Raw genomic sequence first — 107,991 nt, forward strand, 5'->3', positions numbered from 1 at the left:
TTTTTGTTTGTTTGTTTTGCTGTTAATGTTCAAAATCTTCTGCCCCACACCCTCTCCCCTTTAATTTACCGTGTTTGGTAAATCAATGTATCGGTCCTAATTGTTGTTGTTTTTTTTCATCATTTAAAAAAAATCTGATTTCAAACCATGTGAGGCTTTTGGAATTCTAAAAACTTCTTTAAACGTTTGCACTTTCAGAAGTAAAACAAAAAATAAAATAAAATGTCTTTATTTCAGGGGCCGTCAATAAATAAACACTGGCAGCACAAGTAACAGTCGAATATGGTCACCTTCCTAAAATAATGCCCTAGGTTAATTTTTCATTTTTCCAGACAACACAAGAAACAGAAGCAAATACAACAGTGATTCTCAAAGTGTTCTACGAGTATCCCTAGTGCAGGGGTGCTCAAGTTCGGTCCTCGAGAGCCCCTATCCAGCCTGTTTTCCCATGTTTCCCTCCTGCAGCACAGCTGAATCTAATGATCAGCTCATCAGCAAGCTTCGCGGAAGCCTGATAACGATCCTGATCATGAATCAGGTGTGTTAGTGGAGAGAAACATGGGAAACAGGCTGGATAGGGGCTCTCGAGGACCGAACTTCAGCACCCCTGCCCTAGTGGTACGTGGGTTCCCTCTAGTGGTATGCAAAAGAATCATTTAATGTGCAATCTCTGCATACAGTGTTTTAAATTGTCTTTCTTTTTAATCCAATACAATACACTTGTTAAATACAGATCAGTTGTTTGACCCTTGTAAGTAGTTAAGAAATTGGATGGATGTCAAATATTTACTCTTTTTTTTTTTTTTTTTACATTTACACTTTTATGTACAATAGATTTTAATTGAATGCTTGTATACAGTAAGTACAGGTTTTATTTCCCGATCTTTAAACGTGGTTTGAATCTTTGATGCAGACTTGGGCCGACCAAGCTACTGGATTTGAATGTTGGTCTTTATGATGGTGATTGGAAATAGATTTTTGAAATGGTCTTTGGTATAAAAAGTTTGAGAAGCACAGAAATACAAAATGGAGGGCCAATTTTAGGTGGCAGCCCCCGTGATCGATTATTTGAGCAAAAAGTGACGAATAACTGACAATGGCAACAAGCACTTTCCATTTTGCAGCCCCTTTCTGGTCATTAAATACACTCAAACCTGAAACCTTCTATATACCTTACAGGAAATGTAAAAACAAAAAAAAAAAAAAAAAGAAGCATCACCTGGTAAGAGAACGATGGCGAGAAGGAATCCAGCATAGATCAGGGAAGGCGATGCCATGTTCACGTTGAGGCACTTCCTGTCCGTCAAATAAAAAGCATCAGAATCTGACACGTATGCCAATTTTAGCAGAACTTTGGACACAAAGTTTTACCTGCACTGGCGCTCAAGTGGTCTCTGTGTCCTCTTCTGCTTGTTGGCCTTAGCTTGTCTGCCCGACTATGCCTCTCTGCCGCCCAATATAGTACGGGCGGGCAGCGGCAGCGGTTTTAAGGAGCCCCCACCCCTGCATCGTTAAAAATGAACATGACAACGCCGCGGGGGTTGCTGTTGGCTGCCGCCCGATTGGCCGCTGCCCCATCCAACGGCAGCCCTGTCATTAGCTGCCAGGCGGAGCAGAGGCACGCATTAACAAGAGGAGTTTGTTTTTTCCTGGCAGGTTTTTGCTATCATTTGATTTGATACATTTACATAATGGGTTTATTGGGTGGACATGAACAGCTGTTAGCTATTAACTCCACCTAGATGCAGCGCATCTCCATCGAACCCAAACTGGAGCCTTGCAAAATGGTCCTTTTACAGGACGGTAACACAAACGTCCACGAGGTCAGGCTTCTCTATAGATAATGAATGGACCTATAACGTTTCCCTGAGGAATGCCACTCCACATTGTGTCAGACTGATGATTGATACTTTGGCGTGTAATATTAAGGATTACTCCAGGCCTGAAACCAAGATTAGGGGTTGAAATTGGGGTTTCAAGACAGGTTTAGGGTTTGAAATTAAGGGTTCAAGATTGGTTTAGATTTTTAAACCGTTTCAAATTAGGGTGAGTGTTTCAAACTAGGATTGAAACAAAGGTCAAGGTTTCAGAATGACAGTTTCAAGATAGTATTGGGGTTTCAAATTTGGGGTTGTGCCAAACAAAGATGTGGTTTCAAATCAGAGTCAGGGTTTCAAATTAGACTTTCAAACCCAGGGTTAGAGTCTCAAGTTAAAATTTTAAGCAAAGGTTCAAGTTAGAGTTTCAACTAGTACGGGTAACAGGTTATAGGTAATAAGGTTTTTCAGATTAGCGATTCAAGGATTAAAACAAGGGTTGGGGTTCCAAATTAGGGTTTGAAACTAGATTTAGGGCTCCAAATTACAATTTAAAGCCAACTTTGGGATTCGAAATTCAGTTTGCAAGCCAATGTGAGGATTTCAAATGATTGAAGTAAAGGTTGGGGCTTCAAATTAAGATTTCAAGCAAAGGTTAGGCTTTCAAATGAGGGATTTAAGGTTTTTAATTAGCATTTCAAGACAGCTCTGAAGTTTAAAATTAAGGCTGGGGTCAGGGTTCACGCAACATTCGAGGCACACAATTCTGTCTCCAATTAATATCCAACTAGGCTTCATCCAATTCCGATTAATCGATAAAGAGGTGTGCCCCAACACTTTTTGTTCGTCGAGTCAGTGTAAAAAGCGATTCAGCGAAATATAACCCATTAAAAAAAAAAAAAGTAGAGCGCAAACATTATCATCCTGTTTATGATTTTCCTTGAAGCGCCGCCATGCTTTTTATGGTGGAGGCACTGAGGAGTCATTAGTGGAAGCAGACCCCCTAACCAGGACACGCTAATGAAGCTCAATCCTGCTGCTCCTATGAGGAAAATTGAGCCTTTAGGGTTTCGTCCACCATGCTTAGGAATGCCACGTAGCCTGCATGGACCCCTCTGTCCACGTCAGGGGTGGGCTAACGAAACAAAAACAAAAAAGGGTGTAAGTCAAGATACTCCTTCTTCAAGGCACTACTCTACTTTAAAAAAAAATCATCAATGAATGACAAAGTTAAATACAATTAAATAAAATAGTTTTTTGTCACACGTTCTCCTTCAATTCTGCACCTTAGCCACCTGGGGGCAGTATAAAACAGACAGACATATGGGTATACTGAACTGGAGGATCAAATCCTCTCTCAGATTCTCAGTATGCCAGTAATTGTAATCGTTCTTCGCAGCGATTAAAGAATATATGCCAGTGAGTATTGTTATATTGTCTCTCTACATTTGTTGCAGCACTGTTTTTGTTCAGTTTCCCCTGCTTAAAGTGATGTTAGCATAACATAGCGATAGTGTTTGTTTAAAATTCACAAAAATATCAGTTTCATGTCCGCATCTGAGAGATGCAAGAAACAGGTTGAAGTTTGTTTGATTCCGCAGGAATGTTTATTTCATTATTAGGGCTGTACATGAATCGGTAGCGACTCGAACTGAGTTGTGATTTGGCCGTTGAAAATGTTTCCTATTGAAGACAGCTAGAACACGTCGTAGCATATTGTCGACAGAGAAAAATATGTCTACCTGAAGAGTGCTCATGCTTGAAAGCTACGTGAGTACGTGCTACATTCGAGAGGATGCCCAGAAGTAGTTGTGGGGATATTTGGCCAGCTACGCCTACGCCTTGCTATTGGTCAGCTAACACTGCTAGCGGCAAACAAAAGGGAGCTTTCAAAACTTGGATGCCGGATCTGAGAGATGAGCTAGCTAAGCGCTAGCTAGAATGAGGCTACTAGCGACGTAAATGGGTTTAAAATGAGACCAAAGAGAAAAAACATCCTTTGTTCTGTCGTTGGGATCCTGGAGGTTAAAGTAAATTATTTGAAATTAAAATGGTTAACATATCTGTGTGTTGACACATTTGCGTATGCTACACATTTGAATATGATAAGTGAATGTCTTTGGAAACATATGATCAATAAAGTGTTACATAAGTAGCCAAATGAAGCGCATTTGCCATAGCCAACAGACTATGATGTGTTGTTTGGCAAAAGTACAATGAGTGAGTAACCCGTTTGAGTTGATTTGGTCATTCTGTGGCTAATGTCAAAACAAATAGCAAATGTTGAGTCCAAGCTCTACTAATTACAGTGTATCTGCCAAACTGCTGCTTGTTGTGAATCGAGTAGAAGCACCTGCCACCACCGTACAGCGCTTCATCTCAAATTCATGTTGCAAGTCAAAGCAAAAAAAAATGGGGTGGGAATCTTTGAATGTCCCACGGTTCGGTTCCGATTTTTGGGTGTGCGTTTCGATTAGGAACGATTTTTGATTCAAAATGATTTGATTGACAATGATTTCTGCTTCAATTTATAGATGTTCAAGGAATCGTAATGATCTACTTCAGTCTGACTCGCTAATGCTAATTAGTGTTCTACTTGCGGCACTTTTATCACTCAAAAGAACGGCTCCACGCTGCAAAAAAAATACTTTTATTGGAATAAATTGATCGTGACTTTTTCCTTCTACTCGCTAATGTGGCTACAACTTAACAGTGTATTAGACCCCATTGAACCACACTGCCCCTAAGTGGCCAAAATGGGTACAACATGAACAGCGCTCCAAATAAAGGCACACATAGACAAAGGGAAGACAGTATAAAATAATTTAAATAAAATCGATTTTGGGACATTTAAAATCGATTCTGAATCGTACTAAATGACAATCGTGATTCTTATGAGAATCGATTTTTTGGCACACCCCTAATTCTTTCCCTCTTTGCCATATCAGCCGTCCATGTTGACGCGGGTAAGAAAATGTGGGTTGGGAGACTCACGCTGCTTGTAAATAACAATCTCATGAAAAAACAGACTCTTGTAAACATGATGCGGTGCCTGTTAACGTGGAGCACACCATTCGATGCCAATCTCCTGTAATTTTCTCAACCACCAAAATATGAATTCATTTATCTTTTGTTTTTGAACATCTAAGCTGATAGATGCTAGCTGAAAAAGACAATTACATATTACTGGAGTCAAATAATACTGTACGTGACTACAGTATACCATCGGAATCCCCCAGATAGCAGGCAAATGCGCCCTCTAGTGGTTGTGAGCATTATACAGAATGAAATCAAATAAATCCAATCAAGTAAGAGTTTCATAGGGGTTAGGTTTTCAATTCAGTGTTGGATTTTTGAGCTTGTGTTTGGGTCTGGTCTTAAATCAGAATCGGAGTCAATCCCAGCTGAATTTGGGTGAGAGGTTGGATACACCTAGACGGGTCACCAGCCAATCACAGAGCACGTATAGACAAACAATCACTCACACTTATGGACTTCACACACAATTGACCATTTTGGACTTTCAATTGTCACAATGCAATCGTGTATGTATGGCTCTAACACATCACTCGTCACATGTCACGTATGACATGTTTACAGGATCCCATCATAAGTATAATTACTTGCCAGGTGTTGCTCTGCCCTGGCCAAAGAATCTGTGGGATTTGAAGAACATCTGCAGACTGAGGTTAAAAAGCAGGATGATGACGGAAAGAAAATTGTATGTCATTAAGACACGGAAGCAAAATGGCAGGTTTTCTTCTTACGAGGACGAATGTTCCGTATGGCGGACTCGTATAAGATCAATCACGGCCTGTTACTGAATGTCACCGTTGAAGAACGGGTCCTCGGGTCCAGCCACAGAAAGTGGTGGTCATGTCTCTGACAGGGAGACATTTTGTCCACAAAGCTGCATCGAAGCATCGTACCTCTGCTGCCCATTTCTATGCATGAGATGTGTTCCAGGACTGGCGTCACAAACTTCTGCCGTGCCTTGGGCTACTAATTTAATTCATTCCATAGCCATGCTTGTAACTCAAATTACTCACCTTTCCCCATTGGAATAAATTGAAATACCACCAATCTATTCCAGGTCTTTAATTCAATGGGCATCGTGCTGCTCCTTCTGGTGTGCACCTTGACCATCTGAGGGCAATATAAGACATAATGAGGTGCCTTACTATATACAGGTGAGCCAACGTATACACATTTTTTGAGATATGATCCATCACTCGGACGATTTATTTATTTTTCTTTGTTTTGTGAGCGCAGACTTGTTGTGATATGGGTGAGCGGCGCGCTGCATGTTGGTAGTGAACTCAATCAAAATCACAATGCCAGCATTTGGACAACTAGTAAACAGTTCTTCAAAAGAGAGGCTTCAAGCTGTTTATTTTCACTCCTCGTTGAAATTTTCTTTAAATATAAAAACTTGAATTGCACATTGTCTATTTAAAATAACCACTTAGTTGAACCTTTTGCCTCTACCTTAATGCTAATGCTAACACATCATGGTAAATTCATATATAACTCTTTAAGCAACAGATATTTGAACTTAAACTTAAACAGACTCGCTGATGGTGGTTTGCCCATTTATAGCACATATATTAGGGCTGCAGACTAACTTTTTTTTGCGAGGAGCTAAGTAGCCCCTAACATTAAAATTTTAGGAGCACAGGAAGAAAATTTAGGGGTGCACTCGTAAATTGACTTGCAAAGTAAATATTCTCATTTCACAGCATTTTCATGATCTTACTGATAAATACTACAGTGTTTTTGATTCATATTTTTTGTACAAGTGCCTACACATCATACACCATAAATATACATTTACATCTTAAATAATAATAATAATAATAATTGTACTGTTATATCACTCACCACTTGAATGTGACTTGGGATGCCGTATCACAAGTGAAGTGTTTACAAAGGTAATTGAGATGTTGCTGTGCGTTGTCCCTCAGACCAGCGACGACTCATCTTTAGCACGCAGTTGTTGCCCGTGTATTATTGAACGGGCTAGCTGAAGATAGCAACATGGGGCTAACAAAACAATCCCGTGTGATGGTCACGTTTTTTTTGTTTGTTTGTTTTTTTGCATCATCACAATATCCTAGTTATGCCGGCGTAGCTTCAATGAGAAAAGTCTTTTGATTCTAAGTGTTGAGCAGAAGTGGGTCAGCGACAAAAAAGCAACTATGGCGGCCGTGAAGGGGCCTTTTTGTGAGCGACAAACTGATGCCTTGTTGTTGTCATGGTTATGGCTGACCGTATCACGCCAAAATCTCATTATAGTTTTATTATTATTACTCTTATTACTTATTATTATTATTATTGTTATTATTAGAACAAGCACAGATTTTGCGGGACAAATAAAGTACAGTGGTGCCCAGAGTGAAACACTAATCTTGGTTAATGTTTCGAATTGCGGTTTCAAGCCAATGTTAGGATTTCCAACAAGGGTTTCTAGACACAATTCAGCTTTCAAGTTTGTGTTGAAAGTTGGGGTTTCAAATTTTCAGTTTGAAGACTTGTTGAGGGTTCAAGTCAAGGTTTCAAACTCTAGGTTTCAGGATTTATGATTAGAGTTTTAAATTGGGGTTTCAAGCCTGGGTAAGGACTTGAAATTTGAAAAGGATATAAATTTGGCTCAGGGTTTGAATTTAGCATTCAAGCTGGGGGGGTCAGATTTCTGACACGGGTCAAGCTTTCAAGTTAGAAAATTGTCGATATCAGTAACGGACTGCAAAAATTAATAAATGTGTCATAAAAAGAAGAGTGTACTATTAAGCCCATGTTGCGGTATCAAACGCTGGTATAAACACATCAAATGCAAACATTTCATGTAAGCCTGTTGGATACAATCATGGAGTCTTTTATGTTGATTTTACGATGTCGGTGTGTGTTCCAGCACACACTCTGTGCTACAATTAGTAGGGACTACTGATGTGATGGCTTTTGTTTGAGCAGCAGATGTTTTAGGCGTCTTTCTAATTCTGCTTGTCAGACCGACATTTTTTGTTGGCTTTTAGCGGTTACGACTTAACCCAGCAGTTACAATAAAACACCAGACATTGTGTCACCACAATGGGAGGCTACAAAGCTAGCTACACAGATAGCCATCTTCAGGCACCTTTTTAAAGAAGTCACATGAAACCAGCCTGCCCTTCATGCCCATCACAACCTATAAAACATGGGCATGATGAATCCATGTATCGAGGATAGATCATTAAGAATCACGTGACATCAGATCAATCCGATTGTGTTGTGTGGAAACAGCAACCCGCGGCACATAATGATGTGTTAGCTGCCTAAACAGGCTGCAGAAGATCTCAGAAGATGAAGCAGATGTTTATCGACTCGACGGGCTGCAAAAGATATCCAAACAGGAATTTTGTTAGATGTACTTGTAAATGCAGATGCTGAAGAAGATAGGGAAACAGTAGAAGTATAATGCTTTGATGAACTGTAATGATACTGAAACAGGAACCTAAACAGACTTCAGATGATATTGAAACCGGAATAGATTTTTATTGCCTTTAATGGTGCGAAAATATTTCAAAACAGGAATTTTATAGCAAGTATTTAGCTTATTTTCTAGACAGACTGCAAAGACTATCTAAACAGGAAGTGAGTGTTTATTGCCGAGGCAGGCTGTAGAATGCATCTAAGCAGGAAGTAGACGTTCTGAAGCGGTGACAACGTTATGATTAATGCTAACTACGTTTGTTGTGGGGGGCCATTTTGAAGTAGGTGTCGTCTCTGGTGTTGCTAGAACAGCAGGAAATCTTAGTGACCCCCGAATGACAAAAATGGAGTTAGATGATGAATACGGAAAACTAACAAGAGCACACATGAATTGAATTTAAAAGGTTAATTGCCAGCTTTGCGTCACTGGTTTAGGCTCCACGTGATAGTGATAAACTAACTGCTTCAGTATATTGTAATCAATTTTACATTGGCTTGCTCATTTCCAGACCATTTTAACTCCTCTCCTCTCAACAAAAGCATTATTTTTGGAGAAAAAAAAAAATCATTCGAAGAGCTGGTCATCAACCCAAGGCGCGTCTTTGTCGCAGCCCTGCTGCTTGGTGTCCATCATGCGGATCACGTCGATGTTGTTGTTGGCGAAGATCTCCTTGCCGCTGTCAACGGTTGACTTTGGCAGGGTGCGCGTGCGGCTCAGGATCCAGGCGAAGTCCAGGTGGAAGAGACGCAGGATGTCCGTGCAAGAGTACACCACCGCTGCGTTCACGTAGTCGGTGGACAGGATCCAGTAAGGGGAAAAGGGCAGCACTGATGGATAAGAGACGCATGTATGAGTACAACCGTGCCTCCATTTAGATTTTGTATTGTACAGTATAGTGTTATGGTTTGGGTTTGGTTAGTTTTGTGTTTCGTCATGATCTGTGTTTTGTTTGGTTCTGTTTTGGTTTTCGTTGTCATGTCTCCATGTTGTCATTGGGCTCGTCATAACGGTCCCCTTGTGTCTTCCAATCAGCACCCTCTGCCCCTTGCGTCATGTCCAGGTGTTTGTCATTGTCTCGTTAGTTTGCTCCTATTTAGTTTCCTCCTTCCTTGCATTCTTTGTTCGATCATTTGTTTGTGTTTCTGATGCCGCCGTTTGTCCTGTCCTTGCCTTGGTTAGTCTAGTGAGTTTTGTTTGTTACTTGGTTTCTGATTTTTGGTATTTTGGTTAATAGTAGTTTTCCACGACCCTTATTTTTGGGTCCTCCACCCCACACACACCAAAACAAAATGGTCCAACCAGAAAAGGACCCAGCAGGAAGACCGGCACGCCAGTCGGCTTCGAAACGCCCTAAGCCTGGCGTCCACCCCCACGCCCGACTTGTAAGTTCTGTTCTTTCGTCTGTAACCCATGCACCTGTCTCCTCTACTCCTAGCATGTCCCTTCAGTCCCCCACCCTTCCCCACACACACATCTTTTTAGATTCAGATTCTGACCTCACTGCAATTGAAGATGGCCCTATTTTGGTTGATTTACTTTCTGGTCCAGATTATCATAGATTTTGATTTTCACAATCATTTTTCTAGCCCCTCCCAGTATTCATCACGGTTTTCTTTAGATGATTCTTTTCACGCCACACCTATCGTGTTCCACTCACCTGTGTCGTGTAGCTCCCCAAGTGTTTCCGTGTGACACTGTTTTGCCACCCCACATTTTTGTTGACCCCTGTTTTGGTTTATATTCTGATTTAGATTATGATTTTGATGAAGAAATGGAGTCACCTGATTATGGTTTGAGTGCATATGAGTTTTTTATTGTTTATTTTGTCACCCCGTTCCTCATCCTCGTGTGCACCCCTTAGCCCCACGTCACTTAGTTACCCGTTGTTTCCCTCACCTTGTTTTGACCCTTCTAGTCCTGAGTCTTTAGTTCCTGTACCCTCGGTCCCTAGTGTCTCCTGTGTTCCCCAACCTCTATGGCGGCAGGCTGATGTGGCCCCAGTCCCTGCTCCAGGGCGGCAGCCAGCCCCAGTCCCTGTTCCAGGGCGGCAGCCAGCCCCAGTCCCTGTTCCAGGGCGGCAGCCGGCCCCAGTCCCTGCTCCAGGGCGACAGCCAGCCAAAGTCCCTGCTCCAGGGCGGCCCCAGGCCCCAGTCCCTATTCCAGGGTGGCAGCCGGCCCCAGTCCCTGCTCCAGGGCGACAGCCAGCCAAAGTCCCTGCTCCAGGGCGGCCCCAGTCCCTGCTCCAGGGCGGCAGCCGGCCCCAGGCCCCAGTCCCTGCTCCAGGGCGGCAGCCGGCCCCAGTCCCTGCTCCAAGGCGGCAGCCGGCCCCAGTCCCTGCTCCAGGGCGGCAGCAGGCCCCAGTCCCTGCTTCACGGCAGCAGCAAGTCCCCATCCCGGCTCTTTGGAAACCTCAAGTCCCTGGTCCTCGTTGGCCTAAAGTTCAAGCTCAGCCGCTGCCGCCCCTGGCCTCCTCGCCTGTGCCGTTGCAGCACCAAGCTTCCGCATCTCTGTCGCTGCAGCTCTATGTTCAAGCGCCTGCTCCCCTGCTGCTGCAGCCTCAAGCCCATGTTCCTGTTCCAGCGGCGCTAACACTGTGGCCGCCATTTGCTCACATTCTGGCGGCGCAAGCCCTGCGGCCGCCATTGCATCTCCTTGCGGCGGCACAAGCCCTGCGGCCGCCATCGCATCCCCTTCTAGCGGTTCAAGCCAATCGGCCGCCATTGGATCCAATTCTGGCAGCGCACGCTGGATCCACTTCTGGCGGCGCACGCCCTGCGGCCACCTTCTGCTTACGTTCCGGCGGCGCAAGCCCTGCGGCCGCCATCGCATCCCCTTCCGGCGGCGCAAGCCCTGCGGCAGCCATCGCACCCCCTTCCGGCGGCGCAAGCCCTGCGGCCGCCATCGCATCCCCTTCCGGCGGCGCAAATCCTGCGGCCGCCATCACATCCTCTTCCGGCGGCGCAAGCCTTCTGCTTTCCGTGCCAGGGCAGCGCGGACCCTGCATGGCCGCCTTCTGCTCCAGTGTGGCATTTGGGACGCCCGCCGGGCACCCTTCATCTGCCGTCCGGGACACCTCCTGACTGGCCTTGGTAGGTTGGCTGTGTTCTCGCCTCCATGCCCCACTTCTGCTCGCCTCGGTTTTGGACTCTTTTGTTTTGGGCTCTTTTGTTTTGGACTTTGTTGGGCTGTCTGGGATCTGTCCCTTGAGGGGGGAGTACTTTTATGGTTTGGGTTGATTAGTTTTGTTGTTTTGTGTTTTGTCATGATCTATGTTTTGTTTGGTTAGGGTTTGGTTTTCGTTGTCATGTCTCCTTGTTGTCATTGTGCCCGTCATAACGGTCCTCTTGTGTCTTCCAATCAGCACCCTCGGCCCCTTGTGTCATGTCCAGGTGTTTGTCATTGTCTCATTAGTTTGCTCATATTTAGTTTCCTCCTTCCCTGCATTCTTTGTTGGATCATTAATTTGTGTCAGTCAGTCGTCCTGTCATTGCCCTGGTTAGTCTAGTGAGTTTTTGTTTGTTACTTGGTTTCTGATTTTTGGTCTATTATTTAACAGCATTTTCTACATCCCTTGTTTGTCTCTTGGTTTGTTCCTTGGGAAATAAAATCCCTTTTTTCTTCCAACCTGTTGCAAGCCTGCCTTGCCTCCCTGTTTCCTGCATTTGGGTCCTCCACCCCCCACACACCGTAACAGTATAGCACTACGGGTTGCAGTCCCCTCTAGTGCTGCAGCTATTGAATATTTTGGTATTCAAATATCCTTGGAAAATTATATTGAATAATCAGATATATTTGATAAAAACATATATTTTTGCTTGGTGAAAGAACAATTATGAATACATGAGACTTAAAAATATATATTTTGCCTTAATAATATTCGACCAACTTTCATTTCTAGATCAACTTATTTATATTTGTTTCTACTTCAATGTATATTGTGCTTTACAGCACATTATTTTCCCCTCTAGAAAGTTAGGGAGGTTTTAGACAAATCTCACCCAATGGATTTTGGAATTCCTATTAAATATTAGGCAACTTCCCTCTCTACCCACTCTTAAAACACATCTTTGTTCTTTGACGTTTGACTTGGCATGAGGCTCATTGTTTCAATGTTTTAAAGTGCCTGTTGTATTTTACTATTAATTAATTTTTTACTTACCTACTTGTGTTATTTTATTTACTTATTAATTTACCCACTTACGATATTAATTTGTTTGGTTTACCTGTCTTTATTCCATGACTGATTTTTACTCCATGTACAGCACTTTGTATGAAATGAAGTTCCGAGTTGAGTCGTTTTTGTGACGTCAGAACTATAGTTGTGATTTTGCCGACTGTCAACTGCACAATGGAGTGAGCTTGGTTTATTAAACTGATTTCTCTGCATGGCAACTGTGTCCGGCTGTCAGCATGCATCAAAGTATCCAATCATCACGTCGATTAGGCTGCCTTTGAAAAGTAGTCCGATGGCTCTAATTGCAGCCGCTAGCACCTTTAGCACACTAACACTGTAGACGCCCTAAACACTGGCAACAGGCACCATGCGATACAATGTCAGCGTAATTAAGTCTTCTTTTAGTGCCCTTAATTGGCGATCAAACGAGATTTCAGGACAAAGTTGTTTTATTGACTTTGGTTGCAATAGTTTATGCTGGCAATATGAACGGCAGACACATTCCGCAAGACGAGTCAAGTCATCCGTTGCGCCGCGACAGGCAAAACGCTCCCGGGAAAAACGGGAAAAATAAAAGCATTTCTTGCATTGCGCTCCCCATATTACTTGAAAGGTTTATTTTGAAGTTGGCCTTTATTATTTATGAATGGATTATATATACTATTATATACTACTACTACTAGCACTGTAAGTGACTCAGTAAAACACTGTTATATTAGTCACTTTTCGTAGAGAATATAGAATATATGAGTATTGTGATAGTCTGTCATGTACAGTTGTGCTTGAAAGTGTATATACTCAAAGGGTATGTCAACTTATGTATGGTAAGAAAACAGCTTAAAATACCTTCAAAGGTTGAAGTTGACATGAGTAGAGATGTGCAAGTGAATTGTTGGCGACGATTCATAGCTTTCTTTGTGCTATTAAACGTTAATGTTTAGCTTTTTTACATTTACAGTTGTGCTCACAAGTTTAACTTTCAAGTACAACTGTAGCGTTTGCATTCATTTCAATGGGGAAAGACGATTTTAGTGGTTTAAGTGACAAGCATGGTCACAGAACAAATTGAACTCAAGTCACCAAAGTATGTTAAAATTGTATTTAAAACCTGATCTGTATATATTTATTAAAGGGCTTGACAAGATGACTTAAATCTCACCGTAAGAGTAGCTTATTCCAAGTTTGGCAGGATTCTTCTGATCCTCAGTCACACCGGTTCCTTCGATTTTCCTAAGCTCTCCTTTCCTGTCGATCGAGACAATTCTTGTTATATATAATATTATATTCCGAGAAATGTCATCATCATCATATCTTTTTTCCCCACTCACAGTATTTCTGAGCTAACAACTCGAATGGACCTATCTCCTCTGTATGTGAAATTGGTCTCGATGCAGCGGCCCTTCTCGAACTGCGTCGGCAGTCTGGCGATTTCGAACCACCTCCCCATGAACTGTAACAGGCATAATGATCATTGTTTTGAATGGGTAGAGTTGATTGTTGAATAGCCAAAATAACTGTGAAGGAAGGTTTGGATTTGCTGTCTAAAGAAGTACACAACCTGAACATGACATCAGTGCTGGTAGGTTTGGGTTTCAGAAAGATGGTACTTAAGGCAGGGGGGGGAAATGTATGAAAAACACATGTAGGCCATAAACTAAGACGATCAAAAGGCATCAGCATTAATTGAGAACTATTTGAATTTGGCTACAACTAACAGAAGTGTTAGCTTGATGTCTAAAGACGTACAGTGTGTGATCTTCCTTGTACGGGACATTCCAAATGGTTGGACTGGCAGTGGCTGATGTTTGTGCAATGACTCCTATTGATCAGAGTTTTACAATTGCTTGTTTTTCTGCACATAAACAGCACACTGGTCTTTGTTAGTTACAGTGATGCCTTGGCATACACATTTATTTCAGTTGTTAAATTTTTTTAAAGGAGAAAGAGAGAAAGAGAAAAAAAGAGAGATATGACCTGTTTGAGGTTGAAAGCTGGTTGAACATCGGGTTCTGGACACGGGCCCCAGTGAGGCACCTGAGCTTCAATGAGTGGCACAATGAATGCCACCAGTACCAAAAACAGCTTCATGGTGAGCTTCACCTTTGAAATCTGACAAAGATGAAAGGTTTTGCTGGTAAACCAGACATATTGTGCTTTATTTCACAACTGAAACCAATTCTTAGGTGTCTTGTGGCACTCTATAAAATTGTTATAACAATGCCAGAATGGGCTATTAGTTAGCCCATCTATGGCATTTTCTGTTATGTGTTAGCATTAAGCTAGCAGACTTAAAAATAAAGTTTTGTGATTAGGTGGGAATAAATGGGGGGGGGGGGGGTTACTATTTACAACAGCCAATATAACTAAAGCACAAATTAGCCAACTAGCCTACAACTGAGGACATGTAGCTAAATTTTAGTTAACAATGACAATTGGATCACATGCACTTCCATTATGCAACTCTTATGCTACTGAACAAGAAGGATGCATTGTAAAATAGGTTGTGATAGGTTATTTAATCCATCTTTTTTTAATTTCCAAATTTAAATGTACATATATTAGCTACAGGAGAAAATGGCAAGAGATTATAGATAGCTATAGTTGAGGGGAAAGAATCACATTTAAACAAGGTTTTGATTGAATTATTTCAATGCACATGCATCGCAGCTCACTGTATACAAACACTCGTATCAAAAACAATGCAGTCATCTTCAACAGTGCTTCTTCTCATTTTTTGTGAACCAAAAGTATGACAAAACATACAATTCGCAAATAAGTCAACAAATCTTGTTTAAAAATTCATGTAGGCAAGTTTGTGTGCTTAATCCTGCTTATGACCAAATGAAGTTATGAACAGATAAAGAGTTCTTACCTCAGATGTGGCCAGACAGAAATGTTGCAGCGAGTGAGATTTGGTCCACAGTGCGCCTCTGCGTCATCAATGCTGTCTTTGTGCTCAGGGCTTCACTTTATTTCAAACTTGAAGTCAACTATTAGCTAATTGGAGTCATAGGGGACATACCAGGAAGTGTTATGAAACAATCTTGATTGGGCCTCTGCTGTGCCACATACAGATATTCATTTGAATTCTGAAGAGGTTTTTTTTTTTTATGACTAGCGCTTTACACATAGCTCAAATTTGATAACATTTGGACAAAATCTCTAGGGCAATACTGTTTTGAAGGGCCCTGGAAATTGTGAAAATCTTCCTAAAATGGCAACTTCAAATGAAAATGGCAGACTTCCTGTGTCTTTTCAGGCATGGGGTCTTCAAATCGTCAAACCTGTTCTGTATCTATTAATGATGGACATGATGTACTGTACAGTGTGTGTGTGTGTGTGTGTGTGTGCGCATTTTTGTTTGTTTGTTTGCTGGGCAAACCATTTTGAAAGTCTTCTCAACCACACCAACACTGTCGATATACACATTTTGGATCATTTCCCAGACCTGCCACCAATCATGGACCTCGCCACCCCATCTTTTTCTGAAACCCGGCAAGCCATGGCGGGCCTAAAGAATAACAAAAGCGCTGGACCCAATGGCATCCCTGCAGAGGTTCTCTAACATGGAGGGTATCTCCTCACGCGCCGCCTGCATCTCCTGATCCAACACATCTGAGAAACAGAGAACTGTCCCACAGGATTGGAAGGTTGCTTACACTGTGCTTATCAACAAGCAGAAAGGCTACAGAACAGTCTGCGGAAACAGCCGAGGAATTTCTCTCCTCTCCACCGTAGGAAAAATTCTGGCAAGAATCATGCTCAGCGGGTTGCTTGAGCACATTTCGGAAGCTGTGCTTCCGGAAACTCAGTGTGGCTTTCGGAAGACTAGATTTGTCTTAAGACAGCTAATGGAGAAGAGCAGAGAACATCACAAGGACCTCTACATAGCCTTCATTGACCTCAGCAAAGCCTTTGACACCAACAACCGTGAGTTGCTGTGGAAACACCACCCACGTTTCTCTGCATCCTCCAGCAGCTACATGATGGGATGCAAGCCAGAGCGCTCACAGGTGAACTCCAGTAAGATCCCTTCAAGGTGAACGTTGGGGTAAAGCAGGGCTGCGTCTTGGCTCCAGTGCTCTTTCACATCCTCCTCTCCGCCATCACGTACCTCTTCCACCGTAGCATGCGACATGAAGATGGTGTCCATGTGGAGGACCGCCTAGATGGAAGCCTCTTCAACATCCGGCGGCTCCGGGTCCACACGAAGACAAAAACCTGTCAAATCTGTGAGCTTCAGTACGCTGATGACTGTGCTGTCTTGGCTCACGGCCCAGATTCTATGCAGCACGCCCTCACCTCCATTTCGAGTCTGTACCAATTATTTGGTCTCCGGGTTAACATTCACACAACTGAGGTCATGTCCCAATTCACTACCCAAACCTCCGCACCCCCCAGTTTTCATATAAATGGCATTCCACTGATCACAGTGGATCACTTCACCTTCCTTGGCTCCACCTCATGCTGTTCCCTTGTCGCCTACACAGCAGGGTCTTCGAAAACAGAAACTTGAAGGTCAGCACCAAGTTTGCCGTGTACAATGCAGTATGTCTCTCCACTGTCTTCTACGAGTCATGGACCCCCTTACCGCTCATTAACTGGAGGCCTTCCACATCCGCTGCTTACAGAAGATCCTTGGCCTGTCCTGGGAAAATCGAGTCCCCCATACAGATATCCTCAAGAATAGCAACTTTATCTGCATGGAAGCAGCCGTGGCTAAGAAGCATTTTCTGTGAATTGGACACACCAGCCGCATGCCTGACCACCGTCGACCCCGCCAGGTCCTCAATTGCCAGTTGAGAGGCGCAAAGTGCTCTGCTGGGGGGCAAAAACGGCATTTCAAGGACTGGACCAGGGACCTCTTAAAGCACGTCAACATCAATCCCACGCAGCTTGAAACTCTGGCACTTGGCAGATCAGCTTGGAAGATGACTTGTGCCACTGCAGCTACACAAATGCATCAAACCATCCAAGAAAGACGATCCGAGAGGCGCATTAAACGACACCAACGGGCGGCTGGTACCCCCCTGGTATCCGGGTTCCCTTGCCCCATTTGCGAGCAGGTATGCGGCTCAAGGATCGGACTGCACGCCCACGTGAAATGGCATCAGCGACAGCGTCGCTAACACCCCACCCCGACTTCCCACTTCCGATCCCCCTTTAGAGCACGATGGACAGCTAGAAATGTATGTATGTATGTATGTATAAGGCAAAGTATAAAGTTTTTATGGTGAAATATAACCTTTTAATGACAAAATGTATCATTTGGCTTGTCCGCCATTTTGTATTATATCCAGAGGCAGGTAGTAACGAGTTACATTTACTCCATTACTCTTACTCCGCTATATTGGGCTACACTAGAGTCGTTACCCGCCGGCCCATTCATACATTAGATTTACCGTATTTTCACGCAAGCGCTCCGCTTGACGGACTGTGTGGGGCAGTGGGAGCATTTCCGCGGACACGAGCAATGTGACGTTCGCGAACGATTCGAGTCTTTCGAACGGCCCTTGTGACGACGGGAAACGAGTCTTTATAGAGACCCGTTCAACCCCCTAACAACCGCCCCCACCTCCCCCGCGCGCCACTGTTCGCTTTTGGAGGGAGCATTATCTTCACATATTAGCTTCAATCAAATAATGAACTTGTACGTGGGTCGTTAAGCTCTGAAACAAGCAAAAAGGAGGACACTGCTCGTTGCGCACGCCTGCTTTAGCACCATGGCAGAAGTTAGAACACGAGGAGCTCAAAAAGTTATTATTATTATTAATTTGTGATTTGAAGATACCAGCGTTTGCACATAGTTTTATGTGTTGTCAATCTGATGACATTGTTTAAAAATAAAATAAAAATCTGACTTCATGTTCAAGCAATTACTTAGTACTTGCGTAGTATTTTCAGCTAATACTTCTTTAATTGAACTTGAGTGATTTTTTTTTAGGACCATTTGTTACTTTTACTTGAGTAATATTACATTGAAGGAACGCTTCTCTACCCACCTCTGATGATATCACTGTCCAAGTTCATGAAGCATACAGAAGCTTGTCATTTCCTTCTATATTGTGATGACAACAGCATGTTTCTGAATGCGCCGCCACTCAGATTTAAGGCTTATTTTTGGGATTATTCAACCTAAACAATCAGCTCACAGTCAACAAGACCTAAACAAGATTTGAGCAGGACGTAATGCTTCCACTTTAGCGGGATTAGGTTGCAGTGTGAAACGTCCGGATGGCAGATTGTAGCTGTAATTAGAAGAGGACCAAGCAGAAAGAGTGTCTTGTTTTGTCAATTTATAGCCATGGAGGTTAAACCTGCCGTGATCCCTTTGCCTCGCTGTGACTCTATAATGCTGCCTGCAAACAAGATGGACAGAAATCCCTCATAAAAAGCTTATGGGACCACAGATTCCTAAATGACCAGTTTAGATGTTTTTAAGTCCTAATGCTTGATTCCAAAGTCCTTTATTAAGGCCTTTTGCTCATAGTAAGCTGCCATTTACTGACCAATTTATATATATTATTTATGTCCAATTTCTCTGTGAGAAAGGGGCTGTGCTAGGTTCTGTGTACGAGGTACAGGCTAGTCAAAATTAACTCCACCGTTTTGCCACTGATACGCTAATTAGGCGGAATTTGTATGAAAGACACTAATGTCTTCATCTATCCAATGCAGGCTGATCATTTATTGAAGGCAAGTGAGGTCATTGACTGGGTTCTGTATAAAAGGCACAGGCGAATAAATGCAGACTCGACAGTATTGTTTGGCCAATTTTACGGGGAATGTGTTTTAAAGAAGGCCAACATGAGATTATGACGTGAGCCTTTTTCACACCGTTTGTGTAAAATTGGAGTAAAGGCAGAGTCCGCATTTATTCACCCAGAACCCAGCAAAGTGGGAAAAATTAGTGCATGCTAATAGTGTCATGTTTCGGTTCTGTGAGGTTGGGTTTTTGTTTTTGGGAGTTCTTTTATTTTTTTTGTCTGTGTTTTGTTATGCTGTCCCTGTGTCCTTCCCTTGTCTCGTCCAGCTTTATTTGGTCCACCTTTGTTTGCCTGCCGTTCCTCGTGTGTCAACCAATCATTGCCCTCAGCCACCTGTGTCTTGCCCAGGTGTGTCTCGTCATGTCAGTTAGTGTTGGTGTATTTGCCCTGCCTTCACGTGCTATGGGAAAGATGGACCTTACCACTTGGGAACTCCTAATTACGACCGAGTTCTGTACATGTGCTTTTGTTGTTGTTTCCCAAAAAAATACACATGGAAGCTGACGTACTCTTTGCTCGTGAAACTGAACAATTAAGGCAAATAATGAGTTGTAAAGGACAGGACATTGAATTGTGTATGATGCGTAATTGTGTAGATTCTAAAACAACCTGCTAGTGGATGACAACGCCCTTATGTGTTAATATTTCCTGCCATTCACGAAACCTTCGCCATGTTGAAACTTGAATAGTTCTCTCAGCTCGGAAACTCGGATATCAAAATAAATTCCCAATTGTCCAGTGGAAAATACGACATGAATTTTCTTCTCGACGTGTGGTCCATTGTGTGTGTCAGTGTCATGTCTTGTCGTTGCACCTTGTCAAGCCTTTTACTTAGCTCAATGGTTTTTGATTATGGACTTTGTTGTTTTCTCGTTTACCTGCCCATTTTTGTTTAATTAAAAATTTAAAAAAATTGAACCTCAACTCTGTTTCCTTGCACTTGGGTCCACTACCATACCAATCCCTGACAAATAGCCTCACTGGCCTTCAATTTGTTGTGCTGCGGTGGATAGATGAAGAGGCCTCTTTCACAAAGAGTGCTAATGAAAACAAGCAAATTATTGACAGCTGGTGACGCTATGCGCGTGCATTCATTTCCCCCACTGTGCTGGCTTCAATGTGAAAAGCACAGAAAATAAATGCAGACTCTTCTTGTTGAGCCTATTTTGCGGAAACTTTTTTTTTCTTCTTCTTACTGTGTGCTTTTATTGCTTTTATTGTTGCCTGCGCTGTGCACTTTGAGATTTATTATTATCCATCCATTTTCTTAAACGCTTGTCCTAACAAGGGTGGCGGGGTATTATTATTATTATTATTATCTTAATGACTTCATCTATCCACTGCAGTTTATTGAGGCTATTAGTGTGCCTTTATTTGTCCCACTTTGCTGGGTTCTGTGTGAAAGACACAGGTAAATAAATGCAGATGATGCTGTTACACTGATGTTGTGGAAATTCAAAATGGAAGAGGCTAATTGCTTCTATCCAACGCAGCTCAACCTATTACTGAAGCCTATCAGGAATAGTTGTCCACCTTCATTTGTCCCACTTCGCCGTATTCTGTGTGAAAGGCACAGGTCAATAAATGCTATGCCTTAATTTTGCGGAAACTTTGCTCCCAATAAAGAAGTCAAAAGTGCTCTCATTTAGAAAATATGCCTCAAATTGCGGCACCCTGGCAGTAAGCGGCTGGTGAGCACAAACCGTCAGCTTAGGAGGTCTGAGTAGATGATCCAGCCAATTTAGACGGAATTTTAACAAATGACCACCAAGCATGTTTGGGTCAACACGCTCGCACCCCAGCGAGAGCAACACTCCACACACACACACACACACACACACAAAATGCACAAACAAGACTTATCGAAGGATTTTCCAAGCGTCGGGGCATCAGGCCTCTGAGCGGGAGGTCTTTGCTTATTTTGCCGGTGCAAAAAGGGAGCTAAGCATTTAGGTGTCTTAACTATGGCCTAAAGTGCTAACAAGGGATTAGTGAGGTAAACGTACAAAGAGGTTTAGCGCTTAAGGAGCAGTGCTGCTTCAGTAATTACACATGAGTTTTTTGCAAGGTGCACCCGGGCAGTTGGACGGGGAGATCACGGTGATGTCAGGACGAGGGAGGGCTTACCGCCACGGATAAGGCCCGCTAATGGAGATGAAACCAATCGGTATTTAAAAGGTCTTTTTTAGTTAAGGCAGTTAGGCTGGCAGGCAGTTTGCTGGTGTGGCGGGAAGCCGAGAAAGAGTTGACGCACGGCACGGGACACTTCCTGTCGGAGGTTCAAGGCGCTTTTTGAATTTTTGTATTCGTGCTGAACTCAAAAGATCCACTCGCTGGATTTTCAAGGTGAGTCTTTCCAAAATCTTACAAGTCATTCCAGTTCAATGAAAAACTTTATTTGACTAAGTTTCATCTAACAACAAGAATATGTTCTGTTTTAATACTGCAATAATGGTAGGTTTTGTCAAACGTTAATACATGTTCATGATTAAATTGCTTGTAATTGGTGGAAAGGCCTGCAGGGAGATTTGACAAGCAGACTTAAAATCTATGGAATGGTGGAGGAATGCATCCCCCTTCCAGGATGAATATGCTGCGATCGCTATTAAGTGGGGAACATTAATCAATCAGATAACATGTTGCTGTACAATGTAAGTACAGCATCAGGGTCCTTTTCATGAAAATAACCTTTACGAGGGAAAGGTAGCATATTTGGTAATGGTAAATTATAATTGAGTATATTGATGCAAGATAACCATGGGACTACTCCCAGCCATTTCTTTATTTTGTTTTTATTTATTTATTATATTTATTGAGGACAAGGAAAACAACTTAGAAAAAAAACTTAAAAAGTCAAAATGGATGCCTTTAAAGCTTTGTAAGTGTGTTGATTCCTTCCAGCTAATCAACAAATGAATTAAAATAATCATACTAAAAAAGTTGTTTATTTATTTATAATTTTGTAGGACCTTGAATTGAGTAACACCGGAATCACTTTAAGTCCACAGAGCCTTGTGACTTCTCCAAAACAACTTTGATTTTTTAAAAGTTTTTTTAAATTGTATTTTGTTTTGTTTTATTTGAATTGATGCCTTCTAGAAGAATAGCTTATTAGTATATTGCTGGGTTTGTAATTATGTTTACCCTGCGACCCGTTTTAGGCCTTGACCCTGCTTTAATTGTTCAATCAGTGCTTACCACTGACAAGCTGCGTATAATGGAATTGTCCAAGTGTAACTGAGAGTATATGAAGCTTTAGTGTGTGTGTGTGTGGGGTGTGTGTGGGGGGGGGGGGGGTGCGCGCGCGTGTGTGTGTGTGTTTGTTGGAGGGGGCTTAAGAAGGGGCGAGACAATGTCTGATATGACCTCCTCTAGGCTGCAGCTAAGTCGTCAGCAATTTTTCCCTTGAATTCATTCTTGTAATGGGATTACGTGGGCAACACTAAATCCCAAGGAGTCCAATCCCCTGCGCATTAAGCAGCCGCCTGTCGCACAAATACTTTGAGCGCTCACCTTTCATTAGGGTGTTCTCTTTTTAAATTAATAATATTAATTACGAGTTGGGAGAATTGCTGTTGAAATGTTCTGAACTCCTGTTTCCACAAATGTAGCCTAGACTGAATTGGCATCGATGTAAGATGTGAGTTTATTTGCCCAAAAAATGATCAGCAACAAGAAAAATATACTTTAATTGTCTAAATAATAGTTATATGAATTTTTATTATTATTAATGCAGTAATCATATGTTTCTTCTTTTATTTATTTTATTATTTATTGTATTCATGTTGATTTACTAAAATTATTTATTTTTTATATATATAATCATACTGTAACTATTATCTCAAAATGTCTTTTAAGATTGTTGTTGAAAAATGGGATGGAAAAAATAGCAAAAGGTAGAAAAAATGTGTGTGTACTTTCAATTATTAAAATTATAAATTCAAAACAATATTATTCAACAGGGCTTCTTACTAGATATATTTGTATTTGTATAGAGTTTTTTCCCCAAATATACTGCTCCTAAAAAATGCTGATGTTTGTGACCATTCACTCAATATTACTGAAATAGTCATAAATAATATTTCCCTAATTGTTCTGAACTTCTTCTTGAGACTGAATCGTTCATCTAAACTGGAAAAATAAACAAAAACTAATGTACCAATAAAAACCACCAAATAGACATATACTTGAAGTAATTTTCAAAATAATATATTGAATGTGAATTATTATCAATCTTATTTTTGTTTGTTTTTCTCTTTTAATCGTTTGTGAGAAATCCTGCCATTTTGAAGCAAATTTTATTTAATGAGTAATTTTATTAAATGTCATTTATTATAACAGTTTTGTCTTAATTTGTTTGTATACATATTGATTTTTTTCATTCATTATTATTAGTAAAAACTGCAATCAATACCATTACAACAACAACCACAAATAATCCCCCTGTTTGTTTTGAACTCCCCCTGAACCCGAATTAAAAGTGCCTCTCATTTAAGCTTGCTGATCGCCTGTGGCATCATGAAACAATATATATTTTTTTGTATTCGCATTGATTTTTTTTTCAATTGTTTTTGACACCAATGTGACAGGATTAACACAACTTGAATATTTAACTGTCGAGATAATCCGATAAACCTTAAACAAACGAGATGCGTTTCCTCACAGCGCCCCCCCTTCCTACACAAACGCACATTACTGACGACGTGACATATGTCATAGAAGATGGCGAGGATAAAAAAAAACAAAAAGGACGCAGGTGTGTTGTGGCGCCCACATAGCACCACATAAACCGATTGCCCCCCCCCCCCCCTCCCATTTTTTTATCCCTGAGGTGTTTTTAGGACATCCTGGGTGCTAATGGGGGCTAATAGGCTTAGCACTCAGGGTGTATTGTCCAGGACGCTTACAGGCAAGGTTTGCTGGGGGTAAAACTCTAAACGTGAGGATTACCGCCGACACATCCCGTTAAAGTGCTGTATAGCCACGATTTAGCTAATAGGATCCTGGGGGAAGTGTGGGGGAGTCGGGTGGGGGGTGGAAGGTGGAGATGGGATGGGATGGGATGGGATGGGATGGGATGGTGGGGTCAGCAGAGGCAGCTGGCAGACTGTTGCAGGACTACCAGGGGGATTACAAGCCTCAGATAAGATGCTTTCAGAGGGAACTTGAGAAGCTGTCATAATACGCAAAGTTAGGTGCAGGGGACACAATTACAGAACAGTAAATATACATGATACAAGTGTGTAAAGGTAAATGTTGAGTGAAGACAAAGATGAACTTTTATAGTTTAGTATTTGAATGATTAACTACTGCCTCTTGGTGGTGTCAATAAAGAACTGCAATCATTACATTTACCCATACCTCCAAAAGACGATAATAAACATCAAAACAGAACGTTAAAAAGTAGGCCTAAAGTAGTGTCATGCTCTTTGGTATATTTTATTTCAAATAGCGCTATCTAGTGGTGAACTACTCATTCATTCACTTTAAAAACTTACCTTCCACAGCTTCTCCCGCTAGCCGCTCTTGTTAGCTACCCCGGCTAATTCCGGTGTCAGTACCAGATGTGATTGTATCGGGATAGCCTACCGACGACGTCACGCTACAGCATTGGCCGGAAATTATCCGTTTACAATTATTCAAAAAAGTTATACGGGAAAAATGTTTTAAAAATCCTGTTGACGTCAAAACATTAGAAAGAAAATACTAAAGATGTAATTTAAATAACAAAATGTATGGACAGGAGATCGACAGACGGATCGGTGCAGCGTCTGCAGTGATGCGGACGCTGTATCGGTCCGTTGTGGTGAAGAAGGAGCTGAGCCGAAAGGCAAAGCTCTCGATTTACCGGTCGATCTACGTTCCTGTCCTCACCTATGGTCACGAGCTGTGGGTCGTGACCGAAAGAACGAGATCCCGGATACAAGCGGCCGAAATGAGTTTCCTCCGCAGGGTAGCCGGGCTCTCCCTTAGAGATAGAGGGTGAGAAGCTCGGTCATTCGGGAGGGACTCAGCGTCGAGCCGCTACTCCTCCACGTTGAGAGGAACCAGTTGAGGTGGCTGGGGCATCTGGTTCGGATGCCTCCTGTGCGCCTCCCTGGGGAGGTGTTCCGGGCATGTCCTACCGGCAGGAGGCCCCGGGGACGACCCAGGACACGCTGGAGAGACTACGTCTCACGGCTGGCCTGGGAACGCCTTGGGATCCCATCGGAGGAGCTGGCTGAAGTGGCTGGGAAGAGGGACGTCTGGGCTTCCCTGCTAAAGCTAGCTGCTGCCCCCGCGACCCGACCCCCAATAAGCGGAATTGAAGACGGAACGGAACGGAAAATGTATGGACTGAAATTGTAAAAACGTAAATAAACCTAAGAAGAATGTAAAAGCATGATTACGTTAAAATAGATTGAAGCGCCTTCGTGCTTGCTGATGACGTCAGTACAGCAGCACTAACCAAATGCGCTTCAGACGTGTTTACTTCGGTTTGGTTTCTTTTTTTGTTTTTCACAAATCACAATTAATGCATCACAAAAACAGTCTTAATGATAATAGGACCCCATTAAGAATCTAAACTGACAGTATTTGCCACATCTCAGGCAATTAATTTGTGTATTTATCATTTATTCAATCTATTTTATTAATCATTCAATATATCTTGCTTTTATATTCTTAGCTTTATTTACATTTTTACAATTTCAGTCCGTACATTTTGTTATTTGAATTACATTTTTACTATTTTCTTTACGATGTTTGACATCAACTGGATAATTTCCAGCCATTCCTGTAGCGTGACGTGTTCGTTAGGCGACCCCGATACGATCTGGCAGCCCGATCACATCCGGTACCGACACCGGCTCGCTCGTTTTTTCGGCGTCGCTCACCTAATGCTATTCTTTGACCACTAGATGGCGCTAGGGATCACTGAATGTCCCTTTAAACCATCTTTTTGTTTTGTTTTCTATTGTCTCTAGCGTCTTCGTGGTGGCCGGAGGAGCGTACGATGACCCCTCGCGAGCAGCTGAGGAAGATGACGGCACTGGGAGAGCAGGGAGCTTTGGACGAGAAGCACTGGTACCGCCTGGTCAACGGCATGTCGGCGAACGGTAAGAAAGAAAGAAAGGAAGTGCCGTTTGTTTTCATGGTATTCCAATAACCTGGTATGTGAATGTGTATGTGTGGCAGAGCTGAGGCAGAGGCAGGAGATGATGATGAGGAACCAAATGGCCATGACGCCACAGATCCTCGCCCAGGGTCAGCAGAGGTTACAGGGGGTCCCGACACCGTTTGAACCGCGGTTCATGGAAAGGTTCGGAAGGCTGCCACTAATGTTTTGGTGACCTCACCTAGCTACAGAGTCAGAAATGAACTTACCTCCTTTCTCAGGGAGTTGGTCCCTCCATCTGAAATGGTGGCTCCGGACGGAAGGCAGATGCACATGGGCCCTCACCTGGGCCCTCACCTGGGCCCCCCTCTGGCGCCACATGCTGGCGTCCTGCCGGGGAGAGGCTTTCCAGGAGCAGGTAAAAACAATCCGGTCATGTATTGGGTGATTCTTAATGTAAAGAGTGCAATGTTTCTCTTCGCCTCAGCTGGCTATGGCTTCCTGCCGTCAGAGCCCATGGAAACAGTTGCCCGGCGACAGGAGCTCATTCACAAGCAAAACATGGCCAGGTGAGCGTATAGTCAGCATTTGACGAAAGATTCAAACAAGAAGAATAAGACTGAGAAGTGCGTGGTAGATGGTGGTGGGTCCTGGAAAGAAGGCCCTGACAACTTGAGCTCTGGGTCTTGTCCTGGTGTATGTCTCACCTTGCTAAAGGGTGCTTAACTCATTTACTGCCATTGACGGCTATAGACGTCATAAATTCATTTGAACTATTTCTATTAGTTAATTTTTTTTTCCACTTTTGTTAACAAGAGTATGAAAACATAGAAAATATGTTTGTGTACATTTACAACAGATATAAAATTTGTGATGAATCGTGAGTTAACTCGTGAAGTCATGCGATTAATTACGATAAAAAAAAATTAATCACCTGCCACCCCTAATTTTTAATAATCTTTTCTTTAAAAAAAATAAAAAATAATAATAATAATGTAAAAAAACAATCCAATTTGTAATAATCTTTTTTTTTTTAAGAAAAGATTATTAAAAATTAGGGGCGTCAGGCGATTACCATTTTTAATCGTAATTAATCGCATGACTGCACTAGTTAAGTCACGATTAATCACAAATGTTATATCTGTTCTAATACAATGAAAAAAATCTAGGTTTTCATACTCTTGTTAACAAAAGTGGGAAAAATGTTAAACTAATAGAAATAGTTCCAATGAATTTTTGACGTCTATAGCCGTCAATGGCAGTGAATGGGTTAATATACAAAACCCAAAGATGGTGACCATAGGGTGATCAACTGGTAAATCTCTTCATGGTGAAAGTATGGTAAAGCGACTCAAAGAGAACCTCAAAATTAATTGATTAATCGACAAATAATCGATTATAAAATCAATCGACAACTATTTTAATATTCGAGCGGTCAGCATCCTTTCCTGTCAAAAGAGACATTTAAAGCCAAATAAATAACCAAATATCTGTCTGGAGCCGCAAAACAGTTAGTTAGTCTAATGTACTGAGGGCCCAAGAGCTAATTAGAGCTGCACCATAACAGAAAAATATGCAGCTTCCAATACTCTGAGATTCATTTTCTTATACCTTTCATATTGTATTTTTTTTGTTGGGGGGGGGGGGGGGTTCTTTCTTTTCCATACATTTTTAGACTTTGTTGGTTTTCTGTCAAGTTTATGACATTTTTGGCAATTTTGTATTTTTTTGTGCCTCGCTTCTTCCTTTTTTGGGGAATTGTATGGCTATTTTTCTACCTTTTTTTGCTGTCTTTTTTATTTATTTATTTTTTTATGGTAAATTTCTGGATTTCTATTTTGTTTTTGGACATTTTATGGTTACTTTTCAAAAAAAAAAACTTAAAATAAATTTTGGGGCGATACCGTGTACATTTTATGGTAATTTTTGTGATTTCTTCTTTTGTTTTTGGACATTTTCTTTTCAAAAAATTTTTTGTATCAATATTCTAATTTTCCAAAGACATTTTATCTTCATTTTCTGTTTTTGGACAATTTATGGTTACTTTTTGAACTTTTTCTTTTAAGCAGTTTTTAATTCAATTACCTCATATTTTATGTAATTCCATGGACATTTTATAGTAATTTTCTGCTTTTCCTATTCCTTTTTGGTTATTTTATGGCCACTTTTGTTTTTTGTGTGTGTTTTTTTTTTTGGTAATTTTAAAAAACTTTTTCATCCGTCTCTTTCTGACAATTAAAGAAATTGGACTCTGACATAATTTTTGTAATTTTTTAAAACTTTTTCATCTGTCTGTTTTCTGACCATTTAAAAATGTGGACATAATTAATTGAATATTTAATTATTAATTTTAAAAAAAAATCTAAATCCGTAATTTTTTTAAAGTATACATTATTTAAAAAGAAAATATGTAAAAAAAATATATATATATGAATTTCTACTAATTGGTTTTAGAGATTCACAGGGAGCCACAAGAGAGCGACTAAAGAGCCCTATGTGGCTCCAGAGCCACAGGTTGCAGACCCCTGGTCAAACATGTATGTTTTTGAAATGTTGAGGAAGCCAGAGTAGCCGGAGTAAAGAGTCAAGAAGACCTAACCAAAAAGTGTTTTCTATCTTCATCTTGTATTCAGAATGGAAATGAATGCCATACTGCACCAGAAAGAGCTGGAGAATGCCCACCAAAAGGGTCTGATGGGCATGGAGACCCCCATGTCGTACCCTTCCAACCCCATGCCCTTCCGAGGTCGCCAGCGCATGCCCGACAGCCACGACGTCTTCGTCCACCGGCCCACCCTGGACGACCTCCACTCCAACAGCATGATCATGACGGCCAACCCTTACCCCCCGATCGGCACGCTGCACAGAGAGCGGGGCCGGCGGGTGGGCAGGCGGCCCGCAACCCACAAGACTGCCGATCACCCCAGCGGTCACATCAAGGGCCCAGCAGAGGACAAAAGCGTGGAGCGGAGTCCGGGAGGCGCGTCCGGTGGGGAGGAGAAGGAGGTGGAGGTGAAGGAGGAAATAGGAGAGGAGTGCTCTGTCAACAAGGTGCACCACCCAGCCAAAGTGGATTCGGAGGCGGCCGCAGCAGGCAGAAAGATCTTCAAGGAGGGCGAGGTGGGCCTGCGCAAGGGCGGGGCTCCGGACCAATGCGCGGACGCCAGCAACGGTGGAGCCAATGATAAAGATGCTCCCAGCCAGTGTGCCACCTTCCAGGAGAAGTTCATATATCCCCCAGGGGGCATGCCTTACATGTTCCCCGTTCCCGGGAATGGATTCCTACCACCAGGTGCTTGCTCGGTTTTGTTGTTTTGGTGTTTTGTGTGCACTTTATATCCACTTTATGCTCATAAATGAGTGTTTTATACCTAATTTGTTATGTGCATGATATACCTACTATGTGTTGACAAATTTGTATTTCTGGGCCACTAGCTTTTTTCTCACATTATATTTATATTGTGGCCCCAACTTAAAAATGTTCTCTTTGTAGTTTTGTGTGATTTCTGTGACTACAAATATTCACTCTTCAGGTGCACCCAATGTCTTCCTAAACGGTGATGAGGTGTCTGAGGACATCAGGAAGTGGAGCGTCAACGACGTTTACAACTTTATCAATAACATTCCCTCATGTTCGGAGTATGCTCAGGTGCGTATCGCACTTTGCGTCGCTGTCTTTTCGCTTCCGTATTGTCACGCTCACGAAAGAAACCCATTCGACCGTGCAGACGTTTAAAGACCACATGATTGATGGCGAGACGCTGCCCCTCCTCTCAGAGGAACATTTGCTGGACACACTGGGCCTGAAGCTTGGGCCTGCTCTGAAGATCCGATCTCAGGTAAATTAATCGGATGGAATGGAATATAACGTGAGGTGTAATCTAACAAATGGAATTGAAATTATATTAAAATACTAAAATGTACCTTATAGTAAATTTAAATAAATAAATAATAAGGTAAATTCTTAAATATAAAATACAATTCATCTGAATTCATCAAAATATAGAAACCAATGAAATAAAATGAAATAAAGTTAAAGTAAAAAAAAAAAAAACTTTGATAAACTAAATCAATCATACAAATTAATATTTTTTTAAATAAAAATAAAAGCAAAATTGAGCAAAAATAATGATCAAACTAAATCAATAACACTGCATTAAAGGGAATTTAAATAAGATTGAAATTAACAAAAAAATATTATTATGAAATTAGACTAAATAAACATTTATTTTTACCAATATGAATAAAAATAAACAAAATCCAATTCCAATTTAAGTAATTATATGCAAATTAACTTAAAATACAATATACACAAAATTATATTAACATAAATAAAATCAAACAATAAACAAAGTAAAAATAATAAAATCAAAACATTAAAAAATATGCAATAAAGCTAAACAAAAAAAAAAGAACAAACTAACAATGACGCTGAATCAAATCAAGTGTTGAACTGAAAATTATCATAATAAAATAAAGCTAAAAAGAGAATTCAATAAAATCAGAATAAATACAAATAAAATACAAATTTAGCAATATCAAAATCAATCCCCCCAAAAAGCTATTAAACAAAATTAAAATGTCTGACCACAATATGCACAGGCTAAGCCAATATTTTTGCCATGTCACACTCAGTGAGTGGCCTGGCAGAGTACATCACAGATTGGAGAAGAATTTATTTATTTATTTTTGGCAAAAACTTTTAGCACACTAATCATACAAAAGGAACCTGGAATAAAGTTGATGCCATACAATATAGCTGGATAACATTTTCTTGACCTTTCTTTGCGAGTGGCTTGGTGTGACATTCAGTTCCACGTTGGTTACCAAATACGGTTCCTTGCCCTGTCAAGAAATACAAAGCAAGCTTTTTTCTTCTTGGTAGGCCACAAATAACGATGAACCAATCTATCTCGCGCACCAACACGTTCTGTCACCCCAATAGGTGTCGAGGCGCATGGGCAGCATATTGTACATGATGAACCTCCCGCTCCCTAGCGGCCCCCTGCAGACCGCCCCCGACAAGTCTGCCGACCATTTGTCAGAGATGGGCTCCCCGGTCAACTGCAACACGGAGGAGATGATGATGATGGCTGCGAGTCCACGGGAGGCCGTCGATGTCCTCAAACCCCCCGAGCACCTCTGCGAGCCCGACAACAGTTCCCCTCGTGCTAAAGAGTTAGCCGCCGAGGCCGTTTGAACTTTCTGGCTCACCAAAACAGCAGCACTTACCACCAGCATTGGTTTGAGATGAACATGCGTCGTTTGGAATCAACGTGTGTAGCCACAATTAGCATTTCTGTACAATCCGACAAGTGGTTGCGCCACAATGTTGTGTGCGTTTACAAAAACAAGACACAAATAGGAACGCTGAAAAGTTCTGCTAGAGTGACTATGTATTTATTTATGCAGTGGCATTGGAATTTGACGCACCTTTTTTTTATTGTTTTAAATGGATTGTAAATAAAGGTTGTTTGTTTTATTTTTTATTACAGTGGAAGCCATGATGCTAAATTAGGCTGATGAATAGATATTTATAATTTTCAAATAACACGATGTTGGGGCATTCCAGACGATAGCAAAATATAATACAGTGGTGCCTTGAGATTCATTCCACTACCAGACTTGCAACACAAATCACTCACATCTTAAATCATCATTCCCCAAATGGAAATGCAATTAATCCAACAACAAAAAAGATTTAATATCTAAAAAATAGCACTCTATAATATTGTACTTGAAAAAAAAACATATAGTAATGTCATAATGGAATAGATTTAGAAAATCGTTGAATAGTTTTTCTAACACTGCATAAAGTGGTCATTGTGCATATGCCCACTTTGGCCACCGGGGCGTGTAGTGTAAGACAGACTCTACAATACATGCAGATGAGTACCGTTATGACGTCTAAATTGTTGCTGCACCATTTGTGTTTAAATACCAGTTGCTTAAAAAGTGTGATATCGCTTGCACTGGGCCAAACCTTGTACCTCCAAAATTGCATATTTATTCAACCAAAGACAGTTTCAACACTTTAGATTGGTCAACAATGAAAACACCCACACATGTGGACTGACTTCTGAAAAAATATGAGATTGTGACTGATGAGGTTTTGGCCCGACGCCAGCGATATCTGCGTTTTATGCATTAAGCATTAACTTTAAACTAGCAGGCTAAAGATTAATTGAGGTGTAAGTGTAATTGTCCTATTCTCCTACGGTTTACGTTTAATTTAGTGGGAGCGGCATTAAACAGCTTCAAGCCTCTTTTTTGAATTTGTTTTACACTGCAGCGCTCCTATCTCAAGTTTGCGTTCACAAGTCAAAGCTTAAAATATTCTTATGACGTTTGATGCACTCAGATTTGATCATTTTTGATGCTACATATGTAAAATAATAATAATTTCTTATATCCATATGGTTATTATATATTTCTATTTTAAATGTTTCATAATATCAATTTCTTATATTCATTCTTGCACATCAATGCGCTAATAAAATCAAGTGTAATTTTGGCCACTGAGCTGAATATATGACTGGATAGCCGATAGCCTATACACGCCCGTGCAAGGCGTTGAAGTCACAGGGCGGCCATCTTGCTCCTCCCATCTCACCAGCAGACTAAACAATACGGTATATGAACAGATTAGACATATACAGCTCGTCGGCAGTTAGTAAAGGGACGGGGGGTGAGGGGGGGGGGGCGGTTGTGGCGAGATGGTCACTATTTTTTAACAAGTAAAAAAATAAAAAATAAATAATAAAAAACAATTAACAAGTGGACAGTATGTGCTGCTTTAAAGAGACCTCCCTTTTCTTTTATCGCTCAGTTCTTTAGACCCCAATATTAGATTTGGCAGAGGCATCTTTTGTTGAATTACAGTTGTAATTATTTAATTTAAAAAAATACTAGTTTCCTCCTGTAAACATCATTAAGCATAACATTTATACATGTATTTAAGACAAGTTGTAAAATGTCTGAAGTTGTTCATGTTTAACAAACTTGAAACACCATAAATCATGCTGTTTCTACATAGTACTGTCTCAAATGTTCTCCAATTTCGATACTGTAAATGTATGCTAAGAAACGTTTCTTGGGAGGAGCAATATGGCGGCCTCGCGGCTTCAAAAGTCTTGGCCTATCAGCTATCCAGTCATATACTCAGGGGTGGAGGTGCGATCTGCCAAAATGATGAACTTAGGACCATTTGTTTTTTCTTTGCCCTATTTCACAAAGATTTTGGACTGATATAAGAACTTGGTTGTTAGTAAGAATTAATGACGTTCCACAAATTGAATTAAGTCATGTTATTTTCTTTATGGATGATTTTAACTTTTCTGTTTCGGATTTAATAAATATTATTTTGTTAATGTGCAAATATCATATTCATTGTGCTAAGTGGAAAAACTGTAAACCCTCCTTTCAAGGATTTATGACTGATTTTAAGCAAATATGCAAGGAAAATAAGTGCCAATATAAAACAGTATTTATTGTTTTGATTTTTGTTGTATAGGCTCCTCTTTTATTTTAACTGACGTGATGTGCAAGAATCCCCAGTTTTTCTTTATTCTTATATTCTTTTTTGTTGTCAATATTGTTGCCATGTTCAGGCGTTGCATCCTCTACAAGTGTAAGTTTATAGAAATGTTAAATAAAGTGAAGAAGAAAAAGGGTGGGGGTGAGAGTGTTGGAACGTGGCCATCAGTGGCCGGAAACGATGCTGATGTGTGAAACCCGGAGTCGGAAGTCCGTGGCATCTACCCCATAGCTTCCTTCGTCATACTGCACCGTGGCGTTCACGTTCGTACAGTCTCGCGATACTTGACGCGCGATCTCGGTCGGGAGAAGCTGAGCTGCTGTGGACGATCATGGCGGAGCGCAGGAGACACAAGAAACGGATCCAGGTATGATGATTCTTTTTTTCCCCCTCCCCTCTGCGGTTGTTCTACCTCTGCCAGTGGCCAGTGGCGCGACGGCAACCGGCTGCCTCTCATCGATCGCGAGCCCGCTTTAAGGCCGTTTGTTGCCGGCGAAGCGAAGCTAGATAATGCTAATGTGGCTAAGTTAGCTTGCATTTCCAACTACATTGGAGTCGTGCTGCTCGGCTGAAATGTTTCTTAAATGCCGTCTATTCGCTTAAACGCTCATTTATTTTAATTGCATCCATTTTGCACTAACTTACTGAGTTACTGCGTCCAATTGGGGTGTTTGGTGCCCGAAGCCGCGTCATTGCTTAATCCAATGCGCGACGTGTTTACATAATGTGAGGTAACATGTGGCACTGCGTCGTCATTTCGTGCAACTATTGCCTAACCTTTGGAACATTTGTGAGAAAATGCACCATATCTAGAGAAAGACATTGCAGCAACAGGTCCACTGAAGACCCCACTAGTGTGTAGAAGCCACAGCGAGTACAAGTATTGGTTGTTATATGGCAAATGTTATTATTATTATTATTTTAGTCATAATGATTGTTGATAAGCGAACAAGGGGCGTAGGACTAATTGTATTTGAATTAATTAATGCTTCTTTTTTTTTTTTTACAAACATCTTCAACATTTTATTACGATATGAGTTAAACTAAAATAAAAACAATAAAATGCATGTGCTGTTTCACTAAGTAAAATGGCACAGTCCATGTGATTGACCAGAATTTTACCACCGCTGCCTCAATATGAGCCAGGAAAACTATTATTATGCATTAATGTCACCTTGTAAGCATACATTTACATTAATTGTACTAGGGCTGCATGATATTGGAAAAACATTCGGTATGCGATATGGGTAGGGGTGTTAAAAAAATCGATCGCGATATTACAGCGCGCAATTCTCGAATCGATTCGATATGCAGCCGAATCGATTTTTTTAATCATACATTTTTTTATGGGAATATTCAACAAAACAGATTGTTTGTTTAATACAGTGGCTCGCAGTTATAAACCTGAAGTTTCAGATAAATAAAGAAATTTTCTAAATTTGAGTTTAAAAAATTGCAATAATCAATTTATAGATTTGTATCGGGATTAATCGGTATCGAATCGAATCGTGACCTATGAATCGTATCGCCAGGTACTAGGCAATTCACACCCCTCGATATGGGTGTTGAATATCGCAATAGCGTTATTATTGTGATATTTAACACGTCTCTAAAGAAATTATATTTTCATGATCTAATTAAATAAATAAGCTTTAGATGTGGAATATGAGCAGACAATAAACAGTAATTTGATCTAAACATTGTAATTTAGGCTAAATTTATGAAGTGCAAACACTTAACAAGTGTTACCATAAACACGCGAGGACCAAAAAAAGCATTACAGTACTAGTCCTAATCAGTTATTTTATTCAAGCATGACTGGTAAATGAAATAATATATACAAAAATATATATAATAATAATTCTAAACATTGTTATGCGTGTGCGTGCAGGAGGAAAGCGATCCCACCAAGGATGAGAAGGCGGTGGCCAAATACATGCGCTTCAACTGTCCCAATAAGTCCACCAACATGATGGGCCAAAGAGTGGATTACTTCACCGGTAAGCGCTCCTCAAAGCCACAGCAACACATAAACCCAAATGGGCATTTTGACAAAGGAGTTCCCGGGAACGCCAATGCTGATTTGTAGCGATGCACCGAATATCCGACCGCAGAAAATTTTGGCCATTCATTTTTTATTTTATTTTTTTTATAAAAGGCTGCAAGCAAGCGTCAGTGTGAATTAAACAGCGAACGCGGGGGTGAGTGTCCGCCTTTTCTTCTTGCTGGCTTTTCACCGGTCGGTCGCAGCAGCTCCCGGGGTCATTGCGCACGCCGGAGGGAGAGGGGCGTCGCTTGGTGTACAACATTTAAGCGGGTCGAAATTGCGTATTGGAGTACAGGTGAGCCACTCTTTCTCCCGCAGCGCCTTGACCCCCCCCCCCCTTTTTTTTTTAATAAGCGCCCCTCGAACGCTTCCACTGGCATACCGGTGGCCGCGCTAAATACTTAGCACTATTGCTATCAACAGTTTAAAACACGGAAACACTTACCGCTATCTCCGGGTGGCGGCAGACCTGTACAGGACGCTGGTGCGAACAAATGTATTTATTTTTAAACGTTGGTGAATATGTGAATGCGCCGATTTGAAGTGCGCCGCCCCTTGCCCCCGCCTGTGCTATAAAGTGCAATCGCACCGCCAGAAAACGCTCAACTCTCTTTTGGTGTTTAATGTGCCGTCAGCCAACATCTGCGGTGTGGGCACATTTCAATTTATATTGTGCTAAATACTTATTTCATAATAAGATTGTGTTTAATTAATTATAATAAATGTAACAGTAGTAAAAAATTGGCATCATTTTTTTCTCCGGCGTTTCGGTTTTCGGCCAAGCATTTCTCATTTTCCGTTTCGGCCAAGCATTTTCATTTCGGTGCATCCCTACTGATTTGTTTTCACTTACCTGTGTAAATATGGAAAATTGAAAACTGATTGACCTGCTTTATTAAAAAAAAAAAAGACTATGACTAAGGCCCAGACTAAGCCTCCTCTAAGGACAGTATGGATTTGGGAAAGAAAAAAATCCTCAGCAAACAGGAGTCTGGAATATGGTTGTTGCATCATCAGATTGACTTCCAGCCAGTCGCAGGCCAGAAGAAAAAAAAAAGGCAATGGCTGATCCGGTTTTCACAGGATATGCTTAATCCAAAAGGAGTCTTAAAAAGAAACTCTTTCCTGTGTTCCGTCGAGCAGCATCCAAGGCGGTGGACTGTTTACTGGACTCCAAGTGGGCCAAGGCCAAGAAGGGCGAGGAAGCCATCTTCACCACCAGAGACTCGGTGCTCGACTACTGCAACAGGTACTCACACTTTAGCCGGCATTTTGGAGTGGAGATTGTATTTATTTATTGATGGATTTAGACGGCTAAATCGCGGGTGTCCTTTGCGCAGGCTCCTGAAGAAGCAGTTCTTCAACCGAGCGCTCAAAGTGATGAAGAAGAAGTCTGAGAAGGACACCAAGAAGGACAAGAAGTCCAAGGGCGACAGCGGCAAGGAGGAAGACAGGAAGGGGAAGAAGGACAAAGACAAGAAGAAGGAGGCGGCGGACGCTGGCGAAGCCAAGAAGGACAAGAGCGTACGTTTGATGGGCATTTTTTTTTTCAGGAATGGCTATCGTTTGCTTTCTCCTGAAGTCAATTCGATATTGATTCATTATGGAAAACAACACTTCCTAAATATCAAGGACGTGATAAAAACTCCACAAACATTGAATTCTAAATTCAATTTTGCGGTTAATTCAGTAATTGTACATTGAAAAGATTCAGAATTGTCTTAAAAGTGCAATAAGTCGGGCCTCTCAGAAATGTAAGAAAATACTGGCCTTTATAAAATTGTGTTTTCTTTTAAAGTAATGACAATAAGAGAGATTAAAATAAATGATTCATGGTTTTAGGAATCCATATCAGGCTCGATAAGGAAAATCGATTCAATATTGATTATTCGATTTTTTTTTTTTAAAGCCAGCCCTACTTTAACTTGCAAGCAATCATCGCAGCTATTTTTAGAGTTGATTATTCTATTGATAACACGGGTCCCAAAAATAGAATAGTGTTAATTTGATCAGCTATTTTTAAAATATAGTCTCAGTTTTAGTCCAATTTCAATCACGCTTGTTAGTTTTTGTTAATCATAGTTAGTCAACCTCATCCCGTTTTTATTTAGTCCATTTTTAGTCGACTATAAATCTAACATTTTAAAGTCCAAGAAAAAATAATCGTATTTGTCTACTTTTAGTCAACAAAAACATCGACGTTTTAGTCAGGACAATCATTTAACCCGTCATGTATTTTTATTTGTTTTTTTTGTCAGCAGATTATGTTGAACATTTTGGATCTAAAACTATTTCACCTAAAATGTTCTCTCATCTATGGCAACATGCTATGAGCTAGTAAGTTAGCAAACATTAGTTAGCGGTCGGATTAACATTTTTGTTGGAACGCCGTTGGGTTAATGTTGCGTCGTAACTATAATTGACTCTTTTTTTCTTTTTCTTTTTCTTTTTTTACCCTGTGAATCCAACCTGTCTGTCCCATGTGTTTGTCACTGTGTCACATGACAGTGTGACAGTGACAGATTAGCAGAGACAAGATTTTACAAAATCACATCATTTTCGTCTCGTCTTTATTAGTCGACAAAAATGCAGACTGATTTAGTCCCAGTTAGTGTTTATTAATGAGGGCTTTATTTAGGGGTGTGCCAAAAAATAGATTCTCATAAGAATCGCGATTCTCATTTAGTATGATTCAGAGTTGATTTTATACTGTCTGCCTTTGTCTGTGTGTGCCTTTATTTGGAGCGCTGTTCATGTTGTACCCGGCTTGGCCACTTGGGGGCAGTGTGGTTCCACGCGGTCTGATACACTGTTAAGTTGTGGCCACATTAGAGAGTAGAAGGAAAAAGTCACAATCAAGTTATTCCAATAAAAGTAGTTTTTTTGCAGCGTAGAGCCGTTCTTTTGAGTGATAAAAGTGCCACGAGTAGCGCGCTAATTAGCGTTAGCGAGTCAGACTGGAGTAGATCATTACAATTCCTTGTACATTTATAGATTGAAGCAAAAATCATTGTCATTCAAATCAGTGTGAATCAAAAATCTTTCTTAATCTAAAATCGAATCGCACACCCAAAAATCGGAATCGAATCGCGAGACAGGAGACTGGAGAGAGTGAAGTGATGTCGGTGTTGAAATGTTTGCAGGACGACAGCCCCAAGAAGAAGAAGGAAGTGAAGAAGAAGTTCAAACTGGAGCTGCACGAGGACCAAGTCTTTCTGGATGGAAATGAGGTCGAAAGTCACGCGGCGACCATTTTGTCCACTTCAAAACAAAACAAAAATCTCGTCTTGTGCAGGTGTACGTGTGGATTTACGACCCGGTCCACTTCAAGACCTTCGCCATGGGGCTGATCGTGGGTCAGTTTGCACACCATGTTGTCTCTTGCACCCGTTCGCCGACTCTGAAGCTTTTAACACCTTGTCGTTCACGGCGGTTAGTGATTGCCGTGATCGCCGCCACGCTCTTCCCGCTGTGGCCTGCCGAGATGCGCGTGGGCGTGTACTACTTGAGCGTGGCCGCCGGCTGCTTCGTGGCCAGCATTCTGCTCCTGGCCGTCGGTAAGAACGCTCGCCTCGCACCGGTTTTCACCACGCTGCAAATGTCTTGGCACGGTGGCGCTGAGGCGGAACGCATACCTCCGCCAAGGTCAAATGCGCTTGAATTGGATCCAAATGAAAAATCACTTTGGCTCGTGGGAATGTAGGAGAACAAGCACGCCTACTTGGCTGCAGTCGGACCAATACTTGTTTAGCATGTTTGGGCAAAATCTTTTTATTTATTTATTTATTTATTTATTTAGGGCGATTCAAGCCGTCGTATAACTTTTGGCGCCATCCTTCAACATGTTGTCGGCCAACGCACTTGATTGTGATTCCGCAACATTTTGATTATGTTTTGAAAAAGTTTGTGTCATTTGTTTGCTGCTGAAGTTCAGGTATTTTACGTCAGGCATCTTGTTGGACAGCTATAGGTCCTTGGAGAGATGTTTGTTTGTTTTTTCAGGAATCATTTATTGGTTGTAAGAGTTTATTTGCAGCAGATTTTTTTTTTCCTTTTTACGTGAAGCATGTTTGAGATGAAGACAAACGGATCAGGCAGAAAAGCAGAGTGAGCATATTGTGTTTCATGTATTTTACGTCAGGCGCCTTATTGGGCAGCCGTGGCCGTAGTTCACAGAAAATTGTATTTGAATAATTGCGTCGTTTCCAGTTCTTTCTTTCCGCTATCCGTGATTTTCAGTGCAGCAATGTCGACGGTTGGCACGAAATATAAAACATAAAATACTGAAAAATATGGCAAGATGTTAAAGGAGCTTATTAGTAGTGGCTTGGATCAAAATGTTTTTTTTTTTTTTTTTTTTTTTTTTTTTTTAAAATACGTACTCGGGTTTAATGAGTAAACCAAACCAATTAAAGGACAGTCAAGCAAGATCACATGAAAGCGAGTGATGTTCTACTCGCCAACCTTTTTGTAACTGGCGGAAATTTCATGTCTACTGATTCATGTGAAGAGCTACCAGTTGTTCAGACATTTTTAAGGCTGCTTCAGGTTCAAACTGTCGTTTACAGGTTATTCATACGATGACTGAAAATAAAGATTTTTTTATTCATATTCAATGTTAAGATATAATAATTGTTTTAATGTATAATTATTTGTATATTATTAATTAGTTACAATATTGACAATACTATAGGACTAATACATTTGATAATCAATCAATTTCTCAAATCAGGGTTCCTGCGGGGTCTAAAAAAAAGTCTAAAATTCAGAAACTTACATTTTAGGTCTTAAATGTAAAAAAAAACTATTTTCATCGCAGGTCTAAAATGTAATTTACTCAAGTCTTAAAATTTTTACACCTGCTGCACTCATCCGTAGTACAGAGAATTTTTTAACATGTTCAAAATCAATCATCATAATCAAAAAACTAACAGGTGTACGCTGACTGCGCTCTTTGACAGACAAAAATGTCGTTTGCGCAGCGTCGCATGCGTGGTTGTCGCACCTCATCACAATAAAGCTGTCCTGACAGCTGGAATGTGTGGGACACTTTTATTTTGTAGGTACCGCCGCAAGTGTTAAGTTAATCTTCATGACGTGTGGGAATGATTTGATTGCGATTTTTGGGTCTGCGATTCGATTCGGAATTGATTTTCAATTTTTTTAATTAAAAATGATATGATTGACAATGATATCTCGTACAATTTATAGATGTGCAAAACAAATTTCATGATCGACTTTAATCTGGTTTACAAGACAGAATCACAAATGGAGGCATTAAAAATGTATCTTTTTTTATTTTTACTTTTATTAAGTTTTGAATTGGAAAGAAAGTGCTTTTGCACCCTGTTGCGAGTGGACGATTAAAGCAGTGACTTGTTTATTAGCTTGTTTCCCCATCGTAGCTAGCCCAAGGCTAACGCACAATGGAAAGTGCCATTGACTAACGCTAATTAGCGCGCTACTCACGACACTTTCATCACTCAAAAGAACGGCTATTCATACAAAACGCTTCAGGAATGTATATAGAGAAGCATCTTAACATTACTCATTGGCATATGCGCTTCCTACGCTGCATAAAAAAATATATTGGCATAACTTGTTTGTGACTTTTTCCTTCTACTCTCTGTGGCTACCACTTAACAATGTATCAGAACGCACGGAACCACACTGCCCCTCGGTGGCCAAATCATGTACAACATGAACAGCGCTCAAAATAAAGGCACACAAACAAGAAGAGCAAGGCAGTATTAAATTACTTTTTAAATTGGATTCTGAATCGATTATTATTTTTTGGCACACCTCTAATCGATAGGCATGAAAACCACCATTGTTGGTCTAAAATTTTTGTCATGATGGTCTACAATTTAACTGTAAAATAACGTAGGCCAAGTGAGCAAAAATGTTTAAATTCAACTCGATGGCCTTACGTGTGGTTTTGGCAAAGGTGTTCTGACAAAATGGCGTCTGTTCTGGCAGCTCGCTGCATCCTGTTCCTGTTCATCTGGCTGGTGACGGGCGGACGCCACCACTTGTGGTTCCTGCCCAACCTGACGGCCGACGTGGGCTTCATCGACTCCTTCCGCCCGCTCTACACGCACGAGTACAAAGGCCCGCGAGGCGGCAGCGGCAAGAAGGTCAAAGAGGACAAGGACGGCGACGGCGGCGGCGCAGGCGAGGCCCGCAAGTCGGACAGCGACGACAACAAGTCAGACAGCGAGAAGAAGGAGGACGAGGAGGAGGAGTACGAAGAAGACGACAAGGAGCGCAAAAGCGGCGAGGACGAAGAGGAGGAGGAAGAGCGGCGCTCGGACACGGACAGCGAGCGCAAGGAGGACGACGGATCGCAGCACAGCAACGGCAACGACTTTGAGATGATCACCAGGGAGGAACTGGACCAGCACACGGAAGAAGACGAAGACCAGGAAGACAAAGAAAAAGAGGAGGAGGAGCGCAAAGACACTCCAGTCCACGCGACTCAATCATAAACTCCCCCCGCCCCCCAAAAAAAGAATCCTGTCACGTTCTACTGACTTCCTGCCTCACACGAGCTCATCTGCCATCTTTTCCTGCCACATGTCATCATCGGGTTGCAAAACTCTGGGGATTTTCTAATTTGGAAACTTTTCACCGGAATAAACCAGGAATTTACATTCACTGCCATTGACGGTTATATACGTCAAATATTCCATTTCTATTAGTTTCACATTTTTTCCCACTTTTGTTAACAAGAGTACGAAAACCTAGAATTTTTTTATTGTACATTTAGAACAGATATAAAATTTGTGATTAATCGCGTCAGGTGATACATTTTTTTAAATGTAATTAATTATTGACTTCAATAGTTAACTCACGATTAATCACAAATTTTATATTTGTTCTAATACAAAAAAAATCGAGGTTTTCATACTCTTGTTAACAAAAGTGGAAAAAATGTTAAACTAATAGAAATTGCTCAAATTAATTTTTAACGTCAATAGCCGTCAATGGCAGTGAATGAGTTAATAGGGAACCTTAATATAGGGGTAGGGATGTTATGCTGCAATTAAAGTAATGTAATGCCCTTGCATGTGGGCAAGGAGAGCTACCTTATTTTACATGTCTGCTTACGACAAAATTTCTATTTACGCTTGAATGTGATAGCTTTCCATTCCTTTCAGTTACCCAAAAATCTCATGGAAAGTTTCCAGTTCCAAATTCCCCATATTAACCTCCCCTGGATATTTTGCGACCCCCCCCCCGGAGAAGTCTCTTGCCCCGCCTTTTTTGGTGTCATCGCGGCCCACATCCCTACCCGACCCGACCCGACCCAGAGGGACCAAATCATTTGTTTGTTTTTGTTATTGTTTTTAAAGGAACCTAAAAAAAAGGGGGAGGGGCGTGCGTAGATTCGCCAAGGTGAACTTGATTTTTATTTGATTTTTTCTGTGCGCACATGTGGTCAACAAGATGGTAGTCCAGTTTCAAAGTAAAAGTCCAGTTTGAAAATAAAAAGGTGCCAAACAACACCAGGGAATGTGACAAGAACAGTTTACATCGCCCAACAAACAAGAGCACAGTGTGGAAGTGTTCAGGAGGAGCACCTTTTCAAATGTATCTTTTTTATTTTACCACGGAGCAGTAGGGACGCACTTGACTGCAAAATAACACCACAAAAAAAAAAAAAAAGACAAAGTTAGGGATTTTTTCAGATGAAGTCATAATCTCTTTTTTTTTAAATAGTGTCACAAAAATAAAGTCACACTTAAAAGTCAATCTCACAAGAATTTGGTCATTTTTCTGAGAGAAAGTCTTAATCTTATGCAAAAAAAAATTTTTTTAAAGGCAAAATATTGGGACAATAAAGTTCACATTTTTACGTAGTGCAGTTTCAATGAGTCTCGTATTTAGTAAGTTAGAAGTCATTTAATTAATTTCTTATGACCTAAAATCAGTCTCTATCGATCTCTCGCTCTCTCGCTCTCTCTCTCTCTCTCTCTCTATATATATATATATATATAAATAAAATACCCTCGGGCAGGTGTGGGCAAACTCTGTCTGTCTCTCTGACTGTCTCTCCGTCCCTCGGTCTCTCTGTCTCTCTTTCTCTCTCTCTCTCTCTCTCTATATATATATATATAAAGTACTATTCTAAAAAAAATTACAAATTTCTTGTCTTTTTTTTTTTAGGCTGTACACACTTCCATTGAGGATTTTTTTTTTCGCATTCTCATTTGGACTTTATTCTATTAGGATTCTGTTTTGACCTTTGTTGTCATGGTCTCATTCTTTTGTTATTCAGTGCGTCCCTCCTACTCCTTGGTAATATTTGGATCTATGAGCTATAATTATGCATACCGTGTTTGCAGTCCATGTAACTGCCTCTTTGCGTCTTCTCTATTATTAGGAGGTGTTAAATATATATATATATATATATATATATATATATATATAAATAAATATTCCCCTCCCTGCCATCATGTTTAGTTTTTATATGACTTCGTGTCAAAATAACTGTAGAAACGTCTCCTTCAGCTGCTTTTTCTTACTGTCCGTTAATTTATTCCACTTTTTTTTTTTTTACCATTTTTGGTCTCTTGTAGTCATTGTGTTGATACTTTGTGTCTCCCTTCTCTTGCTCTTGTACAACGTAGTATAATATGACATATTAAATGACTGGCGAGTGACAAGTCGTAGATGTCAACGTTCTCTCTTGTGTCCTCTGACTGCCTATAGTTGTTCACATTTGATTCTGATGCAATATTGGAGTATAATTTAATAATAAAAATATATATATAAATAGATGTCTGGAAATATCTTATTGCAATAAAAAAGCATAGAAAGCACCAGGAAGTGTTTCTTTATTTTTTTAAGCCACCATTTTGTGCTCCTGGCTCCATGACACTTTTGAAGTCAGTGATTGATTACCAACCAATGAGCTGTGGGAACTGATAGGTTGGAAAAATATTGACTTACAACAAATAATGTTCTGCTCAACTCTGCCAGTAAGGACAACTGGAGGATGAAGGTACAAATAACTTGCATACAGTGAACCCCCACATAACCGCATTTTGGCATTTACAAATTTGCGTGTTATTTTGGGATCCAATTATCAATTACTCGCTGAACAAGTCGGCTATATGGCGCCATCTGGTGGAATCTGCGTTAAATTTAATTCATTGGTGGGGTTTTCATATCGCGGGCATCACCCCCAAATCACTTTTCATTGCCCATGCATGACGTCATGTCAATTTATGCTAGCAAGCTATTTAGCAAGCTAGCTAGCTAATATTGATGAGTACCACGTGGTTGGAGTTGAATAATGTAACGAGTGACTACAGGTCTCTCCGAAACATGGGTTCATCATTGCGTATAATTTGGAAGCATGGTTTTGATGCTTTATGATCTGTTTTATGCACTTTGCCGCCAATTTGTATTCTTGCGGCATCAGTAGGCAATTACAAGCCCCTTTTTGGGGGCGTCAATCACTTGCTCGGCCCCTATTCCACAAATAGCAGGGGTTCACTGTACAGTACATACTTTTTTGTTGTTACTGTGTCTGTGGCGGCGAGCCATGACATTTTGCTAAAGTAAAATATGTGCCTTGGCTCAAGAAAGGACACTGCTCGACTGCGCTACGTAACTCTTACTTGAAAATATATCAATATCACATTAAATAACTAGGAACTAAACTATCATTTGTACAAATATATACACATAGATGTTTCTCTTAATTCAACACAGTGTGGAATGTAAAAAAAGGGGACGCTGTGGTGGAGAAGTAGCAGCACAGGTGTGTGGCAATTGGCTCAGGTACTGCGACGAGAGGGGGGCGGGGGGTGCGGAAGGGGTTCAATTCTCCGTGTCGGACGCCTCGGACGCCTCGGTGAGGCGCGTCTGCCGCTTGCGCACGTTCCAGTGCAGGCACTGCGCCAGGCTCTCGAACCAGTCGTACACCAGGTCGTGGCAGCAGATGGACGGCACCGGGTAGCACGACGTTGTGATCTTGATGCTAACAACACACACACACGCGCGCATACACACAATTGTTTACTGTAGGTTATTCTAAATGGCTGAGTGGGTTGAAACTTACACACATGAATAGCAATGCATTGGTTAAGCATTTTACCACCCGAAAAATGTGACTTCATTACGGACTGTTAAAAAATACAAATCTGATGATTTCTCTTAAAGAAATGCCATCCCAATAATGAAAAGTTTTTACTCTTGAAAAGCTTTGGAAAATATTTTCTTGCAAGACTAAGATTAAAAAAGAAAAATAGCCTAACTGAATTCTTGTAAGATTACAACTTTTTATCTGAAGAAACTAAGACTTTATTAAAAGTAATATAAAGACTTTTTCTAAAAAATTAGATTTTATTCCCAGACTATTACTGTGCAAAAATGTGAATTAATTCTTGCAAAAAAAGTGAACAAATATTTAAATATTTAATAATTACTTCCATTTAATTAAAATATGAAAAGTAAAAAAAAACATTAATTTTTATCATGTATAATCTTAACCACTTTTTTCCCCTCAGATACCAGTAATTATACCCAGTATCGATATCGCTAATACTTTTGGCATATTTTAAATTAAATTTGACAATGACAAAAAATTTACCAAAGAGCATTCTTTCTGACGCAGATAATGATTTGTCAATGTGTCAAACTGACGCAGCACAGCGCCAACTACTGACAAGGAGGACTAACTTGATGTCAGTATAGAGTGCGTGTATTGGCAGCCTCCATAAATACCCGTACCTTAAAATAAGGCTGGTATCAGCCCGATATACAGATATACTATTTTTTCCTGATGAAAGAAGAGACTCTAATCTTTCTTTTGGTAGTTACATGTTTTTATAGCAATAGAACACAATATTCTGTGGACCTTGCAAAATCAGGCAAAATCCAGTAAAACAGCTGGTCTGCAATTCGATTCAGAATCGATTATCGATTCAGAACGATTTTAGATTAAAAATTATTTGATGACAATGATTTCTGCTTCAATTTATAAATATGCAAAGAATTGTCATGATTTACTCCAGACTGACTCGCTAATGCTAATTAGCGCGCTACTCGTGGCACTTTTACCACTCAAAAGAACGACTATTCATACAAAACGCTTCAGGAATGTTTACAGTGAAGCATCTTAACATCCTACACTGCAAAAAAAAAAAAAACTTTTATTGGAATAACTTGATGACTTTTTGCTTCTATGTGGCTACAACTTAACAGTGTATCAGAACGAGTTGAAAACCACTCTGCCTCTAAGTGGCCAAATTGTGTTCAACATGAACAGTGCTCCCAATAAAGGTACACACAAACAAGGGCAAGACAGTATAAAATAATTGCAATAAAATCGATTTAAAATCAATTCTGAATCATACTAAATGAGAATCGCGATTTTTATGAGAATCGATCTTTTGGCACACCCCTAGTAACCATTAAGGACAATGTCTTCTTTTTTAGACAGCAAACTCGTGAGACAGAGCCTGCAAAGATGCGACTCATCAATCAATTCCAACATCCATAAGCGGATCATTATGTTCAAAGCAGTACCAGTCGCCATGTTGGATCTCTTGTCTCTTCCTGCCATCGAACGACACCCAGGCCGTGTTCCTGGCGTCGGGGGACAAGGTGATCTTTGGAGGGATTACAAACAGTAAATATATGGAGTATCATCACCGTATATAGAATCAACTTCTCTGTTGGTACTCGTCTACCATGAGCTCCACGCCGGCGGGCACCACGATGGGCCTGAAGGAGAGCGAGTGCGGGCAGATTGGCGTCACCATGATGGCCGGCACGTTGGGGTGGATCATGGACGCCCCCGCAGCCGCCGCGTACGCCGTGCTGCCCGTCGGCGTGGACACGATCACGCCTGGGGGAGGACGGTCACAGTTCATGCTGCTTGGAGTACAAAATGGCGGGCGTGGGTTCTCACCGTCGCCTTGCACCGAGGTGATGAGACGTCCGTCCAGGTACAAGTCCACGTTGGACAGGTAGGACGAAGGCCCGCGGTCCACCACCACCTCATTCAGCACCTGCACATACAAACAGTGAGCATTAGAGTCACTTGCATGTGGCGATTATTTGAAAAACTGCAATCATTGGATCACAAAAATAGCTTGAAGCTCCGCAGGGGCCATTTTTCCAGATTAATGTTACTGCTATACAAAGGGTGCAGCCATATAACAGTATTCACACTCATATATTCTTTATCCTCTGCAAAAATTAAGTATTTGTGTGGTACTGATGAACTGAGATATGAATTATTGTTTCTAATATTACTTTAAACAACTTTTTTTATGTGAAAAAGACTTGATAAAAAAATGTTAAGGATTTTTTTTAAACGTATCTCATTCGGATTTTTTTTCTCTAAAAATTCCAACTTTTTTAGTAATTTAGAAAAAAAGTTTTCTCAGAATTAGAAAACTTTTTCTGTCAGAAAAAACACTTTTTTTTATCTAGACAAAATGTGATGTCTTGTAAAATTTCCCATAATATTGCCATTGTTTCCTATTGTATCTAGCACAAATTAAGTTTTTTAATTGTTAACTATGACTTTATTCAAAAAAATATATATATATTTATCGTAAATGAATGAAAAAAAAAATATATATATATATAATAATTGAATTTTATTCTCGAAATCCACCTGGAAGTCCTGCCCTGCTAGACGAGACTCCCGCTCAACCTCCCGCCGCCCGAAAGAGGAGCGCCAGACGGACACTCGATCCAGCAAAAGAATTAGAAGCAGCTGCGGTCTTCAACACGAAAAAGTCTTCCTGCTGATTGTTGGTCTCGGTTGGATCCAAACAAGAAATGATGGCGTGGCGGCATGCGTCACGCGCCACAGACGCTCACCACGTCTGACAGGTGCGCTGACGCCAGCTGCCGAGCGCATCCCCGAGAGGAGGTTCGACTGAGGCGCTGACGGACGAATCATCAATCAGCGTCTGCAGTCTATCAATGAGATCAGACACGAAGGAAGGGGGAGGGGCCGACGGGGGGGATGATCCACTGCAGCTGCGTGCGTGCGTGCGTGCGTGCGTGCGTGCGTGCGTGCGTGCGTGCGTGCGTGCGTAGACTCCATTAAACATTCATTTGCCGTTGACGGCACGGTCTCCGTGGCAACCGGGCACAACACAAACACACGTCCTCCGCCCGCCAGCTTTATTATGACTGTTGCCATGGCAACGCAGCCTGCGTACCCACAGCAGGCGGGGGGGGGGGGGAATAAAACAATAACAAGCAATTCAGAGGGAGGGGATGAAAAGGAAATCGGGATGACGTGACCGACTCTTCTACGGAACCACAACACGTTGCCGTAACATTGGGCACGTTGCCATAATACTTTCAACGCGATCCACACACCGTCCAGGTGTCAGTGGCGGACGGGGACGAGAGGAGCTCACCTGGAGCTGCAGGGTGACCTTGCCTGCGTCGTTGCCGCTGTAGCAGCGAGGAACCAGGCCGTTGATTTCCTGTTCCCGTTCCTGCTCCCGCTGCTGCGGCGGCGGCGGCGGGAACATCTCCTTCACCACCTTCACCTTCAGGCGACTGCGCAAAGTGATGGCCGCGTTCCCTGAACACATCGGCAGGTGGATCGTGAACTGTGCGCTTAACACAAGTGACACATTCTGTGCGTCGGGATGACAATAAAATGGCATTCTGCAAGTTAAAAGTATGATAAAGAAACAAATTCCAACACTTCGGGGTACGCGCCAACCGCCTGTTTTAGCTAAAGATATTACCAAGCTTTCTCCGACAACAACAAAAAAACTCTCAAAAATATATAAGTTACTTTCATATACTGATAAAACGTCTTTACCCATCTCAAAATGGGAAACAGACTTGTCTATAGCTCCGGAATCTGACTTTTGGATTCAAGTTTGTGAAAACGTTTTTAAAATGACAAAACACACAAATTTACAACTTATCCAATATAAAATTATACATAGAACATACATTACTCAATATATGATGAAGAAAATGGGACTCTCAGACTCCGACATTTGTCTCCAGTGTTTACAAAACACTACAGACACTTATTTTCATGCTTTATGGTTATGTACTCCGGTTATGTGTTTCTGGACTAAAGTCTTAGAAAAACTTTCCGCTGTCTTGGACTGTAGGATACCTTTATCTCCAAACTTGTGTTTGGTAGGTGACCTAACAACAACTGACTTACCACGTAGCCCTTACTATCGCGAAAAAAACAATTCTTGTCAACTGGAAAAATGAACAAACTCTGAATATCGACCAATGGTCTAACCTCCTCATAAATCACATTTTAATGGAAAAAATAGCCTACTGCCCCCCGCCCGGTTGGGAAAGGCCTCATAGACACATAGGGCACATAACACATACTTTGGGGGGGTGGGGGGTAGGGTGGAGACACTGTCTTTGCCCTACATCTGGGGGTTTGGGGGCGGCTGAGGTTGGAATGTGGTGGGTGGCGGGTGTGGGTTGGGGGTGGGGGGTTGTGGGGTGCCTGGCAGGACTGCCGTGCCCCGTTCTGCTGCGTTGGGCTTGGGGCGCGGGCCGTGTTGGGGTGGGGGGCGCTCCTGGCTCCTGGGTTTGCTCTCCGAAAAAAACCAAAAGAACTATGCTGCCAAAAACATATTAAAATGTTCTATTTTAAATATTACTAGTGTCCCCAAAACTTATTTATACGTTTTAGTTTTTTTTGGTGCTAAAGCATACAGAAGGCTTTGATGCAGCCTCTCAATTGCAGAGAACAATTGAAGCAATGGTAGTCGGCCAGCAGGTGGCAGCAGAGTATAAGAGATTTTAGCTATATTCTAATGCTAATTTATGCAAAACGGAAACAGATACAAATATCCTTTTTTTTCCTGATGAAAGAAGAGACTCTAATCGTTCTTTTGGTAGGCTCCATCTTTGTATAGCAATAGAAAACAATATTCTGTGGGCCTTGCGAAATCTGGCAAAATCCAGTAAAAACAGCAGGGAGTGAAGGGGGTTGCTTCAGTGAAAATGGCTGGGAGTGAATGAGTTAAGTTGAATTCATTTATATTTTTTTCCAATCTGTGTTTCAGACATCCTCTATTGTTGGTGGCCCTTGAATGCACCTCATCCACAGACTAAAGTGACAATCAAAAGTATGCTTCTGCTGCTCTCCCTAAGCAGATATGATGTGACATCCATGATATGTGACATCAGTCTGTGCCTGTATTATTTAGGCTAGTAGTACGCAAGCTAATACCTCATGTGCCTCATGCGCAGGTGGTTTGTGTTGAATAACGTAACGACTGAATGCTGTCGTTAATGCAACATGGCTTGATGATTGTGTACATTGCAGATTCCTGCCGTTGATCCTTTATGATCATTTGCCACCATTTTGTGGCATCAATATGTACAGTAGTTACAAACCCATTTTAGGCAAAGGCAGAACTGTTCCATTACTTTTGCTCACAACGGGCGTAGTTGTGTATCTAACTCGATGTAAATAAATGGAAAAGGTTAGCGCTTTGTCTGATATTCAACATTAGATGCCAAACCAACAAAAAGTTATTGGCCTTGCGGTTCCAATACGTTTAGACAGACGTGTGGCTTAGCAATTAGCCACAAATGAGTTGCAAACGTGCAGAAAATTGCCAACCTCTAAAAAAAAAAAAAAGAACAGTTAAGTCCAACAAGTTGTGAACTGACTACAAGGTTCCTCCACATATACACAATTCACTACTCGCAAATGTATTGGTTTTATGTGGAAATGATCCTCATTATTTGCTGTAAAACTATTAAACTATTTTATGAAGATCTTCCTTTTTACCGCCATCTTGAACTATAATCCTTTTTAGGGCCCAATTTCAATTCCTTGAGGATTTCCTTTGTAATGTCTGTCGAGCGTAGCCTACCTTCAAAGACTTTGTCCACTTCGGTCTTGTACGAGTCAAATTTGAAGGGCGTCAGGAAGCCCAGAGAGCCCAGGTGGAACGCCATCACCGGGGGGACGCTGGCCTGGATGAAAAGACATTTGAGACCATGCCCCAATGCTAATGCTATCGAGATGCTAAAGAGCCACACGCACGTACCTGGAAGAGAGAAGAGGCGTAGAGCAGCGTGCCGTCCCCGCCCAGGCAGATGATCAGATCGATGCAGTCGGAGATGTCATCGTAGCCTGTAGTGGATCACAAAAGCACATTGTACAGTGGATAGGAAAAAGTCTACACGCCCCTTTTCAAATTCAGGTTCATCAGAGACGAATCCGTGTGAGAATTTCAGATTACATTTACAGCGAGGAAAAAGATGGCGATTTAACAGTATTCTCAGGATATGATCAGGATATTGCTAAAAAGGAATATGTCAAAGGAACAACGGATTTTCTCATGGGTTTGGGACAAGTCAAATCATTAGGTACACTTCAGCAGATTATCTAAGAGCCAATGATCAAAATGTGGCAAAAAATATACAAAAAGATTAAACTATGAGACAGACAATTATTAATACTGTATGTGAATGTGATTTTTTATTTATTATAAATTATTAGTAACGAAAGTATTAGACCATGAAAAACATTTAATTTTCTAAGTCATATTTTTTTTACTATGACTAGTCAATTATGCAATATTAGGCCAATGATGAAAAAAAACCCCTCAAATATTAAGACAAAAACATTACAAAATAATAAAACTAATTTGACAAGAAAATACAAATATTTGAAATTGAAAACAATACAAAAAATATGTCAAAAATACAAAGTTTTGAAAATATTGCACAAAACACTAGGACAAAAATAATACAAAACATCCAACAAATATCCCCAAAATATGGCCAAATTATTTAAATAATAGATTTAAAAAAAGAGATTTCTTATAAAATTATTAAAATATGGCAAATATTATAAGTTACATCAACAAAAACAGAATATTACAATAAAGAAAGAAAAGTCCAAAAATACCAGAAATAAATATATAAATAAAACAATATTAGAATAAACTAACATGTTAGAAGATTATTAGAAAATAGCAAAATATTAGACTAAAACTACCTAAACATATTTAAAAATGTTTACAGGGAAAGAAAAAATAATATTAATAATAAAAATACAACATACATTGGTGCCTCGAGATACGAATCAGTTCCGTGCTTCTAACTCATAATTATTTTTTATCTCAAAAAAATTTTCTTAAGATTTTTTTTTTTTTTTTTTTACATTTTTAGGTGGAGGATTAATACTGCAATGCAATTCAATTGTGCTGCTCCTTCTGGTGTGCCTGCCTTGGCCATTGGGAGGCGCTATAATACAGTCACAAGAAGACTACTACTACTAGACTATTACGACTACTATAAGTGACACCGTCAGATGCGGTAACATTCGTCATTTTTTTATAAAGGATAAATGTGTGTTCATCATCATCTGTTGCTTCAAAAAACCACAAATATCAATGCTCATCAACAGTATGTTAATGGCGTTTGTTACCATTAAGGCGGGAGTGTGGGGAATTGGCGGAAGGGAGGCGATGATTGAGGCTCCCTCACTCACCCTCTCTAAACGTGCACAGCTGGTTTCGTATGGAGCCAAAGTTCTCGTCCTTGGACAGCGTCCCGTCATCGGCCACCCGCCGCTCCACGTACACCATCATCTGCTTCTCCTGAGTCACACGCGCACACGTGCACCAAATGTGAAATGCCACTTGGCCCTGCGCATCTAGTGGAACTACAAAGGGGGTCGCTTCGCGCTACTCCACAACAGAGAAGACAGAGGCGACATTTGTTTCTGCCATTTTGCGAGCAATCCTGGACGACTATTTGACTTCTGCTGTTGGTCTGTACTTATTGCATACGAAGTCCAAACGTGGGAGCGCCAATTGCCTTCGTGTGTGGATTCACAGCACAATCCAGAAATGAATTTCTCCAAGAACCTCATGCCACTTCCATCGCTAGCTGAGAATGACGAGTTGACAACCAGTTGGCTCAAATGAAAAAGGCTAAATTGGGACATTTTCACTTCTGGGTCTACTCACTTTTGTTGCCTGGGCTTTATTTTGAGGGAACAATAAATTGGCACAAGTTTTATACTGAAGTGTCATGTCTTGTGTTGTCAGATATGATTAAATATCTGCAGAAATGTGAACTCACTTCTGCGACTGCTGCAGCGCATTTGAGTCCATCCTTTTCTACTGAGCTGTAAACGTCTGTTTACCTCCGTTTGTGTACAAATGCAAACAAGGGGCTCGTTTGGCGCCAGCAGTCATGCAATGCGGTCACGCACGCACACAGACACACTCCTTCATCCAAACACACACACACACGCGTGTCGCATTGTTGCTGGACGTACCTCCACTAGAAACCGACACAGCTCTTTGAAAGGCTCCGCCAGGCTCTCGTCTCGGATCTTCCTGATGACCAGGACGTTGACGGGAGGTTTATTCCAGGTGAGGCGCTGGCTTGCTGGGTCCTGGATGTGCCTGAGGCGCACAAACACACACATTTGTCACTTGTGCCGTCGCATCATGAGATTTCTTAGTCGGCCTCGGGTACATTCAATTGTTAACCTTAACGACACACTATCAATAAAACACTCCCTTTCCTATTCTTTCTACCTTTTTTCTCGCTCCGCCCTAGCACGACGGCTCACCGGCATTGCGTTGATAAAATTGCGCGCACGCACTCCGAGGGAAACACACAAACTGACATGGGGTGACAAGCATCTATAGTTGCTCGCGCCGTGAGTCGTTCCATTCAGAGGCAAAACAACCAATCACGGCATTCTTGTATTTTGTTTGTTGCTTTTTTTATCTTATCTCAAAAGGTTACACAAGGCTTTCGGTGTCAATGTCCACACGTGCGCGCATGGACACACACACACTAACAGACATATGCACATACAGTACATGCGCTGCCAGAAAAATAAAAAAAATGAACTTCTATCACGGTCGGTCGGATTTTTTTTTAATGTAATTATATTTACGGTACTAAACGGAATACTACAAACATACATGTAATAATTAAACAGTATTAAAGCTCCATAATACCTGGATGTGATGAAATTATTTGACATAATGACTATGTAACAAGTCATGAGAAAGCATTACAAAAGTGAGGCGCAGTGGGGGGAAATGACAAGTCGACTGCGTTTTTAGCCACTTGCAACTGTACATCTTCTAATTAAGTACAATCAAAGGACCTTTTTTTTTTTTCAGTGCACAAACAAGCGGTCGCTTACATGACTGAAGTGGGGTTAGGAAGAATGCAGGCCTTGGGTCCGAAGTGAGTGGCTGGGTAGGGTCCATGAAGAAAGTGAGCTTTCCTGCGGAGAAAAAAACAAGAAGTCAAGTCAAGCCACCCGTGCCAGTGGCATGAGCGACCAGCTGGCATTTGGCCCGAGCAAACCTCTTAGGCGAACTTTCCGCTGCGTCGCTGACTGAGCCACACGCCTCTGAGTGCTCGCGTTGGCCCGGCAACCTCCGGCGCGCCGTCTCCCGGAGCAGCTGTTCCTGACTTTCCCCCCGCCGTCGACGGCGCCGCCGCCCTTCTTGTTGATGCTCTTGCTGCTGGGATTCGCGCCGTCTCCTGGGCTCGCAGTGCTCTGAGGAAGAGGCCCACGAGGAGGGCCGCGCCGCCGGCTCTGACGCGCGCCCCAGGTGGGATGACAGTCGCGGCGTGCCGCCGTCGGGCTCCGACGACGTCCCACCCTTGGAGTTCTCCATGCTGCGTCATGGCAAAAGAAAAAATGTCAAAGCACTTGTACTTAACCCAACTGAAAAGGAAACAAATAATTAAACCTCGTTTCCCCAACAGTAAGGGTAGGAAACCCATGGGTATAAACGAAACAATAATATTGAAGTAATGATAGTAGGAATTACTTCAGCATAAAATTGTAGTGGTTGGTGGGATTTCTTAAAATTATGATCATTTGACATTTCAGAAAATAATTTGGGTTATTGGCAGGATTTCTTATGAATTAAAATGAATTAATAATTCTGTATTATTAATAATCACGGTTGATTAAAAATAAATAATAAAAACATTACAAATAGTAATAATAAATCATCAACATTACTGCTGAATAAAATGATCAAAACAACACTATTAAAGATGATATTAATGAATAATGATTTACCAACATTACTTAAAAAAAAAATCCCGATTTTTTTTAAAATGTTGATTGATTCCCTTCGAGATGCATTATCTCATCAACACATACAAATAATAAAACTATACAAATAAAAATGAAACAAATAATAGTAGGCTAATATACAAAATAATGATAATAATAATAATAATAATAATAATAATAATTCGCAACTTAATACAAAAACCTTTAACCACAAATAGACTTATACAATAACAATAAATACTATATGGCTTGCACAACTCAAAACTTCACGGACAAGAAGAAGCACTGTAAATACACTGATATAAAACTGCAAGTGCAGAAATCCGACAGAAAAAAAGAGCAAAATGTTTGACGCTGACTAAACAGATTCTGTATGAAACGTGGTTAGTGGTTAAGAAAGAGAGAAATTATTGAGGTCTGATCGAGCTTTCAACTTAAATGAACTTCGACCAATTTATTTCCTAATTCTAGGTATAAGGTTGTTGGCAGGTTATATAACGGTTACAAATGACATCATAATCATGCGCCATCCATCGAGGTTATAACTTGTATTTAAAAATGGCATGGAACACAATTAGAAAAGCAGTAATTGCTGCCATTTTGGCGCTATCTTAAATTGTAAGTTATAACCAATAAAAAAATTACAGTATTTATTAATTGGTTGCAGTTCTACGTAAGCAGTTATTACTCTTATTAGCCGAAACTAAAGTACAGCGCACACTCGCAATCTTTTAACCACAAAAACAAACAAACTAAAGCTTAACCAAAATTTGAGTCATATAAGTCAACATTTCTCCTGGATTTATGACATCGTCGTAGATGTACACCAAAAACATAATACACATTTGTTGCCTCGACTCGTCTGTTGACAGTTAGCCAGTTAGCCGCCGTGAAGTACGTACCGTAGTTACGGCAATGAAAAGCAAAGAAGACTCATGATGGATGACGACAACAACGTCGTCGGGACTCGGAGCAGCGTCGTAGGTCTGACGACAAATTTGTGTTCTTCATGAACAGTCGCCCACACGGTACTTACTGTATGGTCAAAAAAACACTAAAGGGGACATTAGCAAAAACGCCGCGTGACCAAGACGACGTCACGGCGCGGTCACGTGACGCTCGCGTGCGTCTCACTCTGGGACACGTATCCAGGCAGGAGTTGGTGCCTGGTGAGTGCAACAGCGCCATGGTTGGTCGTGTGGCGACACATGGAGAATTACGCCTTACTCACTCAATCAGGTTTGTTGGCAGGAATTATTTAGAAGCAAAAATCCAAAAATAACAACACTGCAGTAATATGGAAAAGTAGTAGTAGTAGCAGTGGGCAGTAAAATATACAATAGTAGTAGTAGTAGTAATCTTTTTGGAACCCCAAAACAATTCAAATCAAGATGCTAAAACCAACAATACTATTACTACTACTACTACCACTTCTACTACTACTACTACTACTAGTTAATATTTGGTGCAAGTGATATTGTCATAATATCTGTTTATCATTCATTTTTAGCTCAGTTTTAATCATTGCATGAACTGTCATATAGCCTTTGTGGCATGCATCCAGAGAACACACTGTACTTTGTGCTCTCCTGTCTAATCCACGCACCCTTGAGCAAACACTTCCCATTGCTGGACTTTGGTGGGACGCTCCATAGGGGGGTCTTTGGCCTCCCAGATGGCACCCCCCAGGGTCAATTAACGTGTGCCCGTGGGCCATATGCTCCAAGTTCCCCACTTGCCTCTTCTCGAATGTGGAGTCTATTTCTGTCTTCGGTTGCCATGGCGTTTGCTATTATTTCACAATCAATCAAGCTTATTGGCAGGAAAAGTTTTGTCTCCTATGTTTTTGTGGGATTTGTTTTTGGGCCTGGCTGTGCTTCACTGGCCAGACAGGAAGCGTGTTTTGTATTTGTAGTGTGTCCACTCGCTCAGACAAATCGTTTCTGTGAGGTTTAAATTTAGTAGAAAAGATTGAGCTCCTTTGGTCAAGCTTGTTCTACACACAAGATTGAGACGGTTGTGTCTCCAGAGTCCATTGTGTTTATTTTGGCAGGGTGATGCTAAATTAACCAAACAATGTTAACACATTTTACAGTAGTCTAGTTTTTATTTTATTTTTTTACCTCACATGTATAACAATGTGTGTGAGAGTTTCAGTATTTGCAGGCTGGCCCCCGATCCCTATCAAACTGGTTCTCATATATTCTTTACCACTGTGAAATTGTTTTTACTTTCTGAACCTGGACCTGCAATTTAGTCAGCAGTGTGTGTGAGCTGTATTATAAATTTCCTTGGGTTGTTGGCACCAATGTAAGTGAGAACGTATTTGCTGCAGCAGAAGGCGTCATTAGCGTGTTTTACCTGATGTTTATTTTTGCAAATTAGGCGTGTCGATCGCAAAATAAATACCCTCCTTTGAACGGAAATTGCATGCTTTGTCTTCCACAATAAGAGCACACTACAGGAAGTGATAACCTCCCTTAATCGTTTGAGTGTACTTTGATTATTATTTATCCTGTTTGGGTTCACTCTCCAATCTGTATTCGATTTTTCTTTCTCTTAGGAAACAAAACACCCCCCCACCCCCCCCCCCACACACAAACAGGTAATCAGACCAGTATATCGCTCAGGATAATCTTTCAGGGACACCATACAGTAGGGCATTTGCTGACTTTGATTGGGAGTGAGGAAAACAGCTCTAATTTGGCCAGATTGATGCTTTGTGACTTTTGATGTCAAAATACTTCTTTCGTTCACTTAAGATGTTACAAATCTGCAAGTGTGAAAAAGAGCAGCAGGAGACGTGTCGATGGCTTAACACTACAGAACTTTACTTGAATTGGATCCAAGTTCATTGTCTATACACAAGGTCATATGTACAAGGTGTGAAATGAAAATGAGGTCAAAGAGGAAAATAAAAACAAAAACAAAAAACCCACAAAGATACAGGAAGTGAGGTATTATAGAGCTGAAAAGCATTTACAGGTCAGGTCATGTTAAATGATTTAACAGTTAAGAGTGTCCTCTGCATAAAAAAACATTGTTTATATATATTTATATTTATATATGTCACAACATGAGGTAGGAGATCAGTGTCTCGAGTCATGCAAAGAACAAGTCTCATCACATGGTTATTGGCAATGGTCATATTCATACACGGACACTGCAAGTCATGTTTCAGCATTGTGTGGCGGCATGGGGAAAGCCACTAATATATATATATAAATCTATATATATATATATATATATATTTTTGTAATCTATTTTTTTAAATAGGTGAATAAAGCAAAACAGAATGTACCTATTTGTCACTCACCAGTGCTAGGATGGACAAAAGCATGCCACCGAAGAAGAAAAGGACAGGAGCTCCCAAACTGGCCGATTGTCATTCTTGTTGGGAATTCACATCTCCTGTCTTTTTTTATTTTTAGTATCTTTATATACAGTATGCGGCGCAATTGTGTGAAACCCTAACAGCGGATATGCGAATGTCATTGACATTGTGGTTGACAAACTTTGCACTGGTGTTAAAAAGAAAAAAAAAACTACAAAAGCATATCTATGTTGTAACACTGCAAAATGTCATCCTTAGTTAAAGGGGGAAATTCCTTTTCACTTCAAACAGCAGGCCCCTTGTGTACAAAATGTAATCTTGTTCTGCTGAAATAGGGCCCAAAAAAAAAAAGCACTAATACTGAATTTGAATTCAGTGGCGTCAAGAGTGTACAAACACGCATTCTCATCTCACTCACAAACACACACACTGACCTAATATGAAGCCCTCTTCCTCCACCCATCATGATTTTCAAAAACTTGCACAGATTCATGCACACGAGCCTCAGTGGCTCATAATTATTATTCTACGTGTGGGAGACGTTTTGTTTGTGTGTGGTCATGTGACACAAACAAGAGGAGCAGCGAAACATGCAGAAAAATATATATGTATTTTTTTTTTTTTTTGTCATTTTGTTGCACACTATTCTTGATGAATTTACACATTGAAGCCGGCATCACATATAATCTAGCCTGGCATTAATTCTAAAAACCTCTGCGCTATATTATGAAAAAGGCCACAAATATCCACATAAATGATTTTTTTCCCTCAGAAATCTTGTATGGCCTTTGGTGGATTTTATAGAAAAAGTGACATGAAAGTTTTTCTTCTTTTTTTCCCCAGCTCAAAAACGACAAGGGCAAAGTATGAATCATTTTCATATTCTTGCAAAGATCCCAAGCAAAAGCCGCCCCCCCCCCCCCTCCCGTTTCCATTCATATAACCTTCAACAGATTATCCACAGAAGTAGAAGAGTTTATATATTAATGGCTAGTGTATGTACAAAGTATATAGAAATCTTTAGTTTAATATTATGTTAAATACTTTCTTTAAAAGTTTTTTTCTCCCCATGATGACTTGACTTGCGACGGTCCTCGTAATCTGCCTTCGAGATGGAACACAGTGGAATGTCTTATCAATTTGCATTTGTAGCAGATGCATAAAAAGTTCAAAAGAGACCCCCTTCAGCCATTATTTACACTCACTCACTCACTCACTCACTCACTCACTCACTCACTCATCAGCAATAAGAAGCACATTTTGTCTGTTAAGGTGACAAAAAGTGAGGCTGTGAGCGCCGGAGGAGGGCTTGTCGAAGTTGGTGCCCCGGGCCAGCGTCCACCCAAGGGTACCGCCCCTCTTCAATTGCCTTGTCAGCCGCCAAGCAGCGTAACGGGAAAGTAAACTGTAACCTGTGTCCCAATTCAAGTCAAATCAAGGGGCGGGGCTGCTAGAGTGGGCGGCGGCCACTTGTGTTATTATCAAAAGCTGCCTTCGGTTTCCTCGCAGAAAACAAACCAAAAAAAGTCATTCCTTTCCTCGGTGGCGGTCGGGTGGCTTAAGTACACTGGAAAAAGTAGCACAGTGTTTCTTTTGGAAGGGGGTTGAAGGACGCCACAGTGTTGCGGAGGGAGGTGCGTCAAGTAGTTCTCCTTTGTTTTCCGTGACATTATGTTCACTTTGCTCTCTGAGGAGATGAGCGGTCGCTCGTCCGTCCATGAGGTGTGCCAAGGGAATGCGAACCAAGCAGCGCGAATGGTGGTGGCTATAAATTGAAATCTTCACATGCCAAACAAACAAAAAAAGTTGAAATATTGTTTGCTGACAGCAGAAGAAGGACTACCGATAATAGTAATAATAATAAAAAAGACAAAACTATTCTTTGATGTTAAATTACAAAAGTCCTACAACGAAAGCAGAAGAGGGCCGCCGGTTACTTTGGGGCCTCCGAGAAAGAGGAGGAAGAGGACGGGGAGGAGGAGGCGGGTGAATGGGCGTTGGGGGGTCCGGTGGACGGGGTGAGGGGAGGCGAGGGGCTGCCCCCGGCGGGAATGGTGGTGCCCGACTGGACCATCTGCTGCTTGAGCTGGCCGATGGTGCGCTCCAGGTTCTCGCGCGCCTCCCGTTCCCGCCTCAGCTCCTCCTGCAGCTCCTCACGGTCAGCCTCGGCACGTTCCAGCCTCTGGCGAAGCTCCGACAACTGCCAAGAGAACACGAGGAGGACATTTTAGCAACAAAATCTTAGGAAGCCCACGTAACAAGCGCATAACTTTCTTCCCTCCGGTGGATGCCAGGTGGGGACAGAAAGCTTGGAAACAAGCAAAGCAGCAGCAGCGGGGAAATCAGCCTAAACCCTCCAACAAAGACTGAATATGCCGTCTGTGTGGCCCGGTGTCAATTTAAAGCATCACCACTATTTGGCTTAAACCAAAATACGGTTGTCTGGTAGCCAACCATATCATTTATGTGGGTGTTAAAAATGGACGGCATGACAACCACAATAACACGCAATTTCAAATTACATACAATTTGTCCACATCCATCTAAAAGACGCCCTGCCTACAAAAAAAAGCACCCTCAAATAATAACTCAGAATTTTAAATAACATGCAATAGTTGTTTCTAACACAATATTAGTGACAGACTTTTTTCAAGAATTTTTTTTGGGGAGAAAATCTTTTGTGTTTTTCAAGAAAAAGCGATGTAATCCTATGAAAATAAGTGAAGTATTTCTAGAAAATAAAGTTGGTGCCCTGAGATACAAGTACGAGGTTTTCACTTGACCAAAATGTTTTCTTGAGATATAAATTTTTTTGGGGAGTGCACTTCACACCCCAACCACTCGAAGGCAGCACCATACTTCACAATCTCTGGTCACCATCAATTCACATTGGTTTCCTTGCAGTGGAAGGATAATATTAGTTGGTGGCAGTCTTTGACATTAAGCCTACAGCCAAAAAGCCTCACAGTAGACGAGAAAGAAAGGACAAAACAATAGGTACATGTTGTGTTTTGTGCAGAAATGTTATTACAATTGCAATTTTTTGAAACATGACATGAAAAACACGTTTAAGAAACATTTTTGGGGTGTTTTGTGAGATCTGTAACACATTAATTTATTCAATTATTTTCCATAGGAAAATATTATTTGAGATACAATAACAATTAGATCATTCGATTTTTTTTGACAAAAATTAACTTAGTTTTGATTGATCTGATTTGATTTTTGATTTTTTTCCCATAACCTTCTGAAAATAAAAGGTAGATTTGTCTAGAAAAGGGTTTTTATCATTGCCAACAACAAATTAACTCTTACAACAAATAACCAAATATCCTAAATGATATGCACATGTATGGAAACTAATTAGTTTCCATTGGATTGGATTTCATCCAGTCCAACAAAACAGCCACCATAAAATAGACGCTGGTAAAAAAACTAAACAAACAAAAAATAAAAACAAGCAGGTCTTAACTGGAATGACATCAGTTCACAGATCGTACCAATTGTATTGTTCACACATGGACATGAAAGAGTTATCTGTTGCAAAATTATTTGCTAACCAAAACAGCAGCACCAACATAGAAACATGATCACTCGCTCATTTATCTACCTATTTCCTACATGCACTGTGGCACCATACCTGTGCAGCATAATGCGCCTCCTGCTGTCGCTGGACGGCGGGTTCGCAAGCGCACGCCTGCTGCCGCAGCTGCTCCAGACGCGTCTCCAGCTCCAGCTGCTCCTGGCGGGCCTGGCCGAGCTGGCGCGCCTGCTCGCTGTGCACCGCCTCAAGTTCGGTGCGTAACTCCCGCTGCTCGGCACTCAGCTCGCGTAGCCGCGCCGCCTCGCCGCCACGCAATGCCTCCAGCTCCTGCGGACAAACGGATGGGAACATTTGTTAGCCAACAACAAAGAACGTCTCCAAAAGTCATGAATAAAAAAGACACACCGGAAGCCAGCGGTCTGCGTTCACTCACACAATTGTGCAAAAAAAAAAAAAAAAAAACACTAGGGGTGATATCGCGATATTACAGCGCGCAATTCTCGAATCGATTTTTAAACATAATTTTTTTTTATGGGAATATTCAACAAAACGTCTTACTTAGGGTTAGGATTTACACATTAAGCATGGAAGAATGTTATATTAATGGAACATTAAGCGTTAATATTTTATTTCAGTGCTGTTCAAACAAACAGACTGCAACCTGAATTTTCAGATAAATAGATACATTTTCATACAAATCTTACAGTGTACATGTGCGAGTTTACTGATTAGTATTTTCTAAATTTGAGGTTTAAAAAAATCGCAATAATCAATTTATAGTTTCGTATCGGGATGAATCGGTATCGAATCGTGACCTATGAATCGTGATACGAATCGAATCGCCAGGTACTCGGCAATTCACACCCCTACACCCCACCCATGTGCACAGTTAGACTTGCACTGGGCACGAATATAGGGCTCAAGAAGCCATTTTGGTTTGAAGCTACCTTCGAAGAAGAATATGTTTTTTTGCCAGATTTCTACCAACTTAATATTGTTGGAATAAAATAGATTTCTATTCCTTTTTCTGATTTAATGGCGAGTTATAGGAGAAAATGTTTTGTTTTCTTGATATGGACCACATCTGCATCATTTGCACAATGGTCACTGTGTAAGTATTACCGCACTACTTAACAGTGGACACATTACATTACTTAAAGACTCGATGTACTTGTGTATGTGTTGTTATGGTGGCTTTTAACATACTTGGCCTAAAAAAAGATTTTGATATTTATTGAGGAGCCCTTCAATGTATTGTAATCTGAGTGGGCTCATTTCTCACCATCTCCAGCTGCAGCTGCTTGTTTAGGGTGGAGTTAAGCTTCTCCTGCTGCTTGCCATACATCTGCATGATCTCCACCACGATCCTGTCCTTGTCGTCCTCCAGCCCGCCAGACGTCATGTTGACGGCACATCCCGCATCCTCGTCCGCCGCCTCCGTTGCGGGCGGCGGCGATGCATGATGAAGAGGAGAAGGAGGAGGGCTGCGGGTGCGGGCGGCTATCTTGCCGCTCAGGCTGCTCGTCTCCATGGAAACTGCCTGGGTTTGGCATTCCCGCTCGGCAGCGTGTTGGGATTTGGCCTCCTCAGCCAGTGGAGGCGACGCGTGGAGATCTGAGGAAAAGAAGCGGGATGAAGATGGAAGTTAGAGAGGAGAATATAAAAGAGGCAGCAAGTCACGTTTTCAAAAATAGTTCACATCTCCATCAACGGCAACATCGGAATTGAGGAGGGCTTATGCGGCACCTGGCAACTTGTTCCGTCACTTTAAAACAGGGGGTGGACTACATTTGAATTTTCAAAGCAGACAGATGAACCCAAAAATATATACAAAAGTTAAATACATAAGTCAAATCTTATCACTTAAAAGAAAATGCAATTCATAAAGTGACATCAACAAATTCAGAAAAGATGAATACATTTTAGTGAATGAAATGTAGGATAAATTAATGCAACAAATATTCCAGACCTCTTAATAATATACATGCTTGCTTAGTGGGGCAGATTAAAGACTACCTCTGCTTGGAGAGGCATCAAAAGCCGCATTCTGTTTGCATTGCTTTTTATTCATATAGCGTGTGTGTGTGTGGCAAATAAATAGCGCATACAGTACATGCTATACACAAATAGCAGTGAGGCATTCTGATGGATCAAAAGGAAGTAGGATAGCAAAAGAATGGAAGGTACGCAGAGCAGACTGGGAAGAAGAGGAGGAGGAGAAAGAAAGTGAAAGCAGATTTGAAAATTCAGGGCCCCAAAGACAGTTTGCCTTAGCAAATTGAAATTTAGTTAGCATGTCTAATATGAGTGGAGGGGAAAAAAAGAAGAAGTCTAAAGAAGGCATGCTGGAAAATAATTTGGTAGGTATGTCAATAATGAATGCCCAAAAAGACATGGGCGGACATTTTGGAGTCATTTTGATGACAATTTGTTTAGTAGAATAACCCAAAGCCAGATAGATATAGCAACATAAAATTTGGTAGGCGTGTCTATCATGAATGAGTGTAGCATTTAGACAGAAGAGGCCATTTAAGCGTAATTTTGTAGAAAATGTATATTTGGCAGCATGACCCAAAAAGTCAGAAAATTCAGCTCTGAAGCCAGTTTGACTCAGTAGGAATGTATATCATGAGTAGACAGACAAAAGTGTCTCAAGTACCCATGCTTGAAAAGACCAAGGAAATCTACCATTTTGGTTTGAAGTGGCCATTTTTGCATCTGCGGGACAGGGGGAGTGAAGAAAGTGACAGCAGACTGCGTGGGAGGCGGAGATGCGGAAAAGAGAAAAGAATGGAAGGAGAAATGTTCGCAGTGAGACAGGCTGGAATGGCATTCCTGTGATTGCGATGAACACACACGCGCACGCATGCATTTATGCATAAAACGCACAACAGAAGTGCAGAAAAGGAGGTCACTGCCAGCCCTTGCTCATCAATAGTGAGGTACAAATCCCCACACCACCCAAGTGAAGGCCAGCACATGATTATGTGCATGGCTGCGGGCGTGTATGTGTTTGTTTGTGCGGTTTACTGTTTACAGCGCACACGTGTCTCTTCCATAAGCATGCCTGTCTCTAGCTTGTGCTAGGTCCTATATATGAGTGTCATTTATTTACAAATATGCAGCACTCTACCAGCAGACCGCTAGCGAGCAGACTTATTACTAACACACATGACTGCAGCTGCAGGCTCCATTTTATATTCGTCCCCCAATTGCATCCATCCCTCAAATTGCTGCCATCGTCAATATCAGATATTGAAGGTTTAACTACAGAGCTAGGAGCTCTGTTGCTAACCAAAACAGCAGGGACAGGAAGTATAGCTACAAGGCTACGCAGCGAACAAACAGAGCAGCTCTGCCTCTGACCAGCTGATGGCTTTGATGCTTTTAGCAGTCAAAGCAAAGAATAATGTCAACACAACCCTCGCGAGGATAAGTGGTTCGGTAATTGGGCGGATGGATGGATGATATTTTTTTGTGATTAAACTCATTCCGTTCAAAAAACTGAAGATGTGCTTTTCTTAAAAAAAAAGAAAATAGAAAAAAACCATTTAATTAAGACGTTATGTTACTGTATCAATTATTTGAGAATGTTTCTTACGGCGGTATTTCATCTTTTAGAACTTGTGCTTTGGAACCAGAAGGTCACAAGTTTGGCACATAGTTGTTGGAGAGATGCTACTCTGCTTGCGGGTTACCGCCGAGGTGCCCGTGAGCAAGATGCCGTTGCACCTTTCAGTGATGCAGCACTCTTTGGGTGCCTCTCACTCAGAATCTCTCCCTGCATGCGTTTGCTCTGGTTCTACATGTAGTGTGCAACACAAAAACATACAGCGGAAGAGTGTAAATTGAATTTCCCCTTGAGGGATTATGCTGAATATAATAAATGATTTGAAATGAAACAGAAAATTCATTTACTGCAGAATATATTGCCAGCAGTTTTATGTTTCATGTTTTGCCTTTTTTCCCCTTAATGTAAACCGGAAGCGTGGCTTTATAAACTAACGAAGCGTGATTTTTGGCCTAGCATCACACCGCTTATTTATCACAAATTGCTACTCACCCATAGGAGGCTCGTCAAGGTGTGGCGCTCCTCGGCCGTAATGGTGCTTGAGCAGCGCACTGAGCATCTCGGGGCTCATCTCTGCCTCCCTGCGCAGCGACACGTTGGGAGCCACCATCTTATCGTACGTGTACAGGTAGTAGCTAGAGAAGACGAGAAAAAAAACAAGAGATTAAACACTGATATACACTCTGAGGCAGCTTTTATTAATTCCGTTTGTTCATAATTGACTGACTACGGCTTTTTGTTACCCTACTCATCATCGCGAGCAAGCATTGTCAACTTTCATGGTCTCGTAAACGTTATGAGTTATGGACTTTGCAGGGATGATATGCAACATATCCACGCGCCGTAATTCACGCTGCGCGGGCCATAAAAAGCTCACTGGCGCTGAATATTGGGGTCGGTCTTATCTTGTGTTTACACCGGCTACGCCTAAACAGACCTTGGGCTTATCACAAACGTCCAGGTGGCACTATCTGAATCTTTGCTCGTGGAGACCCTTCCCCCCCACCACCATCATCATCATCATCATCATCATCATCACGAGCTCGCCTCCAGACAGAGCTGCGGCTGGCACAGCGAACTAGGTTAAGCAGAAAAGTACAACAGTGGCAAACCAGGTCTGATTGAATGCACACCCGGCTCATAGCTGACAAGTGCGCGGCTAATGGGCATCGAATGTGACGCTAAGTGCTGCGGATGTATTGCGAGACGTTCATTATGGCTCACTGGCCCAGACGTGATGGCTACAAACTGGTGCAGGCGGGTTTGAGGTTGTGGGGGAGGGGGGCAACAGTATGTTTATGTGACAGTCATGTGGCTCTGGCGGGGTGAGAGGTACGAGCGCTAATCCCACCGACATCATCACGTCACACAGGTCACACGCGGGGCAGGTCGACGTGAGTTTGGTTTCCACTTTTTAATCTGGGTGGGATTACGCTGCAATGGATGATGGTGAGAAGAGGATGAAGCCAATTGGAATCATATCAGTTATATCATTCCTTTTCTTTCGGGGGGGGGGGGGGGGGGGGGGGTGTAAAAAAAAAACATGGGTGGGAAGTAGCTATTTTGCAGGATTTATGTAAAAAGGACCATAGTGGGGTGTATAATCAATCAATTTAATATTTGATGAAGATCTTTGGTCATTGAAGTCGTGCATCAGTCACAACAGAAAGCTATTCAAAAGATGTTTTTTTTCAATTTTTGTGACTGTTGGAACCCTATTTTGGTAGTCAGGCGTACGTGCACTTGGCGTAAAAACGGACACATCTTTTTTTCTTTTTTTTTTTTACCAGGGCAAGTCTAAATTCTGTGTTCGAGAATTTGGCAGACCATTTTGTGCCTCACTGGCCGTCCTGGCAGACCAAAGGTAATTTTGTGAAAGAAAGTAGACAAAAATTTAGACCAGCTAACAACAGGTCCAAGTTGTGGCACAGGTCAAGGCACAAGTAGACAGATTCTGAGCGCCACGGATGTGGGTGGTGGACGTTATCGTATTTCATTCATAAATATCACAACAAGGTGGGACAATCGCTCTGAAATTCATAATCATTGTAAAAATTTATTTATTTAATGAATTATCATTATTCAGGGGGAGGGTTGGGTCATCAGACACGGACGGACGCACGATCAGGGATAGAAGGCAGTCTCCAAGTGCCCACTTCAAAGCAGCCAACTTTACATCTACGCAAGTGGAGATCTCCTTTCAGTTTATTTTAAAAGTACTTTGCGTGCGCAGGTCTCCTCTATCTACATGCCGCATAGACCACACAACTCTGCGCTGAATTTAAAGGGTATGAGGGGAGCCGCTTCCATTGAATAACACACAAGTCGGCTGCGTTCCCTCCCACAACGGCGTAAATAATACCCCCTTCTACCTGCGTCGGTTTACCAAAATACCAAAAGAACGAAAACTCCACCCATGCGCCTCGCTAGAATGCGCTTTGGTCTAGACATTTGCATCTGATGACACAATTGCGCATCAGTTACTTTAGTGGACAGCTATTTAAAAGCTGTTTACTTGTATTGTGTGTATGAGTATTGGTGTCCTAGTTGCACATCAGTCACGATAGTGCAGGGGTGTCAAACTCATATTAGCTCAGGGGCCACATGGAGGAAAATATATTACCAAGTGGGCTGGATCGGTAAAATTAAGGTATATCATTTAAAAACAATTGCCGTCAATAATGCGCAGATTTTTAATATTTGCGGGCCAGCCCTAAATTGGAGGGCGCAACTGTAAATATATTGTCCCCCAAAAAATAACACAAATGCAAATGGACGCGGGAACACTTTGCCCGTATAAGTTCCGGGCATGTTATAGCTGCCTATTTTGCATATACCTATATATTGTTCACAGAATGCATTATGGTGCTGAGAATGAAGTTATAAGGACGTTAATCCTTGTCATAGTTGAATGTGTGCCGTATTCAGCACGTTTATGTTTGATTTATTTTGGTCTATGTTTTTATTATATTTTTTTATACAAACTGTAACTTTAAAGTCGCGTGTAAAATAATGACATCCAGAGCAATTCCGTGTACTTTGCTCATCTGATGATTGCTTGTGAAATTACGAATTGATATGCTTTGATTGTGGCCGGCTGATTAATTGGGCCAACATTACTCTTTCTTTTTTTTTACCGGCCGGATTAAACGTCTTTGCGGGCCTGATCCGGCTCTCGGGTCGTATGTTTGACACCCCTGCTATAGTGGATAAAGGACATGGACGGGTAGACTATTCTATGTCGGTGCCATCAATATGGCACACGGACAGAAAAAGATGTGTTGTCTAAAGCAGCTCCAAATATGCAGTGCTATTCTAGGCTGTAGTACCTGGGGTGGACCAGGGTGGGGTGTCCCGGCTCCTCTTTGATGTCCGGGAAAAGCTGATTGTACACCATGGTCGGAGATATCTTACCCTGTGGTAAAAACAAACACACAAAATAAAACACCCATACCGTTTTGAATAGAAGAATGATTAGAGAAGGTAATTATATGCATCTAAGCGCTACATGGAGACATGAAGCAGGAAATGGGCTGCACTGTCAGAATTGTAATCCAATAGAGTTAATATATGCTGCCAGGAGACATGGATGAGGGATAACCTGCAGAACACTGAGCAACTGTGTGTGCGTGTGTGCACGTGCACGTGAAAATGTGATAATCATGATAAAGTACTTCGAAGAGCATCTCTGCAGCTGTGTTATCGCGTGTGTATGCTCCCTGACAAGTTGCACAGAGGAGGCACACGCCATCAGAAAATGACCGGCTTGTGTGAGTGGTGGTTGACCCAGTGAGCTGACCCACATGTACGGGAGGGCGGCGGGAGCAACGGGAGGTGATGGATGAGAGATTGCGAAGGGGGAGGTAAAAGAGGGGGTAGCCCAGCAACTGACCTTCCTCGTGGGCTCGGTTTCAGCCATCTTGCCGCTGGGGGAGCAAAGGTCCGCGGAGGATTTGCGCGCTTGGTTCTCCTGCTCTTCATCCACTGCAGCTGTCTTCTGGAAGAAGAGAGGGCATTTCAAGGTTAAACAAGATGGCAGTGTACAAAAGGAATCCTAAAGTCAGTTTTCATATCGATTAATAGCAATACTTAAAAAAAGAAGAAGCTGTCAATCACTACAGCGGATGGCTAATGAAGCTCTGACCTTTTTATATGTGCCACATTTGTGCATCTACTTAAAAGCTGATAATTAGGCCAGACTTTTCACCCCCACTTACAAATACGAACCAGTGGTGGGCATAGTATGCGAGGGGACACTCATGGGGTCTGCAATGACTGACAAGATTTGCTCCTATAGAAGAAAACTATGCTGACGGCAGTGTGGTTAACGAACAGAGGAAAAGTAGACAGACGAACACCTTTGAAAATGTAGGGCAGAGGAACAAATGACATCCAGGAGACGAATGTCATCAAAAAAACAAGAGAGGTGTACAGGAATGAACGAGGCCGCCGAGGAAGCTCTATGAATAAAAGAGGAGCAAAGCCGAGCGGGCTGCCATTACGCGCTGGTGTGCGTGTGATTCATTGCTAGGCAGGCCGCAACGCAGCTGGGAGTCTCTCTCAATTTGAGGATGCGCTATATATTATACACTATAGATGTGTGTGCGTGTGCTGGATCTTTATGATTCTTTATGTCAGCTTCTTAGCCCGTGAGCCCTGTGTGTGCTTAGTAAATACGAGCAGCATCACTTCTGCGCATGTGTGCTCGCAGCAAATCCAGGGCATGCTCAGCAAGAGTCCCCTGATGGAGCTAATGCTCAACTCTCCACCCTATAATACAACTAAAATGAAATAAAATTACTTTTTAAACAGGCCTGCCAGTCAGGTAATGGAGAGAGAACATGAAATACTAATCAGCAGAGCTGCATACTATTTTACGTGGTACAACTCAGTCACTACATTCAATGGCACCGTTTTGATGTCTTGATATGTGTCAAGCTGACAGCTATTCAAAAGCGGCTTTCTCCTTCATGCATGAGTCTTGGCATCAAAATCACACATCAGTCACAATAGGCAGCTGATGTAAAGATGTTTTCGTTCCGTATATGCACAAGTTTCAATGAGAGGATATACACGCAAACACACAGTGAATATTAATAAACAACCCAGCCATTGTCGCTAATAGCTCAGCGTGCCACTAAATGAGTTTGACAAGAAGGTAGCAGCCACCTAACATGCGACCTAATGGATAATCCGTCTTTGTTTGGCAGATTATGGTATCAGCAAAGGGATTACTCATTCTCATTCTCACAATTTGCATAAAATGCCATGCAAAACCAAAATAGCTGATTTCCTATTAAATTTTAGACATGGGTCCCTGCCCTGTGACCTTTATCCAGTTTCGTGTCGCCTTTCTTCATGGAGGATCCTCAAGAAGATCAAACTTCCACACCGTGTATCACCCACATTAGAAGGGGCAGGGGAAGCAAAATAAATAAATAATAATAACTACAGCCGGCTGCTGTCAAGCCATGAAAATACAGCACCATACACTGTACCTGTAGATGAGAAAATTAAGTGTGCAGTCTAGGGGTGTTGAAAAAAATCGTTTCGGCAATATATCGCGATATTACCGTGCACAATTCCCGTATCGATTCAATATGCGGCAAATCAAATTTTAAACATGAATTTTTTATGGAAATATTCAACAAAACATCTTACTTGAGGTTAGCTTTTAAACCAAGAGTGCCATCTAGAGGAGTCAAAAAATATCACAGGTGCTTCATAAAGCTTCATCTGTCTGTGTCTGGTTAGCTGTTTAGGTAGCTAGCTAGCTGGCCCATTTAAATCAAGAGTGCCATCTAGAGGAGTCAAAGCATCATTTGTCTATCACTACTGATTAGTATTTTCAAAATTTTGAATTTAAAAAAAATCGCAGTAATCGACTTATACCAGGCAATTCACACTCATAGTGCAGTCTGTCCCCAAAATGCATACGAACAATGTATGAAGCGCGCCGGGTACAATCAGCTTCTCAAAATATCCACATACTCCTCTTTATTCTCACCCACTTCATCTCTTTGAGGCAACCTGCGTCTTCCTTGACAATCACACCATGTTTTTGTGGTTCATATAAAAGTAATAAAGTGCAATATACGGCACGTGGAGCCTCAAGACCCGATACAGAGTCACAGTTTCTCATAGTACAGCGGTAGATGGGCAGGGCTCAATTGCTCAGTATGAAGGTGTGAGTCACAAACTGTCATTTTTTTCCCCTTGGTCATCCTTTCCAGCCGGGGTCGGTCATGTCGCGCAGTTATGATAGATATGTCCATAGCATTTTGTGTTGATTGGTGTCATATGCTAATCATTTAAAAAGAAATCTGTCAGGACTGTCAACAAAGGAATACAACCATGTCTTGGTAATGTGCGTGTTGTCAGGGATAGTGGGGTATTTACAAAGACGCACATGAATGAGCGTGTGTTTGCACATGTAACAGCCTGGAGGCATATGCACAGCCAGGTGTGTGTGTGCCGTGAGCGTGTGCACGTGTGATTCGACACTCTGTGTGTATGTGCAGAGCGAGGGGGCTCGTCTGTTTATGTTGGCTCCTGATTGGCTGGATTTTGTTTTTCTTCCCTACTGCAGCAGTAGAGAGGATGGGAGGGGGCGAGCGGAAGAAACTCCGACCCAGAGACTGACGGAAAGCGACGGTAAAGCCACTGCAGTGGTGCGTTGTAGAAGCAGGTCGGTGTGTGAATGTGTGCAACGGCAGGCAACAAAAACAAGAGAAGAAATCAGCTTGAATGTTAACGACGGCTCGCCCAGCAGCCGTGTCTCTGCTTGACCCTCATGACAGCTCACGTTGTGCTGATGAGACAGCTCATTAAAGTGCGCACCTCTGTATGTTTATGTGTGTGTGCATGTGGTCTTTATGAGGACCCGTCACATGACATGTATGCGAAGGACACTGAGGCCCGGCTTCTACGGACTGTTTGAAGGTGAAAGCTGGCTATTGAATGGCTCAAAGGGTGCTGCTTTATGGTACAACTGATTAAAAACATTTTCTTCATTCAAAAGCTGTAATATGTATGATTGACCAGTAATTGACAAAGGCCATTACTTAGCGGCAGCCGTGATTGGCGTTTGATGTTCATTTACGTGACAAATTATCTATTACCATTTTTAATATTCTGAACTCCTGTTTTCATAGCCCTGATATTATTTCCACAGAAAAGTTGTCGAGCGCAACATTGCGGATATTGTGGCAACGGGAAGGAACATCGTCAAGACATTTTAAACACTCATCGCTTGCCTATTACCGACTCTACGACATACAGACGCAGTTCAGTCAGCCCAGGAAGCGTCTACAACAAGACGTTACCACTAGATGGAATAGCACGTATTACATGTTACAGTCGCTGATGGTAGCAGAGTACGCGTTACCAGCTACACCCACTGCACACCAGTGGGAGCTAATTGAAAATGTGCTGACCATCCTTGCGCCATTTGAAGAACTTACAAAGGAGATCAGCTCATCAAGAGCTACAGCAGCAGATGCCATCCCGCCCGTCACTGCACTCAAACGGCTTTTGGCGAGACGAGCAGACACACGCCGTGGTGTGGCTACAGCCAAAACAACACTACTGGAGGCTGTTGTGAGAAGATTCAGCAACATTGAGCATGAGCCCCTGTACAGCGACAGCCTTGCCACTATTCTTGATCCAAGGCAAGTAACTAACTATGAACATAGTAAAAAAATTCAAGCCATAATAATTACTGTTAAGATACTATTACACTTACAAAACGATTTTAAAAATGAAAATTGTTTTTCTGAACTATAGTTTACTATTTACATGCGCGTCATAAAAAGGAATACTGTATACAAAGCACAATGATTGATCCATCTTCCTTTGTTTGTACAAAATAAGGTACAAGAATCGGCACTTCTCAGCAGAGGTGAAGGATGAAGTGAGAGAGCTCCTTTTGGCCAAACTTGCAGAGGAGGAGACCAGATGCAGACCCGTAGATGAGAGACCCGCTGCTGAAACATCCACCCAACCGGAACCTCCTGACATAGAAGTACCTGCAGCTAAGAGGTGTAGTCTACTACTTTCAGTACACAATGAAATCCTGAAGGAGAACATTGAAAAGGAGCAACAATTAGCCAGCCCTTCCGCCATGCAGGTACAGAACTACCTTTCTGAGGTTCCCATTGACAAAAGCCAGGATCCATTGGCCTTCTGGAAGCTCAATGAAAGTCGTTTCCCTGAACGTGCTGCACTTGACCGAGCCTATCTTTCTGCCCCATGCACAAGCATTGAAAGGGAGCGCCTGTTTAGCTTAGCAGGTCATGTAGAAGATGAAAAAATAAGTCGTTTGTCTGGTGAAAACGCAGAGATGCTTTTGTTCATCAAGAAAAACCTTCCATTAATGCATAAGCAACTGGAGTTGCTGCATTTAGACATGTATCCGTTTTGATAATAATAATAATAATAAATAAAATATAAAAAAAAAAAAAAAAAAAAAAAAAAAAAAAAAGACATGTATCCGTTTTGCACTGTGAATGTGTGAGTGCATGAATAAAGTATCCATTCCATTGTAAAGCGTCTTTGAGTGTCTGGAAAAGCGCTATATAAATGCGATGCAATATTATTATTATTATTATTATTATTATTATTATTACAAGGAAATAATACTCAGGAAGGACACTTTACTGATACTGCCGTGCACTTTTTGTTGTTGTAAAATCTCAAAACAGGTCTGCAGTGTAGCCTGTTGCACAAGTTTTATTTTAAAATGTGAAAAATGACTAAGGATCTAGGTATTGCTCAGTGTTTTCCAATAAAAAAAAATGGAATCTTAAAAGTGTAAGCTCTTGGTTTTGAGGGGGAAAAAAAAGTGTGATTGGCAAAAATCGAGATCGGCAAGTCAGGCCCAAAAATTGTGATCGGTGCACCCCTATTTGTAACCCCTGTGATAAATGGGGGGTTATTTTACTTTAAATTGTTTATTGGGAGGGAAATTAGCTGTGGTACATCACAATGTGTATGTAACTAAAGAAGGAAAACCTAGTGTGAAACCTATTGAAACAAAAACAAAGTATCAAATACTGTATTGCCTTGGTACCATGGTAGTGACTGACGATACATTGCAACATTAACATTTTTTTCCGGCTCGTGCGTATGTGAATGCAGACATTATCCGAATGTTTGCCAAAGTGATTGTCAGTGTGATGGTTGACATGCAGTAGACTATACATATTTGAATGTCTATATATGCGGCAGAGATATTCATGTACATGTGCGCGCAGTTTACCTGACAGTTGACGGCTTAACGCCCACCACCCACTCTGCCTCAGACAAACGCACACGCACACACACTGCTCTGCTCATTATTTCCGAAGATCTGTGCCGGCTTAATGAGTGTGTTTGCACATCACAACGCAACTGTCTCGCTCGAACCTTGCGTTGCCCATCACTCCCTCACTGACCTCGCCTCCCACCCCACCATGTTTTTATTAACAAACAACATGTTGTGCTAATCGTCCATAAAGAAGCACCTCTTTTATGTAGGCTGCTAAAACACACACACACACACACACACGGAGACACACAACCCCCCGGCGCACACAAACACACAAACACGTATGTCTCCACTCCAGCCCCTTGTGAGGCCTAACCTCGCCTTGTGACAATGTGGATTAGCATTCCGCACACTCGCTCGGCTGAACTCTGCCCTGTTGTTCCTAATCACCAGCAGTCTGCTTGCCTGCTGCTGCAGTCACACACACACACACACACATGAACGCACATGCATACACACACACTATGCAGCAGCGGCGGCAGCTCGATGAAACATACTGCCCTAGACAGACTCGGCCATGTGAACGTTCACAGTGACCCATTTCCGCAGCCTCGGCATATTCCCCAGACCATTAGCACACGTGACGCTTCCGCAGCAGACAACTTTATTGGAGCAGAAAGAGGTTTGTGTGGCGTGTCGGCTGTTAAATACTACAACAGCTACGACGACAACAACGTACACGACCGCAGAGTCTGGCGAGCGGCTTTCAAGTTGAGGGTAAACAGATAAAATTGCGCTACGCGGGACCTACAGCGGGATACGGCTCGGCCAGTCAAAATGTTTAATGGCTTGCCGTTTGTTATTTCATTTGCGAGTGGAGCGAGCGGCTGTGTGCGATGCAGGCAAGCGGTGCGACTTTCACATGACACACACATCCGGATTGACACAGTGCAACACAGACAGGCCAGGAAGTACCGAGGTCAAGCTCCTACTCCCTCACGTGGACCAATACACAGGCAGTTATAAATACCCATGCAGTCTTCCTGCTGAATGTATAATGTATGTATACGGTATATATACACTCTGTATACATAACAGACATATAAAGAGCAGTCAAGTGGAAAGGAAGTCAAGTGTGTGCGCATGTGTGTAAAGGACAGCGCTACGTTGGTCAATTATAAACGAATCATGACAACAATGAATCCACCACTTGTTTGGGCGATTGTCATAACTACGGATTGTAATGCTGGAATTTTAACAATGATTAAGTGGCTATTTAGATACCGATTTTTATGGCCGTGATAGGTATGGAGCAGGTTTGCACATGTTATGTTGTAAATGCGTATATGTGTGTGTGTGTGTGTGTGTGTGTTTGGGATCGGGGGGGGGGGGGGCACAGTAACCTGCTGGTATGACTGAGCTCATATCTTATCTCGGTTACAATAAAAAGAAAGCGCGGGCCTTCATTTTGAACTTTCATCTCAGAGGCGCCACGCACACACACACGCCGTACATCTCTAGTTGTTTACCTCTGAAGGTTTCCTGGAAATGACTATCGAATGGCAATGTCATATCAAAATTGGACTTCCTGTGTAGGGATGTCACAATATTCACAATTTCGCAGTCGTAAAAGTGCCTCAACATCAATGTGGTTTTGTCTTGATATCAAATAATGAGCCTTTCAAGAAGAAATACACTAAACATTGGCTGAGTGACCCATGACACCCAAATGTTGCATTGAACGCGCAAGTAATGAAATTTCACCAAAACAATATCCATAAACATTTTTTACCAAAAAGAACTTCTGAAATGCCCGCATGATATCAAATGACTGAGAGGTATTTCCTTTGGCATTTCAAGCATGTGTCCTTCAGATTTTTTGTGGCTCTGCTCATGACAGGCGCACCTACCATATTTGACGTTGCTCCGTGGCTTCGGGCTGAATTTTTTTCAGTTTCCTGACTGAGTACAATTCACGTTACTCAGTCAAACTCACAACACTGTCACCCATGGTGTCTCTCCCTCTTGCCCCTGAGAGCCCATTCATGTGCTTGGCATTCAAGAGGAGGTCAGTGCAGCAGACGTTTTCAGTTTTTTTTTTTGTCAGAAAGAGGAAGTCGACTTTATTTGGGTGCGCTTTTGCTGGAAGAGTCGCCCGCAGAGACGTGGTCACGCCCTGTCTGCTTCCACCACATCCTGCCGCAGTCTGTTAGGCCGTGTCAGACGCCAAGCTGTCGAAATACACACTTCCTGTCTTAGCTGCTCGACAGCATCGGGCACGGAAGAAGCTTCTTTTTTTCCCTAACTGACATTCAAACAGCGTTGACACATCCTGTGATGCACGTCCACTATTTGAAAAGTGTTTTCGACAAACTGCATCAGTTAATCGTTACAGTGCTGACGATGCATGTTCAGGTGGTCGCTGTTCTGTGTAAGTCCTGCAGGTGTTGGCTGTGCAGGTAGTATTTCTAACCCGTGCCGACTGTTAAAACAAATCAAGCAGAAAACCACCACAATGTGACAGGGTTACGCCGGCTCCTTGTCATGTTGCTAATCTAAGGATTCCTTGCGGATTTTGTATCAATTGAGGATTCTGCTACGGATACGATCGTGTCTCTCTACTTTACAAACTGATACCCAGCCGTATTGGTTTATCGTTCCCAACACTAGTGACGATCTGACACATAAACCTCCCATCTGTCTGCTTTATAAATGATGAACCCACCCGCCCCCTTCCCATGCCCTCCACACACACACAAGCAACCAAATCAATAAGAGCCTGTGAGCTTGTAATAAAGTGAGGCATTTAAAGGAATACACTTTTTTGGCGGGAAGGATAAGATGTTGAAGGGACTTCATTAGCGCATCAATTGGGAATTCCGGATTACCTAATACAGGGGTGCTCAAGTTCGGTCCTCGAGAGCCCCTATCCAGCCTGTTTTCCATGTTTCCCTCCTGCAGCACATCTGAATCTAATGATCAGCTAATCAGCAAGAAGCCTGATAACAATCCCGATCATGAATCAGGTGTGTTAGTGGAGAGAAACATGGAAAACAGGCTGGATAGGGGCTCTCGAGGACCGAACTTGAGCACCCCTGACCTAATAATACCTAAAACTTCCTGCAAATTTAAAGGAAGTAATGTTGAAGGGAGCAAAAAATAAATACATGTGTGTGTGTTTCACCTGAGGGAAATGTCCGAACAGGTGGACAAACAGGAAGCAAATGGAGACAGCAGACAGGTGAGACTGATCTCATGCGACCTGATGTCTGTGCCCTCGCCCCCACATCCCATACATGCGCACACACAAACACAGATAAGGAGTGTTTCATTCCCGCCCGATTAGATTTGGCTTCAGGCCCGCTGGAATATTTCTGCGCCACATGAGCGCTGTCTAGACCAGGGAAGGGAAATTCTAAAAACAAATGAAAGCTAACAGCAGCCTTGAACTAAAACGGCTAACTTCCTGTGTCTTATCTTTTCTTTCTTGAGACTTTTTTGTGCATAGCCTCAAGACTAGTATTGACCACCTGTAGCAAAGACTGATGTACTGGATTTCGCCTCAGTGTGCTTTGGCTATCATCCTCCTATATGTCGACCACATTGCATGTCGCTAAGTGAAATTGGCTTTGGTGTCTGAATTTTGAAGCCATTAAGAGGGATCCTACTAAATGAAAATATCCATCAAATAAATAACACTAAAATGGTCACTTCAAACCAAAATGGTAGACTCTTCGCACTTTGAGTGTCTATTCATGATTGACATAAATTGAATGTTTTCAAGTGAAACTGGCTTTGGGGGCTGAATTTTCAAAACATTGTGGACAACGCTACCACTTGTAAATGCAAATGACCTTGAAATGGCCAATTGAAAATAAAATGGCAGACCTCCTCTCTCCTTTTCAGCATGGGTATTTTCATCAAAGACATGCCTATGAAATTACACTTCGCTAAGTAAATATGGCTTCAGGGGCTGGATTTTCAAAACATCCCAGACCATGCTACCAAATGTTAGTTTGTGTCAAAATTATCCGAAAATGGACACTTCAAATTAAAATGTCCGACTTCCTACGTCTTTTCCGTCAAGAGTTCTTGAGACTTTTATGTTGGTCTGCTCATGATGGACATGCCGACCAAATTTGATGTTGCCAAGTGAAAATGGCTTTGGTGCAGCATAAAAAAAAAAAAACATTCCTGGGGAAGAAAGCCTTTGTATTAAACTAAAAAAAAATTATCATGTTTTTTAATTATAATCGTTGCCACACGCGGTGGCTGACTGATTAGCACGTCCGCCTTCCAGGACGTGAGATCGAGTCCGGGCTTCGGCCTTCCTGTGTGTAGTTTGCATGTTCTCCCCGTGCTTGCGTGGGTTTTCTCCGGGTACTCCGATTTCCTCCCACATTCCAAAAACATGCATGGCAGGTTAATTGAACACCAAATTGTCCATAGGTGTGATTGTGAGTGTGGATGGTTGGTCGTCTCTGTGTGCCCTGCGATTGGCTGGCAACCACTTCAGGGTGTAACCCCGCCTACTGCCCGAAGCCAGCTGGGATAGGCTCCAGCGGTTAAGAAAATGGATGGATGGATGGATCGTTGCAACACAGTTTTTATACATTTAGTATTTCTTTTGAAAGAATTGATAGAATACCATCCACACATACACACAGCTCCTGCCAGACATTTTTACAACCCAACCTTGTGCAGCCTTGTCATAATGTGCGGGTTAAAGTGCCGTAGTTATAAACGTAACAGTGTGCAATGTCTCGCTACTCTTTGCTTTACTGCAGTACTTTGGCTTTTATTTTCCTATGATCCGTCACATAAAAAAAAGGAGCGTCTCGATCAATTTTTCTATTCATCTCCCGTCCTGCCTTTTTTTTCTCACAGTCAAATCTTTGGCAGCGGGTGCGAGCTCACGTCGATGCCGTACGCATGCGGAGTTGTAATGACATTAGCTCATGAATGGACAAACTGCCTGAGAATACACTTTGCAGGCTGAACACATACACGTTACCCAGTAAGCGAGGGTGTAAGTAGCTTAGATTGTTGAACGACGTCGACAAAAGAGGCCTGTTTTTTTCCTTTCAACATTCCATCAATGCTTGTAATTTTTTTTAAATTGCTGTATCACAAAATTACTTTTTTTCTTACAGTATAATGACTTTATTCTGGCATATTTTAGTATAACATTATTGTAATTTAAAAAACCCGTTTTGTTGTTATTCTACAACTATTGTGAAATTACACCTCCTTCCCTTCCATCCATTCTCTGAACTGCTTCTCCTCACTAGGGTTGTGGGCATGCTGGAGTGGAGCCTATCCCAGTTGAGCTGACTGGGCACGAGGCAGGGTATACCCTGAACTGGTCGCCAGCCAATCGCAAAGCACATGTAGACAAACAACAATTCACATTCACATTCAGATCTTTTTACTTGAAATAATACCAATTTGTTAAATTAAATTGTAACCCTGTTTTTGCAATTTTACGACTTTATTCTAATGCAATTAAGATTTTTTTGCAAGTAACATTACAACTTTGTTTAAAAAACTATGTAAAGCTGCATTATTTTTTATTCTTATGACAATTCCGATTAAATTCTCAATTCTCTTGGAAAATACTTTTTTAATGTACTGTATTATTGCAGCATTATTCTTGCAAAAGTGACAACCTTTCTTGTAATACTACGACTTCACTCTTTAAATCATAACTCTTTACTCTTAAAGTTTTCTCGTAAATAACGAACAACTGTTGTAATGAAAATTTTGACTTAGACAATTTATTATTTTATTATTATTATTATTATATTATTATTCAAAGCCTTTTTTGTCATATTTATTTGACTGGCCCCATAGACAGAATGCTAAGAAGGAAGGCGCTGAATGAAACCAGCCATTCACTTATCTCCTTATAAAATGACAAACAGGAAGCGTTAGGTCATGTCTCACATTGCAGCTGCAGGATGATCTGACTTGGCCTTGACTACGAATTATGCCATTAACACATTAACAACAATAATTAAAAATAATGATAATGCCGACAAGATGCCTTAGTTAGGATGAGCGTCTAGACCCCAGCATGCATCAGGCGGTAATGTTTGTCATTCCTGCGTGTGACCACAAATTCTTTTAGAATATGCTCATGCTGACAATTTTAATCATAGCATTACTAAATGGTAAGCATTCCGACAAGTAGGTCCATGCTATGTTTTCTGTCCGTCCATTTGTTTGTGTCCAAATGTTATTTATTTTAACTAATTTTATGAACTTCCTTTGTAATTAATTGATCATGTCCTTGCTGTGAAATTGACATGTGGATTAATCACGTCTTGAAGCAAATTCAGTCAAAATTGAGCAAACAAACCACTTGGCCACAACAACATCCAACAACAGTGGCAAATTAACCAGTTCAGAACTCTCATCAATTTATTAATGTTTAGCATTGATCGATCAACAACATGGTCAAATTTGGATATAAAAATGTCTTCATTTGACTAAAAAAACAAAAGTTGTGCAGGAAGTACGGTCATAATATTGACAAAAGCTGTCATTTCACCTAAATCAAGTTGTAATATTATAATGAGTGTTACGAGGTATCAGAAGTGTTCTAACCAGTATTGTTATGACTTTTATTACAAGGCATGTGTGAGACAAATCAAACGACCACTTCATTCATACCATAATCACCACTTCAGTCATTACTACTGTATATTTTCTTTTCGGCACACTGGCACGTTTACAGCACGGCAGTTAATCCCAGCCTTTGAGCGAGCGAAGGACATTAAATTAAATGATCGTCTGCAGCTCAGCGTGTTTGCTCCACTTTCCTTCCCCTGAGGCTCCCCCGTAGACACATTGTCGGGGCCTCACCTGTGTGCACTGCATTACAAACACACACATAATCACACAGCAGTATGTAAACATCCATCAAACAAGAGGAGGATGACGCAGTGGAAAGACAGGCACACTTCATGAAAGAGGACGAGGAGAATGAGGCCAGTGGGCTCTTGTCTTGTCTATGACTGTACTCGTCATCGGGCCAATGTGGACGTAAGAGTCTGGAGACTCTCACTGCCAGAGGACACTTGTGAACTCAGAGAATAGCAGCAAAAAGATAAATAAACTCAGAGAGGATGGAACAAGAGAGAGCCTGGAGAGCAGCAAGAGAGATAGAGAAAGTGAGAGAGCGACGTTGCTAAGCAGACGGCGAGCCAGCACAGCCCTGCTTTCACGACACAAAATGGAGATGCTGCCCAAGCCCATCTCGTATGTACCGTATTTTTCTGACTATATGTCGCTCTGGAGTGCAAGTCACACCAGTCAAAAAATGCATCGTGAAGAAGAAGAAAAACATGTATGTCGCTCAGGTGTGCAAGACACATTTTTGGAGGGCATTTATTTTAGAAAAACCAATAGGGTAGAGGTTAGACCCAAGATCCCCGTTCCCTAGATGGCAGCGAATGAGTTCTGGTTGGACTTGAAGCTTTTGCTTTTAACTACGGGAAAAACAAAAATATTTTTTTATATATAAATATGGCCCAAGGTAGAATCCTGGTCGGCTATTGCGTCTTTAGGTGCTGTAAACGGTAAATCCTCATTCTGGCGGATACTGCATGCTAATGCACCAAAAGTATTTGTCAACCACCAAAAGAAAAAACTGAAAAGAAAGTAGAAGAAATGGTCAGGGTTGGGAAATCCAGGTCCAGAAATTAAAACCCCTTAAACAGTTTGGCTTTAGCCACAAGTGCTTCTAGTCAACAGGTGGAGACAAGCTCGTTTACCTGCCAATTGAGTAGAAGCACCTGTGGCTAAAACCAATCTGTGGCAGGGTTTTTTCCTCGATTCCCCAACCCTGGAAATATTAGAAGAAGTTGTCACGGCAACTAATTGTTGTCATCCATCCATCCATCCATCCATCCATTTTCGTAACCGCTAACTCCTCACAAGGGTGCTGGAGCCTTTTCCAGCTGGCTTCGGGCAGTAGGCGGGATACACCCTAAACTGGTTGCCAGCTAAACCAGGGCAATTGTTGTATGATAAACATTTTACTGATTTAATGGGTGGTGGGGGGGGGGGGGGGGGGGGGGGTAAGAACAAAAAAAAATTATTTGTTGAATGTTGAATTGAAAATGATTTCTACCCCAAAGACATACTGCTATGTTTGCTTCCTGCTACAACAATGTTAAATGTATGTGTTATGTTTTTCCATGACGTTAATGGTTGACGTCACATAATACTGAATTGGTCATGTTGAGATACAAAAAAATAGATGTGAGGGGGAAAAAATGCATCAGAGACAGAGAGAGTGAGAGAGAGAGTGCAGGCTCTCATCCATATTACATGCAGTGCTTGTTTGAAGCATCCACTGCTGCTCTCTTTCTCTCTTTTATAAGGCCACTTGGCTTTGCTCTACCCCCCCCCCCCCCCCCCCCCAACACACACACCGCAACCCACCCCAGACCACCCAGCACCCCTCAGGCAGGCCTGTCTCTCTGTCACACTAACACGCACGCACAGCTCCACTGCCGCAAATCCATCTCTTTCTCCTTCTAAAAAGAGCTCAAGGACCAACTACAATCATTTCATGTGTGCTCATTTCAGCTTGCAGAAGAAGAAAAGTCCAATGGCGCAATTGGAGAATGACCGCACTTCTGGATCTCAAAGTCCAAATGAAGTCGCAAAATTAACAGAATGACAAGAATAGTTACAATTGATGAAACTAATTTCTAAAGTTAAAATTAATGAAAAATCGATTGACATTTTATGGAAATAGTCCGAATATTAAGAAGAAAAAGTGAGCCTTTAAATTTTGTGAGAAATTACAAGAAAAAAAATTACATTTTACAAAAATAACCTTGTAAAATGAAAGTCTGGCAAATCTCACTGCGGATGTTCAGAACTCCTGTTTCACTGCCCGTCAAGTTACTTTTATGCACATGTTGAGGCTTGTTGACTCTAAATGATTGAGTAAATGATTTGTAAACGTGTCCCGGAGCTGCTTGTACACATTCGCCTCTTTAAACATTGAACGCAACAGTCGGCGTCTGCATGTCTTGAGTCACTTGCTAAAATGTCATCAGGGTTGAGTCATCGGAGTCAACACACCTGGGCGGAAGATCAAAAATGCACGAGGGTGGGATAATGATCAATCTTTGTCTCCGTCTGCGCTGCAATGAGTGGAAAACGAGACCACAAAGTGACAGGAAGTGAATGCTCATGAGTCGTGTTCCTCTCAGGTTATTTTTTTTTAATGGTGTGCTGCCGCGGGGCGTGTCTACACAACTGCTTATCTTTCCGTGTGTTTGTGTGAGTGTGTGTGTCCTAATGACGGACGTTATCACGCTGAGGTCAGCGTCTGGCCTTGTGTCCTTTTTACCGCCGATGACGAAGCAGCCGAGACAGGGATGTGATTCATCTCAATGGATTTGACGGCCGTGACAAAACGGAAAATGTCTGACATTACGAAGTGTGCTTATCACAGCGGGCTGCTTAAAATGGTTGCTGCAGAGGGGTGACGTCCTAAGCTACTGAAAGTTGGCTACAGCAGAAACTTTACAGAGGACTTTACGAATCAGGGCAGTGATTGTCATGTGTTTAAAAAGTGTAATTCTCCCACGGTAGGGATTGAGTTTTTAACTGCATTAGTCCACTTTACTCCGACGCATCAACGCTGGTCACGTTTTTTGGGTATCTAGTTTTCCAATCAGCCGATTTACTGAGGACAGTTAGCCTCGTTAGCGTTGCCTATTCCAATGTCAGTGATACTTCAGGACTGACGGCGAGGATCGAGAGCAGTGGCGCAAAGTTTTAAATATTAATAATGCCTACTAAAGAAAAACGTTATTTATCAAAGAAGCTATTTGATATGATACGCATCAACGTCATGGTCCGTGAAAAAAAAAGAAGGTTGTACTGTGCTGAAAAACATCAACGACGTCGTTGATTAATTGACGCAAACCTGACTTTCATCACATCACTACAATCGACTACAAAAACTAGTTCGCTGTTTCACTTCTTCTGCACGGTTGTCACAATCGAGTTTGGCTGGCTTCTGTGTAAGAAACAGTGTTTTCACGTTATCACGGCTCTGATTGTAATTTTGCTGGGTCTCGGCGTCACATGGCTTCACTGTCTACTTATGATATATGGTCAAAAAATAAAATCTCGATTTTTGCAGTCATTCAGGACGATTACGATTTTAAACTAATAAACCCAACAAACATTTATTTAAAGGTTTCATTTAGTCAAAAATAATTCCTGTGCAAAATGTTCAGACAACAATCATGTATACTGATTCTACATTCGTTTTAACATAAATTTAACATTCATAGTTTGTTCTTAAATGCCACAATTAAGTAGTTGGTAGTTATTGTAAACATGTCTTGTAAAGCACCCATCCAGCATTCTGCCACATGTGCAAAATTACAACTCACAAAAACATTTGAATGTAACAGAACATAAGAACAACAGCTTTTAATAATCCAGAAGACTAAATTAGATTTCACGATTTAGCAAATTTTCAATGATTGGATTTTTAAAATGATGATGTATCGAATTTATTTGATTTATTGCCCAGCCCTAACTTGAAGGCTTGGCATGTTTATGTCGCCACTACTCTTACCTGCAGCGTGACGCCGCTCAGGGGAGTCATGTGTCTCGGGCAGGGACGTGCACACGCAAACTTAAGTCTTATTGCTTCATTGCCCTGCAGGTTCCACGCTGCCTCATCTACATCCTGTAAATAGAGTCGTGTTTCCCTATGGGTCCTCGTCCTCCTGCGCTCGGCTGCATAGATCATGATCCACTTTTAACGTCTCTAAAATCGATTATTTTCTCATTAAATTCATAAAAATCAATAGTCGACAATGTTTCATTATTACTACAAAAATGTTTAATAATATTTTAAATTCTGACTATTTTGCAGTTTCCCAAAATAATATTTTCTCAAATTATGACTTTTTCTTGTCTGTTGGAATTAATTTCAGAAATGAAACTCACTGCTTTTTAATAGAATTTATCTAACATTTTGCCTTGTCATTTTTTTTCAAACAATAATATGGCTTCTCATAAAACTGACTTTTTGTGTAGTTATATTCTTACTAGTTTCTCATAAAATTACGACTTTTTTCTGTAAATATTTGTCTCGGTTAATTAATATATATGTTGTAAAAAAAAGAGAGGGATTTTTGGGGCGTTTGTCAAGTGAAATAGTGAATAATTTGGCTTCTCATGAAATTATGACTTTGCATAGTGTTAAAATTATATATTTTGACTGATTAAATTCAGACTTTTGTTCTAATAACATGACTAATGTAAAAGTGTAACATTTCTTCTGGTCAAATTTTGACTTTTTCCCCACAGCGTATGACATTTTTCTAATAAATAAATAAATAAAACCTTAATATAATTTAAGGCAGAAGACTGCTTGCTATAAAGAACGTTGGAAAAAAGGGGGAAAAAAATCAGTGGAAAAACAATCCCGTTTTACAGGCAATTGTTTCACCTTCACATAAGCATGTCGTTTGCAGCCTTTGTAAGTAAACAGTCAGTCAGTCAGTCAGTCAGTCATACCCTTTGTGAGATAAGGATTTACAGGCAGCGTGAGCTGTGAGGGAAGTGCTGAGAGGACGTTTCATGCTAGTGGAACAAAGGTAAGCTGCAAAGCAAAAGTGAAATCCAGAAAGAACGAAGACAACCAGTCGAACAAGGGACATCAGCCTATTACGGAACATGCAAAATAAATTACAAGAATAAGTGGAGCGATGGGGATTCCCATAATAGAGGGCTGACTATTCTCCCTTGATTCTGGGTTGTTTGCAGCATGCATAATTTATAAGCATGGCGGCCCGGGCTTAATGTCTTGGTGGTGGCCCGGCGGGACTCGTGACACGCCTTTGATATCCGGCGCTCATCTTTCCTGTCTGCGGGGATAAAATATTAGAGAGGGACTCTTAAGTGCCTGTATGATGCATGTACATGCGCGTGTGCGCCTACGGAAAAATACCCATCTCTGGCGTTTCCATCTTCATTAATCAGCGCTCCTGTCGGGGAGGGGGGAGTCTTTCAAATGCAAACGCCTCAGTTCCGATTAAAAAGACAACCTGCTCTTGCGTCTCCCAGAGAGACCAGATAGACAAGGCTTCACTTCCTTGTCAAGAAATAGATACATTATTGCCGAAACGTCTCATTATTCAGACTCTGAGCCAAAACAAACCGGACGAGACTTCAGATGTGCTCCGGCCTTTTGTTTTTTCTTTTTCTTTGAACTCTTTGCCAATTAAGTGCTTTCACTTGCCAGAATCACACAAACACTGTATTTTCTCATACAGAGGCAGAGATGTGATCTAAACTTGTACGCAAATCAGAATTGCCTTCCTCTAGCCCAGGGATAGGCAAGTTCGGTCCTAGAGAGCCGCAGTCCTGCATGTTTTCGGTGTCTCCTGCCTCCAACCCACGCGTTTCAAATCATCAGCTCATATGTTCTGCAGGAGCCTCTCAGCTGCAGGACCGCGGCTCTCTGGGACCGAACTTGCCTACCCCTACTCGAGCCTTTGCTAGCGCAGTATTAAAGTCAGAATTAATGTACATATTTGTATGAAAAATGTTTGTCAATCATGAATATAACAAACAACTGAAAAACAGTAACTATGTCTGTAAACCAACGCGCATCTCAGAGGACCGGCATAAACCCAAGATTTCGGCCTCTGATTAGCTCAAATGCCGCCAAAACCGCCATGTTTGTGCAATGACAGAAGTGAGTGCAACGGAATGATGTCTGTTCTTATATTTCAAGTTTTTCTCATTATGACTGTTCTTGTAAAATTAGCTTTGAAAACAATTGTTCCTCTTATTCTTACAGTAGTTGCTTTTTCTGTCTTCTGACATGCCAAAATATGTAAATCACCATTTTACTGCAATGACAGAAGTCAGCGCAACTTCACCTAATATTCAGATTTGTGTCCCCTAAATTTACAACTTGGTTTATGTGAAATTACGACTTTTATTTTCCTCTGGAAAAACTGTGTTATCAAACTTTTTTTCTTGTCACAAGTTCTGATTGGCCAAAATGCGTAAGTCACCATTTTCATGCAATGACTGACACGACTGTGACTAATTCACACCATTATTATCGATGAGCACTTCTTTTTTTTACGTCTGATATAACATCTGATATGACATTTATTGTATTATTATGAAAGTAGAATTATTTTTCTTGTATTATTTGGGCTTTTATGACCCAACAGTACCCCCCCCCCCAAAAAAAAAAAATGTTCTCCTAAAAAAATACAATTTAAAAATAAAAACTGATTCCACCTGAAATGTAAAACTTTTCTAAAAATAAAACTATTTTCACCCAAGAAAATCCCTAAAGTTTGTTCCGTTACAGAGAAATCACCAAAAAAAATTGATTTAACTAGACAGTCCACCATGAATGGGACTGATTATCTTTGTGTTGAATCAAATTTAACAAAACTGCAAACATCTGCTTTTACTTTGGAAAACAATGAACAACGTTATTACACATTTTTTGACATATGACAAACTAAAGCAATAACTGAATCGCTATCAATTCATGTTTGTGCATTTTTTTGCACTGTCAGTTAGAAATAATGTCCTATTTAAAAAATTAATGTTTTTAAATTAAGGGATGGAAATTAATTTTAAAAAGTGCTTGACTTTTGTGTGTGTGTGTGTGTGTGTGTGTGTGTGTGTGTGTGTGTGTGTGTGTGTGTGTGTGTGTGTGTGTGTGTGTGAACATAGATCATTTGAACTAGGATGTTTTAAAGATGTTCATGTGAACTTGAATGTGTGTACAGGCAGCAAACCAGTCTGGGTTTGGGTATCACATTATTGTGAACATGGACATAGGCTGTGAGTGCAGAGCTATTTTAAAGTCTGGAACACATTTAGTTGTGTTTGTTTAGTCTGTGAGGCTACGGCCGAGGCTCCGCTCTATCTGACTGACTGACCTCGCAGACACTGCGGCCGAGCTCGCAGCAGAAGCCCTGACATTATCGCCTTCTTCTTTCGGCGAGCTCAGAGTCGGGAAAGACTCACTGAAGCCGGGAATGCTAACCACAGGCGCACTTTAAATACGGCATGCCGACGGGTGAATAATAGGCTTTTGCTTCCTGGCCCGATTGTGAGCTGGTGTGGAACTAATCTGAGGGCAGCCAAAACTGAAGGCGAAGGTTCGTCAAGCAGGGAGTTTGGCGTTCCTCCAGTGAGCCACGGAGCTGCTGCCATGTTGGCTGCCTCGGACTTGATACCAGAGAGACCCCTTCCTACCTCGCAGCGGCCCCCTTTTCCAAAAACAACGATTCTCCTAAGTGTTATTTGCTCTTCTCATAAAAATGGGACGTTTCTGCGTAATATTTCAAGTCCATTCTTAGAAAATAACATCTTTTTTTTTTTACAGTGTAAGGTTTTAGGTAAGGTCTTGTAAAAATGTTGTCAGAGTCAAAGTTATGCTTGAAATGATGTATTCACCAAAAGCTAATTTTCTGTGTTTAAAAAAAAAAAATCTGAAACAGGCAAGTTTCATCAAAATTCTTATGTTCTAACGGCTGCCGCTGAAGGGGTTGGCTCCAATGGATATGGCTGCCATTTAATGAATTAATAGTACCTGTAACGTTTATACTACTTTGAGACTTCAATATTAAAAATATTTAAAAAAGAAAATCATAATTTTTATTGTAGCATCAAGTTTTGTTTCCTAGGGGGAAAAAAAATCAGATATTGCAACTATTTTCTTGTAAGATTACAACTTGGTTTGAAGTTAACTTTTTATTCTAACTACGGTAACTTTTTCAGAAAGAAATATGATTTTCTTTCTCATAATTGTCTTTTTTTCGGAACTGTTTAAAATGCATTGCGGAGTTTATTCTTTGGCATAGCGTATGGGCCTCATCATTATATGAATTTGGCGTTCCTCCAGCGGGTGGGCAAAGCGTTTCGCCCCTGCCACGCTGGCTGCCTTTGACCTGATGGCGACATACTAGAGACATACCCCCCTGGCTCAGACTCCACTACCTCAGAGGGGCCCCCTTTTACAAAAGCAAGCAAACACAGCCCGGGCTTGTTGTGCCTGGCACTACACGCAGACTGGAGGTTCAAAGAAGCTGCTGTGTATTCAGCATAAATGGATAATTGTTCTTTGGAAACTGACATGAAATATGTACACTGCTATCCTGGGGATGGGATGGCGCGGTTGGTGGGGGCGGGGTCGGGGGGGTCTTGACAGAGCAAACCAGCATATGATTGGCTGGCTGAGGGGGCTGTTCCAGGCTGGGCGAGCGGTTCAGCCGGGGTCTCGGGGAGGTTAATTTTCAACCGAGGAAAGACGAGCCGAGGCTTGGCTTCCTTGGCTGTTTTGACCACAAGTATCGGTCGACGCTGCAGGCCGTCTGGGGAGCCGCAATAAGGAGGTAGCGGTGAGGTTAACTCAATTGAAGAACAAGTCTCAACATGGAGCGCTTACGCAATAGCGACTTGGTTTCGCTCGTCCATTTCCTCTTCTTGCAATGCGCCGCATCCATCAAGGCTGATCAATAGCCACGGGCTTCTCCACACACAAACGCTCCATCTGCTTACGTAACAGTGGACTTATCGGCTCCTTTTGATGCTTATTTTGTTACTGCCGGCTGATTGGGGCCTGGGGAGACTACAGTGGAAATGTGTCTGGCACTATTGACTTGTTTGCGCATGTGAACATGGAATATTTTCTCTGAAAATTTCCCAAAACCCTCCCACCCCCAATACTATAGGACTTTTTTTTCCCCTGCAAACACATTTTTCAAATAATACTACAATACTTTTTGTCCTGTTATATTTTGCACTTTTATCTCAGAAAATAAACCTTTTTCTGATGATCTAATGACTGTATTGTAACTTAAATCCATATATATTATGTACGTTTGTATGATTAGTTTTTGAGTGTGTAAAAATAACTTTTTTCAATTCTGAATCTTATCACGTAATCTATTGCTGACTACTATTCATTTTCCACTCTTTCATAAAATTCTAACTTGTAGAAAAAATTCTCACATAATTAATTCTGGCAGTTCCACCTTCTCACAAAGAAAAAAAATGCATAATCATAAAACTTAAAAACAAATAAAAAAATCTTGACTCGTAACAATTTTGCTGAATGCTGATGTTATAGCTTTTTTTCTGAAAATTATGTAATTTTTCTTGCAAAATTGTGTTTTTCAGGGAGTAAAACTTTGGTTTCCTCGAGAGAGAAAAAATCCTCATAACTTCACTTCTTTTATTTAGCCTGGCAAGCCACACTCACGTTCTTGGAAGAAAGAAAGTGGGTTTGGAAAGGCTGCCATTGACCGCTGTTCAGGCCCAATTCAAAATGAACCGTGCAATCAAATTTGTTCATTTGCTGTGACGAGCAACATCCTCTTGGGCGGTGGAAGTCCGTTCAAAATGGCGTGCGGCAGAAACAATTGTTTGTTTCCTTCAGTATTAAACTCAGTTTTAAATGACCAGAGACACATAGTCATTAAACCCCCCAGCCTCTGATGGCACTGGAAACACTTTTTTCATAAGAAGACGTGTGGCAAGATCACGGGCTTATATATATGAATGGACTAACAATGACGCTTACTCGCGAGAAGTGAAGCCACCGGCGGCCCTCACTCGCTAAGGCCGCCTAACTTGAATACATTGATTTCTAGGGCTATCACAAACAAATCTTTTTGTAATTAATGATCCTATCGATTACCCAATATCAAGCAGGATTTTGGTTTGTGAAGAAACCATAGTCTTGAAGGCAACGCAAGCGACAAGTGATGGCGGGGGTGGGGGTTGGGGGGGGGGGGGGGGTTCTCAACAGAGAGCTTAATGACCTGTTCTGCTTGCGGACACACATGTGCGACAGCTGAAATGTCTGAGTGTGGAAGTCAAATAGAGCTGGACGTGAGCATGGAACAAGAGCCGGTGGTGGAGAAAGAAGAGGAATGATTAGCACGATGGCTACAATCCATTTAGATGACGCCCGCGAGAGCGAGCTACCGACTGACAGACAGACAGACAGACATCGAGTGCAGCTACGTCAATGCAGTAATGAAGTCACTGCCCTCCATACAGCCAATAGAGAGATGCAGCTGTCTGCCGTCTGTGCCACAGACACTCAGTTAGAGCGGCCAGAGAGAAGGGGTAGGGGAGGATGTCGGGTGTGAGGGCAGACAAGAGGGGGGCTGTTCTCTCTGTCTGACACTTGTGACTGAGCCAGTGCTACAAAACACAAGCCAATGCACATAGACACATAGAGGCGCGCGCACACACAAACACACAAATTTCCCTCGCCGCGGTTATGTCGACAAGGCTGGCTGAAAATATCAGGTCACAGTGTCTGACTTCCAGTTCAACAAAAACAAAGCTTACGTGACAAAACGGTCAACAATTTGCCACATGCGTTTGTGCTTAACTGTGCCAATTTTATACTACAAAGTGTCAGTACCCAGCATGATGAAAATGGGGGGGGATAAAAAGACTTGTTTTTTTAATCCAGAAAAAAAAAATCATTTGAAAGTACATATTTTACCTGTAAAATTCTGAGTTTGTTCCTGTAAAATGAACAACTTCATTCTTATAAAATGACCGCTTAATTCTAGTAAAGAATTCTTGTAAAGTGACGACCTCTATGTGAAGCATATTGTGTTGCCTTGTGTATGAAATGTGCTATATAAATAAAGATGCCTTGCATTGCCTCCTTATTCTTACATTTATCAGACTATTTTCTAAATTTTTCCCCTTAAAAATTACAATATTCCTGTAAAAATATGACTTTATTCTTGTAAAACTACAACCTCGTTAAAAAAAATATACATATACCAATTTGATTCTCACGTTTTCCTGTAAATATCTTATTATTTTCTCAAAGGTTTTTCCCTGCAAAACTACAGCTTAATTAAAAAAAAAAAAATTCCTTGTAAAATTATGACTTTACTTTCGAACAATTTTCCCGGAAATTCCTGCAATAATAAAATGTTATTCTTATACAATTTCGACTTGATTTTTGTAAAATTTTGACTTTTTTGTCATGAAAGTATGACTTTGCTCTCAGAATATTAAAAAAAATATATCACTTGCTCACTGTAAGATTCCGACTAACATTTTTCCCTTTTGGTTCTGGCCCTAAAACTAATACTCCTTGCAATTGTTAAATTGACCTTCAAACAGGATTTTGTGTTGATGTTGTGTAATTGACGAGCCGTCATTATGAGGACAACACAAGTGAGATAAGTAGCGTGCGTGTATGTGTGTTGCTTGAGTCTGTGTTTACACTAGCAGTGCTGTGGGGCACAGAGTGTTGTTTGTAGAGCATGGGGAGGGTGGGAGGTGGGGGTGAACTCCTGCTTTTCAAACCATACACTCTGAACAGGATACAGGATCGGTCGCTAGCGTAGAAAGTGACAAAGTTCCAGAATGCCCCCTCCTCCCCACCCCCACCCTTGTTCGAGTCTCTACTGCTTGTAAAAAGCCGCAGTGTGTAAATGCAGGCCAAAGGGAAAAGGGTTAGAGCAACACGCCAAAGCCCCAAAATAAGCCAGTGTGAAAAAGTATGTGTTACTATAAGCTGCCTGGCTTCCACTAACATCCACTGGGATGTGGAAACTATGAGTCACCGCCACGGAGGCGGCGGCAGCTGAGGCGGCGGCTGCGGGAGTCTGGAGGATGTTCTGGTTGAGAGACACGTCCGTCTGCCTCACTTCCTGTTCAGACAAACACGCACTTTCATCACCACATGCACACGCGCAGACCAACAGCCAAGTGTCCTCGGCAAATACTTTCATACAAACGCTGCATCCGCTCTTTGAAGAATTACATCCTTTTTAAATTCCTATTCAGGAATCTGGGACTCATCAAGAGGTGCTCAATAGGGGGATCCCGGTACACATCTGGACACAAGCGGCTTACTTTACAGACCCACACGTGACCAACGCTCATGATTTTACCAGATAAGAGTATGAATTATGAGAATACACAATAGAGGTGGAAAAAACGAATGTCATATTTTTTTTTCCTTAAAAAAGTGCTAATCTTAACAATGATGAAGTACTTCTGCCGCAATAAAGTCAGATTCTTACAGGAAAATTAAGGAAAATAAAGTCAGGGTGATGGTGTAAAATTTTCTCTTTTACTAGAAAAATAAGTCCTAATTGGATGAGAATAAGTCATATTTTATGACAATTTTAAACTAGAATAAAGTCAGAATGGCGTGACATATTTATGAGACTAAAGAGTTGTATTTTTATGAGAACCTTTTATAAGCAGTCTAATTTTAACAGAAAGAAAGTAAGATTTTTACAACAAAAAAGGTAGAATTAGAAAACATTTAATGAAAATAAAGTCCGATTTTTACAGGAGAAATTAATGGTAATAGTCAATTTTTTTGCAGAAAATTTTACAAGAAAAATAAGACCTAAATTTATGAGAATCAAGTCATATTTCATGAAAATATTTGCAAGAATTAAGTCATATTTTTACAACTGAAAAATAGGAGAATAATGTCTAATTTTTATGAGAACATTTCAAGAGAGTAATGTCTGATTTTTACAAGAAATTCAGATACTTAAATCTTAATTTAAAATGTAAAAAAAATCCTTATACTAGAATAAAGTTGTAATTATATAAGAACAATATAATTCTGAAAAAAACAACAACATACTTTTACAAAAAAAATAAGAATTAAATCAAATTGTTACATGATATATTTATGAGAATAATGTTGCAAGTACTTTATTAGATTTTTTTAGGAGAATTTGGTAAGGTTTTTTTTTTTTTTTAATAAATTGAGAGGCTATATTTTATGAGGAAAAAAAGTCTACTACTTGAGTAAGGTCGTAATTTTATGGGAAATAAATTGTAATTTTACTTCTTTTTTTATCACAAGAATGAAGTCCTACTTTTATGAGAAAAATTAGCAAGAAATAAAAATTTGATTTTTACAGGCTACGGGATTAACACAAATGGCATTGTGATTCTATGAGGAAAATAAATAATTAATTAAAAATATGAAAAAAATGCAGATGTAAAAAAAAAAACCCTATGTAAGAAGTCAGTTTTTCCAAGTGTTAAGTGGAAATACTAAGATGAGAGATGAAAAAACACATTTACTGTTACCGTATGACACAATTGGGATGGAAAGTGAAAAAAAAAAGAAGGCCAGCTTCGAGCACAGCCCAAACTTCACCTCAAACAAAGTTTATTCGAGTGCACGTACTTGCACGCACACCGTGCACAAGCTTGACACAGAGGCTGCAGTTACACTTTAGGCCAGAGGTGACAGTCACGAGTAAAAAAGTGACAAACTCCACAAAACACCTTTAAGAAAATCCCATGACTTTTTTCCTCTCTCTGAAAACAGTTGTTGACAATTTTCTACAAGAACTTCAATTCGAGAGAGAGAGAAAGAGAGAGAGAGAAAAGACATTCCGCAGAGAGACGACAACACCTGACAACATGGTGAGACACAGGCCCCAGAGAGGCGACTCAATGTGTGAGACGGTGAGCTGCGACGATGCGTCATTTAGCATCCAGTTAACGGCACCATGGTGACGAGGTTAGTGACATTGTCTCACACGCTGCTCTGGAAGGACTGCGCTTTGTGCGCTGACCTTTGTTTGCGCTTCTAGAATATCTACTCGGCCCAGTGGACGAAGACAAATGGGAAGGCAGGACAGGAGACGAGTGTACCATAAATCACTCCTGAACAGACAAGGAGTTTTATTATCTCCGTACAAAAAGTCTTACATCACCTCTCACATCAAATATGTACAGTAAATCTTACAACCTGTTATTTTCAAATACTGCATATACTTTTATGGTTAATGATTGATGTTACTGCAAGAAATGAAACGTTACTCTTCTTCTAAAATGTGGATTCACAGCGGTGCCTCCATGTCAGTATAACGTCGTGACATGTGATAGATAAACAGGAGTGTAAGGCGGTGACATGTTTCACTTTTCAAACACACCTAAAGGTGGTCCTTGATTTACCATATAGTTTTACCATAGAGTACATTTCTAGGCTACAAACAGCACGCGCTGAACTGTAATTATGACTTTACTAGTATGGTAGTGTAGGGTAGGAACGGGCGGTACTACATACTGCAGATTCAACGTATCATGGTATTACAAATACAGCTCTATATTTTGAAACGTTTTATAACAATTGTAAAATATTTTTTTTAAATCCCATTGAATTCATTATGCAGGTACATTAGTTAAAAACACAAACACAAAAGAAATGTTCTATATAAAACCAAAAATGTAATCTCAGAAAATGAGTAGCTACTTCTCTGCTCTTCTCCACATCGTGAACTAACGTCAGAGCAGTAAGACACAAACGCAAACTGTTATCAGCCAAGCTAGTTAGCTAGTTGTCTGCCACGTTAGCAAGTCTATATAGTATTTATTTCATTTGTAAACAGGCCAATCGTTTATTTCAAGACAGTTGTGCTGTATTAGCGTTATACTGAATTTGTCAGAGAGATAGATGGCACTCTCATCAATGTGACATCCTATTGTAAGTATTGCCTCCAATGCAAGTATTTGCAGTCACTCTTGGTAAGCACTTCTTTCTTTCCCATCCTTCCTCTATCAAGCTGTAGTACCTCATCTTTCATTCCAAAGCCATAGACGCAACTGAAGCAATGAAGTCCTCCATCATTTTGAAATGCATATGTATCGAATTTGAGAACACAGAGCCTACAGTCTATTCAGTGGTGGTCTTTAGTTATGGTCTTGCAGTAGTTTATGTGGTTCATGTATTGGCCTTTTGTTCAATGACATTCCCAGTGACCCCTAGGTGACCTGTGGGGGGGGGGGGGGGGGGCAAACGATGCACTTCCCCTTCAGCTGTGGCCAGCTGGCCTAACCTCGTCTGTCTGATGAGGCCACCTGTCCCAGACCTCTCTCACCATCAAAACACACACTCACGCACACAGTAGGTCAACAGTGGTTTAAGAAAACACACGAGGAGTGATGTAGTCTAGTCCACCTGATCTTTCAATAACAAAGTAACTGTGTTTTAACTGTTTAAAAAAAAAGGGGGGGGGGGCATCTCTTAGTATTGCAGCTTCCTAGAAAATCACGAGTCACCACATTTTTATTTTTTGAAAAATGACTTTTTTCCTAATAAAATATGTATGAAGGGGAAATGTGTCTTTTGTTTCTAGGAAAATGCAGAAATCATTGTTAGAGTATGAAAAACATGACTTTTGTTCTTGAAAATACAACTTTTTGCCTCAAATGACTAACCTCAGACCACTTTTTTTTTTTCAATTCAAAGAATTTATCAGCATCCTTTTGAGATAACAAAAATGACACTTATTCCAAAAAATTTTGGGCTTTATAATTACTGGTACATTTTTTTTTCCTTTACTCTTGAAAAATACAAAAAAAAAAATCTGAATATCAACTTCTTTCAATATAGTGAGATATATTTTTTTCTTGAAAAGAAAAAACATTTTCTCGAGTAAAAATATTTTTTGTAAAGGATAACTATGCTCATAAATTACAACATTTTTATACTTAGAAAATGTGACATCATCGTGAAGACTACTTATTCCATTAACTCTAAAAGAGCATCTGATTTTCAGACTTTGACTGTCGTTCTAGAAAAATACAAAATGTGAAATTATGTTTCACTTTGCCTAAAAAAAATTGAATGTTTTCTCAAAAAATTATTTTGTTCTTCTAAAATATAACTATCCACATAAAATCACAACTTTTTTTCAATGAAAAAAATCTGACTACATCCTTGTGAGATTGTTACGTTTTTGCTATTAAAGTACGACTTCATCCAAAATGTGACCTTTCCACACAAATCTCCCGACTTCTGCCATCAAATTCTTACTCCATTTTCCTTCTCGCAATCATTCTAGCTGATGACCACACAACATAGAAGAGCCCCGTGTCATCCAGGAAGCGCAACAGACTACAACCGCATCCAGTCGAACCCAATCAGCTTTAAAAGTTCAGAATGATGGCAAGTCACACTTGAAGGCACATGAGCGAGGGAGGACTCACCTTGTCGTGCGTCCTCTTGAGCTGGTAGTGGAACTTGCCCTTGACCTCGTCTAGCAGCTGCTTGAGCTTGGCCTCCTCGGGCGAGCCTTGGTACTTCCTGGCCAGCTGCAAGTAGCAGGGCCACTTGGCCGAGTCGAACCCCCAGTGGCAGGTCCTCTTGTCGGGCGACTTGTGCGAGTGCATGACAAACTTCTGCGGCGAGAAGAGCAGGTGGCACTCCACGCACTGAACGCAGGGCGCCTCGGGCTGCGTGTAGAACTGCGGCAGGAACAGGCCCTGGCACTTGCCCAGGCATTGGTGCTCCACCTGGAAGCCGGCCTCACTCTCCTTCAGCGGGCCCTGGCCCAACAGCTTGGCTCCCAGCTCGGCGGGCAGCGCGGCACCGGGGCGTAGCAGCGCGTTGCACAGCCGCTGCGCGTCCGTCAGCGTGATGAGGCCGCAGGACGGCGCGTTGAAGGGCAGGATGCCCAGCACCTTGAGGATGTGCAGCTGCTCGCCGTCGCAGCGCGAACAGTACACGTAGAGCTCGTCGCACACCGTGTTGATCTGCTGCAGCGAGAAGTCCCGCAGCACCGAGTTGAGAACCTGCGGCAGGCACAGCCGCTTCTCGCCGCCCACCACGAAGCAGGAGATGGACTCGCCCTCCAGCAGCGAATGGGTGAGCTCCGTGGAGCTGTCGCAAGGGACCAGCAGGGGGCCGCCTCCCAAGACGGGAGGGGAGGGCAGCGGGGGCATGCCGGAGTGGGAAGGCTCGAGGCCGGTACGCGCCGAGAAGGCGGCCGGACCCCCGAGGGAGCTCTGGCTGCTCAGCGTGAACTGGGCCAGCGTGTGTTTGAGCCCCGGGCTAAGGTCCAGCGCTTTGGCCGAGGCGGCCGCGTGGAGCTCGGCGTCCGCGTCGCAATGGTGAAGCTGCTGGTGGTGCGCCTCGTCCACCTGCTCCCGCTTCACCTTGGCCGCCTTATGGAAGGAATCCAAGCCGCGGCGCTTCAGGTTGATCTCGGCCATGACTCGCTTCTTGATGGGTGCGTCCTCCAGACGCTCGCGGTACAAGCGCTTCAAGCTGCCCTTGAAGGAGCTCAGGCCTTTGAAGGAGTTCTTCATGCTGGTTTGGGTGCTGGCCATGTCTGAGCGTTCTCTTATTGTTCTTTTCTCTTCCGGTCTGGATTTTCGGAACGACTCCTTTTGTTTATTCCGTAGGCTTTTCCTCCCTTGTTTTTAAACTATGCTGATTCTCCAGTGGATGGACACACGCATGATGGAGAATTTTCGATGTTCAGATACGATTCCTAGGGATTCAAAAACAGCACATTAAAAAATAAGTCAACAAAGAAAAAAAAACACCTCAAAAGTCAAGAAACTCTACACCAAAATGACAACCTTTGGGAGGACCACAATGTCATTGGACCACTGTAGCTGTTGTCAAAGTTTTGTTGCGGGCCAAAGGTAGACCTGCTGTAGTACTTTTCAGGGGTCCAACATTTTTAATAATCTTAAAAATAAGATTTTGCTCTCGAAAACAGACACATTTTTCTCGAAAAATACTTTTTCTTGTGACAAAAAAAATCTCAAAAATAAAATTTTATTCTTGAAAATTTTATTTTTAAAACAGAAAAAAAAAATTCGATTCTTAAAAATCTCAAAAAAATTCAATGTATTCTGTAAAAAATTCATTAAAAATGTTATCCCAAAAAAAGAAGTGTTTTGTTAAAAAAAAAGTTTTCCTGTAAAAAAACATTCTCAAAAATATATATAAATAAGTACACTACAACATAATAATGTAAATGTAACTTTTTCTTAATTTTGTTCATCAAAAGATACAATTTTACTTAATTTCTAAAAACATTACTTTTTATGATCAAAAATATGAATGTATTCTTGTAAAATAAAAATACATAATATTATTTTTTATTTGAAAAGTACAACTTTTTCTATAAATATTTCTATAAAAATACAGCAACATTTAAAAAAATATAACTTTATTCCTAATGATATTTTTCTCAAAAATGTACATTTACTCTTGTAAAATTCTAACTTTCTGTAAACATATTTTCAAAGAACTACAACTGTCTAAAACAGCTTCCAGGAAAATTCAACTCGTTCCAAAAAAACAACAACACACATTTTGTTACAATACATTATATTACTTCCTATCTATATGGCTACCTGTAGAGGACTCGACAAAGTTATCAAAGAGCATGAAATAACCTGCTAAGCCTTTAAATGCTTTACGGCTGCCTTTGCGCTAGTGTGGATTGACGAGGTCAATGGCTGTTTGCATGCACCACCGAGCCAAATGGCCATTAACATAGTTCACACAAACACATGGAAGCCTCTTGCAGCACTTGTAATTGAACCCGGGGCGGGATGTGTGTTTGTGTGTGTTGGGCATGGACTGGGGGGTTTGAAATTTGCATGGGATATTTCACTTTTTTCTCTAGCGACTCTGTAGTGAGTGAGCAAGTGAGAATCCCGACAAGCAAATCCAGTGGACCAGATCCAACCGCCGCAACTCCTATTACACAAGTTAATGCCGGCCCGCCGGCCACGATGCTCACAAACAATTTGCACTTTGCAAGTGAAAGTGCTTCTACCTTTAAAAAAAAAAAAAAAACAACAACAACATACTGTGCCTTTTTACCCCACGCGGGTTCCGTCAAGCGCATGAAAAACACTCCATGAAAGTCTTAAGAGAAACTCCCCGCCCCTCCCTCACAGTTTGACATTCAACAGCAGGATTTGCCATGTGGAACAATGTAAACACCACATAACGAAGTGTGTCATATTAGCTTCAACTACGCAATACATTACTAATAAGGATTTTACTTGGCATAGTGGTTCTTAGATTTGAGCTTAGCTGAATAACACTTTCAGCATAAATGGAGGTTGAAAAATTAACCGTTGATAAAAGATGCAATTCAAATGAATAGCATTTCAAAGTTAAATACAATTGAACTATACTTAGGCTGCTTCCTCTACTGGGTCTGGTTTTAAATGCACTTGATCTTCTTGAAATCTTGACTTTTTGTCATTGCTCGATAAGATATTTTTATCCATTGAGTGAATTTAATCTTTTAGATCTATTATATTTTCTCTTGTATTTCATTTAGTAATCCTTCTGCATACCACGAGAGGGAGCCCTAAACAGTGATTATCCAAGTGTTAAGATTCTAATTGTGGTAGCATATGCTTGGTAAAATTTATTTTCCCACTGAACCATTTGTTCGGGGCAAACAAAACACAGGCATATAGCTTTTCCCAGCCGTGGTGAGGGTCAGCGAATGCAACACGGACCATCAGTGTGATTGCCAAGCATTTAGGGTCCTGGACCAAGACCAGGAAGCACAGTCAGAGTCTGTGAATCATGCTTGTACTAACCAACACATACATTTAAAACATATACTGCATTTCCTCAAATAGACGAATAGATGCCTCCCTTAAATATGCTGTATGCTTTTCCCCCATCAACAACAAGAAGGAAATTATTTCTGTACACTGGGATTTTAAAAACAGAACTGCTGTGTCCAAACCTGTTTAAGTTCAAGAGCTACGCCACTTATGTATTTCATTTCATCCAGTATTCTTCAAATCTAACTTGACGTTATTGTTTTTATGACAATTAATTAGCATCTCAGTTGACTCTGACTGTGCAACCACATTACTGTTCAGGCAATTTCTCATTTCCCTCCGATTTTTTTGTGTCTCTAATTATGCTGATGCTGACACAAGGTGAATCCACAATATTGTGTGGGTCCATAATATTTCACTGTATTTCTTTACAAGTCATTTTTATGTGTGACCTATATTGCAACACAACGCTCATATTTGAAAATATTAGTCTAGAGAAGCATTTGCATGCCGTAGATCAATAACATTAGTTATTCAAAACCATATTAACTGTGCATTTTTTGCTTGTTGTTGATACAGTTAGTATGAAATTGAAAAGGAAGACGGCTTCTCCTTGCCAGTGCTGGCAAATGAATGGGTATGTGCATGCCTTGGCACATTTTCACGGAGCTTTTCCCTGGACTGGCGCACTGCTTCTGCGCAAAAGCACCGACCTTGATTCCGCAGCCTGGTTGAGGTTTGCGGGCGTTTTAATGTCAAAAAGCTCCGCGAACACATGTCAACATGAGCTTCGCGGCGTGATAATGACTTTTGCTCCAAGGGGGAGGCGGAAGGTGGCGGTGGGAGGAAAGTATCCCGCAAACAGCTGCGTGTTGGGGGATCATCCGATAGCGACCAATCCAAGTCCGAGCAACCGCTTCCCTGCTGCAAGGACGCCGCATAGAAAAAGCTCCGTCCCCAGCCTTCACCCCCTCCTCCCTCCTCCCGCCACAACTGCGCTGGTATGCAAACAGCGCCGATAATGACATTCACTGTCTGCACTCCCCAGTCTCGATCGGGGGGAGCCGTCGCAGCCGCAGCCGCAGCGGCCACTACTATACCGGCCACCACGGTCCCGTCGTCACTCGAAGCGGGGTGCCCCCCCCCCGCCGTATATCTCCGCGAGAGCCGACACATTCAACTACCCCCCACCAAAAAAAAAAAAACTCATCAAAATTCAGGTCAGGTTTACATTACACGCGAGGGACGATAGATAAAAGTATATATTTTTTAAAGAGACAGAGATAAAGAAAAAGGAAAACCCGCGGCTAATTTATGCGGTGAAAATGCTATTTAGCTAGCTTCCTCCTAGTACAACACTCGACTCAGCCTAAAAAAATTAAAAATAAAGCACCAAAAGTGAGTTATAACAAGTCAGCTACGCCTTAGTTATGGCGACTCTAGAAGCCGATCTTTGTCTCGCCGATTCGGCCGACTAGGAATAAGACAATAAACACTGTATAGTGCGTTGTCCGACGGTCGAGCGGAGAACGACCGACGCGCTAACCTCCCCCAGACGGAGAGCGACACGGCGGGCTACGCAGAGTTAGCTTCACCCCCTTGTATCCCACCGACTCTCGCCTCTTTTCGCAGTCAAACAATCACTGCGACACTCACTTATAGAAACGGAAGTCTCTTATTTGACACACACAAACGTAAATACGTCAAATACATACATAAAAAGATGGTTGTAGCACTTGCCTCCGTGCGCTGGGTCCTCACGAGCCGGGGGTCTTCTCCGTACTGGAAAAGCCTGGCGGCGGCGGCGGAGAGTCAACAAGATGAGGCTACACCACCACTACAGCCCTGTGACGTCACGCCGCATCGAGGACTAGAGGCGGAGACGTCATCGCGACTACAGGAAACTATGCGGGGGTGTCTCGCTTGCTCGCCGTCTGTCTGTCTGTCCGTCTGTCTGTCTGCCACTTCCTCTTGACTGCATTAGGAGACACGTTTGACAGCGGCGGGACTATTTAAAGGGGCCATGTTGCTTGCGACTCAGTTTACGACGGGCTGGCACCGCCATACTTGCTGTTATTTTTATTTTGTATTTTTTTTAACGTTATTTCTTATGTCGTTTTTTGAACGTTACTGTTTTTGGTGGTAGACTTATGACCTGTTCCTACGAACATACACATTCGGCATCCGTCGTAAACTGAGGATGCTAGACTGCTGTCTTTTTAAGCTTATCATCCAAACTATGGCCCCGGGGCCATTTGTGGCCTGCCCTCCATTTTTAAGCAGCCCACGGAAAATACTAAAAATTACATTTGCCTCTAAATTCATTTTATATACTGTCTGTAGAGTAGAGGTTTTCTAAATATGCAAAGATGCAAATTAGCTATTTACAAATAAACAAGTAATACTGTGCCTTTATAACACTGGTGAATAATAAAAAAGCATTTTTACATGAAAAATGGGTTCCTTCACTTTCTGCTCAAGACAAAAATGCTCTGATTTGTTTGTTAGCTGGTTAGTCAGATAGTTAGTAGAGCATGAATTATGGTGTTTTTGTTTTTAGTAGTTTTTAGGTAGTTAGTTAGCTATTTAGTAATTAGCCAAACACGACTAATGCCATAATAAAGGTTGATTTTTTAAGCTAGTTTTTACTTATTATACATTAGCTAGTTAGTTGTAGTGCTAGTTAGTAGAAACCAGCTGACCATGAATTACACTAGAGGAGGATTTTTTTTTTTTAAATGTGTTAAGTAGAAAGCAGTTTGCTAATTAGCCAAGCATAAACTATGGCTGAAGAGAAATAGTTTTTTTTGTTGTTAGTTTGTTCGCTATTAAGTTAGCTAGTTGATTAACTATTTAGTAATTAGCTCACAGGTTAATTACATTAAAAGATAAATCGTTTTGATTTGTTTGTGAGTTAGTAGTTTGCTAGTGTGAATCGCTCTTAGTCGAGAAGATAAATTGTTTTGATTATTATTATCATCATTTATCCTCTGTAGCAAGTTTCATTTAACAATATGAAATTTGGTTAACTTGTCTATCATGCGTAGGTCAACAAAACATGTCTGATAAGTCTACCATTTTGGTTCGAAGAAGACATTTCAGGGGTATTTTGGTGAATCTTTGGTCACCCATGTGCACTAAAGCAGAAGTCTATTTCACTTATAGCAACATAAGATTTAATTGCATTGTCATAACTGAAAGGACATGGCTAGATAGACTGCCATTTTGCTTTGAAGTGGCCATTTTAAGCACCAGTTGGGTTACAATTTCCATTTGGGAACTGGCCCTGCCCTGGAATATTTGGAAAATGATTTTATTTTTTTAACAACATGAAATTTGATCGCAATATAAAGGCTATCATGAGAAGACCCACAAAAATCTCAAGTGACTATACAATCTATCATTTTAGATACATTGAGTACACTGTGGCTGATGCAACACGTGTAGAGAACGCACCTTCTCAAACAACATTGTGGGCTGTTTTGCAGCAACTGCTGTGATGCGACAGCAAGGTCAGCAGTTGTATTATGAGAGCAGATGCGAGTACGAGCCAACAAGCGGTGAAGTGTGTGTGTGTGTGGGGGGGGGGGGGCATTGATTTTGTTGTAATAACACAGCTACAAGTGCTGCGGGGGGACTCCATTCATCTGGCATGTGCGTTAATGTGACGGTTCATTAGAAAACAAAATGAGTGAAGGATGAGCCAGGACGCAGAGAAGCCCCTCTAGTTGCTTCTGTCTTAACTGTTATCGGACTTGGGGGCGATAAGTGAACCCTCAGGAGGCAGACAACGGCGGCGTTTTCATACGTCGCTATCGATGTGGCATATTGAAATGTGTTAGGACTCATTCGGGGCGTGTAAATGTAGTTTGCGGTAATGATGCTTGATGACCACATGCCACAAGTTTACTCATCAAGGAAGGTCAGAGGGTGTATGTACTGTTTTCTTTGTGAGGGTTGCCAGTGAAGACTGAGAAGTGTGCTCAATACTACTAGAGGAATGCAATTCATTAAATAGGGTTAGGCACAGATATTGATTTTACTAAGGACATGATGCGATAAATGTAGCCTAATGGCAAATGACTAGCACTGAAATCGTAACCATAGCGACATACAAATGTATATTTTTTAAAATTCACTCCACTGAAGTCAGTTTTACTTAACATGAAATGTGGTAGATATCTATCATGAGTAGGCGCACAAAAATGTTTTATCGATCATTTATTTTGATGAGAATTTTTCATTTGGCAATATCCCCTGGAATGTTTTGAAAATCTAGCCCTTATAGACAGTTTCACTAAGCAACATGAAATTTGGTAGGCATGTATGTCATAAATAGGCCTACTTAAAAAAAAAAACATCTTCAAAAATCAGCCATTTTGAAGGGGTCACTGTAGTGTAAATTGGTGAAAATTAGATTTACATTTGGTAGCATCATCTTTTTCACAAGAGAGACAGGAAGTCGGCCATTAATGGTTTGAAACAGCCATTTTAGCGTCATTTTGGTGACATTTCACATTTTGTGGCTTTATTATGAAATTAATTTATTTAATTTCAATTCAGCTGCCAATGCCAGTTTCATTTAGCAACAAGAAATTTGGTCGGCATGTCTTGTGTGTCAAGTAGACCCACACAAAAAGTCTACAGAACCCATGCTCAAAAAGACACATTTTGATTCTACCAAGTTTACTAGACCACATATACTAGACAGATGGACAACACTAAAATGGCGAAGCATGTGAGGTTTCATCATTTCGTGTGGGCTGAGCATGGTGGCGAAGTTTGATAACTTGCCAAAGAAAAAAAACTCTCCTAAGTCAGCTCTTCAAGATCACACAGTAAGCCCCTGCCAAGCAAAACACCTTCAATTGTAGTCTATGTGTGTGTGTGTTTTACAAAAGGGACGGTGTTTAACGCCCGTCTTCCGCTGCCTAATTAGTCCCTCCGGGGTTGTGTTGAAGGGATAAAACATCCAACAAGATAAAAGCAATTAAAAAAGGCTGCGTTTTTTTATCTGTCATTAACGATACAAGGTGAATGTATCAGCTGTGTGTCTTCCGTGGGGTGAGGAGCAGTCACATGGCCTTGGGGGGGAATGCAGCTTATGGAAAAGAGGTCACGGGAACAATGTCAAACAAACCATTATGGGGATTAGCAATTATGCAAAGACATTTGTTCGAGATGGAGTCATTTTTTTCACCCACAAATGCGACTCACCTGGGACTGCGTGTGAAATAAAGCCCTCCCCCCCACACCATTGTTCCGACTTACTGCGGCCCACAAATCAATCGGCTTGGTTATTTGCAGCACATCATCATTTCCATGACCCTTATGGTTCTTGTGGGGCGTTAGGTCAGAAAAAGAAAGGGGCGTGGGGTGGGGTGGTCAGATGTCAATGACTCTCCAGGGATGTCAAGGGGGGTTGTCGAAAGCGGGGTCATGGACCAGTGACCAGTGGAGGGAAGAAAAGCTCACGCTCCACAATTTTCAAGTTCCCTTACTGTGCTTTAAATGCAAACCCACCCCAACTAACTCAAACGCATTTTATCTGAGAGGAGACTGGGGGCAGCGAGAAAATGGGAGCATTGCAGCAGAGTAAGGACTGTGGAGTAATGTTAGCAGGGTTTTCACTGCACGGCTCCGGCTCCATTTGGGGAAGTTAGTTCCCGAGGAAAACATTTTATCTAAGGGGAGACAAAGGGCAAAAAAAAAAAAAAACTGCAATGTTGCGCATCAGTCAGAACAAGACGAAATGGGTCTCCTGCATTGACACTTATATTTTATCCAAAAGGAGACTAAGGGCAACAAGGAACTGGAGCCCTGCAGCAAAGCAGAGATTGTGGAGTATAGCCTAGCACTAAAAAGGGTTGGCTAATATTTGCATGTGAGTAGCCGTTTTTCCACTGCACAGTACTGAATTGGTTAAGGG

The 107,991-nt window shown here is 41.4% G+C and overlaps 7 protein-coding genes across 9 annotated transcripts in view; 3 read left to right on the forward strand and 4 right to left on the reverse strand.

The window, feature by feature from the left end:
* The window catches only part of and2 (actinodin2), a 9,126-nt gene extending 7,680 nt beyond the window's left edge, over positions 1–1,446 (reverse strand). Inside the window, exons 1-2 of the mRNA XM_086083561.1 lie at positions 1,372–1,446; positions 1,220–1,296 (exon numbers count right to left, since the gene is read on the reverse strand). Coding sequence (XP_085939687.1) covers positions 1,220–1,277 — 58 coding nt within the window. The 5' untranslated portion in view covers positions 1,278–1,296; positions 1,372–1,446. The remainder of the gene's footprint in view (positions 1–1,219; positions 1,297–1,371) is intronic.
* Positions 1,447–8,328: 6,882 nt separating this feature from the next.
* Positions 8,329–15,394, reverse strand: LOC147180903 (apolipoprotein D-like). The gene is made up of 5 exons (XM_086077662.1): positions 15,333–15,394; positions 14,435–14,569; positions 13,789–13,910; positions 13,620–13,705; positions 8,329–9,113 (listed from the first exon to the last, which is right to left on the reverse strand). The coding sequence occupies exons 2-5, from the start codon at positions 14,546–14,548 to the stop codon at positions 8,851–8,853; spliced, it is 585 nt and encodes a 194-aa protein (XP_085933788.1). The 5' UTR covers positions 14,549–14,569; positions 15,333–15,394; the 3' UTR covers positions 8,329–8,850.
* Positions 15,395–21,289: 5,895 nt separating this feature from the next.
* samd7 (sterile alpha motif domain containing 7) lies at positions 21,290–31,812 on the forward strand. Its single transcript, XM_086080717.1, has 9 exons — positions 21,290–21,573; positions 26,193–26,324; positions 26,404–26,527; positions 26,605–26,741; positions 26,811–26,892; positions 28,957–29,615; positions 29,857–29,972; positions 30,052–30,162; positions 31,269–31,812. Exons 2-9 carry the CDS (start codon positions 26,222–26,224, stop codon positions 31,521–31,523), a joined length of 1,587 nt encoding a protein of 528 aa, XP_085936843.1. The 5' UTR covers positions 21,290–21,573; positions 26,193–26,221; the 3' UTR covers positions 31,524–31,812.
* A 2,300-nt stretch (positions 31,813–34,112) lies between these two features.
* On the forward strand, positions 34,113–44,732 carry sec62 (SEC62 homolog, preprotein translocation factor). Its single transcript, XM_086074861.1, has 8 exons — positions 34,113–34,227; positions 35,752–35,860; positions 37,051–37,156; positions 37,248–37,431; positions 39,051–39,137; positions 39,203–39,263; positions 39,345–39,464; positions 41,887–44,732. Exons 1-8 carry the CDS (start codon positions 34,192–34,194, stop codon positions 42,393–42,395), a joined length of 1,212 nt encoding a protein of 403 aa, XP_085930987.1. The 5' UTR covers positions 34,113–34,191; the 3' UTR covers positions 42,396–44,732.
* On the reverse strand, positions 44,731–57,107 carry nadkb (NAD kinase b). The gene is made up of 12 exons (XM_086074850.1): positions 56,878–57,107; positions 55,249–55,566; positions 55,082–55,165; positions 54,194–54,323; positions 53,399–53,507; positions 51,948–52,033; positions 51,771–51,873; positions 49,308–49,477; positions 47,834–47,933; positions 47,613–47,770; positions 47,449–47,531; positions 44,731–45,898 (listed from the first exon to the last, which is right to left on the reverse strand). The coding sequence occupies exons 2-12, from the start codon at positions 55,563–55,565 to the stop codon at positions 45,739–45,741; spliced, it is 1,500 nt and encodes a 499-aa protein (XP_085930976.1). The 5' UTR covers position 55,566; positions 56,878–57,107; the 3' UTR covers positions 44,731–45,738.
* Positions 57,108–58,783: 1,676 nt separating this feature from the next.
* Positions 58,784–103,990, reverse strand: skila (SKI-like proto-oncogene a). 3 transcript variants are annotated; one of them, XM_086074837.1, is made up of 8 exons: positions 103,803–103,990; positions 98,718–100,003; positions 70,317–70,418; positions 69,754–69,839; positions 66,917–67,059; positions 64,136–64,467; positions 62,950–63,180; positions 58,784–61,509 (listed from the first exon to the last, which is right to left on the reverse strand). In XM_086074837.1, the coding sequence occupies exons 2-8, from the start codon at positions 99,837–99,839 to the stop codon at positions 61,243–61,245; spliced, it is 2,283 nt and encodes a 760-aa protein (XP_085930963.1). In that variant the 5' UTR covers positions 99,840–100,003; positions 103,803–103,990; the 3' UTR covers positions 58,784–61,242. The 3 variants fall into 3 exon arrangements, with proteins under 3 accessions (XP_085930963.1, XP_085930946.1, XP_085930955.1); XM_086074820.1 differs by having other exon boundaries at positions 70,317–70,421; XM_086074829.1 differs by having other exon boundaries at positions 70,317–70,421; positions 103,778–103,990.
* Positions 67,767–74,846, forward strand: LOC147180908 (zinc finger BED domain-containing protein 4-like). The gene is made up of 5 exons (XM_086077226.1): positions 67,767–67,818; positions 68,215–68,288; positions 73,014–73,078; positions 73,599–74,094; positions 74,297–74,846. The coding sequence occupies exons 4-5, from the start codon at positions 73,775–73,777 to the stop codon at positions 74,844–74,846; spliced, it is 870 nt and encodes a 289-aa protein (XP_085933352.1). The 5' UTR covers positions 67,767–67,818; positions 68,215–68,288; positions 73,014–73,078; positions 73,599–73,774.
* Positions 103,991–107,991: the final 4,001 nt, after the last annotated feature.

Source organism: Leptonotus elevatus, chromosome 1, assembly GCF_054856555.1.
Source record: "Leptonotus elevatus isolate MCC_2025b chromosome 1, RoL_Lele_1.0, whole genome shotgun sequence".
Classification (NCBI taxonomy): domain Eukaryota; kingdom Metazoa; phylum Chordata; class Actinopteri; order Syngnathiformes; family Syngnathidae; genus Leptonotus; species Leptonotus elevatus.

Excerpts from the sequence above, each read along its gene's own strand:
- sec62 (XM_086074861.1), top strand. The coding sequence starts at position 34,192 with ATGGCGGAGCGCAGGAGACACAAGAAACGGATCCAG. Across the intron at positions 39,264-39,344 it reads CGCCATGGGGCTGATCGTGG|TGATTGCCGTGATCGCCGCC; the intron begins GTCAGTTTGCAC and ends CACGGCGGTTAG. Across the intron at positions 39,465-41,886 it reads CATTCTGCTCCTGGCCGTCG|CTCGCTGCATCCTGTTCCTG; the intron begins GTAAGAACGCTC and ends CTGTTCTGGCAG.
- LOC147180908 (XM_086077226.1), top strand. The coding sequence starts at position 73,775 with ATGTTACAGTCGCTGATGGTAGCAGAGTACGCGTTACCAGCTACACCC. Across the intron at positions 74,095-74,296 it reads GCCACTATTCTTGATCCAAG|GTACAAGAATCGGCACTTCT; the intron begins GCAAGTAACTAA and ends GTACAAAATAAG.
- LOC147180903 (XM_086077662.1), bottom strand. The coding sequence starts at position 14,548 with ATGAAGCTGTTTTTGGTACTGGTGGCATTCATTGTGCCACTCATTGAA. Across the intron at positions 13,706-13,788 it reads GTTGTTAGCTCAGAAATACT|GAAAGGAGAGCTTAGGAAAA; the intron begins GTGAGTGGGGAA and ends CTCGATCGACAG. Across the intron at positions 9,114-13,619 it reads TGGAATAAGCTACTCTTACG|TGCTGCCCTTTTCCCCTTAC; the intron begins GTGAGATTTAAG and ends CTTATCCATCAG.
- nadkb (XM_086074850.1), bottom strand. The coding sequence starts at position 55,565 with ATGGAGAACTCCAAGGGTGGGACGTCGTCGGAGCCCGACGGCGGCACG. Across the intron at positions 55,166-55,248 it reads GCGGAAAGTTCGCCTAAGAG|GAAAGCTCACTTTCTTCATG; the intron begins GTTTGCTCGGGC and ends TTTTCTCCGCAG. Across the intron at positions 47,532-47,612 it reads CCGCCGGCGTGGAGCTCATG|ATCACCTTGTCCCCCGACGC; the intron begins GTAGACGAGTAC and ends ATCCCTCCAAAG.
- samd7 (XM_086080717.1), top strand. The coding sequence starts at position 26,222 with ATGACCCCTCGCGAGCAGCTGAGGAAGATGACGGCACTGGGAGAGCAG. Across the intron at positions 26,325-26,403 it reads CAACGGCATGTCGGCGAACG|AGCTGAGGCAGAGGCAGGAG; the intron begins GTAAGAAAGAAA and ends TATGTGTGGCAG. Across the intron at positions 26,528-26,604 it reads GAACCGCGGTTCATGGAAAG|GGAGTTGGTCCCTCCATCTG; the intron begins GTTCGGAAGGCT and ends CTCCTTTCTCAG.
- skila (XM_086074820.1), bottom strand. The coding sequence starts at position 99,839 with ATGGCCAGCACCCAAACCAGCATGAAGAACTCCTTCAAAGGCCTGAGC. Across the intron at positions 70,422-98,717 it reads TCAAGAGGACGCACGACAAG|AAGACAGCTGCAGTGGATGA; the intron begins GTGAGTCCTCCC and ends CTCTTCTTCCAG. Across the intron at positions 67,060-69,753 it reads CCCACCCTGGTCCACCCCAG|CTACTACCTGTACACGTACG; the intron begins GTACTACAGCCT and ends CGTCTTCTCTAG.